This window comes from Rutilus rutilus (assembly GCF_951802725.1).
Source record: "Rutilus rutilus genome assembly, chromosome: 2".
Lineage (NCBI taxonomy): Eukaryota > Metazoa > Chordata > Actinopteri > Cypriniformes > Leuciscidae > Rutilus > Rutilus rutilus.
In genome coordinates this window covers 16,374,994-16,504,447 of record NC_140210.1, presented here as the reverse complement: position 1 = coordinate 16,504,447, position 129,454 = coordinate 16,374,994, and the positions used below count along the sequence as shown (strand labels likewise).

The window sequence follows — 129,454 nt, the reverse complement described above, 5'->3', positions numbered from 1 at the left end:
TGACAGGAGGGGAATCTCCTGATAAATGGAACAGGGAACATACTCTAAAGCTTTCTCAGTATGTTTGAGTGGATGCGAGTGTATGTGTAGATACGGTTTTGCCTATATTGTGGGGACCAGGGTTACAAAATAGTAAAATGCAGAAAGGTTTGTGAGATTAGAGTTAGGGGATAAAAAATATCATTAGATCCACCTAAACAACATTTAATTTTAAATAATAGAAGAAGAAGAAAAATAACATACATAATTGAATACAAATATCAAAATCAGATTATATAAATGAAAACACATTATTAAAAAATATAAATGTAATAAAAAGTAAGAATCAGTTTCTAAAATATTTAAGGAGATATGCCTATATGATATGATCGGTTTGCAATCATGCAGAGTGTTTCTGGAGGACACATAAGGATAAAGATAAGGATAAATTACATCTATATGATGTTTTATTAACAAAGTTCGGGAGGAACACGTTCAAACGATCTATCCGATCAGCACGAGAAAAGGCCAATATATATACACAGTCGACTCACCTATGTTCCTCGACAGTTTTCTGCATGGTTCTTATCCCAGCCAGGGATGCAGGGGGAGTACTCTGGTTCGGGCCAAATTCCAAGCTCGGAGCCCTCTCCTTGCCAGCACTCCAAATACGCATACTCTTTTACTCTATCCGTTTATTTGTAAGTGTGAAGTGAAGTTTTGTCTGTAATTAGGCTACCGATAGATTGTAAAAGTTTGTGTATGGGTTTGGCTATAGTGAATTTTGGAAAATGTCCTCGCAAATATAGTGAAGCATGTTGAAAACCATCTTGTGAGGACATCTGAGGTGGTCTTCATTATTGGAAATGCTCATAAATCAGCCAAGAAAAACGTATGCTTACACGACAGTGTAAAGTTTTGCATCCAGACAACAATGTTGTCAAAATGATCTGCGAAACGACTAAAAACGCTATATTATGCATGCCACGCCAACGATGTCACTTTGTAAAGAAACACTACGTGCCTATAAACTGAACATGTAATATGCATGTGCGTGATGTCACTGTTTTCTCAAATGCACATTTTTTGTAGTTTACACAGACTATAACGATATTGGGTTAGGCACTTTGAAACCCTGTTTTAAAAATTTAGCATTTTCAGGTCGAAACGCTGTTGTTGTGTAAATGAACGACCAAATCGCATAAAAAGTTTTTTTGTTTTTACTTGAAAACGGTGTCGTGTAAATGGCCCCTTAAATCAACAGGGGTCCATTCTTTCTACTCCGCTTAATACATCTGAGATGATTTGACAGATGCCAGATCTTCTAATCGTGATAACTGATCTCTGGCTAATTTGGTTCTTCAAACAAATTTGCTGATTTGATTAAAATATCTTGATTAAGTTGTCTGAGATTACTGCCCGTTCTTCTGTTAGCAGATATATTGATACTCAAAACCATGATCTGATCCATGATGAATCATTTCTGCCCAGTGCATGTCAGCTGCTAAATATTGCATTTGATAAGACATTTTCCATTAAAATTAATAACCTAATTAAAGGTGGCCAATCAACTCAGGCTTTTAAAAAATGTGGTACGATTTTGAGTCCTTACTCACTAAATACACCACTTAGAATAATCATATGTGCCCAGATAAGGTGTAAAAAAAATAACATATTCATTGATTTGGAGATTCCACTCCATAGAATCCACACATACAGGAAACAAGGTAAATGCGTCACATACTTAAACCGAAAATGTTTGAATTGCTCTACTGGAATCTCAACGCATGCGTTGTTATTACAGTTCTTACACAGTACTTCAGCACTAATCAGAGGTCTATTCCAGGACTTTAATGGATGACATCTAATCCACAGTAACCTCAGCAGAATTCTACTGTTCATTGGGATGGAGACATAAGTGAGAAAAATAATTAAATAAAGAGGTTATTAGCATGGAACTATCAGATTGACTAACAAAAAAATGGACTAAAAACATGAGTTTATAAGAAATTAGAAAACGTTCATACTCGCAAGTTGCTCTAATAAAAACGCTCTAAGTAGTAGTACATTTAAATAAACAGAGCAACAGTTTTAGGAGCAATCGTAAATTAAAGCTACACTGTGTGATATTTTCCCCCATCTAGCGGTGAAATTGTATATGACTACCCAGTGAATATTAGTTTCTGTTCCTACGTTGGCCGTATTATTCCAAGATTAACATGGCTTCCAGTTCGACTTCGTCCAATTGTGCTTTTAAAACCTGTGATCCGTCGCAGCACAGATTTATGTTACAAGGTAAACAATACTTTTTCACCATTGACGTGAGGAAAAGTAACGCAAGTTATACTAGAGGTCGTTCTGGCGTTATGCACAACCATGCAAGACAAGCAACTATAAAACTTTGAATTTACACAAATAGGCTGAATTACCTGTCGAGAAGAAAGCAGGCAACTTCGGCGTCTGTTTTAAAATCTTTGCTCCTCATGAGCTCTTTCCATCTGGGAAAAGTTACTCCAGTATTGACTTTGGTCTTGCTGATTTGCCTGTCACGTTGACGTTTTAATTCTCTCTTTCGCTTCCTTGGCGACTCTGCTACATGTCCTCGAAAATAGGCGTGATCCTCCATCAGCAATCTTTCAAATCTGCCGGCAGTCGCGAGTAATCTCCCCCTCGGCCCTCGCATTCGTCTCTGTGTCACTGAGTGTAAAGCGCGAAAGGCGAAGCTTGAATTTACAGGTATGTCCCTCTTTGGCTAATGTAGTTTCAAAATGGAGGGGCAACATGGCGACCGGCATTCGAACCCCTCACCCGTATGTACTTTCAATGGCAGATTATAAACTTACGAGAATACTTTATTACTTGAAAGAAGTAAATATACATTAATGAGCACATATATTTTTGAAAGAACTAAGTGTTTTTTTGCTAATCAACTAAAAAAATTACACAGTGCAGCTTTAAGTTACAAAAGAGATATACGGTAAAGAGATGAATGCATGTTAACTAAACTAAAAAATATTTTCTTATTTTCCAATCTGTGAAACGCTTTGTAAACTCTTTATATTAAAGCAAAATCACATTAACAAGAATCAGCCATGCTGATATATGGTCATTACACACACTTGCCAATGATATTGTTTTTATACAACAACTAGCCTATATCTTGAACATTGGGGGGGATCAAACAATTTTGGGTCTGGAGTCACAAATGTAATGGTCCTTTTTGGTTCTTAATGTAATAAAGGCCCAAATTTTAACCTTTGGCAGTTGGCACAAATTTTCACGTTTTCAAGCCTTCATAGAACACAGAGCTGTAAAGGCCATGACATACCAAGCACTTGGTCAGCTGTTGGCCAATGTCGGGCCATTGAGCATCTGTCAACTCAGTTTTTGCTGTGTGTTCCACATAATCAGAACTAGTCGGAGCATTGTGTGTGGCTTTTAGGCCGATTGAGCATGTTGAATCGATGTCGGAGCTGTTGGTGAGAGACCACTCTGATTGGCAGTTCAGCTTAGCAAACCAGTGCACAAGAAGAAAAACGAAGTGACGAAAGCAAGCAAATGCTCAAGTCAAGAGGGCACACACAGAAGGCTTTTCTATACATCTTCATCCTACCTGAGCATTCCAATAAATTAATAGGCTATTTTCATGACATAATGGCCGTCTAGAATGAAGAAAGTGAAAACCAACTGATCAACAAGGTCTGTCACAATTCCTTGATTAAAGTTGAGTGCTTAATTAAAAAAAATCAACAAATTAGTTCAATCAAATGAACTTTTATGAGTATTTAGACCTTTCTTTTTCGTTTGAGTTCACCAAACTGACACATCTTAAGTAATCTGAATTGTTTAATTGTTTTGAGTTTTATGAACTTGTTTCTTTTCATTTAGACAAACTTTGCTAGTTAAAACTAAGTATAGCAAACATCTTCATTGAAAGACTGGGTGATTTATGAAGTACTGTAGGCTATTATGTCATGTAATACTTGGGGGAGCCGTATGCATTTTGATGAAAAAATGAGACACATTCAAGTGTTGTACAATGCAATTGGAATACATGCATGTGAGCGTGAGGCACAAATTAACATGAGGCCAGCCCTTTCCAGTAATGCAGTGGTTCCCAAACTGGGGTACGTGTACCCCTGGAGGTACATGAGGTGTGTGTGAACAAAATTCTCAGTTTTGCCATTCATTTAATTCTGCCCCAATTTTATAAAATCATTAAAACGCTCTCGGTTACTAACGTAAACTCGGTTCTCTCTAGATGAGGGAACGAGTGTTGCGTAAGCTAGCTTACGCTACGGGAAAATCCCTTTTCTCGAGAATACTGAAACCAAAAAATTATCCTTAATTTTGCATTCATTTAAAACGCATTGCTGCACAGAGCAGGCCAAGGCGAGACGGCTCGCGCGCCTATTGGTTGCTCTGCGGCAACTGCTGCAACCTATCGAGGGACTGCTCGTGACGTAAGCGCCAATGAGGGCGCGGGCGCCCTAGCACGTCACGTCCCGCCAGAATGGCTATATAAGCCCAGTCCAGATAGGGTGTTCTTTGGTTTTTCATACTGAAGCGAAAACCAGAACGTAGCACAAGCACGGCAGGGTTACGCAAGGGTAAGCTAGCTTACGCAACGGGAACCCAATGTAAATGCACGTGCGTGCTAGGGTCGTCCACACATAGCCTCAAGGGCACGTGCCCGGGGTACACATGATAGTGGGTAATATATTATATGGGCCAACGAAGAGTGGGCCTAAGAACATCACATAACAATATATATGTTTAATAGTAATGGGTGCTTAGCACATTATGACAGTCAGGGTCGACATCAGTCAGCCTGAGCTGTGTGATAGAAGGTTTTAACACAGTTTTGTCAGTCAAGATAGACATCTGAGCCGAGAGGGACAGATGTAATGCATTAACACAATCAGGAAGGACCTAAGTCAGCCTGAGCTGCCGGTTTTAACTCCGTACGGGAAGTACGAGTATATTATGCAGTCTGGACGAAGCTGATTCGAGCAGAGCTGTGGATATGGCACCAGAGGCCCAGCCTGCCGCCATACAAATATCCTGGAGTGAAACCCCACTGGACCAGGCGCATGAAGAGGCCATGCCTCTGGTGGAATGGGCTCTGGAACGGAGGCGAGAAGATGGCCGGCTTCTGGTTCTGCGATGCAGATGGCTCGTCCCACTGTAGAGCTCTTCGACGGTGCAGGCTTCTTCCAGAGATCCAGCGATGTGTACACTTCGCTGAAGAGATGAAAAATCAAAGAACACCCTATCTGGACTGGGCTTATATAGACATAAGCCACGCCCATTCTGGCGGGACGTGACGTGCTCATTGGCGCTTACGTCACGAGCAGTCCCTCGATAGGTTGCAGCAGTTGCCGCAGAGTAACCAATAGGCACGCGAGCCGTCTCGCCTAGGTCTGCTCTGTGCAGCAATGCGTTTTAAATGAATGCAAAATTAAGGATAATTTTTTGGCTTCAGTATTCTCGAGAAAAGGGATTTTCCCGTAGCGTAAGCTAGCTTACGCAACACGAGAGTACTCTCGTAAGAGAACCGAGCATGCATTTATAAAGGACAAAATGCTGCCTCTAATATAAAAACAGGAAAATCGTAGTGCCGTAAGGTCAAATACAAGACATCCAATCAAATATTTTGCGGTCAAAACTGACTGCATCCACACAAGCAGCATGCATATGATTCTGCCTCAAAGCGTGATGTAAACAATGATTTGTTTTTTTCAAGTCATCTCAGGGTATTTTCATCACAATAAAGTATAAGAACAGTGCAGTGCTAATTGACAGCCTTTATTACAGTGCAGAAATTATAAAAAAGTTTTTTTCTGTGATAAATTATTATTATTTTTTTTACATAAAAATCCATGAGGGCTTAATGCACTTGTAGTGCATAAACCAATCATAAAATTGTCATTAGGACAATAAGGGGAAAAAAATACTATATAATTTTTTTGTTATTGTGCAGCAGTATAGGGCTATTTGATTTATTAGCCAGATAAAAGTAAGGGATAAGAAAAAATAAAACCTGTCAATTAAACATAGGTCAGAAAAAACTGGTATTACACTTGACATTTCTGTCCCCTCACTGAAATATTGGCTACGCCCCTGGGGGTCCCCAATCCTGTTCCTAGAGATGTACCTTCCTGCAACCTTCAGCTCCAACCCTGATCAAAGACAACTGAACCAGCTAATTAAGATCTTCAGGAGCACTTAATAATTACAGACAGGTGTGTTGGATGATAACGTTCATCTGGAAATGCAACATGCGCCATTTCAACAGATTTGTAATGTAAATCATTCATAAACCTATGCCAACACAGGAGAATACATCAATATGTTTCTAAATATGCAAACTGCAGCTCGTAATTTCAAAAATAAATTTATGTGAATTGTAGTTCGCGATTTGAAAATAAAAGCTTGCATGTTTTGATGTCCACATGTTCTTGTTCAAGAAATAACAGTTGGCTGTAGCATTTCTATTGTAAAGAAGTGGCCAAATATGAAAGATTAAGCTGACATTTGAATTAAATGTTATTTGACCAATGTTAAACAACGATTTGTTCATGCTGTAAAGTGTAACAACAACAATCAGTGGCACACTCTGCAGGCATTTGTTATAAAATGTAATGTACACAATGTTTTTTTATATTATATTATGTATTTACACAATGTTTTTACATTTTTCAATAAAACCATAAACCAATTATTATTGCCACATAGTAATTATATATGTATTTTAAGTCATTTTAAAGGCTATTTGTTCACCTAGATCTATTTTTATTACCTCAAAATAAATATTATCCGATTACTCAATTAATTGTTAAAATAATTGACCGATTACTCTATTACCAAAATAATTAGTCACATTAGTGACATCCCTATTCAAAATGATAAGCAAAACCATGCTTTGTTTACGGTTTGTATATCCACAGTACCAGTTCCGGTGTCCGGTTAATTAAATGCATCATAATACAGTGGAACAGAGTGAACAAAAAAATAAATAATAATAATTCACAAAAGATAACAGCATTTGGGTTTGGAATAACATAAGTAAATTATTACTATTATTACTTATTTAAAAAATAAGAGAAGCACAGACCTGACACGAACATACTGTATCAAGAAGACACTTTGGGGTTTCTTGTCCAAAAAGAGAGCCTTAAAGGAATAGAGAAAAAGAAAGACAGACAGTTAATTAACTAGAATTTATTGAAATGATTTTGAGCTATTTACTAATTATATTTGTATTGTAGTAATTAAGTGACTGTCCTAAGTCCTAACCACAACCTAAAAACACACTTAAGTCAAAGTGTGTATACAAATTTATACTTTATTGTATTTGAAATATATTCACTTTTTCAATAGTACACTGCAAATATACTAACAAAAAAATCTTACTATCTTTAAATATATTACAAGTATATTAGCATCATGCTTTTACCTATTTTCACATTACAACTTTTAACACACTTTAAAATAATTGCACTTTAGTATATTTTCAAAAAAATATATTTTGGGTATATTTTAACTGTGTGCTGGAAATGATCATTGTAAATGCATCATAGTATACAATAGTATTTTGTACAATGTATAGCTTTATTTGTATAGTTTTATTTGTCTATTAATGTACATTTGTTATTGAAGACAAAGTATGTAATTTGTAGTATTTGGAATAAGCCAAAATGTATTAATGAGCCTTTTACTCAAATATATCACACCACTGCCCACTATGGCCCACTCGCGGGCAAGTGCGCTGATGTGCTTCAGGAGACCAGAGTTCGAGTCCCGGCTCGTGGACCTATCCTGATCCCGTCCCTCCTCTCTCTCTCTCCCAGTCCCACCTCACTTCCTGTCTAGCTACTGTCATATCCTAATAAAACAAATCCTAACAAAACCGCCAAAAATTAATCTTTTAAAAATAACAAATATATATAAATACTCTTATGTTATATTGCTTGTGTTTCCAAGACACTTAATGTAATGAATTTGTAATGTACTTGTAACACAAATAAAGTACACTTTAATATCACTAATCAAGCATGTAATTAGTCCCTACACAGGCATATACTTTAAGTATACTAAGTATACTTGAAGTTGGTCCAATTTAGTACACAAAAGTACACTAAATACACTTAAAGTTATGCTTTACTACAATTTAATTACAACTAAAATATACTTCGTACATTAAACATTATTTCAGTCCTAGTTTATGCCTAATATGTATTCTAAATGGGGTATTTTGAATAAAACGTTGAGTATGTTGTATCCTTGGATATTACTGTCGTTCATTCATTGTAAAATAATTGTAAAATATTACCTCGCACTCTTTAACGGTTAAAACTGGAGCGTCGCTGTGTCCGAGTCTCCTTTCGAAAATGTCACGTCATATCTAGCAACAACATTAAGCAATTGCTTATAATCGTTAGAAAAGTTTAGAATTCAGTTACTTACATTTTAGACATTTCTCCAGTTTTGTCGCCAACATAAGTGGTTCCAAACGAAGCTACAACAGAAAAGTCTCCAAACAACACGGTGGTGTTTTGTTCCTGATTTAATTTAGCGAATCATTTGAGTGAATGATGTCGCCACCTACTGGCGTAACGAGACCACCTGTAGAAAACGTCATCGAGAAATTCCCGCCAATGCTGCATAGACTGACAGACTGACAGACTGACAGCCTGTCTGCAACGTGCAAACACAGACAATCAAACTTTTAGATCAATATCCATAATTTACTGCTGTATAATGTTCTTCTTCATTTTATTTTAAACATAAATATTGAAGTCTATAGGCTACATAAACGTAGTGGCCCTGGTTTCATACAAATGTTTTATATATTTAACACTCTGCTGGTGTTTTTGGCATGAGTGTGCATGTAATATTACAATAAATTAGACTAGGGGCTTACTAAGAGAAAGGCATGGACTGCTCCAATGCAAAAGGTGAAGTCTGGTACTACACAGCTGTACGTGGAAGTGGGGAGTGAGGGACCGTGCCCTTTGACCCTGTGTGTGACCTCAGTCCTGGTGTGTAGTGGAGTCCTTCTGTGAGTAAACACACACTTGGCCAACGGGAAGAGAGGATTTCCTCTGTTTAAACACTGTGTGTTAGAGTGTGTGTTCCAGGAGAGAGGAGACAGAAGCGAGGTCAGTGAAAGGGATGTACTGAGATTTTAACATTTTCACTGTTACTTTGCTTTCATCAAATGCCTCTAACAGGCTGAATAAACAATCTGTTTTATAATTGCGTACAGCAATATATCACCCTTTTCCATTCACATAAAAGGATGGTGAGAATATGCAATTAGGCATACCAGTAAACAAGGAGAAACGGTGGAATGAAAAGAAAACTCATAAAGGCATGGATTTTTCATGAACGCAATGGAAACTGTTTGTGTGTGTGTGCTTAAGATAAAGTTTCAAATTACAATAGAATAAAATAATATAAACCAGTGCAATTAGATGATTTCAAAGAAACAGAACAGCTGCAGAAGGAGAGATAGAAAAATATACACTTGTAAAATGCACTTGCACAGAAATGTACATTTACAATTACATAAGGCATATAGTCCAGTCATTTCTGAAAGGAGCTGAGCTTTCAGCCCCATACTAACACACAGAAATCACCATGCTGTGATTTTCCTTAAGTAAAGAGTGTTTGTGTGTGTCAGGAACTGGTGTCTCTTTGAGTCTGTCTCTGGCTGTGTGAGATATGTTTCCTCTCCAGAGTGGAAGTGCATTATGTTCAGCTTTAGAGAGTGTGTGTAATGTATTGACGTTTCTGCAAGCAGTGTGGACATTTCTGCAATTAGTTTGTGACTAAACGGAATCCTAACCGAACATACAGCATGAAAGAAAGTAATTAAAAATATTTTTTAAAGTCATTAAAAAACGTATTTACATTGTTTGTGAGACCTCATTAAAGGTACATACACTGTAACAAAACTGTATGCATTTTGCTGAAGAACACTGTTTTGGTTGTGCTTTGGCTCTGCGTGACTGTGCGGATGAATATGACCCTTCACAATAGATAATGCTTTACAATGAACTCTGTTAGAGAGCTACATATGGCAATTTATCTTTCAATAAAAAATCGTATTCAGCTTTTGAGTAAAAAAACACAGTTTCTGCATCGCTTTTACAACATTTTAATTCCCTCAGTTCTTGCCATCTCTGAGCCAATGTTGATTCTCGTTTTATTACGAGTTCTGTCACAATCTTCTCTGATTGTTCTTCAGATTGTTCATGCACAGAAATCTTTGCAGATACACACACATGCTTGCTGGTGAAACATTTATTTTTTACCAAACAAGTCAGTGCAACATATGCACAGCAGACATTGGACTAAACAAAAAAATGCTCACAAAAAAACAGTAAACTGAAAAAGATTGAAGTGTCAACAATTAACCATTGAGGTGTTTGACCAGGTGGCACATGTATTGGCCAATTAGCTCATGTAGTGTCAGTTTGAATGGCAGTGTTTTGAAATGGCAAACGTGACTTTATGTCAGATTGTTGTGTCTTATGCAGAGAACCGTGTTCAGTGCATTTAAAAAGTGCCATTTTGAATTGCAAAATGTGTGTAAAGCAGAAAATGTGTTTAGACTTTTGGAGACTTGAGAAGAGGTTTTGCTCTCTGTGTGTCAGTTTGAATAATTGTGCTGTGCATGTCATTTTAGTGTGTTAGCAATTGGAAAAAAACTGTACAATTTTGTTCATTTTGAGTAAAAATGTTACGGTGTACCTTTAAGAATATTACACTAAATACATAATTTAAGCTTATACAGTTTTTACACTATATAAAAGGAGGCCATGCTGAATTTTTATTTCATTAGGTGTGTGTAACTCAGGTTCATGTGCAGTCCCTTGCATTCTCTGTCCCCCATCACCTCACTATGAAGGTGTGGACTGCTCCAGATGAGATATGCGGACCAAACCACTCTGGCTTTGCGGACAGGGGAAGATTGGACAGCTGAGGTGGCAGCGCCAACAGGAAATGGCCTCCTTTGAAACAGGAAAAGGACGTGAAGAGTGTTTGTCAAAGGATACTGAGAGGATTGTTACATCAACTAAAGGAGCTTCTGTGTGTGTGTGTGTGTGTGTGTGTGTGTGTGTGTGTGTGTGTGTGTGTGTGTGTGTGTTGGTGTGTTTCACCACTTGTAAAGGCCAGAATTCGGCAAATGTCCTGGCAAATGCAACTAATGTTTCACATCTAAAATTCAAGATGTATAGGGTTGCATATGCAAACACCCCAGACCCCCCACAGTCTTTACCTTTACCCAGACCATCTTATGCCTTATGGAACTGTATATTATGCTTTATTTTGGAGTTATACCTGTGAAATACCCTGTATTTATTACTTTTTGATAGACAGAATTCTACATTCAGAAAGTCTGCACACATTTTTTTGACATTTTCTGTACACCCAGTCAAACTTTTAATTTCAATTAATTACTGGTCAGTTTTAATTTTGATCAGATGGACGTTTTTCTTTTTAATGTAAGTAGCAAACTACCTACCGGTTACAGAGGGCAGTATCGGAAGAAATGATACAACTAGGCTACTAGTTGACTCGAAACTGAATAGACGCCATTTTATCGTGAGATCCCACCCCCTATGGGCGGGTTGAAAACATGCGGAACTAGCTCCTACTACTGGCTGTAGTCTCGAGCCTCTGGCCAAAAAAGCCTCCGATGATGCAAAATGGAGATTTTTTGCGTCATCTGAGGTTTTTTTCCAGACACACAATACAGAAATCTCTCGTCTCAGGGGGACATGAGGGAGGGAAGCACGGTCATTCGAAAAAATTCTACCGGTTTCTACTGATACTAGCTTAATGCTAATCGGTGAAGTATCCCTTTAATAATAAGGAATAAAAATAGCCTGGCTTTCAATGAGCCAATCATTCCTTTCTGTTTGTCTTGCCATATAGTAATTCAAAACAAAACCACTGCAGTTTGGCATACTGTCTAATCTATTAGGTGGTTAATGTTTGGCTGGTTAGCAAGGGCAGGTTAGCCACTAACCTCTGGTTAGCTCCTGCTACACTTCCTGTACACAACAAACATGTTTCTCCACTGATGGCCATTCCAAAGTAGCCACACAGTACTAATTGACAAGCAACATCACAAATGTTTAATATTTGAGGTGACATAATTAGATATATTACTTGTGACACTTTTTGGTAAGCTCTCTCAAATTCATAATGCTCTACATTTACATTTACTTTTGTTTCTTTACTTTGTCACTCTCCCTTCTTTCCTGTACTTCAATTCTCTCTCTTATCTCAGGAGAGCTACTCTTCGATCTTACCACAGAATGAAATGGACGGATTGACAGGGGATGAGTAGAAAAGGTGGTAGCTTGTCCTTCAACTGTGGGTGTGAAAAGCTGGATCAATAAAAAGGAAGAAAACTTGCTGTGCACTTCTTTCCATGTTCATCTTTGTACGCTTCAAATCACAGTGCATTACAAAAATAATGTTTTTTTTTTTTTTTTTTTTTTTTTAGAATTGCTATAATCCATTCTTTCATATACATATTGTGATACACTGATATTATATTGTGTTTTATTATGTAGCTATTTTTCTTGTCATGAGGCTCAGAACTGATTGTGGACTTAATGTTACATTAAAAAGAGAGTGTGAAAATGTGAAAAACACGTGTTTGTGTGTATGTGCCTCGGGTAGTGACCTATCACACGCTGTCTCTGATTGGCTGTGGCAGGGTTCTGCCGGGGTCTGTGTGAGGTGTCTGTGGAGGTGACTGCTCATCTCTGTGATTGGCTGATCCCCAGCAGCAGCTGTTCTAATATATAAAACTCAAAGTCCAACAGTCGCATGAAAACGCCTCCAGGGCATCTGTTTGTCAGACTCCACCGCAGCCACTGGGCAAATGCAGCCTCGGTGTGCTGGACACACTCACAGAGTTAACATTGTATTCAGGATGTGACTTTTGTTACAAAGACAAAGAACAAGAGGTTACACTGTGCTTTTTAAATTAAAAGAGAGATGCAGGATCACAGATTAGATCAAAAAGAGAATCAGTTACACACATGCACACACACACACACACACACACACACACACACACAGAGAGAGAAAGACAGCTGGATTTCCCTACAGTAGCCCAGCATGTATCATGATTAATAGATATAGTTTAGAGGTGTTTTTTGGGGGGGGAATTGCTGCTTTGCTTGAGTCAGGCATAGCCACACACATGCACAGGTCAAAAACAAAAGATTATAACACATTCCAACAATATAGCAAAGAATGGCAAAGTTTAGACTATACCCCATAGTCTATGGTTGCTAGGGTGTTCTGGGAGATTACTTACTGTCCCAACGCGAAAGAGTCCAATCCATCAGTCTATAGAGTTCTGAACCAGGGATCTCCTTCAATGCAAATCTATGGGGATTTTTTGCCCGTTTCATCAAACACAATGTGAAAATAGTAAATGACAAAAGTCTATTAATAATTATCTTTAATCTTAATCGTTAACTTAATCCCAGTTAATTGTTCTTGTTGTTTATGATACTCTAATAGACCCTGAGTTCTAAAAAGGCTGTACAAAAACACTTTTAAAATTTTATTTAGGTCCAGCTACAAATTTTATTTTATTTTATTTTATTCCAAAGGAGAAAGACAGAAAGAGAGGAATATGGGACGATCACATCCCATGATTACCATCACAAAACATATTCTGGACCCAATGACCTTTCCAGCATCTCCCCCTTTGTCTCTCACACACTCACACTCATACATACAATCACATCCCACAGGCACACTGCATACACAAACATTAACATACACTCAAACAGACAGATGCTCACAAACACAAATCTCACTCATTATTCTTTCGTTGCACACACACACACATATACTGTACACACACACACACACACACACACACACACACACACACACACACACACACACACACACAAGGATGGTGTTCACAGCCCAGTGATAAAAGGATATTTGGAGAAAGGAGAGAAGGTTGGGCCACCCAGAAGAACAAAAGAGAAAGAGGGAAGAGAACGGAAAGAAGCAGAGGATTTGAAACAGCTCTCGAATCAAAGCAATGCTGCCTCAATAACACACATTCTGCCTCACATATACACATGTATCCCTCTCTCTCTCTCTCTCTCTCTCTCTCACACACACACAAATGCAGAGGTAACATGTGACCACTTTTATATCCTGGCTATATCTTTTTCAGTCTCTGATTTCTCTTTTGTGTCCTTCCAACTTTTGTCTTCTTTTGGGAGAGTTTATGTATGTTATCCACTTGGCACTAGTTCTGTACCACGGCTGAGATCCACAGGACTGCTTTTGTTAACATTTTGGATTAATACCTTTATGTTCATAATGTAGGCACATTATGAACATTAGACATCACACTTTGACTAGGAAAATGGGGTAAAACAACATTCTATGTCAGTTAACATGCTGCCTCATTTAAAATTAGAGTCTCAATGATCTACGAATGTGTGTGTGGAACATGAGTACAATTAAATAATACATATGTGCTTTTGTACATAAGAGCTGATTTATAAAGTTCTAAGAACTTTTCCTCTAAATGTCTTCCACAAGGTAACATTGATTGTCCATTTAGCCAACATGTAACATAAAATGTTTCAACAGCGCCCTCTGTTGATGTTCACTTTCATTTGCTAGACTATAATATTTTCACATAGCCATTTTGAAAGAAAGAAATAAGAGAGTAAGAAAGAAAGAAACTATCAGAACTTTTATGAAAAAACGCAGAGGGAGAAACCATCTAAAAAGAAAGTGACTAACATGCCCAAGTCAGCCAAGACTCCAAAACAGTCAAGTGCAAAAGTAATTGGCCGTTTGTGAAAACTTTGTGCTGTTGTTTAATGCATTCAATTAGATATCGGTGTCAGCTCTCTTGGGAGAATGGAGCGCATGTGTATTTTTAGCTTTAATTAAACACATATCAATGCTACTCTCACCCTCTCTCAGGGAAATAATGAGAGAAGCGTCCCTCAGAGAGATAGTATTGCTGTTTTAGGCATTCTGAGATCCCTCTGGGCCAACAGGAGAACTGCCATACAGTTCCTGTGTCCTCTCTGATCAATAGTATTGATCAGGTTTATGCTAATAGGTAAGGAATGAATAATGAGCGAGACTGCTTGGATCTGCTATGCAAGCAACTATACAGAATAGAGCTGAGTAACTTGCCTACACAAGTGTACATAACTGCAGAACTTCGCGGATAGCAGTGAAAAGCAGTTAAAACTTTACTTTTACTAAAGGTACCTAAACATAAAAACTTTATTCTTTGTTCGCAACTTGTTTAATCTCAGTGACAAAACAGTGACACATTAAAGTTCCTATTTATGGTAAAATCCAGGCGTGTGTGGTGTGTATATACATAGGCCTACATGCAGTATGGTCACACTGGTCACAATGGTCCGATTCTCACTATTATTAACTATGACTTTTGCCTCAATAAACTCCTAATTACTACTACTACTACTATGGCCGTTCATGTCGAGTGCGACGAACTGCTTCCCGTTTTGAGCGTCTCTCTTCCAGAAATGACTTGTAGGCCTCCTGAGAGTCCCTGTGGCCGTTGTTAATTGCTGCGTGCTAGTTGGGTCTGTCATTTGCAAGTGCCTCCCAGTTGTCCAGGTTGATGGAGAAGGCCTGAAGATCCCTCTTAATGATGTCTTTAAAACGTAGATGGGGGTGACCATGTTTGCGGGGGGCATTTGCCAGCTCGCCATTTAGCAAGATTTTTGGGAGGCGGGTGTCATTCATTCGATAAACATGCCCAGTCCAACGGAAGTGGCGTTCACGAAGGATGTTCACGAAGGTCACTGGGACCAGTTCTCTCAAGTATGACAGAGTTTGGCACATGGTCCTTCCAGCATACACCCAGTATGGAGCAAAGGCTGCGAAAATGGAAGGCGTTGAGGCGATGTTCGTGTATGTTGTCCATGTCTCACTTGCATATAGTAAGGTGCTAAGTACACAATAACGAGGTTATTGTTGTTTGATACTGTGGAACCCAGGTAGGTGAATTTGTCTACCACAGATAGACATGTGTTGTTAATGTATACTGTAGGGTTTAGGGTTGCAGGTTGGGCAAGGATAACTATCTTTTTAAGACTAATCTGCAAACCAAACTCTAGACATGCAGCGGCAAAAGATGAGCAGAGTAGTTGTAGATCTGCCTCTGAGTGGGCAACAAAGGAAGCTCACGTACCAGAACATGGCGTACTTTAGTCTTCGCCCGCAGTCTGGCCAGATTGAACAGTTTTCCTGAGCTGCGGGTGTGTAGAAGGATACCCGACTCATCAGGGAAGGCACGGCGTAGTACTCGTCAGAGCGAGTGCCTTCAGACTGTACAGTTGCCTTCATGCCCTCATGAAACTCAGTGATCACCTTCAGTAACTTTGGAAGGCAGCCAAGTCTTTGTAGGATGAGGAAAAGTCCAGATCGACTAACACAGTCAAAGGCCTTGGTCAAGTCTACAAACACCTAGAACAGAGTTTTATGCTGTTCAATACACTTTTCCTGTAGTTGACGAACACAGAACACCATGTCTGCTATGGAGCGGCCAGCACAAAACCCACACTGGCTTTCAGGGAGGATACGGTCAGCAAGGATTTGTAGACGTGGTAGAATAGTGCGAGCAAATATCTTGCCAGCAAGACTGAGCAGAGGTATTCCTCTGAAGTTGTTACAGTCTGCACGGTCCCCCTTGTTTTTATAGATGGTGATGATGTTGGCATATCTAAGGACATCTGGAAGATATCCACTGTTCCAGCACATCACAACCAGATGATGTAGGACAGAGGCAAGAACATCACCGCCTGCCTTATAAGCCTCAGGGGGGAGGCCGTCAGCTCCGGGAGACTTGTTATTTTTCAGTGCTTTAATTGCAGATTTGACTTCCTCAATGGTAATCTCTGCATCCAGATCAGACAAAGGGGGGAGCTCAGGAACAGCAGCAGTTATTGCCAGTGTGTTGGCTGTGACAGGCTGAGCATAGAGAAGGCTGTAGTGCTCTGCCCATCTCGCCAACTGAGATTCCAAATCGGTCAGAAGTTCGCCTGATAGGGAACAGAGTGGAGAGGATTTTTTAGGGACTGGGCCCAAGGCTTCTTTCAGACCTTCAAAGACACCTCTGATTTTTCCAGTGGATGCACTTGACTCAATACGGTCACACAGTGTGCTCCAGTAAGCCTCCATGGCTGTTTGTGCGAGTGACCCGTTGGACATTGCGGCATGCCTGCTTCAATGCTGCCTTATTTGAGCAAGTGTTATGCTGCAGGTAAGACAGTCTGGCTGAACGCTTAGAGTCAATTGCAGGTAGGAGCAGGCTGGCATGGGTTTTGAACCAGTCAGGCTGGGATCTGGATCGCTTTCCAAAGATGGAGAATGCAGCCTTTGTGGTAAATGAGTGGAAATGCTGCCAGGCAGCCGTGATGTCCGCATGAGGAGGTGAGGAGTCAAAGCTGGAAGCAAGTAGTTCCTGGAACGCATGATGCGACGCAGGAGCATGGGTTGCAGAAACATCCAGACGAGGAGTAGGCTTGGGCCTGGCGTAATGAAACTTGCTTGGGACCATCCTTAGTTTGCAACGTAGAAGGGCGTGATCAGTGTCACAATCTGCTGAGTGCAGTGATCGGCAGTGTGTTACTTCCTTCAAATGCTCACGCTTCACCAGTACATGGTCAAGTTGGTGCCAGCGCTTAGAACGTGGATGACGCCAGGTGACTTTGGAGGAGCTTGAGCCCTGAAAGAATGAGGAGGGGACACAGAGTTTGTGGGTGCTGCAAAGTTCCAGTAAGCGCTGACCATTGTCATTCATGTTGCCATATCCATGGATTCCCAGAATGTCAGGCCATGCACTAGAGTTAGCACTCACTCGGGCATTAAAGTCACCAAGGATCGTCAAAGGTTCGGTTGAGGGGGTCTTCTGAACAATGGCGCTCAGTTGATTGTAGAATGATTCCTTTACATCTAGACACCGTACATTGGTCTGTCACCGTCTGGGTATCCGTTCCAGAATAAAGTATCGTTTTTTCCCCGGACAGAGCCAACACCGGTCAGCCAGGTTTCACTCAGGGCAGCGATGGAGATGTTAAGTCGGAGTAGTTCTGCATCAATCAGGGCTGATTTACGAGGTGAGACGCAGTCCATGTCAGAACTAACGCCAAGAGAACGCACATTCCAGCATGCGATGGAGGTGTATGCGACAGTTGCAGGATGACGACCAGGTCGCGCCTGTCGTACACGCGAACCTTGCCGAGCAACGACAGCACTCTTAAGGACAGAGTGCTCCCGAGTTGCCAGTCGTGGAGGCTGAATGTTAGACGTTATAATGGAGAGATGAGATGCTCATAGTAGAGAGCGCCCGGGCAAAAATTAAGTGAAAGGATGCGTGCCCAGGTCAAACTTCCACCTCTGGACTCAATGCTACAGATTCCAACGGAACACAGGTGTGTGACGGTTGGTGTAGTTATGAGTTGCCCCGCAGTGACCAGCTGACTAGGTCTATTGCCCCGTGACCATTGGCGAGGTGCTCTTCTGCTCACCGGGCGGCTGAGACAGACCGACTCAGGTGCTGTGACAGCAAATGCGCTCTGATACTCAGCATACCAGCCCCTGCTGCCGGGCTAGCAGGGTGGACTGGGTTTCGTCTGGTCTCTCGCCTTTGACCTGTCTGGCTTGCTTGAAGCTACCAGGGGTACAAGGCCCCCGCCAGCTTAGCTCTCAGGGTCATTGGGACTCACAAGCTGTTCCGCCACGACAAGGCACCAGTCCATGGAACAGAAACTGCTCATGAATAGTTAGTAAGGTAGTTGTTCAGTGTTGGGTATGATTAAAGGATGTTGAATATTGTTATGCATAATAAGGCATTAATATGTGCTTTATACAGGTAAGTACTAATAGCCAATATCCTAGTAATACGCATGCCGATAAGCTAGTGAGAATTGGACCCTAAACTAAAGTGTTTATATATTACACCATAATTATGTTCTTGAATGATTTTAATTATTGGATAATGTATAGTCAGAAGGTATGGACCTGAGGCATTTTTTCTGCTTGCTATATATTACCATTAAAATGTTTCTAGACCCTACTTACTACTGCAGTGCTGTCACACTTATTCATTTTAATACCACTAATGATAGTATGTGCAGCTATTAAGACAAAACAGACACATTGATTTAGAAAGACAAGAAAAACAGGATAAGTCTGACAACAGAAAGGGAAGTTTATTTTGGTTGCGAAATGCGTCATTCAATTAAACCATCATTACATTCATATACAAGACATACCACTGAAGTCTCAAAGGAGAAAGATATAAGCTGGCTTGAAATAGAAAGTATCTTTATAATTCGTGTTTATTTATAATAGAAAGTATCTTTATAATTCATGTTTTTCTGTCATATGAAATGGCACATGTTAATGCTAAGTTTATAATCCTGCATTCAGAATTGGTTCTATTTGGGAAATTTCATGCACATTGAAATTAAACAAATGAAATCTTAAACTTTCAATATTTCAATTAATATTGAAAGTTCAAGCTTTAATTTGTTTAATTTCAATGTGCATGAAATTTCCCAAATCAGTAGGACCAATTCTGAATGCAGGATTATAGACTTGATCATAATGGTCATTGATTTAGCATTAACGTGCCATTTCATATGACAGAAAAACACTAATTATAAAGATACTGAAACAGACAAAAAAGACAATATATTACAGAATGTTTAATAAAGACTGCAGATAGTATTTCATTGGGCACAATTGTGCATTTTGGTATAGATTACAAAACCATCAGATCTACATAAACTTCTATTTGTTTAGCTTGTGCCATTAAAATCTGCTGTTAAATGATCTGAAATGAAACTCTGCTTTACAAACATAGATAACACAGATTTATAGCTATTATCTATCATTTCATAATTTTTTTTTAATTTCCTATATAGTTCTTATAACATAAGATAGGAGTTCAATTGATAACCTCTTCCATTTTCTATTCATCTGAAGAATTGTCTTGATATGATATTCAAAGTTGTAATTATTAAAGCATTAGTAAATGAAACAGGTTTATCAAAAGCACTCCCATTCGAAACATCAAGCATAATATTATTGAAACAGTGTTTGAACAGAAACAGACTTGTGATCAGGTGTAAATGAGTGCTGTCTACATTGGCTTCAGTCATAATCAGAATAAATAGTAATATTCATTGCTGACACGTACATTCATCACAACACAGTGCTCTCTGATTGGTTGGTGTGATTGGTGACCATAGCAACAAAAGATTCTCACAATATCAATGTAAAACACAACGTTACAAAAGAGAAATAGATCGGTCCAATGCCTCCACAATATCGACACGATGTTATGTGTTTCTTTTCTGTGTGTACCTTTGCAGGAAACACAAGCAGATGATACACAATGCCCTAAAATAACAATAACCAGGTTGATCAAAATTGCAAAAACCCTGCAAAAGGATCAACTTTACTTCACACAGCATTTCATTTAGTGGAAATATATGTATTCATCCATATTTACAAGGACAACCATCTAAAGTATGCAGGTACCTCGCCCAGCACTATCACCGGTTGTCTTTGTTAACATGTATGAATTGTATAATGTGCTGTTTGGCTGTTGTACTGTAAATACGTTAAGATGTAGGGCCTCTAACATAAAAAATAAAAAAAAGCTGAATTAAGTTATTTTAGGTTTATGAGCACACACATAAGACAACAATAAATATTTTACACCCAGAAAGCTTGTGATGGCCTCTGCTTCAGGTCAGTTAGAAGTTGAGTGTCTCTGACATCATCTTCCACCAATCCATGAGCTCCTCCTTCTCTTCCTCCTTCCTCTCTTCCAGCGACTCCAGCTCAAAATCCAGCTGAGGGAGAGAGAAATTGGAGACATGAGAAAGGGGAAATGAGATATTATGAGAAGAGGAAGAGAAAAGAGTGTCTGTGTTTACCCGTGTAGCAGGGCTGTGGGGAACAGCTACTTTCTTGACCACAGTGAGGTATCCAGACGCAGATGCTGATACTTTGTAGTTACCAGGAGCCAACAAGCGCCAGTAATCGCCATCCTTAGCTAAAGAAAAAAAGAATGAGAGTGATTTAACTTCCAAATAAAGTGGCAAACAATGGCCACAAGAGGGCAGACCTACACACAATAGTTTTCAGCAGAAACCAAGCTGGGTTGTAGAGTTCATGTCATAAATGCAAAATTTCTTTACAAAAAACTTTCTTATATAAGAGCTTAATTTGCAGACATTAAATATATAAAACATTTTAGGCAGAATTCACTGACAGGTTAAAAACCAATGTATAAATTATTTGTATATGTATATATTATTAAAAAGTTTGGAAACATTTATATTTTTAATGATTTTGAAAGAAGTCTCTTATGCTCATCTGAGTCTGCATTTATTTGATCATGAAAAAATGATTACGATTTAAAATAATGGTTTTCTATTTTTAATATACTTTAAAATATTATTTACTTCTGTGATGCAAAGCTGAATTTACAGCATCTTTACTCCAGTCTTTAGTGTCACATGATCCTTTTTTTGTACTTTTGTGAAGTTTGGGGTCAGTAATTTTTTTCTATATTATCTTTGATATAAAAAATAAATGTTAATATAAAAAATAAATGTAATTAAAAAATAAATGTTGGAAAAAAACTTCAATGTCAGCTGTAAAGCAGCTCTAATAGTGTCATTATTCAGCTCAAGTCATTTCAATGTGAATTCAATTCAGTTCAATAGTGTCAATGCCGCAAAGTTAATCAATTATGAAAAAATTATTAAATATATACTGTATATAGTTATAAATTCTGTTTAATGATGCTAGTGGTGCCTAGCCTTTAAATGAATATTAAATTGCTGTGTGTGTGTGTGTACCTGTGGTGATATCGTGGTCGATTCCTTCAACAGAAATCGAAGCGTTTGAAATGGGGTTCCCTTGGAGATCACGAACAAATCCTGCTACTCCTCTGTGAACCTGCGAAGGACATGAGGGATCAAAAAGGATGAAAAAATACCCCCTTCTAATCCTGACTCATGAGTCTGAGCTTCACAGAAAACAAAACAACTCTCTCCTCCTGTGAGCACTAGGCATGTGAAAGCAAAGTTTTGGGGTGTACCTGCTCTATATAGCTGACCAGTGAGTTGCGGTTCTGGTCCCAGTACTGCTTGAGTGAGTCCTCGGGAGGAAACTTATCACAGCTCAGCTCCAGAGTGATCTCAAAACAATTACTGCTCAGATAGTTGAAGTCCTGCATACCTGACAGAGAGAGAAAAAAAGAAACATCAAGGGTTGACAACAGACAGCGAGTGCCATTTTTCTTGGTGATTTTTTATTTGTAGCTAACATGCACAACATGGCCAAAAGTATGCGGACACCCAAACACCCACTTATATAAGCTTGTTGCACATTTAATTTCAAAACCATCTGCATTAATCCCCCTTTGCTGCTATAAAAGCTTCCACTCTTCCAGGAAACTGTTCCACTCAATTTTGAAACATGGCTGTGGGGATTTGAAAGAAGAACATCAGCATGGTCAGCATGCTTGAGAGAGTTAGTGTTCCAATTAATCCCAAAGATGTTCAGGTCATGCTATCAGACCTTCCCCAGACTGCTAATTTGAAAGCCAGCTTTTGACAAATTAATTCCCATGCCTTTTTCATGGCATTTCTATACATTTACAAGTTTCCTTCCAACTAAATAAAGCTGTAAACTTATAACATACCTCCATCTTGATCTCTTGAAAAGTTTAGCCGTTTAAAAACATTTGTTAGTTTCCTTTGCAAATCTGGTATTAGACCTTCTGCCTTTAGCATTTATGAAATAAATGTACTGAGTAAGCACATTAACCCATGGCATCATATAATATACGCATGTCCTGATTTTGCTGAGTTAGACGTGTTCCTGGGTCAACGTATTTTGTTGATCCTGGAACAACTTTCCTGTCTGAAAATGTAATGCTAACCATATCCCTACCCCTACACATAAGTTATCCCTAAAAACAGAGGGAAATGATAGGTAACACTGAATGAATTATGATGCAGAAGCACCTAACCCTGGTTGTATGCCTCAACTTGACATAAACTTTAAAGTTGTCCCTCAAATCTGATTGGTTATTATGAATGTTGTTCCAGGATCAATAAAGATGCGGATCCAGGAACATATTGTACCTGGTAAAATCAGGTTCTGCCATATAGTACAGTGGGATCCAAACTGAAAATCTGGCATTTACTACATTCTTAATAACTAATATTTTGTGTTGTATACAATTATATATTATTTTTAATAAAGATTTACTACACTGCACTATTTCTAGGTCACTGAACTCCTTTATCCAGATGTTCTGATGTACAGCACAAGTAGTACAGACACCAGGTGAGTGATTTTCTGAAGCTGTGCGTTGTACCTCCAGGCACGCTGTACCAGGCTCCTCCATTAGTGATGCCCTCTGTGAAACTGGAGTCATCATCATTCTTGCGACATGGCGGCCGGTTTGGGTCAGACATCACAGGGTTATAGCTGGAGTAGGCCTTAGCCAAAGTCTTAAACACCAGATCATCTGGACTAGCACTATATTCATGAGTAGAACCTGATGGACAAACAGAAAAGACACAGTTCTGTCATTACCATATCAATTACATTACAAAGACCCAATCAAATTTCATGATAAATGTTCCTAGTTTAATTCTATGTGTAACATCAGAGGAAGAAGACGAGGTGAGGCAAAGCAGATCTAATAGCAGCGTAACTAACTTTATTTACAAAAAGCAAAAGCAAATAATCCACAAACAAAAATGCAATGTAACAGTGTGCTACGGCACAGGCAACACCAGACAATGAGTGAATGAAACTGAGGGCATTATATATACACAACTAACCAAGGATCAAAACAAGGAACAGGTGTGTGAAATCAATCAAACAATAAGTAACCATGACAACCAGAGATAATGACAACAGAAAGGAAATACAGGAAATAATGAAGACAAGCTAAAAGTCCTTGAAAATGAAATTCATGTCACGTATAAGGAAGTTTTCTAAAACCAATTAGTAAAAAGGTTAAATAATTGTTGAATTATGTTAAATGATGGAAAAAGGTGTGTAATGGTTAAGATTACTGTGCAGTAATTATATTAGATTTATTTATATTACAGATGTTATTTATTTGATCAAAAAATAAGTAATGTAATGAGTAACAATCTTCAAATGTTATTTTTTTTTTATTATTAATAATGACTGTTTCTATTTGAATATATTTTAAAATGTAATGTATTCCTGTGATGTCAATGCTGAATTTCAGTGTCACGTGATCCTTCAGAAATCATTCTAATATGATTATTTGCTGCTCAAGAAACATTCCTTTTATTATCAATGTTGAAAACAGTTGTGCTGCTTAATATTTTTGTGGAAATCATGATACAGTTTTTTCAGCATTATTTGATTAATAGAAAGTACAAAAGAACAGCATTTATTTGAAATAGAAACAATGTAACAATCTAAAAGTCTTTAATGTCCCTTTTGATCAATTTATTGCATTCTTGCTAAATAAAAGTATTAATTTCTTTTTTTTTATCTAACTGACAAAACTTTTGAATTAAATTAAATGTATTTTATTATTATATTATATTATTTTATATTATATTATATTATAAGCTCACTTAAAGAATAATAATATATACTGTATATTCTATATAAGTTTGTATGTTTTTTGTGTATAATACTGTATATGTGTGGTTACTCACCACTGCGTGTCTCATCATATGGGTAGTTGGCCACCACGTCTCCTCCATGCAGATTGGCTGACAGGACAAATGGAATGTCTATAATCCAGTGAATGACAGCCTTAGTTTCTGGTGCAAGCTGTAACATACACAGGGTCCAATCATTCATTTTACCAGCCCAAAAACCACTGATTCTCTTCCTAGATGTGTAACACTACTTATACCATGCTGCAATTTTAGACAAATAGTTGATCAAACCCTTTCTCACCTTGGTGTTTTCATCCACAGCTTTCTTCAGGTTTTTCAGGAGATGATTGTTGGATCCTCCCTCTCTTTCGTTCATGTAGACGATGCGATCAAGATCTGGAAAGTTGCGGTTCAGATCAATCCCCTGAGCGTTGCTGCGGCCCACAAACCAGTCCTTCATCTCACCAGACTGCACATATATATTATAAAAAATAATGCCATTAGCAGAATTATCACAATAATTAAAAACATGATTTAAAAAATAACAAGCTCTCTATTTTAAGTAGTAAACTAAATTTGTCCCAAATGTGCATTCTTACGCTTATGCTATTTTTTTAAAATAATCTTTATGCAGCTTTTTCCATACCAGTAAAGTACATAGTGACTTTTAAGGTACTTTTTTGGTGTTTTGTGTTTGTTTTTTTGGAGCTTGACAGCCACAGTCACAATCAATTGTTTTATGGCAAAATGTCTCTTTTTGTGTCCCACAAAGAAAAGAAAAAAAAAGTTTTGTGAGTTTGGAATGAAATTAAGCTGCATAAATATAATGACAAAATTTGTGTGTGTGTGCTAACAAAATAATATATATATATATATATATATATATATATATACCTCACCAAAGCTGCATTGTATTTGATAAATATATTAGTACAAACTAATAATGTGAAATATTTTTCTTTCTTTTTTTCATTTTCAGCAGCCATTACTCCAGTCTTCAGTGTCACATGATCCTTCAGAAATCATTCTAATATGCTGATTTTGCACTCAAGAAACTTCTTTTTTATTATCAACATTGATTTTTTCAAATATATTTTTATAATAATTTATATTTATAAGAAATTTATAAGACAGATTTTATTAAAACTATTTTTAGAAAATAACAAAAAATATAAGTATAAGTATATTTTCAAATTTATAGCTGGTGTTACTCCCTGCTGAAAAACTTTAGCTGGTTTAAGTTGGTTTAGCTGGTCTCCCCCAAGATAGTATTCAAGATAAATAGTGCCCACAACCCCTCTAAAACCAGCCAACAGAAGTTCTGACATAACACACAGGTGAAAGTTAAACAGACTGGGATATGGAGACTAAACTTCAGACAGTGGTGTGGAGGAAATCACTTGTCATTTTGCAGACGCTTCAGGAAATGCCAGAGTTTTGTAAAGTGAGTTTGGCTGAAGGAGGAAGTCTGAATACAACCGTTACAACTGTTTAAAGGTACAAACAAAACCCATATCAATGACACAAGCCTTTATTTTATCTGTGACCTCTATCATCCTCTCTGTCCTACTGAAATCATTTTCTAAAGAAATTTGCATAAAATATGCACTATATAAAATATGCAACCTTTGTGCTTTCAGTTGCCAGGACAGGACTTTCCATCCACCTCTGAAACGATCACAAAAGCCCAGAGACGACGCATGTTTGCTTTGCGGTCAGCGCAGACATTTATTACTTCTGAAGCAGTAAAGCAGTGTGGTAAACCACATCCCAGCGAGGTGTTTAATAATCTCTTGGTTTCCCCTAAACAAACGTGAAAGTAAAATTCCAGGGGCCTCATGAATAAAATATGTCAATTGTGTCTTGAAATGTCAAAGCCCACAGTTGTGTGAGTACAGGCTGCAGAAGGATGTGGTAAACCACAGAAGTGTTATGAAATCTGCACCCATGCATTCTGACAAAACAACTATCTGCTAAAAGATGTTGAACACCAGACTAGTCATCCGGTGATATCTGAAAACTCAAATACAACCAGGGCTTACTGTAGCTGTAGCAGCTTCGTCTGTCTTGTTCCATAGCTCTAAATATGATTCTGTCCATCACATACAGTTTATAAAGAGTTACAATTGCATTCTAGATTTTAGATTCTTCTTTTATTGTGTAAGATATGTGTGTGTGTGTGTTTACCTGTGAGGCTGCTTTCTCGAAGCCGTCAGGATTCATGGAGGGCATGATGTGAATGCGTGTGGAGTGGATCAGGTCGATAATGGTGTCGTTGCCCTCCTGGTACTCATTACAGAGATACTGAGCCAGATAGATGAGCAGCTCTCTGCCCACGGCCTCATTACCGTGCATGTTCCCAATGTACTTAAACTCCGGCTCACCTGTCACACAAAAACATACACAGTTAATGACATGAGTCTGTATGCACATTAACTGGCATAAATGACAACTAAACGATGCTTTGCCAGTTATTTTAAGCTTTTTTTTTTTTTAAGTGAGTTGCATGCTCAAATAGTTATTGACAGCTACGTCATTGATATGTAAATGTCAAAAACAACACCAACAGTATATTACCAATGGATCAAATCACAGATCACAGTCCATAATTTAACAGTTATTACATACATTTTATTACCTTGGTACTGGGTTAGAAAATGTAGAGAGATTCACACATAAAAAATACACCGCAAATCACAACATAAAATATTAAAAAAATTACCCAAAATCAACGCAACAAGGGCAGATATTAAAAATATCTACATAATTAAATAATATTTAAATATACTTGTCTATTTCCAAAAAATAGAGCCTGAAATTCTTTTAAGACTAAGACATTTCTACCCCGGGAGGTCAAACTAAATATTTTATGAGCTGTTTTATTTTCTATTCATTTTATATGAGATGTTGGACTTCCTCTTGGTTATTTAATGTTCTCTTCTGTAGTCCTTCAAAAGCAATCCCTTTAATTAGTCCAGACTCAAGACATAGTCTTATTTGTTTACATGAATGACCTTGGTCCCCTTGTTTATAGAGTGATTATTGTCTAGGTTGTGGATTTACTGAGAAGTATTCCTAGAGAAGTACACCTAGCCAGATGTCAAGATCAACACACACAGTAAGACAGAGAGAAAGAGAGGACATTAATCTGAATAACATTCATAATGCTTGATTGACTGAACAGATGTAGTAATGATAGCCTACACGTGTCCGTAAATATTTGTAATGAGAAGTGCAGCTGAAAAAAATATATGCATAAAGGTATATTCACAACAAGCTCAAATATTCATTTCAAACCTATGGACCTATATTCTCAAACATACAATCATCCTTATTTTTATTTATTTTTGCAGAGAGCAAATAACAAATAACGAGAGTTCACGAGAGCGCCACGACACATGCGCGAGAACTGAGAAGATGACGCTCATGATCATTTGATGGGAAAGTGTGAAAGGTAAGCCATTCAATTTGCACAATTGGTAAGGCACTTTTACGTTTCTCCCGATTCGGACATCCAGGAAATGCAAACTTTAGAATCATTTTAAAAACTACATCGAGACCCATCTACGTCATCTTCTCAGTTCTCGCGCATGCGTCGTGGCGCTCTCGTGAACTCACTCAGAGGCTCACACAGAAGAAAATGAATGTTTGAATAAAGTCGTTATTTTGGGGGTTTTTTTGCGTACAAAAAGAATTCTCGTCGCTTGATAAACTTAAGGTTGAGCCACTGTAGTCACATGGACTATTTTAACAATGTCTTTACTAACTTTTCTGGGCCGGCAGATGCAATTGCCTAGCAGCCTATGAAGGAGTGAGACAGCTCGAATATATTCTCTCAACTTTCATCAAAAATATCTTAATTTGTGTTCCGAAGATGAACGAAGGTCTTACGGGGTTGGAACAACATGAGGGTGAGTAATTACTGACAGAATTTTCATTTTTGGGTGAACTATTCCTTTAACCCTAAATTCCAAAGCTCTGATTAACTGTGGTGCCGATACTTCTATTCACTAGTGTATCCAGATTAATGTGCAAAAAAACCCCGACCCAGCATATCACTAACTTTACAGAATAGACTGGGCTGATCTGTAAAACTATACTCAGGCTCGCCACATAACCATAATACTATAGGCCTACATAAAATATAACTCAGGGCTCAACATTAAAGGGTTAGTTCACCCAAAAATGAAAATTCTGTCAGTAATTACTCACCCTCATGTTGTTCCAACCCCGTAAGACCTTCGTTCATCTTCGGAACACAAATTAAGATATTTTTGATGAAATCTGAGAGCTGGATCACTCCTCCATAGACTTCTAGGTGACCGAAACTTGCTGGCCCAGAAAAGTTATTAAAGAGATCGTTAATATAGTCCAAGTGACTACAGTGGCTCGAGTTAGTTCACGTAGTGTTTTTGCGCAGCGCGTCTGTTACACGTCACCACGTAGGCTCACTATTGGCCGACGCTGGTCATGTGTGTGATGCGTGTGACGCACAACACAGACGTGCTGCGCAAAAACACTACGTAAACTAACTCGAGGCCCAGCTAGAAGGAAATGAATAGTGGAATAAAGTCGTTATTTTTGTTTGTTTTTGCGCACAACAAGTATTCTCGTCGCTTGATATACTTAAGATTGAGCCACTGTAGTCACTTTGGACTATATTAACGATCTCTTTAATAACTTTTCTGGGCCAGCAAGTTTCGGTCACCTAGAAGCCTATGGAGGAGTGAGGCAGCTCTCAGATTTAATCAAAAATATCTTAATTTGTGTTCCGAAGATGAACGAAGGTCTTACGGGGTTGGAACAACATGAGGGTGAGTAATTACTGACAGAATTTTCATTTTTGGGTGAACTAACCCTTTAAGCCTTTTCATGTGCTTGTCCTGCGAACAAGTAAATCTGTCATTCACTTGTCCAAGTAAAAAAATTGCTTGTCCAGAAAAAAATTAGATTTTTTTTGTGTTATTGTCTTATTTATTCTGAAGCAATTTTATCATCAGTGTTCAGTCAGCTTTTACATATTTAAATCTGCATATTTATGATATTTTAACCTGTATAAAGAGCATTTTTCCCTAATCGTTTTAAATATATGCTTCATCTTTCATTTTAAATTCTTAAATTTGATCAATAAATTCAATTGTAATAATAAGACTCTATATGGCTGTTACCAATCAAATTAATTAATTACAACTGCATTAAATAATGTTATGAGATTGTTTTAAATATTTTTTGAATATACAAATATTAAATATTGGAAAGAATGATAGCCTACTTTTAAACGCAAAACTAAACCACCAGTAGGGGGCGACAGGTGACCGTCTTAATGAGTGAGTTATTGAGTCATTTATTTAAATGATTCGTTCAAACGGCTGAATCGTTCAGGAATGAGGTTATGTGTTCCGGTGAGATGCGCTGTGGTTCTGTTGTGATCTTTGCTTGGAACTATTTTCGCTGCACAAATAGAACAAAAACAGTCAATATTGTGTCTAAAATGTAAGTGACTTGATATTAATTACTTGTTTATTGAACTCTCATATGAAATCAGTGTCACATTTTCAGTCGTGATGGTATTCAGCACTCGTGGCCGTGTGATGTTGCTTAAAGCAGGGGTGGTATAATGCTCTTTTCACAAGATGTAAAACAAGTCTCTGATGTCCCCAGAGTGTGTATGTGAAGTTTTAGCTCAAAATACCCCACAGATATTTTTAAATAACATGTTCAAATTGTCACTTTTGGGTGAGCAAAAATGCAGTTTTTGTGTCTGTCCCTTTAAATCAGTGGTTCTCAACCTCTCTTGCAGGGACCCCCTGACAGGCCATGTTTCTGTTTTAACCCTGAAATGGCACACCTGATTCAATTAATGAGTAGTTATTAGAGTAGGAAGAGTACTCATTAAAGGTTGTATCAGTGATTTCAGGCCCCCCAAAAAAAGATCACATTCATCTAATCTTTCCTAACGATCCGCTAGCTGCCCGCCCCATAAGCATGCCGTCAAAAAAACGTGTCTCTGTAGGCAGCCTAGGCTCTGAAATCTGCACACAAAAACAATTGGTTTCACCAACCACTCAAAACCAAAACAAATAGTGTTCCAACCAATCACCGACAGGGGGAGGGTGTTGTGAGGTTTTGAGCCAACTTCTTCTTCAGCTCCGACTTCGCGTGCAGCCGTGCACGAGCACAAAACCTCACAACACCCTCCCCCTGTCGGTGATTGGTTGGAACACTATTTGTTTTGGTTTTGAGTGGTTGGTGTTTTTGTGTGCAGATTTCAGAGCCTAGGCTGCCTACAGAGACGCGTTTTTTTGACGGCATGCTTATGGGGCGGGCAGCTAGCGGATCGTTAGGAAAGATTAGATGAATGTGACCTTTTTTTTTGGGCCTGAAATCACTGATACAACCTTTAAGCCTGTAATTAATTGAATCAGGTGTGCCATTTCAGGGTTAAAACAGAAACATGGCCTGTCAGGGGGTCCCTGCAGGAGAGGTTGAGAACCACTGATTTAAATGCAAATGAGCAGCTGCTCCCGGCACGGGGGAGCTTGTGTCCTGAAAATTGCAAAAACTTTTTTGTTTATGTTTTAATTTATGTAGCTGATGTGGAGTTAAATATCTTCTAATCATTGATTAGCATATTCTGTCATGATAATCTATAAATCGTGTTCCCGGGGGCGGGGTTTATGTAAATTTTAGGGTTAGTGATGTCACTAACCCGGGAGGAATGTCGTGTAGTCCATACCAGCCGTTTGTTGTAGTCCTTAAAAAGCAATTTCTTTAAAAGAAAATATCTCCCTTTAATTTGAACTTTGAGCATTGTGACTTGGCATATGTTGTTTATGCTCAAACAGCAACATTACACACTAACTAAAGTTAAAAAAGTGAAATTATAATCAACCACCCCTTTAACTGTATCATATCATATGTTATAAATATAAAAACTCCACATGAATTTTTTTAACCGCTGTATATTCATTAAGTTTCTTTGTGTGAACTGCGCTCATTTGTTTCCATTTCTCCCCTGCGCGAGCCTTAACAGCACAACAACAGTCAGCAGCTGTTTGCGGATTGGTTGGCAGTTCGAATGTCGGCAGATAATTTTTTAACGATAAAATTAAATTAAATTTTAAATTTACAAAATATTGTAAGTAAACAACAATAGTCCAAGTTTAGAAAAACATTTTTATTAAGACTTCAAAAAATAATTCTGCATCTATTTTTATAGGCACACCCGTGGCTACGCCTAAGCTTCTATTTTATATTATTTTAGCTGATAATAAAATACTAGATCAAAAGTGACAGTGAAATGACATTATATGACATAAATTCTATTTCAAGTAAATGCTATTCTTTTGAACTTTCTATTCTTCAAAGAATTAAGTTTTCAACATTGATAATAGAAATGTTTATTGAGCATATTAGAATAATTTCACTGGAGTAATGGCTGCTGACAATTCAGCTTTGCCATCAATGGAATAAATTACATTTTATTAAAAAAAAGGAGCAAGCAGTTATTTCACATTTTAATATTCCAAATAAATGCAGTCCTGGTTAGCAAGAAGCCTCTTAAAAACATTAAAATACCTGACCAACCTGACCTGAACAGTAGTTTACAGTACAGTTACAGTAACATAATGTGCATGAGACACCAGATAGACATTTAACCGTAAGTTCTCTACAGTTTACCTGTCTCACTAGTACAAAACACATATTCTATTTCATTAAACCCAGTGCAAACATGGGCTCAGGTTATGTCCTTGGAGCTTTCCAGAATCCTCTCTATTATTACACAATGTCCTGACCCATTTAAACCCTCCCTACCAATTTTGTGCTCAATCTCGAGCACTAACATAGGCAAACACATTTCATCCCTCAGGTAACACAAGCACAAATCATCAAGAGGCCAGGAAAGGACACTTGGCGTTTTTTTCTTTGGTAATCTCAGAAACATGAGCTTCTGAGAACTATTCTGCCTGATAATAAGCACATGATACTGACTATTTGTTGTGATGAAGACGAAGAGTTTACAAATACAAAACATGTAGACAACATTTGCATGCCATTGAGCTGTAAACATTATATAAGCACTTTACATCGCGCATGTGCTCTGAAACAGATATTAATGGACAGACCTGTGTAGAAAAGCCAACACACCTAAAGCAAGAAAACAAAGACATACAGTATTGAATGCACATTTGATTGCCATGCACACAGATTGGAAGCAGATGGAAGCGTTGTTTTATTCAGCAGGGGTCCTTGCAGGCTCTGGCCTTTTTATAGCCGTCCATTTCATTGCCTCCCCTGAACATCTAAATATTCTACATCTCGCAATTAAAGAGAAGCATGTGTAGAATATCCACAGCGTGTGTGTGTTCAGGCTCCTAAATAAGGACGTATGTCCCTGTCACATTTACAACCAGCCTTTGAAGCTCCAACTACTTCAAAATTAAATTACTGCCAAACTCTTTCACAGATGTTAAAGTCAAAGCAAAGTATTCCCAGGCCTGTCCACAGGAAATGTGTGTCTGAATGTGCTATGTGTGTGTGTGTGTGTGAGAGAGAGAGAGAGAGAGACTGAGGGAGAGAAAGTGAAAGTGTTTTCAGTTTTTGTTTGGTTTTTCTTTTAACATATATGACAGGATGTGCTGTGTTACTTTCATTAAGTGTTTTTTAATATATTTTATATCAACTCATATAAGGAATGTAAATAATACAATAAATGGTTTTCCAATTGCCCACACCTAAAATAAAATCTACTAGACTAATAAATATATGAGCTACTACTTGACATTTGTCATTCATGTTAACAATTAATAAACAACCTAGATATAAAATATATATAAATTATATTCAAAGGCATGGGTGAGCGTTATATATATATATATATATATATATATATATATAAATATAAGCTTTATTTTTTTTTATAACCAGTGATACTTTTTTCAGAATTCTTTGATGAATAAAAAATAAACAACATTTATTTCAAATTGAAATATTCTGTAACAACATACACTACCATTCAAAAGTTCGGGGTCAGTCATTTTTTTTCTTTATTTATATAAAAAAAAATAAAAAAAAAATTATACTTTTATCCAGCAATGATGTGCTAAAATTGATAAAAAGTTATAGTAAAGATTTATATTGTTATAAAAGATTTCTATTTTGAATAAATGCTGTTTTTTTTAACTGGTACTGTAAATTGAAATTTTTTCATGAATTTTCATTGTCCAAACCGTTTTTGCACCCCTACTCCCATCAGGTGGACGAAAGGATTTCATCAAAGATAACCACAAAAAGTGTGAAATCCTACACAGATTGCGACAAAAACTTTCCCTTTCTTATGAAACGGTTATATATTTGTGTCTTATCCGAACAAAGCAAAGCTGTCTTGATAGGAGTGATGAGAAAATCATCTGCTGTACAGATGAGGTGAGGTGCGGGCAGCAGGGGAGGGAAAACGGCTAATCTATCAATGAAAAAGCCAAACAAAAAGGGTAAAATAACACATTTCTAAGCCATACAGCCTACATCACCTCTCTCTCTCTCTCTAAACATATTCTGTAACATCAACACCCCCCCCCCCCCACATACTTATCTCATATATTATTTCCTCTCTTTGTATCGGTCTCCTACTCCCTTTATCCCTCTTTCTCTTTCTTCTCTTTCTCACAAAAAAAATATGTCAATAGAAAGAAAAGAACTGTTAGACATCATTTGGTTTTGCAAAAATTCGCCTGCCAGAATCCTTACTAGAACTAATATACGAGACCATATTACTCCCGTTTTGAAGTCTTTGCACTGGCTTCCCATTAGGTTTAGGGTGGATTTTGATGCTCACTTACAAGGCACTGCATGGTTTGGCACCTCAATACTTGACCAACTCCATACACTCCAAAACGTGATCTTCGTTCTTCGGAAACTGGTCTTTTAACTGTTCCCTCAACTCGTTTAAGATTAATGGGAGACGGGGCTTTTACTTCATTAGCTCCAAAACTTTGGAATTCTCTACCGATTGAGATTAGGCAAGCTAAATCTTTTGGTATTTTTAAATCACAGCTTAAAACTCATTTTTTTAGGTTAGCTTTTAATTGATTTATTGTCTTTTATGTTTATTTTACAGTGTATTATGTCTCTTTGTGTGCTGTATCTTTGTTGTTTTAATTGTTTCTGTACAGCGCTTTGAGATGTACATTTAAAGGCGCTATATAGAAAATAAAGGTTATTATTATTATTATCATATGTTAACCTCCTTTAGGACAATTCCTCAAGAAGACAAACATTTAAAGACACAGCATTCTGTTTCTAGCTTTGTGATTTGTGTATGCTTACATCTGTTTTTAAGACCAATCTATAAGTCTAAAATGTAATGACATGGGTAAGAAATCAGCGTTCATCAAAGGCTTGCTAAAAGGATATCATGCTTACTTACAACTATCTGCCTCAAATAAACTTCTTGAATGAAGATTCAATGTCACAGACAAACTTATAAAACAGATCATAATTCTTTCCAAAGCAAATGTAAGATGTAAATTGGGTCTCACAGTGAAATAAATATATACCATTAGGGTTGATGATAAATTACAGTAAATAACAGTTGTTCTCATAAATGTACACTGCTAAAAATTAGTTTGTGGTGAAGTAAATACTACATAAAAAAAGAATTAAAAAAAAACTAAGTAAATTCTATATTAGTACTCAATTCAAGCGTGTAGAAATGAAAGCGTAAATATCAACGTTATAAATTATTACTCAACTTTTTTTTTTTTTATTACTCAACTTTTCTGATACTGGTGTTCCCATCATGCACTGGGCCTTGAATAATTAATGAGGTTGATTTTTCCACTGTTTTATCATTGCTTTTGTTGTTAGGATTAGTGACTTGCCATTTTGTGACATTTGGAGTTCATTTTCTACTCAAAATGACACATTCAAAGAACCAAAACGATCCATCAAATGTTACTGTAATTGTGTATTGAGGTCTCTGCGTCCACATGAACCACACAATATCTATAATTACTTAGATATTTTACTAGATAGTTTACTTCAATGTTATATTGTTTGAGTGAAATGTATTGCAAAGGAAACTTCAACTAAATAGATATTACTCAACCTTTTACTAGCCAAGTTAAAATTACTTATTATATTTGTTACTTTCACTTAACTTAGTTAAGTAGAGTTTACTTAATTCCATATGTGAAATTTACTTAAAAAATATTTGTGCAAAAACTTGCCCAAGGAAAATTAAGTAAATTTTACTTCGTTTTTTTCAGTGTATGGAGTAATCTCCATACACTCCATAGTTTTTTATTATATACTACCCTTCAGGCTGCATTTATTGTATCAAAAATACTGTGAAATATTATTACAATATAAAATAACTTTTTTTATATATATATATTTTAAAATGTAATTTATTCATTTGATGGCAAAGCTGAATTTTCAGCAGCCGTTACTTCAGAAATTCCTTTAAAGGGGTCATATAATGGTTTTGCTAAGAAGCTGCTCCTGAAAAAAGGTTCGTGTTCCTGCTGCACCTCCAGAAGAAGAAGTGAGTGTAATGTTTTATTAACCTTTATATTAATATTTATATTAATCTTTGCAAATCGCTAGCACGCTTCACGATGAATGCGGCTAAGGTTTACACTCAGGGTACATTACGGCATGTTTTCTATGTACGACGTTCTCAATATAATTCATAATCCCACGTTTATAATGAACAACGCGTTATGGTTATTGTGTTATTATTACAAACGGTGTACCCACAGAACAGAGGGGCGGGGTGAGCAAAGCTCATTATCATTTAAAGACACATGCACTTAAATGGCGTGCTGAAAACAGAGCTGTTTTTGACCAGGTAAAATGAGTGTTTTCTTACAATACTAATGAGAATTTTTCATTAAAGTATATTACAAAATCCTTCTAATTTACTAATTTGGTGATCAAGAAACATTTCTTATTATTATCAATGTTGAAAACAGTTGTGCTGCTTAATATATTTTTTTGTGCAATCTGTGCTAGTTTTTTTTTTAAATAAATAGATAAATAGAACGTTTATAATAGATAATTGAAATAGATAAATCTTTATAATACTGATTAATTTAATTCATCCTTGCTGAAATGCATGTTTTATGCCACAGCAGTGATCTGCTCTTGTCTTTAAAATGAATAGATCAGCCTGTGTTTCACTCAAGTGATGTTTAATATTTGTAAAGGTAGTTCCAGTCTTCTAATCTTACTGGCCAAGTGCTGTTCCAATAACAGAGTAATATACAGTCTGTGATCGGTCCAGAATGAGGAGTGTGTGGGTTTTTGAAATTCGGAGCATCAGCTTTGGTTTCTTTTAAAACTTGGAGGAAAAATATTCAATTTCAGTAAATAGAGAAATTACATCTGAAACGTAACTTGAAGGCATCAAGACACTCTTTCTATTCAATTTGTTCATATCTAATTTTAAAAATTAAAAATTAAATAAAGATATGTTTAACAGCAAGTTTGTTGCTATTAATTATGGCTGCAGTATCAAAATGATCAAGTGCATTTCTTTCATCCTTAGAATCCAGATTTGATTTGAACTTTTATTCCACACTAGAACAGCATTAGTTTTACTGGAACTCCTCCTGCTCTGCCCTTTCACATTCTCTCTCTCTCGCTCTGTGTTGGCCTGAGAGACACATTGAAAGAACAGAAAGACCAAAGATTTGAGAAATGCAGTGCCTTAGAGAGCAGAAACTGCTGCCTCATCTTCATGAGAAGAAAATAAAGAGGAAGGGAGAAAGGGATTTTATTCTAATCTTTCTGATCCTCATCTGACCACATGATAACAAAACTCACATTATCACTTTACATAACATGAGACTCTCTTCCTCTCTATAACCTCAAACATCCCAACTGAAACCTCAGGTATAAAAATGATTATTTAAATATTCTGTATTACATTTAGTTTTGATTCCATTCTTTCTTAAATCCTGTCCTTTCTACTAAACCCATCCATCCGTGAATCCATCAATTCAACCAGTCAGGAAATGTGTGCTCTTGACGCAAGTCTATTACCTCTTAAAGACATGCACAAACAGAACCAGAAACGTCAGAGACACGCTGCTTTCCATGCTATGTTGACCAAAGGGGATCATTAATTCAAGAAAAATGATTCAGCACAGTGCACACGTCTGCAGTGGAAACACACACACATTTCCCAAACGGTCAGGGCCAAGTATGACATAACAATAATATCACTGCAGAGACCGGGGGAGATAAAAAAAATATTTAAAGAAAAGGTTTGATTTAGAAACAGAATGCCACATGATTGTACAAAGACTAAACTGTAGTTCTGTCTAATTTAACTTATTCAGTTAACCATAAAAATAGAGGGAGAGAAAACAGATGTGGAATCCCTCTAGGATGTATTATTAATGAACTTTCGCTCTCTGGAAGATACCACTTTCATCACAAACCTACACAAAAAAAAAAGAGAGAGCTTTGCTTGCTTCAGTTATGCTCTTATTTTTCTGGACAATTAATATGTACAATCCAGAGGGGAAAGGGTGTAGACAGAACTTATAATATATATATATATATATATATATATGTGCTCTATATATATATATATATATATATATATATATATAGTTTTTTAAACACTACAATAGGTGTAAAAATGTAGGGAATGGAATGATAATTATTTGTCATCCTATGTGAAGACATTACATCTTGCGTTTTACAAATTTCATGCAATTAATAATAATAATGACTGCATTTCAATGAGACTGACCATGAGAAAACCAATGGGAAATCCAAGGGATGTCTCTCTAATGCTTTTAAAAGTCATGGAATATCAATGTGCATCTGTGAAAAGTGCATAAAAGAAAATATGCATAATGCAATATTAACATTAATATATACGACACACTTGATCAGTTTGAAAAGCTTAAGACACCCTCTCCCCTTGAAAGAAGGCAGTGAAAAGGCCAGATCTTATCAAACGTGTATTCGGCAAGCTAATGGATGAATGTGTGTATCTGGTGTTGTTGTCACTTGCTAACTCAGCAGAGCACCAGATGGCCTGTTTCTCGGCACTTCCCGGCCCCCGTGGCAGACGGCATCGCGTGCTAATTCTTCCACTCATCCTCTTCCTCATCTGACTGAGCAGAGGGAAGTGCATGGCTCATGGTGCTAAGCTGATCTGTCTCCAGGGCAACAGCTATTTCTGCCCAGACGTAACACTCAACTCTAGCAGAGCCGCCTCTCTTTGATATCCCATTCTCTCGCATCTGTACACTGCCGCCGCCGCCGCCGCTGCTGCTGAGGTGAGGGTGGGGCTGGAAACTCATCTGGTAGCAATAAAAGACTTAATGCAATGAGTCATATCTACGCAAACACACATACAGAGAGCCAACCATACTATTTAAGGAACCGGGGCCCTACCTTAAGGATAAAGGTTCTTACTGCTCATACACACACAAACATAAATGAACACACGTGTTCCTTCACCCTCTCACACATTCACACTTCACATCAGCACAAACTGACTGTAAATCAGCTATGCTTAGTCAACATATACATTTTTATGTGTAAATAATAGAAATCCAATGCGTGACTTCAGCATTTTCAAAGTAAATGAAATATCCTGTGTCTTTTTTTAATACATGTCCAGGGACTATAGCTGGAAATAAGCTATAATAGCTAAACTGGCATACACAGAAAAGTTGGTCACTTACAGTAAAGTTCAATTAGTGAATCCTTTGGGTATCATGATGACAGTGAACAATTTTCCAGCATTTATTAATCTGTTATTATTATTATTAATTGACAATGCGTTATTAGATTATAATAGATTATTTATTACTATTAATACTATTTTATTATTTGTTAATAATTTTATAATCTTTTACAATTTTCTTCTTTGCCTATATTTTTTCATTTATTTATTCAACTTTAAATGTCAATAATACATTAGTATATGTAGAAATTAACATTAACCTATATTAATAAATGCTTTAACAGTATCGTTAATTGTTCATCGTTCATGTTCTATCCAATACATTAACTAATGTTACTAAACAACTTTAATCTAATCAGAATAAAGTAAATTATAGGGTAAAGAGACTGACGATTATACACCAGTCAACATCACAGACATTTTACTAGAAACTCTAATAGGTCTGTATAAACATTAAAAAAAAAGTTTCATGGACAGAGATAAGCTATACATGTAATAACATACTTTAGTAAACAAGTACTGGAACCAGAACATACATTATCATAAAATCAAGACTCTTAAATAATTAATGCATCTCTATGGTTTCAGTGTGAGGTGTTCAGTAATTAGCTTAATCCACCAACCTAATTCCAGACTTCAAATGGAAAAGTTCCAAAATCCAAATAAAGCACACTTAATGAGCTAATTAGTATACACACAGCTTCGGATCAAGGATTTAAAACCATAGTAGCCAACACAGGACTACAAAACACAAACTAAATGTTTACTTTAATGCAAACTTTAACTTCCAGTGCAACAATTTAGAAAATGGCAGCGTAGGCCTACCATGTAAGCTCTGCATATGTGCACAGCAAAAATACTGATTTTATTCCAAGGCTCTCTAGAATCTGATTGGTCAGTAACTACAATCAGCAATCAGACATTTCTTAATAATTACCGTTGTCCAAGCCAACACTATATTACTGCCCCTCATTTGTGCATTCTCCTTAATTGTTGTAGTCAGTCTCTATTCAAGAGGCTAATAAACTAATATAAGCGATATATATAGCCTATATAATCAATATATTTATTCATTTGGTACGAAGCCATGCAATAAACCGTGTGTAAATGAGTCTGTTATTGATCTGCAATTACAGATCCAGCAACCTTTGCAAAATGGCGTCCACGCGCACAGTGAGCTGCTGTCATCATCTCTGAGAGCGCGCGCACAGGCACACATCAAAGCGCTCCTGCGCGTCACAGCGAGCAGAGATACATCAATGCGATGATGTATGAAAAACTTGCAAAATTATTAAATGTGACAGTGCACACCAATGTGAAAATGCTAAATAGTTTCTAATGCAGAATGTTGCTTTTCAACCTTAAAATCATAAATAAATAAAATCATAAATTTCAATGGCCATTCAGTGGATGGATGCCTCACTGGAGCAGATTGTTTTCACCTCATTTATGAACCTCTCATTTTAAGAACCGAATTTGTCGTCTGCAAGAGGTTAAAAAGTGAAATACATTTTAAAGGGGATTTAATAGGAGGGGGTTGACTGTCATTTGAGAATCCCTTTTATTGATTTGTTATTGATTAATGGCCTGATCTAATTTCATGTAGAATGGATAAACATGGCACACAAAGGAAAATGCTTGCTTATCCTGCTCCAAAGAGCTTCATTGGTTATGCTATGACGGTCTTCTTATTATAATCTGGCATAATTAATGATCATCTCTCACCAGGCTCGTGGATGCCAGGGTTGTCGCTCATCTCCAGGACGAGCAGCTCTCGGCCCTCGGAACTCTCCCCGACCGTGTAGATGCGGGTGATGGAGGGGCACTGCAGCCACACGGACACCAGGGCTTTCCGCATCTCCTCATATCGGTGGTACTCAAACGAGATACCTCCATCCCCCGCAGCATCCCCGCCCGAGGCCAGGGCCAGCATCAGCAGAGCCCCGCAAAACACCGCCGCCGTCATCACTCCCGAAACACTCGACACTTCTCTCTCTCTCTTCACGTATTTCTATTCTGTCTCTCTTAGCACTGCTGTCTGTCTTAATTTTCTATCCAGTCTTTTTCGTTTGCTGTGTCGTGCCCCGTACGGAACCGCAGAACTGATGCGTGGGCGCGAGTCCTGACTACCTGTTTAGCCGCGGGGACGCGCTTGAGATAGCGAACGTGCAGCGCGAAGCCGCTGAAAGCTCAAGATTACACACGCGAAATGGGTGAACGCGCACGGTGCTACCCCTGCAGGGGCGTGGCTTATGTATGACGAAAGGGTCTTACGGTTTTTCCAATCGTCATATTTAAGTAAAAGTATATACCTTAATGGATATTGACTATAGTACATGATCTGTATATATATATATATAAAAAAATTATATATATAATATAAGTATTAAAGTAGCATATATCAAAAGTGAAGGTAAATTCTATAAACATGGCACAGCCGATCATAGCTGAGTGAAGAGTTGCTGGAGTCTGTGTTAATACATTTAAATATTAAGATTTACAAACATTAAAAGGATTGATTGTTCACCAAAAAAAAAAATATATATATATATACAGTACTGTGCAAAAGTCTTAGGCATATTAATATATCCATTATATATAATTTTCTTTGTAAATAATAGTTTTATAAATAAAAACTATTTTTTTATATATATATATATTTAAAAATGAACTTAGGCCTACCCTAACAATATATTTATTAATATACGACAACGACAAATGTGTCTGTGGTAAAGTCATAAACTCCTAATTCAATAGCCTTTATACTGTCATTATTTTGTATGTTGAAATTTCATACTTGTGAAATTTAAAATGCATTGTTTACATGAGGAAGTTGAAGTATCATTAGCTACTGCAGAAACTGGTAGTAGCCAAATCTGCAGCTAGGGTCATAGACTATGACACAAATCAGTTCATGGCCATATTCATAATCATTTACTTTATGATAATGTCTCTAGAGGCATCACTAGATCTTCTGACATAAAATAAACACACAAAAAACAAAGAAATATATACTAATATAAATATAAGCTGCAATTATATAACAAAGGGAGATGCATTTTAATACCCTTACAAAAAAAAGGTAGTAGGCCTACTGTCGTAGTCTCATAGTGCATGTAGCCTACCTACCAGATGGTAATAACATGCAGTACATAGCCTATAGCATGATACTGGATATTTACATGGTACTCGTGGTAAGTCCATGGTACTTTTTGTTACTTTGTTGCATGTGTAATGTAAAGTGTGAAGTTTTTGAAAACAGTAATATAAAACTGTTACGATCTAGCGCGCCCCCTGCTGCCCACCCACCAACTTTTCAGGCGGTCCCCTACTTCCAGCTTCAGAGGTCAACTTGCAGTCTCGAGCATGACATGGCGATTTAAGTTATATTACATTTTACTTAAAAATGCGTCTCACTACCCTGCCTCTCATGTTTTTAAACACAAAAACGCATTTTGTGTGATTCAGTCAGTATGAATGACCCCTTTACTAGTTAGGTCTGCTTCTCGAGATTCAGATTCGTGATTTGCGAAATAAATCATTAAGAACTCCTTGCGAACCGGGTAGACAGATTCAGAAGAACCGAATCGATTAATTTGTCTTTGGCATCGCATCACACAAACGAAGAACAAAGAAATATTAACTAACATAAATACAAACTGTCTGCAACTACATAATGAAAGAAAGAGAGATTTTGTTCGAAACCCTTCACAAAAAGGAGAGATTCAAAGGAACCGAATTGATCGAAAGATTCAATCGAAAATCTTTTCTAGAACAGCTTTTTGTCCTGTTATGATTTTATTTATTTTTGCTGTGTAGTGGCAAATATCATTAAACTGTGGAGAATGTTTTAAAAGTAAACTATTAATTTTCAATAAAAATGTTTATAAGTAAAGACAGTTTACTTATGACAGACTCAATGACAGACAGTTATGAAGTATTTGTACTTCATTACTCTAACTCTGTGGACTTATGTACATTAAGGATAAAGAGATCATCTACCAACTCTATATGACACCTTACATACTGTAATATCTGCGACTGTCTGTCTACCTCATACAATAATTTACATATACCGGTATGTAGTATATTCTGTTTTGAAACTGTCTACCCACCACATATGGCACTACACATTACAGTATGTATATCCCGGACTGTCTAGCTCCTCATATGACACAATACATATTGTAATAATATGTATATTTTGTTGTGGGACTGTACTGTAATATGACACTAGACTTGTACAATGATCAGTGATGGGGATTGTAAAATTGTGATGAAAACACATATAGGGATAGTGTTTGAGAGCTCTCACTGTTCTTCTATTAGAGCACAACCACAGAGTCAGCGTTTCTGTTACATTGTTTTTATTAAATTGCCTTCAAATTAACAAGCAAACACCTCAATTATCTCTTTTTTTTTTTTCAAATCCCTTCCAAGCCGTATTTATATGCTATGGCTGGTCACTGATGAAAGTTATAAAATCTTTACAGGAACTTTGCAAAAAATCAAGAAAGGCAACAAAGCAAAAAAAAAAAAGCCATTACAAAAATAAGATTTTAAAATATTGTGTCATTGTTAAGGTGAAAGTAAAGTGCTTTTGAGGAATGATGTTTTCATTACTTAAGACAGATGAATGTTTATAATAATTGAGAGCACAGAACACAGGCTGCCATCCTTTCATTCCTAACAACCAGTCCGTTGGAGTATTGTGATCGGTTGGTTTAATGATGTTTGTGGGGGGGTGTTTTCCCTTTTCAAAGGCACATTGCTGTAAGAAGCTGGCATTGATATGAATCCATTCAGTCCAATTTTAAATACTTTACAGTGAGTGTGTGCAGGGGGAGGCAATGCAAAAGCATCAGACCAACCAAATCCCACACATGAGTCCATGAGAGATAGATCATTCTAGATGATGATGAACCATCAGTGTATGTGAGAGAAATCTCTGTCAATCGCTCTTCACAGCTTTTTGATGTGTGTAATGTTTGTTAAACTGGGAATCGGTGTTGAAAAGTCTGTCCCACCAGGTGAATGTAGATCCATAGTTGCCAACAAAATTCATGTGGTGGAAGTCATGGAAACGAGCTCCAGCATAGAATGGAATCAAATGCAGGGGGTTCAGAGGAATGTCGTAACCACTAAAGAGAGAACAAAAGAAGGAACGTCAAAGAACAAAACACATACATACTATAAAGATAAATGACATGATCAAAAAAGTATTATAAAATATTTTTACCAGGATATATTTCCACACAAAATATAGTTTAATCATAAAAATCCTAGAATTACCAAACTAAATAAGAATGCGGTGTGTCCACATACTTCTAGTCATGTAGTGTATCAAATGAATACATTTGTAATAAGTTATTATCAGCATCACAGTGTTGACATTATCAAATGTACTGATCCAGACCATGGCACGTCCACATTCAATTGCATTGTGCGTCCTGAGCTCACCTGTGAACATCAATGGTTTCAAGCAGCCGGAAAGTGACCCAGGCCCAGAGCAAAATCATGTGATTGCAGAAGACCATGATGCCAATGAAGAATCCAGCACCCAGAATCAAAGTCTCAGCAGGGTGGGCATATTCTGCCTGCATGCCAAATGGAGCCTAACATACACACAATGAAAAAGATGGTAGAACAACTATCATTATTAAGACAAAAAGGAAATACAAATTAAGAGTTAAGGCACGTTCACACCAAGCACTATAGCTATAAAGATAGCGATAACTATATTAGCGTCCACGCTGATGGATAAAAAAAAGTTGTGTTTATAGGCATGTGATGCATGCTCGAGCTCTATAGACCTTATGCGCCAGAGAAACAAGGGCGCAGCCATCTTTAGAATATTGTCTTTGACCTTCCGTTTTTGCGGTCGCTCTGTATATTTCTATGGCATTGCTGTCCAGGAGTAATTCGCTTTTGAAGTGGATTTACTTAATGTAAAGTTAACGAAAGTTATCATGAGGACTGTAATGTTTAAAGCAGATGTCAGTAGACCGGGAAGATTTTAAAACGAGCCGTTCATTCATAAATACGCAAGATCGCTGTGAAAATACAGACCGGAAGACAAAAGACAACGAGCGCAGTGCTGAAAAGGGGCGGGGCTACATAAGGTCTATAAAGCAGGATAGATTCTGATTGGCTGTCAATGTTTCTTTCGTTAATCATCTGGGAAAAAAATCCTGGTTTCACTTTATTTTGATGGTCCCTTAAACACATTCTGTTGACTATAAGTAACGTTACACCTACATGTCTACTAACTCTGTTAGTAGAGTATTAGTAGACTGGTAGGGTTAGAATAAGTTGACATGTACTTGCAAAGTTGCTTATAGTCATTAGAATGTCTTTTGGGGAGCATCACAATAAAGAGTTAGCAGATATTAACCAGACAGTCTACTAATACTCTAATGAGAGTAAGATGACATGTAGTTGCAAAGTTACTTATAGTCAACAGAATGTTGAAAGTGTTACCAAAATAGAAAGTTATTCTAACCATATTGTTTCTCTGTGCCGTTATTGTTATATTTGTGGTGTGGACTCTCTTTTATATTTAGAACGATTTTTAGAACTATACTTTAATCATTATTGTTATAGTTATCGTGTAAACAGGCCTTCAGCAAATATATATATAGATTGAAAATATTAATTATAATACAATGTAAAACTGTAATAGTATGAATTCACCAAAAACTACTTCTGCAAGCCTATCTTGGCTGTCTTATAGTTTCCCTTCATCTGCACATTGTGTGTGTATTTGTGAGAATGCGAGTAACTTACAGTGAAGTCATGATGGACTTTATGAATGTACTTGTAGATTCTGCGATGATGTAGGGCTCGGTGGAGGAAGTAATGCCATGTGTCCTCAATTACTGCACAACCAAAACACTGGGCCAATAAAGAAGGCCTGAGATGGTGAGAGAGATTATAAAAATGAAAACAAGGCCCACTCGCTTCAAAAAAAGATTTCGGTAAAGCTGCAGAACAACCTCAGGACTTTGACTGTTACTTCATAGACCTATTAACACAGAATTCTTCATATTTGAATCACTTTATAAAGTGAGAGAGCTGTTCTCACCAGCGAGGCATGGAGTCCCAGTCATAAGGGATGCTGAAGAACTCAGTAAAGTAAAATGTTCCACAGATGAGCGGTAGCTGGATACAGAAGTGATTAAACAGCAGCATTTTGAAGCACTTCCACTGTTTCTCCCATGTCTCTGGTTTATCCTGCAAGCACAACAACAAAAACATATATGAAAAGTTAAGAAAAACTATATGTTTAACAAGAGAAAAATATATAAATGTTCAATTTAAAATAATAAATCCTTTGATTCCACGTACCGGTTGGATTTTGTACTTCTGCATGAAAGGGAGGAACTGAAAGATAAATCCAGGCAGGCAGAACAGGAAGTAGATGAGTTCATGGACGATGAGCGAGCCCCAGGTGGCGATCTGGAATTTGTTGTAGTTCTGCAGCATGTGGTTCCACGCGTGCTCCAGAGGTTCCTGTAGTGGATTTTCTGGAAGAAATGAATCCACATATTCCACCGCCATATATGCAGAAGACAGAATGTTGGCTGTGCCGTTCACCTCCATGGCAGCGAGTCGGTGGGACTCTCCAAATGAGTAACTATAAACACATGACATGAATAAAGATCAGTGACACTCAGTTATCAATCTCAGAGTGAGGCTTGCCTGAAATACAGGTAGGTAGTTCATATGGAAAAACTGCATCATGTCAGTACAGGGTTACACCAAAATATTAATATATGTCACGTTCATAAGCCTCTGACAGAGAGTCCAAATCAAGTATTTTGACACTAGTCTTTCAAGTCATAGGTCAGTTTCTAAATCAAGTCTCAAGTTTTTTCAAGTCAATTTTTTATATTTATTTCAATTTTTTATTTATTTTATTCTATATATATATATATATATATATATATATATATATAGATAGATAGATAGATAGATAGATAGATAGATAGATAGATAGATCCAAAGATGAGTTCAACTTGAATTCAAAGTCAAGTCGAGTTGAGTTTGTTCTCTGGTTACACCCAGATGTTGCTTGTCATTATTCATTGAAGTTATGCAAGCTTTCCAATTTAAACTAATTTATATACCTCTAAATTATGCACATTTTTGGTGACAAATAAAATTCCACGTACCGTGAATAAATAAAATAGAATTTTAAAATGAACACAATTTAACGGCGATAATATTTGAATTATTAAATATGGATAATAATATTTTGGTAGCCAGAATAGACAAAATAAGCTGGTCTGGTTGCACAACAATAAATAAATAATCATAAATACACAAATGCGTAAAGATTACGACACGACACTATTAGGTATTTTGTTCATACTGCATGTGCATGTCTGTAAAATCACAATTACAACCATTACCCATAAACACTTTATTTTCTCTCAAAGGCAACTATCTATTGAAATAATTTCCCAATCAACAAATGCACCTATGTAGTCCAACAGTAATATTCAGCTTGTTTACATTATTTCCATGTTAAACGCGTGTTTACATTATTCTGCTGTAACTCTAACGAGGGCAGATGACAGAGCCCAAATATTTCTATTATTTTTTAAAGAACATTACAACAAATATCCTATGATATGAGTGTAGATTTCAGGACGGACGTGTTGTTGACTCACCTGTGAGAAGCTCTCCTTCTACCTGCGCTGGCAGTAACGTCGCTTTTAATACAATAGAACCTTACATAGGACCATTGGCCGAGAAAAGAGGAGACGGTGTCTGCGGGCTGAGGATGGCCGCTGATTGGCTGTGACAAGAGGGAGACTGACGTATACGGGCAGGGGCGGCGGCCTGATTGGTTGAGGGAATGAACTGACGATAGTGAGACCTTTAGTTTCCGCAGCTGCAGCCAATGAAAACCCGCGCTTGTCTTTCATAACCTGCGCTGACGCGCTGACTTGAACTGCACCTCCTGGCAATAAGGTTAAAAAAAAAGAAAAAAGAAGAAGAAAAAAAGAGTCTATGAAGTCGGGGGTTTCAGTAGATAGCTCGGACCCCGAATATAATCACCCTCGTGCGATGGACCTCATGCTAAAAAAAAATTCATTTCTAGTAGCCTACTGTACTGTTATAGAACTGTCACTGTATTTATATGCTTTTATTTATTTACTAATTTACTTATTTTAATATTTTTTATATATTTTAATCAAACATTTTTATTTGTATCTATCAACTGTGAAAAAATAATATTATAAATATGCCTAAATATTGGACAATATTTAGTTAATATGTATTTACTTTTTAAAACGTATTTTAATCATTCTTTATTTACTTGTATATCATTTTTATTTATAATTATTTTATTATTATATTTTTTGTAAATCTTAATCCTAATCTCTTTTTATTATTATAATTTATTTATTTTCACTTTCTCTGAACGCTCTTTGCGCCACCTGACGGTCCCCGAACCCCAGTTTGAAAACCCCTGTATTATTGATGGAGTGTTAATATTGGAATATTCAGATAATCTAATATTCAAACAAGAATTTCTAATTTCTCTCACTGTCATTTCCCCCCACATTTGTTAGTACCAAATACATGCATTATTTATCTGTATATATTTACAGTAAAAGAAAGTTCACAAGTATAAGTTAATTTCACATTGGAAATATTCAGTAGGCTAACATTAAATTGTTTTGTGCCTCATGTGAACAAAGACACTCTCACACTTACACACATGGGCGTCAGTTTGGTTTGAAATGTGCTGGGGACAGAGACGCATTCGTAAGTGCATTTTCAGAAGTGCTGGGTACAATGACGCATTCATTTTTTTCTCTCTTTCGCGCAGGTTATGTTTTGGAAGACGATGTCCTGTAGCTCAGGCACGGCCCCACTTTTCAACAGGCCCACCCAAAAGTAAAAAAAAAATAAAAAACTTTTACTATATTCTAATTTTGTCAATAATTATAAAAAAATCGCCAATAAGCTCATAATTTGTGCTAAAATAGTGTTTAGTTTTAAAAACCATTTTAAAAAGCTGGTTATATTTTGATGTTTCTGCGCAAGTTCAGCAGACAGTGAGGTTCGGGTTTGTTCCGATCAGAGCTCGTGAGTGGAGAGCGCATTTCTGAATTTTCCGCTCCGCTCGTCCACTTCGTAAAAGTAATGATTATGAATGATTGTTAATAGGCTATATCTTCATTAACTAGAGATATAATTAAACAAAAAGTAGTCAAAACACATCTAACAGAACATAGCCTAAGTTGTTTATTTTTTACACCTTGTGTTTTTATTTTGTTTTATTAACGAAATGTCAATCTTCGTGTTTATAACAGAAGATACAATACAATACAAAAATCTTCAAGATGTATAACGGATTGTCACCTTATAAACAGTCCATTTTAATGGAATAATACACCCTTATAATAAAGAAAAAGCTTCAGTGATAAAGAATATGAACGCAATGCATTTAATTATACATTAAGCGTTTTCCTTTCATAGAAACCCTTTATTATAAGGAAAATAGGTGGCTCTTAACGTGTCTTTCTATGGGAGGATGGCATAGCGGTGCATAGCAAATATTCAATGCATTCAATGAAAATATTCAATGGTATTCAATGCAAAACAAATAAAATAAATAAATTATTGTGGCATTAATTAGCCCATAAACAATATTTATTTTAAAGCCTAAACGAATTTGTTTAAAGAAAAACACCAGCGTTGGGCGTTTATCTGAATAGGCTAAGTGTTTCAGCCGCCCTTTTCAAACTGCCGCAATAAAAATGCAACAGAATTTGATTAGTTAAACATGAAGATGATTATCAGTCTGGCATGGCCGCTCGCTCTAACGTTAACCTAGATAAATGTTTGCTATTATGAAGCGCATATCCAAGTGTTTGTGCGGAGTGTGGAGCGCGCACTATGACATGGATGGAGGCGCCGGTGCCATCACTCGCATTTTCCTATCAACAGTGGAAACAACTTAAAATACTCCATTTCTGGTCATACAGAATATAATAATACATCAGTCGCAACTACTTTTATTTGTGTAAACTCACAACAACAAGAAAACGGTGTGCCTTTGTAAAATAAAAGAAAACGAACAGGGAACGCTTTCATTATCTCTGTGAATTGGAGCGCGCCTCAAAAATGAACTGACAAACAGTGTATAGACAAGCCTCACAGACATGAGAAATATAACTATAAAGTTACTAAAAAAAATGTCCACCAACGAAAAAAAATCCAATCGAAAGCAAATACGGTAGCTACCATCTGATAATGTAATCCTGTCCGTATGAAAGGCGCATCTAGACTACATTACAGCGGAGATGTGGAGATATGTATGCAGGCAGCCTACACTGATTTAGAAAAGACTAGATCATTAATAAACAATTAAAATGCATCGTTATTTTAAAACGACATAAGATCTCGTTAGTAGACATAATTGAGGTGAAAAAATAATATGTATGTGGCAGCAATGCGTCACCGTATGATTCACGTCCGTAACCGAGAACTGACACGTTGTTTTTTCCCTCATAAATGCGAACACGGAAAATAAAATAAAATGAATATTATAATGTTTTTTTTGTTGGGTCAGACAATGATTACCAAATTTCTCTCTCATATTGCTCCTCACAACCACTGAAAACGGTCAAAAAGTCAAATTAATATGGACGGAAGTTAAAAGTGGTGGGTACAAAATGACTCATGACGAAATCTGGGGGGTACGCGTCCCCCCCGTCCCCCCCGAAATCGACGCCTATGCTTACACACACACACAAAAAATCATGTTAGGTGTTTTTACTAGAAGCATGTTTATTATTAATGATATAAAACAAGTTATGAAACTTCAAGAACACAACATTCCTTTTGACTGATAATTAATAATACACAATTGTATATATATATATTCATTAATAGGCTTGGTGACAGTAGTTAAAGAGTTAAATACTAAACAGCAAGAGCAGAACAGAGAAAAGCATTAAAGTTACAGAAAACAAAGAAGGAAACAAGAGAACAAAAAGAGAGAAAGAAAGAAAGAAAGAAATTGTACCTTTATACTTCTTCAGCGTTCAATACCGCTAGTACAGAGAGCACGTCACGTTGGTTGGTGAGTACAGCAGTGGTTTAAGAATGGCACACAAACATCAGTATTTAGAACCATGCAAAGCGGTTTAATACCCAAGCAACCAGCATCAGTCCACAGTATCGTGCATGCCGAAGCGTTCAGGTTAACGTTTCGAATATGTCAAAGATCGCAATTCTCGAACAACCGGACCACAAGAAGAAAAAAAAAAAGGCATTAAAAGAAAAAACAACAACAGACGGTTCAAACTTTAAGACTTCAAATGTTGTTTGGCAAACAAATTGCAAAATGTAAAAGTTTGTTCATCTTCAGTAGAGACCCTTCTTGCATACAGGCAAGCAAAAGTTTCAGCTCTAACCATAAAACAAGAATCATCATCATCATCATCATCCTCTTCAACCAACCTTCATAATGAAGATGTTTAAAGTCCAGTGACTTCATAAACAACCTTCCAAGAGGCAACAAAGTGCTGGTCCTAAACTAGACACATTTACCCTCAAACTTTATTCGAATAAGCAAAAACCATCAATGGGTTCCTTCAGATCAAGAGATCAAGCAGCAAAAATCTCTGGCCATTCCCTCGGCTCAAACGCAGGAACGTTTTTGATGATGCCGCAGACGCGCTGGTCAAATTTTTTGCACCAGTCTTTTGTCAGAGGTTAGCAACATTGTGTTTCGGTCCTGCTTCTTCAGGGCTCCTCAAAGTGCAATAAACTTCATCACTGACTACTCTCAAACAAGAGAAACAGAAAGAAAAGAAAGAGAGATAAAGAGTGTGTAAGTGTATAGCTAGAGACAAAAAGAGGTAGTGTGAGAATGCTTGTAGTTAAGTATCTGAATGAGTGTGTGAATGTGTGAGAGAGAGAGAGAGAGAGAGAGAGAGAGAGAGAGAGAGAGAGAGAGAGAGAGAGAGAGAGAGAGAGAGAGAGAGAGAGAGAGAGAGAGAGAGAGAGAGAGAGAGAGAGAGAGAGAGAGAGCAGTATTCTCCAGGCCATGTCCATGGTGAAGCAGTTCCAGGATGAAGCTTCAGCCATCGTAAGAGCTTCAGTGTGAGCGAATCCTCTGCTGTACGTCAGCGTCAGCTCCAGTGTTCAACAACTCCACAGCTGCTCAGAGAGGCTTATCAATGACGGTCACACCTACACACACACACACACACACACACACACAGCGGATCAGTACAGTCATTCTAAAAGAGGACTAATACAGCAATCATTAATAATAATCACATGAAACTGGGTGTGGGAAATTAATTATTATACTATAAAATGACTTCATAAATTAATTATATTAATACAATTAATTTATATTAATGCATTTTTTTAATTTTTATATATTATCTAACATAAAAAAAAAAAAAAAAAAAAAATGTAAACAAATTATTTGTCATGCATTGTTATAGATTATATAATAATAGTTTTATTCGGCTGATACTGATAATTACAAAATGGCCAAATATTAGCTTGGCAGACGGGTCTATCACTATTAATTTACATGCAGAACAATTAAACATTTGTGACTTTTGAACACCAGGTCATACGTGGTACAAATACACAAATTACCACTAGATGGGGCCCTTTCTCATTCTGTGCTCTCTTCTGGTCTCTAGTGGGGGCCTCAGGTATCTGCTCAATTTTGACCGATTTCATCAAATAATTTCAATTAAACACAGTATGATCCTTTTCTTAGACGGTAACACTAGCTTTCCCATGGCTGATGAGGATAGAAAATTGTAAAAAAGTCTATTAAACCATTCAGGTGTTTTGTAAGTAGAGCAGTTTTTTGCTGCTGCACGTATTTGATCAAATCTACAGTAAAAACAGAAATATTGTGAAATATTACAACTTAAAATAACTGGTTTTTAAAATGTAATTTATTCCTGAGATGCATCTAGTTTTCAGTGTCATATGATCCTTTAGAAATCATTCTAATATGATGATTTGCTGTTCGAGAAACATTTCTTATTATCAACATTGAAATATTTTTGTGGAAACAGTGATACTTTCTTTCAGGATTCTTCTATTACTTGAAAGTTCCAAACAACATAAAATAGAAATCTTTAGTACAATTAAAAATGTCTTTACTGTCACTTTTGATTGAATTAATGCATCCTTGCTGACTACAAGTACTAGAAAAATATTACTGACTTCAAACGTTTGAATAAATGTGTAAAAAAAAAAAAAATGGCCTGACAAAAAAAAGGTCCATGTTAAATGTTTTTGGCAAAAGTTCTTCTAACCCTAATTGATGCAGTGTGTAGCTTTTCATTGCTTAAACATCCATGTTCATCGGGCTCAGATGAAAGAATGGTTGTGAGCGAGCATGAATGAATTGGCACCTCTGAGTCCAGACCTTAAATTCATTGAAAGTCTTTGGGATGTGTTGAAGGAGACTTTACAGAGTGCTTGACTCTTGCATTGTCAATACAATGCCAAAAAAATTGATGGACATCCAGCACATCCCAAAGACTTAAATGACTCAGAGGTGCCAATTCATGTGTGAAAATTATTCTTATTAATGGGAACTCTGATTGGATGTTCAGTTTAGTGAACGAGTCAGTACACGTGAATTAAAGCAAAAGTGATGAAAGAAAGCAAGTCAACACGGCACACACAGAAGGCTGATCTAATAATGTTATATTATCCTACCCGAGCATTTCAAAAACACGAATCTATTCATAACAACCTGAGCTATGAAGGTAATATGATGCCATAAAGAATCGCACGCACAGGGTAAGATTTGTGAAAGTGTACATAAGATTGCAAGCGTAAATTAAATTTGCATGCGCAAGAGAAGATTTGCAAAGGTATAAATCACCTTTCAAGTGTAAGAAAAAAATATCTGTAAATATCTTTACTGTTATTCGTAAGAGTAATGCATGTATTGTGAAGCTAACGCAAAATAAATAGGACCTGTATTCCTCTGACTTCCATTTTTCCGCGCTTACACTTTTGGCACGTTTTTTTGCGCACAAATACGGCCAAAAGTATTGCAAGCCTGTGAACAGCAATTTGCAAGCGAAAACAACAGAGTCAGGAACTGCAAAACAGATTGATCGTGTAAAACCAACCTTTGTGTAAAAAATTAGCTGTGCAAATGTCTGAATGACTTGTGTACATGGGGCAAAAAAGTTTCCGAAATAACCCTATTTGTCTTTCTTTTAGCTGCGCTTACAGTTTTGGCACCATTCTTTCACTCACTGAGTTTTGCAAGAGTGAAGAGGAGGGCGGGTTCATGTTAGTTAGCCTAATACATTAACTAATGTTAACAAATCAAACCATATTGTTAAGTGTTACAAACAAATAATTTACTCAGAACACCTCATAAAATGAGAATGTAAGTGTGCTTACCCCATTTTGTTTTAGTAAGAGTGGTAAGCAAGATTTAACCTTAATAAAATACAGTATTTTCAGGTTATTTATATGACAATGTGTAGAAAGATTACCAAAAAAATTATTTAGTTTAGACTGGAGTGAGGTGAAACCAGAAAAAAAGTGCAAAGCAAGTTGTTGTAGTCTAGCTGCTAATTTTATTTTAATTGTATATGGTAGAAAATTTGACTATTAGTTAAAATAAACTTTTTAGTTCTACTTTTTGATATTGATATGATTATATACCAAGATAATTATCAGGTCTAGCAAAGAAGGATTTTATCTTCCAAAGCTATGAAATCCAGTGGTAAAATCACAGGTTTTTTTTTTTTTTTTTTTTTTAAAGAGGGCAAGAAAGGATGACCGTGTCTATCGGCCACTGAAGACCAATTTTGACCCAGGAAAAACCCTGATATCCTTGTTTTGGTTTCTCCTTTTGAATGACGAATATAGACTATTGGTCCCTGCTGATATAGACAGTTAATTCCTCACACGCAGGCGCAGAACACATGCTAGTTTGCATTCGGCTGTAGTCTGTGCTGGGTGTTCAAGCCCAGCTTTTTGGTCCAGACACAACCGACACGAGGTCGAAAACAACGGCGGTTTTCGTCGACGCTAGTTTTTTGAAGTCGGCTTGAAGTGTCCCAGGCTTTAAGCATTTGCCTATTTAAATCCCAACAGCAACTTTTTTTTGGACCGGGCCGTGTATAATAATGAAAAACTGTTTAAGTAGAATGGCATTTTGAACAGTCTCTTTTTCTGACCTGCGTAGCTGCGTCCTGTGCTCATGCAGGTGGGCAGTAGTGTCCATTTATCAGTGTTTGGATTGTAGAACTCCACTGAAGCCAGGTTGCACGAACCATCATCACCACCAATCACATACAGCAGGTTATTCACGGCACACACACCTAGAACACACAAAATGATTGAAACATCACAGCTAGAAATGTTTTTGTTTTAGCTGGCACAGTGATGTATGTTGTGCTGTTCAGCAAGTATGACCAACCATTTGACCAACTCACCTGCGTTCCTGCGGCACATGTTCATATCAGCCACCTGTCTCCATGTGTTAGTGGCGGGGTCATACACCTCACAGCTCTTTCTAACCAAGGGGCCGTCGTGTCCTCCTACTGCATACAGTAGACCTTTTAACACACCTACACCTGTCCAACACAAACATTCCTGGTTTACACAGATACATGTTGATAGGCAGCATTTGTGAAGGAATGCGTGGGAGCATGTTTGGCTGTTACCTGCACCACTACGACGGGTTCCCATCTCTGCTCTGTAAGACCATTCATTGGTGTTGGGGTTATAGGCCTCAACAGTACTCAAACACTGACGTGTTGCTCCGTCATACCCTCCGACTGCATAAAGCAAACCTAAAAAGAGACCGTTTGAAATCATTTTCATCAGGTCAAATCAGCTGTGCGATATTAAACACATTTCTTGAGACATATCATTGAAAAAAAAGTTTTTTAAATTTAGTTTTTTTCTCGTCATCACATAGTTTAGAGCATAAGAAACAAATGGTCAAATAAAAATTTTGAAAAATAATATTTTATTCATATGTTATGCTATGTCCTCTGTAGTGGACACCAGGACTAAGTTGTTTAAAAAATAAAATGACATGAAAATATATGTGTAGGCAAAAACAATGGGATTTTTTCTTCAGTCACCAATACATTTTGGGAATTTTTTTTAACCAAAATTTGTATAAAGATGATTCTCAACTATGTTATGAAAGATATAATGGAATGAACTGATACACCATTTTACTTTATGCAATATTTGGGTAAAATGGCCATAAATGAATATTCCCATTCAATGCAATATATCTATACACTGTCTCTAATTTGCACATTAATGTGTTCTTGCAGCAACATTTAATAAAAAAAATAAAAAAGTGTAATAATTGGAGTAATAATAATTAGCAACATTTTAATAACAATATCTAATATTTCATAGGAATATTGATGTATAATTTATTTCCATATTCACTTGTTGTGTCTCCCAAAATGCCTGATAAACATGATTTAAGCCCTGATGTCCTCTACAGTGGATCAAATCAATGCCCTGTTCTGTAACAGAAAGTCATTGTTTTATTTGAAACCCCATAACATTTTCCTGAGATGTATGGTTTATTAAAGTAGTCCGAATTAAATTATAATTACAATATATTATCATATTTCCTACTTTTGATCACTAAATTAATGTCAGACATTTTTAAAGACCAAGGAGAAGTTGTTTTCATGGTGAAACCTCCAAACATTTGGTATCTCTGAAAAGCACACCCAGGTTGTGACATGTGACATGTATGATGTCAGAGAAATTCACTAAAATATAATGTCCATTACAGTGGACAAAAGTCTATTCCTGGGCCCCAGGAGGATATGTGTGACATAAATATGTGTTGCACAAAAACACAATATCAAGTTAAAATTATAAAGCTAAAGTTTTGCGAAATGTTTCATTATCAATCCCAAATTAAAATGTATTATGTAAAATTATATGTATTAAATAAAACATTAGTAATGTATAATACACTATTATGTTTTTGAAAGCATTTATTTGATCAAAAATACAGTGAAACAGTAATATTGCGAAATCGTATTATTTAAAATAACTTTTTTATTTAAATATATTTTAAAATGCAATTTATTCCTGTGGTGGCAAAGCTGAATTTTCAGCAGCCATTACTGCATCAGGGTCACATGATCCTTCCGTTGCGCTGCTTAATGTTTTTGTGGAAACCGTGATTTCTTTTTTCAGTATACTTCGATGAATATAAAGTTTAAAATATTTTTTTTTTTTTTTTTTTGCAATTAAGTAAAAGATTTACTGTCACATTTATCAATTTAATGCTAACTTTCTGAATAAAATTAACGATTATTTAAAAAAAATCGTACTGACCCAAAGCTTTTGGTAGTGTATATGATTCTGAACATTATTAATGATTATTATTATAAATGTATTTATTATATATTATTATTATTTTATTGGCATTACAATGTAAGCACTAAGCAGCATCAAAACAAAATGTGCAAATACATTAATATGGTAATATACAATTCCATGTCAGGCAACTTTGTATACATTTTGTAATGTGATGTGTCCCTGGTCTCAAAAGGTTAAAGACCCCTTGTTCAGGCCCTCTTCTTAACCTCCAAACGCCAAACAATAAATAACAGCAATGTACATCTAATATACAGATAACTAACGTCACTAACCTCCAACAACGCCGACTCCAACACTGCTACGCCGCGTGTTCATGGGATTGACGTGGAACCACTCATTGGCCTTAGCGTTATATGCCTCTACAGTTGCTAAACCTGCAAACCAACATTTTCATCATCGTAATGGTCACAGATGTAGGAATACAGTTCATGTTCATCATCCCAATCATGGCCGTACCCACCTTTGAGGTCCAGACCTCTGTACTCTTTCTGAGGTGTATCAAAAGTTGTGAACTAATTTACTAATAATAACTGCACTATACCTAATAATAATTTGATACTGCAAAGATATTGCCCAACTTTAAACTGACTTTCTCACCTGTGTTGATAGATTAGCGGTGTGACAGTGCTCAATGTAAAAACGACTGAGATGGCCTATCAAATTAAAAAAAGGTGGGCCTTACTGTTACTTTTTTACAGAAGCCGAGCGGTCAGAAAGTGAGATGTAAGTAGCTCAAATATTTGATTATTACAGTGTATTTAACTGTATTACGATAAAAATGTTAAATGACCGACAGTAATATACACTAATGGAAGCAACACAACCAGAGCTGCTTTCAGCATAGGCAAGATTATGCATATTGTGATTAAATTTTATTAATGGGCTATGTGCACAAGCGTCGCGACGAACTTCCGGTATTGTCAGAAGTTGGCATATCAGTTTCCGGTTTACGGCTGTCTTCATCGGCATCCGCTATAAACAAACAAGATGAGTGCTGCTGTTGTACGAAATAAAGAGATATAATGTGCGTGACACATCTAAGTTTCTAAGAACTGCAGGTGGATCTAACGGCCGTTTCACACTCCGTGTGCTGTGTGTGTGCGCGCGCGGTGCAGGAGCACACATAGGGTATACACTCTTTAATGGATGCATGCACGTTTAAGCACAATTTAAACAACGTTACGTGGGGCTATTATTCCATGCATTACTTATATTAAGTTGCTCAAGCAAGTGGCCAAATATTTTACTGTATATTGACAAAAACAGCCGACTCTCATGCCTTTCTTTTCCATTTAAATTTTAATAAAATAAATCTTGCATGTCACAAAGAACTTGTTTTCCACCTCCACGAATGAGACGTGTGTTGTTCAATATGTCGCCTTGTTGAAGTAAATTGTAGTTTACCTTGCTTTACCCCGGTCCTCTAAAAGTAAAGAGATGACTGTGAAAAATAAGGCCTATATAAATGCATTTATGGTGAGATTTTTACATTTTATTTAATTAAACCCATTCATGGTGAAATTACTACATTTTCAGGTCAATCTTTGTTCATTTTGACCACGAAACATGCGCTGTCACTTTAATTCAGCGTTTGCAGCACAGCAAAAATAGACTCGGTGCGGAAACGATCTCTGCACTGCTGTATGCTGTATATTTGCCGCACCTGGAACGGATCGACGGACTGCAACCGCGTGCAGTGTGAAAGCTCTAACCTGTTAGCATGGGTACGTATAAGCACTGCTGTGTGCCACTTTGCTCTGCTTAAAGTCGCTAACAGCCATTTGAGCTTCAATTTCGCTCACAAAACCTTTGCATTCTATTACGAGCGAACGCATGCAAAGTTCTCAGGGGAACGCATGCATACATGCATGTGTGTATTTATATATACAAAATAATTATACACAGTACACACACATATATTAACACAAACTTTTATTCTGATGCGATTAACTGCTGCACGATTTTAAAAAATTTTGTGACGACCCTTAACCGTCTAGTATGAAAGCCCATTTTCACCACATAAAAAAACATCAATAAAAATATGACATAAAAAGACGATATGATACTAATCCACAATTATGAGATGAAAAGTCAAAACTTTGACTTGCATATTCATAATAATGCAGTTGAAATTGACATACTAAGCAGAAATCATGACATTAAGTCATAACTATGACATTAAAAGCCGAAATTATGACATACGACAATTTACTTCAACAAGGCGACATATGAACAACACACGTCTCATTCGTGGAGGTGGAAAAACAAGTTCTTTGTGACATGCAAGATTTATTTTAATAAAATTTAAATGGAAAAGAAAAGGCATGAGAGTCGGCTGTTTTTGTCAATTTACAGTTAAATATTTGGCCACTTGCTTAATAAGTAATGCATGGAATAATAGCCCAACGTTGTTTAAATTGTGCTTAAACGTGCATGCGTCCACTAAAGAGTGTATGTGTGTACAAAGAGAATCGCAATGCTGACAAAACTTTTTTTAAATAAAAGTTGCAACGTAACTTCTGGATTTTAAATAAAAATAGTAAGTGTTTGTGGTACTGCCGTGAATCAGTTATTCACTGCAAACGCATCATAATGGGAAGCATATAGCGCGTGCTGCTCCTGCACCGCACACACACTGCACACGGAGATGTGTGAAACGGCCGTTAGATCCACCTACAGTTCTTAGAAACTTAGATGTGTCACGCACATTATATCTCTTTATTTCGTACAACAGCAGCACTCATCTTGTTTGTTTATAGCGGATGCCGATGAAGACAGTCGTAAACCGGAAACTGATATGCCAACTTCTGACAATACCGGAAGTTCGTCGCGACGCTTGTGCACATAGCCTATTGTGTTAGACTTTCCACAAAAAGGCTTGGATAGCCTTTCAGTAACTTCACTTATCATCCTCTGACCTACACTAAAACATGGAAAATCTGAGTGTGTATAGGTTGTGTTTAGACAGTCATTTAGCCAAAAAAAAAAAAGGATTCAAAAAGTTTGAAAACAGATGCTCTACTTTTCAATAAACTCAATTTCTTTACCTATTCCTTTAATTTTCTCTTTTGACAAGAAATCCCCAATTGTCTGGAACCTTTGTATATTGATACTTCAATATTTAAAGGGATAGTTCACCTAAAAATGACAATTCTGTTATTAATTATTTACCCATTCAAACTTTTCATTCCAAATCAATATGTTGGTTTTCATGAACTTTTTCATGACTATGCGTTTACTGTTTTCACTGACAAACAAAAATGAAAAAGACCAGGATTTTTTTTTTCTTGGGGGGGGTGCTAACTTCAACATCTTGCATGTATTGCATTACATTTATTTTATTTTCCATTTTACCTTAAAACTATATTTACAAGGTCACATTGTAAAGTGTGCACAGTTTAACAGTGCTTCAGATTAAGCACGTTATAAATTTTCATCTTTGTTATTACCTTATCAGCTCTTTGAATCAATAACGGTTTATTGAAACCTTCCAGCTGACAGTCCCAACTACTGGCCGGAAAAGATATTGAGGGCTTTAAAACTGCAGTGAGCTAAATGAACGAGATATATCCAGCTGCAGAACCGCAGATCCAGCAGTTTTAGACCAGCAGCCACAGGACAGAAGTGTGTCTTACTACTTACAGTGCTATGCATAAGTTTAGACACCCATGCTAAAGTTGACTAAAAAGAGGAATAAAAAAATCATCTTTTGGAAATTGAACTTAATGCCTTAATTAAAAAAATGAGGAATAATCCAACCTTTAAGGACACCAATTTTCTTTGTGAATGAATAATGTATCGTAAATAAATAAATGTTCTTCCTTAAAATACAGGGTGCATAAGTCTGGACACCCCTATGTTAAATTCCCATAGAGGCAGGCAGATTTTTACTTTTAAAGGCCAGTTACTTCATGGATCCAGGATACTATGCATCCTGATAAAGTTCCCTTGGCCTTTGGAATTAAAATAGCCCCACATCATCACATAGCCTTCACCATACCTAGAGATTGGCAAAGAAAATTGGTGTCTTTAAAGGTTGGATTTTTCCAAAAAATTTTAATTAAGGAATTAAGTTCAATTTCCAAAAGATGATTTTTTATTCCTCTTTTTAGTCAACTTTAGCATGGGTGTCTAAACTTATGCATAGCACTGTAGTTCTGGCATGAAACTCTAGATGGCGCAGGCTGATAGGTCCTTAACTCATTTGGTCATCTACATAGCGCAGCTGATTGGTTGCTGTTGCATTAGCGGCCAATGAGCTTCGGCCCAACATTCAAACAAATACCAGTAGTGTTGCTGTTAGCAGTCTGCAGCGCGCTTCAGAAACTCCCCACCTTCCCCAGCTCCACCTGTATAGATCTGCTACGGGGATTATTTCATGTATGTTACATGTGCTTCAGCACCATGTCTGTGAATGTTTTGACTGCAAGTCTCTGTACTTGCTCTGCAGCTGCAGAAGTGTAGCAGATCTATTCCGCCAAGACCAAATACATTAACATTGCCAATATCCATTACCATGTCAATCTCTCAGAGAGTTGTCATGACAGAAATAGAGTTATTGAAATGCGTGCTAGTGTCTTCCATAGAGGCTGCTTCATATGTTGTTGATGTATGTAACGTCGTGCCGTAAAGCAAGTTGTGATTCTCGCGAGATTTGGCTGGGCGCCACCTATCAAACCTGCATTGCTGGTATTTGCCGATAACAATAACATGAAAAATGAACATATATCGTCCGATTCAGATATGGTGACCGATGTATCGTGCATCCCTACTCATAACTGTATGTTCACACCGAGTCTAATTTCAACATGCAGTTTATAGGACGTTTACTAGACTTGGTCTTTAATTAACATTGATTTGTGTGCGGTTTACATTACAATAACTTTCCTGGTTGTAGCCTTAATGCAATTGGTCAAAATCGGTGTTGTTTTGAGCAAATGAAATGCATTCCCGCTGAAAAACAAGCATTCTAGTGCGAAAATGTTGCCTATAAATAGTGTTGCACAGCTTTTTTTTTTGATCAAACTCACAACACTATGGATGAGCAAGTTGTTGCGTTTGGTGTGGCATTGCTCTACCTGAGGAGAAGACGTTGCAGATCGGTGTGGGTGCATGATATTCTCCAAGCCAAGAGGAACTAATATGGTCAGAACCAATGTTTACAGGATTGCGTTCTCTGGAATCCTCTCAGGCGGAGGACTTCTACATTCTGATTGGTTGCCGCCGAACCGCGTCATAGCTTATTACCATAAAGTTGACCTGACTTCAACTCTCCTCGCCGTTCTCACCGTCCAAGACACGCCGCCAGAGCTTGCACAGTAAGTATTTTCTTTTTTGCACTTTTCAAAGTAGAGAAATTCTGAACAGTTCTCATTGTACAAAGTGACTTTATTTAAAATTATTGTTGTGAAATATTAAAATCCATGTGAAAATAGCTCATATCTATTAAAAGGAAATGATGTGCATAAGCTCCACCCCTCACTTCTGTTCTGTGGCTGCTGGTCTGAAATTGCTGGCACTGTGGTTCTGCAGCGGAATACTATTAAAATGAACAGACTTTGTGCTTGCCAGCAAAATGGAAAAGAGTGGGGTGTCGAGACATATTTTTAAACGTTTTAAAATAACATTTATCTTGACATGGCGTTCGCGCGAGAAACTGAAAAACGCGCCAAGGTCAAAGACGTAATGTTTAACGCATTTACATCGAAAACAACCTTTTCTCTTGTTCATCACCACTAGGCTAGGGCAAACAAAGTGCAATAATTTATATTCAAATCTATATTATTTGACATTTATAACGTGAGTGAATCTTCAAAAAGATCAGGGGCTTTCGACAATAATCAGGAGCTTAAGCCACCAAGGTAGCTACTCACCAATAGCAGATTACAAGAGGACAATACGTCTGTTGTTATCTTCTGAGCCATTCTGAGACGTGTCTGAAGTCCGCGGTCTTTTGCTTCATATTTAATAGCGCTCCATTATGATCGCTGTTGATGAAGAGCTTAATATGATCCCTATTCGCTAATGCGCGCCGTACCTGAGCGTGGCTTAATTGACTCCTACCCCCATCAAGACCATTGTTTATACATATAAGCACACTAAACATTTATTAATTTAGGTTTTTAATGTGCTGGCGCTATACAAATTTCTGGCGGGGCTATAGCCCCGGCAAGCCCCGCCCTAGCGCCGCCACTGGAAAAGACATGGTTTTGGTGTTAAAGCTGTTGTTATCCAATTTTTGCCCTCCAGAAATCTTAAAATGCACATATATACAATAGACCTCAGTATTTCTAAAACCCTGCTCTTATGATCCCAATTAGTATTAGTATCTTCATAGTAATAAGCACTGCTACCATAAATAGCATAACAGTAATGCACTTCTCCGCCGTAAACAAATGCAGCGGCAACATAGTAAAAGCATTTTTGACGCAAGATGAATATATTGCATGTGTTACCTGTGCTGCCATCAAAGCCCCCTACAGCATACAGCAGTCCGTTGAGGACAGCGGACCCTAGTGTTGACCTCCGGTCCTGCATACTGCTGACACAACACCACTCATCTTTTACTGGGTCGTACGCGTCCACCGTCCTCACACGCAATGACCCGTTGAAACCCCCGACAGCATACACAACACCACCCACGTACACCACACCTATAAATAAATAAAAAATATACATTTTTGTGAATATATATAACAGCTGGTGAGTGAAGACTGTGAGTGAAAATTCTTTGATGAACAGAAAATTTGAAGAACAGCATTTATTTGAAATAGAAAAAACTTTAGTGACATTATAAATGTTTCTACAGTCACTTTTGATCAATTGAATGCATCCTTGCTCTATTATTAGGCAGCTATTAAAAAAAATGTTAACACCAAACTTTTGAATGGTAGTTTCTATTGTCACAAAATGTTAGTGTATTTTTTCCTGGGAAAATAATGGTGGAAATGTTCTAATGTTTTTGTTTTGTCATCGAGACTTGAGTGCCTATACATACATTTGAGCCCAATAGTTTTTTACCCCCTCAGTTCATGTTTTCTGTGTAAATACATTTATGCCACATAAAAAGAAACTTTTTGTGGTATATATGCCACCTAAAATGGGCCTCAAGTCAGTAAATCTACACTTGAAATTTCATTTTCATTTTTCACCCACATTAAGTGTCCAAAACGCCAATGATCTTGCCATTACTTACATACTGTATACAGTAACTAAACATCATTCTCATAACCAGGGTCATTTCAACAGCACCGCATTTTTAGCAGGATCCATGTCATGACAGATTCCCCAGCAAATTGCATTTTACTCACCCAAGAGTTTCTATCATTATTTTCAGTACATGCAGTCAATTACCTTTAGAACCGAAGCAATTACAGTAAGCAACACAATGGTCAAGTCAGTACTGGAGGGAAGTTTTAAAAAGGACAGCTGTTGAATGTGAGACCACGGTGAGTCATTTTTGTGCCTGCACAGTCATTGTCAATGATAAGAGCGTGGCTGCTCACCTGCTCGACATCGTCTGGAGGGTAATTCTGCCACTTGGAACCATCTCTCCTCCTCAAAATCATAGCACTCCACACTGCGGATGGCTTTAGGGGCCTGTCCACCGACTACAACCATCACCTTTAACACACATGTGAGAAAAGAATCAGATCCCTTTACTCAACTTTCTGTTCTCAACTTCTTTGTTTATCCAGTTTAAATGATCTTTGCATTCATGGTTGTTTAAAGGTTTTTAAATGATAACATTTTCAATAAAAGTTTAAATATAATGCCTTTAAAAACATCATGTAGTGTTAACCATCAAGTAATTAAGGGATAATGTACGTCCAGCCGGTAGTTATCGCAGAATAACCCCGACAGGATGATCAGGACCTTGAAGCGTAGGGGTCTTGCATCAGTCTGAAGGGGTTTATTCTGAGATAACAACCGGCTGGATGAACATTTTCCCGCTTATTACACAGCTACTTGCCACATAAGTAAATAATTAGACATGAAATATTGATCTGAGATGAGCATTTTTATTAGCTCTTTGAACGCGAAGCTTCCGCGGAGAGAGCAGTTGCTAGCAATTGGCAAGTTCAAACTAGACAGACATTTAAGGGATACGGTACAGTCATACCACTTATTACACGGCATTTCATCACATAAATAATTATGGGGATAAGAGATATTGATCTGAGAAAAATCTTACCTGTTTGTTATCTTATTGTAACAGTGTACAAAACAATCGTCACAAAATGGCAGCAGCTGCGTTTTTATGAAACGAGTGAGAGCGAGTCCGCAATACTTTTTTATTTTAGTTTTTATATTTTATTAGCTCACCAAACACAAAACTTCCACAAGGAAAAAACGTTCCCTGCAAGCGTATATCGCTGCTGACTTCAGTAACCCGGATGAGACTGTGTTATCTGTTTTTAGCGGCTGTTATCGAGGATTATTACACGGCTTTGTGGAATACTTGATTCTGATTGGTCAATCACACCATCCAGCGGTATGTTATTCCCCGATAACAACCGCTGAAAACATCTGACATTAAAATTAAAATATGAATTTTTTGTAAACTTGAATCTAAAGTTCAGGTACATGTTTAATTGTCCACATAACAATAAAATTAGAATGTATGAGGACTCTGCAAATCGATTAAAATAATTGTGATTAAAGCATGCTTAGTTCTAATCTACGGTCTTAAAATAATATAACTATCTTAATGTGGTTGGTCTCTATTAAAGGGTTAGTTCACCCAAAAATGAAAATTATGTCATTAATGACTCACCCTCATGTCGTTCCAAGCCCGTAAGAGCTCCGTTCATCTTCGGAACACAGTTTAAGATATTTTAGATTTAGTCCGAGAGCTTTCTGTCCCTCCATTGAAAATGTATGTACGGTATACTGTCCATGTCCAGAAAGCTAATAAAGACATCATCAAAGTAGTCCATGTGACATCAGTGGGTTAGTTAGAACTTTTTGAAGCATCGAAAATACATTTTGGTCCAAAAATAACAAAAACTACGACTTTGTTCACTGCGGAGTCGTGAACGCGGATTGACAACAGACCCTGAAGAGAATACAATGCTGAATTAAGTCGTAGTTTTTGTTAATTTTGGACCAAAATGTATTTTCGATGCTTCAAAAAGTTCTAACTAACCCACTGATGTCACATGGACTACTTTGATGATGTCTTTATTAGCTTTCTGGACATGGACAGTATACCGTACATACATTTTCAATGGAGGGACAGAAAGCTCTCGGACTAAATCTAAAATATCTTAAACTGTGTTCCGAAGATGAACGGAGCTCTTACGGGCTTGGAACGACATGAGGGTGAGTCATTAATGACATAATTTTCATTTTTGGGTGAACTAACCCTTTAATTTCGAAGGCCATATGCTTAATATGTAGCCCTGTTTGGCACATTTTGTATTGGCGGTCCCTGCTTCATGTCTCTATTGCCTAAAGGGTCCTTGCCATGAAAAACGTTGAAGACCCCTGTTCTAAGATGCTAAGATGTGTGACAAGAGTTTAAATACAGCTTGCATTATGTGCAGATCATGTTCCCTTCTCTTCATCCAATATCTTCCTGCTCTTTACAGCTAATATCAATGAAAATGTACAAAATGACCATAATCAAGACTGTCCTAACAAACCTTTGGGTAGCTGATGGGTGTTCTCACTCTGGTCCGGATGGTCTTCATCATGGAGCGCTGCTCGGCAGGCAGCAGATGGTACTTCATGGCTTCAATAAGGTAGTCTTTACAGGCGCTGCTGTTCTTTACTAGAGTTTCCTCTTCCACCCTCTACACACACACACAAAATGGAATTACATTCATCACTAAAGAATATCAAAGCACACATTTACTAATGCGTTTGCACACACAGACACACACACCTGTACGAGGTATTCTCTGGAAAGAAGGGGCAAGCGAACATGTTCCATCAGATGAGACATGTGTTCCTGACGCACATCTTTATCATGCGTGACCCACGCTATGACCGCTTCAAACACCTATAAACACACAAGGAACGTTGATATTAGTTAATATTCGTCTCAAGAGATTCAATCACAAATGGTCAGGACAAATTACAGATGTAAACAAGGTCCAAAACATTTTGAGATCCTATCAATGCAATCACATATGCAGATATGCATATGATCACATCACATTTGAAAAGTGAACACTAATCATTCAAAACTTTAAAGTTCAAATGTAAAAAAAAAAAAAATCTACCTTAAAAACGTGCCAAGTCAAACATTTTCTTTGTATTCCTGTTTGTTTTAATGTGTTTTTAAACTAACATTTTCAATAAAAATTTAAATAAAATGACTCCAAAAATGTGAAATGGTGTAACCATGAAGTAAAAAGTAATAACACATTTCCTTACACCTTTAATGTATGTGAGAGCACACATCTTAATCACAACAAATTCATACATTTTATGACGTTTTTGGGGAGCAGTGTGTAGTAGAATTAATTAGATAAGATTAATTATGTTACTAACCATGAAAATCTGAACTTAGATTTTCATCTTATGATAAGCTTTTTATTACACTTCCCATTTCTATGTCTGATGGTGACTAACTTTCCATTCCAGATCTAACAATAAAACAGGATAACTTTTACTTCCTTTTATTTAGGATGTAGCCACCAGACGAACTTTCGATATGATCTAACCTTCTAACAAACTTTTGACTCAATGTAACCTGGGTCGAATGGAACTTTTAGAAAGGACTCAATGTTCTGTTTATTTTGACTGTATTGTGAAATGATTGACTGAAATATTAACCCCTTACAATGTTTTTGATATTTTGCTGATGTAGCTAACAAAGGGTAATGACAGGGGGGGCTTGCTTTAAACAATTCAACCAATCATATTGATAGCACATGACATGTTAGTCATGATGATTCTATTTTGATGTGTCTGGCTTTACCCTATAAAGCCTATTGTATTTTTATGTTGGGCCGAGAATCTCTGAGTATTGCTCGAGAACTCCCGGCCGTTTTGAATAAACCATCTGAGGGACATTTACTGAAGTCTGTCTCATTTGTTTTTATGCTGCGCAGCAAAGAAGTTAGGTTAGTAAACTCAGCCAGTTGTCGATTGAAGACGCAAGAGCTAGAGTATAAAGGGTATTAAGTGTCGATTGTAGACGCTCTGTGTCGATGAGTAGACGCAACAGTTTTATTTATTAAGTGTCGATTAGTAGACGCTCTGTGTCGACAGTAGACGCAACAGTTTTATTTTAGATAGTCAGATTTAAGAATTTTCCATCACAGTTGGCGAGCTGCCAGGAGCTCAAGAGATCGTCCCTCTGTCGATGAGGGCCTTCCGGACAACAAGATATAAGTTCTGATAAAAAGAGGAACTTATATTTCTTTTTTAATTCTGCCAAACTTGCAAGCAGATCCTACATCGACGGAGGGACCATCTCAGACGGGCAGAGAAAAAGAACTTAGGAAGGTAGGACAGACTTCAGTCTTTTTTCCCTTTTGATGAGTGAAATTAAAATGTTCTGTTCTATGTGAAAATATAAAATAAGGAATATTAGGAAACGTATCTCTAGTTGTTTTTCTGTTTTGATGATTGAAATTGAAATTTTCCACATCTGAAAAATCTATGAGAAGGATGTTAGAAGTGTGAAATTTTATTAAGAAATTGTTCAGAAAAAAAAAAAAAAAAAAGGGGGAGAGGAAATAATACTGGCTGCACCCAGATTTAAACGGTGTATCCCATTATCCTATGGAGAAGACGAAAGTCAATTAAATTCACCACAACGATATAATTTTTATTTAACAAGATATACATATGTACGGCGACGTATAGGATTGAGATATATTTTGCTGATGTAGCTAACAAAGGGTAATGACAAGGGGGGGGGCTTGCTTTAAACAATTCAACCAATCATATTGATAGCGCATGACATGTTAGTCATGATGATTCTATTTTGATATGTCTGGCTTTACCCTATAAAGCCTATTGTATTTTTATGTTGGGCCGAGAATCTCTGAGTATTGCTCGAGAACTCCCGGCCGTTTTGAATAAACCATCTGAGGGACATTTACTGAAGTCTGTCTCATTTGTTTTTATGCTGCGCAGCAAAGAAGTTAGGTTAGTAAACTCAGCCAGTTGTCGATTGAAGACGCAAGAGCTAGAGTATAAAGGGTATTAAGTGTCGATTGTAGACGCTCTGTGTCAATGAGTAGACGCAACAGTTTTATTTATTAAGTGTCGATTAGTAGACGCTCTGTGTCGACAGTAGACGCAACAGTTTTATTTTAGATAGTCAGATTTAAGAATTTTCCATCACAAGTGTTATTTTAGTATTATTTATATGCTATTATAGTTTTCCCTTTTCATTTGCATTTTTCAGGTGCTTTTGTCATTTTTAATAATTTTTGCTTTTTGATATTACTATTTATGTTACATTTATTTTTATTTCAGTTTGAGTTCAGTTTGAGTTTTTATTTAGTGTCAGTTAGTAATTTTATTGCTTTAACCTGGCAACATTTCTAATATTCACTTAGTTGTTCCATCTAATATTTGTATTAGATAGATTGTATTAGGTATTTTATTTTATTTTATTTCATATTTATTTAAATTAACAAAAAATAAATAATTAGTTGTAGTTTTAGGCTTAGTTAATAATAATAACCCTGTTGGGGAGTCACATCATATGATATTTTATAACCTGAACTAATCTTGCTTTGTGACAAGAAGGTTATTTATCAAACAATCTAATATTTTAAAGGGCACCTATTATGCAAAATTCACTTTTACATGGCATTTGAACATAAATGTGTGCTTTTTTTTCTAAATCCCCATAAATCATAAGCACTGTCTCAGAACAAGCCGTTTTCAGACTTGGGGCAATGCGACGTACTTTTGCACAAGCCCCGCCCACAACCGTTGATTGACACCGCTGTATTAGCGTAGACCCGCCCTGAGTAAGCTAAACACAGTCCGCCATTGTTTCGTCAGTTCACAGTCAGCAGCTGTAGACAAGAATGTCTTCTAAAATGATTGAGGTGTTTTGTTGTTGGTTGTAAGAATGAACATTGCTATCTTCATTTACTCTCGTTGTTACTCGAGGATGGATCTGTACCAAGTGTTCGTGATCCAGCTTACAGTCTCCGGAGTGATAGGCCTAACGTTACTGTTCACGGTAGAAATTAAAGTGAGAATACACACTTTATGACAGCTCATCGAGTCATTTTACGGATATAAAGTTTGCCAGTTTATTAAGCACCCCCTGAAAAGGCGTGTACGGTATATATTTGTTTACTGTTGGTAGTAACGAGTGTTTTGTGTACTTCGCTGTCTATGTTGATGATAATGAAAGGGAGTGAGAGAGAGAGTTTATGAATAAGACTTTAATGCGCACTTCTTATACGGTGTTTATTCAGCTCTTACAGTGATTTTCTGGAGTAAAACTGACACTTCATCTTTTGTGTGATAAACTTCATTGAACTCATCAGTATATTGTTGGCCGTCATTCGGACACGGTCCGCTACAGCAGGCTTGTATTAATAGTGGATAAAAGCAAGATAAGTTATTATCGTAATTAAACTAATCGCAGACATTTTGACTGCGGGTCGAAATGAACACCTAACATTACTGAGAGTTTCTGTTTCGATATTATCATATAAGATTGTCCTGGCTCTGAGCGCGAGCTCGTGAGGCTCCGCCCTCTGTGCGGGAGCAGCAGCTCATTTGCATTTAAAACCATACACACTAAAACGGTGCGTTTTTCTGAGCCCCAAAAGTGACAGTTTAAACATGCTGTAAAAATTATCTATTGGGTATAATACACACTCAGGGGACATCAGAGACTTATTTTACATCTTGTGAAAAGGGGCATAATAGGTGCCCTTTAAAGTCCCCCTGTGGTGAAAATCATGCTTTTAATATTGTTTATATGTCTATGTGGTGTTTAATATGCTTTAAGACAAACCATGTGCAAAGTCACAAGTCAACACCATTGCTGAGTATTGTCTCCTTAAAACTGCAGTAGTGAACAAAAGACAGTCTCAAAAACGCAGTGAAATCGCTGGTGTTTCTGAATGTCACAAACTACCTTGTAACTAATCACGTCAACATTGATCGTCAACCAGTGGATCTCTTTTCGCTTATCGCTAATTTGCATATTCATAGAAGCACGTATACTAAATGAGGCAATAGGGTAGAGTTACATTCAAGCTATTTTAAGGCATTAAGAATTTTTTTCCAAGGAAAAAAATGAATAAATATGTAATTTTGGTGGTCAAAGATGAGTTTTAAGGGATACAATTATTGACTAAAGGGAAACTTTAAAATATTTATTGACCCTGACACTGGCATTAGAGTCTGCAGGGCTTCACAGTATGATATTATTTCCTATTATATGTTTATTTTCTGCGGAAATAAGCATTTGGTCAAATTTGAAAGTTTGTAGCCACTAAATTAGACACGTTCTCCTCAAAATCTAATCACAGGAGAGATTTCAGAGATGCATGTCAATGCCAGGTGTAAACAGCATTCTGTCATAGTTGACAGCTTGTGATGGGATCATCCGAGATGAATGTTAATACCAGGTGGAAAAAGGCTGTAATTAATAAAAACACAACTATGTCTTAAGAAGCTGTTTAACCATGTAAAAAAAAAAAAAAAAAACAGCATGGTGCCCACGCCTTACATCTTCCAACTCTTGTTTCCATGACGACAAACAAGCTCTCACCACCAGCAGCTACAGCTATTCCCATAGTGTTATTGTACCAGCGGCACGTTACCATGGCAACAGAGCTGCTAAAGTCTGCATGATAAAATCACCTGTGTGCTGCTATAGTTACAGATCACTAGCAGGAATACAAGTCTCACATCAAACGTGACGTTACCTTTTCTTCAGATGTAATGGTCAGTTTGTCGCTTGCTATGAGGCTGCAGACTTGCTCCATGCCCAGATTGAGAAACTCCTCACTCTGCACGACCTCTGAGAAGTGCTGCTCTGTGAGTGTCAGTGAGTGGGAGAGAGATTGAGACTGTTAAACAGAGTTACTGACACTATTGTGACTACCGTGTACTTTTCTCTTTAATGGATGGACGGACACACACCTGCATACGTGTTGGCGAGATTGAGCAGTTCCGTGCAGGCGTGCAAATCGGCAAAGGCGCGGATACCGAGGCAGTTAGTTGGGTGAAGTTGAGTTATGAGAAACTCGCAGCAAGCCTTTTTAACTTCTTGCAACTGCAGCAGACCAGCGGCAGGCAAGAGCACCTAAAACACACATACATACACGCACAGAAAATACCACACACATGACCTCAAGAATGCTTCAAGAATTTGATCTACATAGAAAAATCTATGTTCGATTTTTAAGGCACATCAAATTGGTTAAAAAAATGCCTAGTTTTTTATCTCTGGGTCATTATTTTCTAGACACTTTGCATCCTTAGTGGCAATTATTGTTAGATGAGCAAATATTGCATGAATTAACAGTGAAATATACACTGTAACAAACCATGCAAAGTGAACCATTTATTTGTGCATTTATTAGTACAAAACCTGAGTGAGTCATTTTGATTCCCCATCATGAGAGCAAAGATTTACTATTTACCTTTTGATTTTTTTTATTTGCCCTGGCAATAACTTTACTTGCACTGAGGCACAACAACTGTTTTTACTTTATTATTATTTTTTAATTGATTTATTTTTGTATGAAAAAAATATTAACAAAATAATTAATAATCAACAATCAATATCAAATCAATAAATATGTCACATTACATAAGAAAAATAGGTTGCAAATGTCAAGAAACGCTTGTATACACACAGGATGCACTCCTGCTAACCTATGTTGGGTGTGTGAAATCTTTGCATTGTGTCTCGCTGTTTTTTAAGCATCTCACGCCATTTAAAGTAGGCCAAGCTGCAATTCATCTGACTGTTTTTAATGCAACAATGTGTCCTGTATGTATACCCCTCACTCTTATTCACCTTTATTTGCTCAAAAGAAGCTTTATGCATGTGCAAACTGAACTGACAGGATAAATGCCAGACTGGGCAAGTTATGATACCGTCAACTGGCCCCGGCCGGGACATTCTTATTGTTAAGCCCTGCAGCAAAGTTTGCATTTGAGTCCCTCCCTTAAAGATTCGGCCTCATTTTAACACCCTCCGTCTAGTCAAATGTGCAGTGCAGACACAGGCACATAAGCTACTGACACCCACCCACACAGCACACTTCCTGGATGTGATTTTCTATCCTCTCAGAGTAATACCAAAGAACAAAACATAAAAAGAACACAGATTCAGTCAACTGTGTTTTTAGGTCATATTTTCATAGCATGTAAAAAAAAAAGAAAAGTCACCCACACTCGCTTACCTGCACATTCTCCTCCGTTACTTGGATCTCAGCGGTGTAAACATAGTCAATCAGCATTCCCAGAGTCCAGCCGTCAATCTCTTTGATTCGAACCTTCTTCTGGCGGCTCTCGGTCATCTCTCCTACAAACACAAATATTCAAAAATGTCATATATATATAAAAAAACAACCAAGTTAAGTACCTTAAGTACCATCTTAACTTAGAGGTAAAAGTGATGGCTGGGGTGCTGGAGGCAGGAATACGGTTCCCAGCATGCACCATGGCATGTAACTCCAAATGACTGTTTACTGCATTATTTGCACTGGTGTCGTTGTGTTAGTGGCTCCTGTACTTTATGCATATGGTGATCTCTAAATCTAACTAAATCTCTGCCCTCAAATACGTGACTGTCATAGTGGTTTGTATGTTTGATTTTTAAGGCACATCAAATTGGTTAAAAAAATGACCAATAAAAAATAAAAAATGTCTAGACACTTTGCATCCTTAGTGGCAATTATTGGTAGATGAGCAAATATTGCATGAATTAACAGTGAAATATACACTGTAACAAGCCATGCAAAGTGATCCATTTATTTGTGCATTTATTAGTACAAAACCTGAGTGAGTCATTTTGATTCCCCATCATGAGAGCAAAGATTTACTATTTACCTTTTTTTTTTTTATGTATCCAGCATAAGATAAGCATGTGTGTAAGGGTTTTTTTTTTTTTTTTTTTTTTGACTATGATGACTATATTCCAGCAGCTCTGACTGCATGGCCAGCTGGTGGTCTAATGGACTACTCGCCCTAATGTGATGTTCCACTGGTGTGAATGTGTCATAATGTCTGAATATATAATTTTTATTATTACATAGCACCGTTAATGCTACTTTATAGTTGTTAATGTAAATTGATTTTTCTTGTCATTTTGTATGATGATTTGGCAATATTAAGCACAATCATGCCAATAAAGTACTTGAAATTAAAACTGAAAAACAGTGTATGTTCTCACCTGTAAACATAGCATGGAAGTAAGGACTCCCAGCAGCTAAGACGACTCGATGAGCAGCGATCTCCACATCCTCCGCAATAATAGTTACATCACACAGCACACTCTGACTGCAGAAAGGTAAAGATATCATACACAGACCAATTTTTACAATTCTTCACACAGTGGCCCCAAAAAGTAATTGGACAAAATTTCTGAATGATGTTGCATTTGACATTACAAACATCAAACCTTGTGGCATCTGCAAATAGAGGAAGTTCCTCAGAACCAGACTTTTAAGCAGTGTCAAGGTGATTTTTAAAGGTTATATGAATTAAGTTCCCTCTAATTCAACATTTTTAGGCCACTATGTGGGTTTTTAAGACTTTCAAGAATTTAACCTAAAAAATATATATATATTTAACTTAAAATGTGTGCATTTTTGCTTTTATTTTATATTTTGTTTAATTTAACGCATCACTAAATATTAACAAGTATTAATTTCTTTAAAAAAAATCTTACTGACCCCAAACATTTGTACAGTACTGTATATTGTAAATAAATGCCACTTGGTTTGATATTTTGGTTCTATCTGATGCAACTGTATTAACTGTTTTAATGTTTACAGCAATAACATTTTAATACACATACCTGAAAAACTCATTAAAAATTTACTCATATCATTCCAAATTTGTGTGACTTTCTTTTTTTCCATTCAACACCAAATGAGGTGTTAGGCAGAACAGTTAACCTCAGTCACCACTCACGTTCATTGAATCTTAAATAAAAAAAAGTGAACTTTGACTGAGGTTGTCATTCTGCCAACATCTTTTGTGTTCCACAGAAGAAAGCGATGAAAGAATTTTAATTTTTAGGTCAATTATCTATTAAGAGCAGAAACATAAACATTGTGTATAATCAATGTTATGAAGAGGCACTGCATGATTTCTAACAGTATCACTCACACACACACACACACACACACACACACACACACACACACACACACACACCTGCGGAGCTCGTTCATGATCCTGAAGGCTTTCTTCATGTGACGTGGATTGATGGTGACTGCACTCTGTTTCTCACACACATCATCCTTCAGCTCCACAGCTTTATGATGACAAAGCTTAGTGCATCTGAAAGAGAGAGACACACACACACACACACACACACACACACACACACACACACACACACACACTGAGTGGTTCATCACCTACCACAGTAACATTACACAATCTTTAGAGTGGCCATTTGGTATGGTTGCTTGCTTCAGCTACAGAACAAAAACATAAAAACGGTCATTGGGACTTTTATCTCACAATTCTGTTTATTTTTTCCTCATAATTGCAGGTTTATATCCCTCAATTGACATTTTTTCTCAGAAAAAAAAAAGTCTGACTTGTGAGAAAAAAAGGCAAAATTGTGAGATAAAAAGTTACCTTCTTTAACCTTCTTTTATTTTTATTTTAAGACAAGCTTCCATAATATGGCAATTTTCAAATGTGTCACTTCCTAAACATGTGAGAGAAAGAGTGTTCTCGGTGTGTGGACAAAGACAGAGAGATGTCATGTGATCTTGTTATGGCTGAACTGATTTACTCTATAGTGACATTACAGTAGTGTGAACACATGCAGCTCCCTCTCCCTCTCTCTCTCTCTTTCACACACACACACACACACACACACACACACACACACACACTCTCTCTCTCTCTCTCTCTCTCTCTCTCTCTCTCTCTCACACACACACACACACACTCACTCACTCACACACACTCACACACACACACACACGCACACGCATGCACGCGCACACACACACATACAGCACTTACAGTGGATGTATCTCCATAGCGCTGGTTCTGTTCACATCTGTCTGCGTCTCTCCATCTCTGTTCGGGCTCTGTCGTTTAAACCCCCGCCGTGTCCCGTTCACAGAACCGAGCCGAACCGGGCTGGACTGAGTCCCGGTGTGCGGGTCCAGCTCCGCAAACGCAAATGAAAATCGGCCTCAGAAATGGTGTCAGTGTGACTGACGTGTCCGGATAATGAGAGACAGACAGGTCCGTTGTGTGGGTGAAGACAGGACACATCCAGAGACTGAGACGCTATATCTCACATACAAAAACAAGAGTGAAGGAAAGAATGACACTCTCCTTCGGCGAAACACTAAAAGCACGAGCGGCCCCACAGCGGCGCCTACTGCTGGAAGACCTCAATGTGCGATTGATAATAATATCTCTGAGACCATGACTGTTTTGAGTCCGAGTAAGTCTTAAATGACATCGTGTTTCTAATTATTTTATGTGGTTAAAATTCATATAAAATGGCATAACATTAATATACGTACACCAATGTTCCAAAATGCAAGATTTTTAATGTTTTGAAAGAAGCCATTATGCTCAACAAGGCTCAACAAAATACAGTAAAACTGTACTATTGTAAAATATTGACATTATAAAAAAAATTTTTTCTAATTTCTAAAATATCTAAAATATATTTGAAAGTGCAATTCCTGTGATGCTAAAGCTGAGTTTTCAGCATCGTTACTCCAGTCTTCAGTGTCACATGATCCTTCAGAAATCATTATAATATGCTAATCTGGTGCTTTAAAACATTTCTTATTATTAGCAATGCTGAAAACCGTTGTGCTGCTTAATATTTTTGTGGAAACTGTGATATTTTTTCAGGATTCTTTGATAATTAGAAAGTTCAAAAGAACAGCATTTATTTGGAATGGAAAACTTTTATAATATTATAAATCTCACTACTGTCACATTTGATCGATTTAATGTCCTTGCTGAATAAAAGTATTAGTTTCTTATATAAAAACCTCACTGACCACAAACTTTTGAACAGTATTGTAAAACAAAAAACAAATATATATATAACGTCAAAATAGAGAAATGTTTTCATAATAATAAAAACATTTACTTGTCTTTGTCAATATCAGTGCCCTACCACTTTCATAAAATGATTTGAATGATTTTTATATGATGAAGTCTAGTGTAACTAGTTGACACACACTTTACTCCAGTCAGTATTTCTCAGTATTTGATAACATAATTTTAGTATATGGGCATACCTTAAAATCTTGAGAATTAAACATTCCACTTGGGCAAGATAAGAGTTAAATCTTAATGTTGTTCTTTTGTGACAACCTCACAAATTATAGACTATTCATTTTAAAATATTATGCATAAAATGCCCCCACTATCTGACAGGTATCAATGAAATAGGTGACCTGAGGCTCTGTAAACAGCAGAGAAGAATCTGACCACAGACCACGCGTGTTAGCCAATCAGAAAACACAGAGGCGGCTCTCAGCCAATGGCATGAGTTTTGGTTGGGGCTACATGTTTGTCAAAATAGTGTCAACATTTTTTGCCATTTCTTCTTCTCTGAGATGCTTTGTACGCAACATTAAAATGATTAAAGTCGAGAAACGAGACATGAGATTTTCATTGCTACAGTGTTTATTTTCCTTCAGTCATTTGTAGCTGAATTGTGTCCAATAAACAGAATAGGTCTCTGAAATCTTTAACAAAATATAACCAATATTTACAGTTGTTGTATTAAAAATACAAAAGTAGTTACAGACTTTGCCAGATGTCTTTGTAAAAGACGTAGAAATACATGTGATTCTTATAGATTTGGCTGGGTAGAAACACAAGGAGCTAAAAGCGATACATTTGAAATCATGACTTTCTATATAAAATATATTGTAACTATTTACTGACCATATCATGACCAACTAACATCTATGCAACAACTATAATTTATATTTTCTTGACTACTATCTCTTGCTTCTGAAAATTTGTGCAACAATTCATGATTTGTGCCATACACTTTGACAGCCAGAAAACAATGACACTGACAGATAAAATTAAATAAAAATACAAAACATTCAAATCTTTTCAAACAGAATCTTGTGGGCACATTTGGAAAGTTTTTAGGGTCACGATCAAATGCGAAAAGGCATGTTTAAAATGATCATATACTCGTGAGTAACATTAAACACTGATGTTGAGGTCTGTGAGAGGCAGCTGCTCAGTCTTTTCTTTCTGTCTTCAAGTGTCCGAAGAGAGCTACATCTCCTGTGGTTGATTTGAACACTCACTCTCTCTCTCTCTCTCTCTCTCACACACACACACACACACACACACACACACACACACACACACACACACACACACACACACACTTTCTGTAACACGTTACAATCTAAAGTAACATGGCAGATTAAAACTTCAAATGAAATGGCATAATACTGGTTTCTATGGTTTTGTAACACTGAGATTGCATTATGTGCAACACCTCTCATCATTCTGTACTTAAAAACAAGACTACGTTCTTCATTTTATTACACAACAATCGGTTTGTTCATTCTTGTCTTTGTTTTGCAGAACTTATGTTAAAAGTGCCAACATTTTCTCTGCTCCTTTCCTCTTTCACAGTGATCTCCATTAAGGTCCTAAATGCTTTGCTATATTTCAATCCAGGGCCAAGGTTGTGAAACACTGGGGGTAGAGATATTATAAGGGGCCCTTATTACACTGCAGATATTTGCTCATTTTCTGTAGAGAGAAAAGACAAAAAAAGAGAGATTGAGTTATAATATCCAAATATTTAAAAATAGAAAAAAAAACATGCAATTTTTATTAGGTGGACATATTATGCTTCATGACCAAAACATGATTTTCACATTTAAATGTACAATTACCAATATGCAGAACTGGTTTTTAAGACCTCAGGGGCATTAATAGTTTTTTTATTTTGTGTGTATCAAACGACAACAATAAAATCACATTATGAATGAGAATTATTTTTATTTTTTTCTATGCAAATTTTTTTGCTGTGTAACTGGTAACCATTAAAGTCCTAGAACATTTTTGGAGCACCTGACTCGAACCATTCTAGTAGTCAGCATCAAGTGCCATATATCATTTTAAACAGAAGATCTAGCTCATTTAAAGCCACAATTCTACATTTATTTTGTCTGAGAATGGATGAATTTACCAGAATCTTTTTTTTTTCTTTTTTTTTGTGAACTCCCTTAAGAACCTCCTGAAGTTTGTATTTTTTTTTTAAGAAAGTTTACAGTATATTTATATATATATATATATATATATATATACATATATATATACACACACACACACACACACACTCTGAATATAAAATTAAATCTGAACATGAACAAATGCAAATACTGCAACAAGTAGTGAAAACAATTGAGAATTGTCTTGTAAAAAAAAAAAACAGTGCAACGGATTTTCACAAACTCTATAAGAAGTATTTACATAAACTAAATGGTTCTCTTGGCTGCGGCAGTTATCTCCGTCAGAATCGAATCCACCGGGACGCTGTGTAGAGACTCACTTGAAAACATTAATTTCAATGTCTCATCCGATGTGCACTGCTTGTTTTATATGCGTTATTGGTTTGTGTTATGCCAAATGTATGCTCTGTCAGAGAGTACTCATGCAAATCTGTTAATTTTGTGTTTGTTTTCATGCATGCACATAACTACTTTCACTTTGCGTTCCTTTAAATTTCCAAAGAAACGTGCTAACTGGTGGTTCAAAATACCAAAACCTATGTTTACTGGTCGAGTAGATGACAGTTTCAACCCATCTGGGACTAAGCATCAACAATAGTTCCTGTTTGGCTCAGAGGAAAAAAAAACGCATGGGTTTCTTTGACGAATCAATGCTGTTTAAAACCTGATGTTGTAATCACGTTCACTACGGAGCCTCAGAATGTCCAACTGAGACAAATGCGATACCGCTGAAAAGCCGAGAATCTTTACGAGACTTCTTAAAGCATACAGATTGGATTAGCGCTTCAAAAGTTGTTAAAAGAACAATAGTTATATTTAGCCAAGGACGGCTGTCTCTGTCTTTAAGGGTTAAGCTACACATTTCTTTTTTGGCTGTTATTTAATGTTAAAGTTAAAAACATTATCCAAAAAAATCAATGTCCAAATCAATGTCTATGGTCTAGCAGTTTTTAACAGTTAGTTCTGGTCTTCCTATTAAATGTTTTTGAAAGTCAGAGTGATGTTTTGCTGATATTTTTGTAGTGATTATTGCATAATCAAATTCTCACCATCCGGCTGTGGTCGTCGTGGTGACTGGCAGTATGCTGGTAATCTACTCGATGGGTGCACTGGAGGAGGATCGCATGACCTTTTAAGGAATCGAGACCTCTGCAGAGCGGCTGTGTAGTCTGGTGGGCGTCGCCCATGAGCATGACTGTGGCTGTCTGCCTCAGCCAATGACAGAGCAGTATAACCAGGTGGTGTGGGCGGCGGCTCTCTAAAACGTCCCTCCCTCCGACTCGCAGTATTCTTGTTTGCATTTGGAGTCTCATCTTTTCCACCTCTTCTTTTTATCGTTCCGGTGTCGCCTTCCAATTCATCACCCCAGTAACCGGTAGGTGTGGTCACGTGACTACGTCCCATCCCTTCTGACAGCGTCTCCCAGCTGCGGTTGTCATAATAACCCACACGCTGTGGAATGCTCTGGATGTTGTCATGGGAACCACTGGAGCAGGACGTCCAGCTGCCACGGCCACTGTCTGCTGCGTCCAACGACGCACGGTCACACTGATCCTGAGTCAAGGAGTAGGACCTGAGAGACAGAAATACAGAAAGACTTAAAGTTACTAGACCAATTGACATCCAGAAGAAAAAAAATATATATATTTTTTAACTTTTGGGGTAATTGTGTGTAAACCTCTTACCCCAGGCTTATTTGGTCAGGCTCTGCTCTACGCGAGTTGAGTGGGTGTGCAAGTGTATGGGGTTGAGCATGTGTGTGGTCATCAACCATGATGAGATCAGAGGAGGAGGAGCTTAACAGACTCAACTGATCTGATGCTTCACTCACCACTAACTGTGGGGCTATGAGAAAAACACATGTATAAATAAGCAAACAACAATAAATAAATCAGAGAATATCTCACGCTTTAGAGGTGTGAATCTTTGGGTTGGGCTGATCTTGAACTGTTTCGATTTATAATTAATTGATTTTCAAACCAAAAGGTGATTTTTTTTTTTATCTAATCTTACAAAAACTACATTAGAATCTACATAATGTCATGATATAATTACAATTTACTAATGATTTCTGAAGGATCGTGTGACTGAAGACAGGAGTAATGGCTGATGAAAATTCAGCTTTGCATCACAGAAATACATTATATTTTAAAGTATAATAAAATAGAAAGCCATTATTTTAAATTGTAATCATATTTCACAATATTTCGGTTTTATTCCTGTATTTTTTTTATCAAATAAAAGGCAGGCTTCAAGAGAATAAGAGATATCTTTCAAAAACATTTAAAATAGTTATGTTTCCAATCGTTTGGCCAGTAACACACTCTCACCGTGCACTTTATTAGGTACACCTGTTCAACTGCTTGTTAATACAAATATCTAAATCAGCCAAATCACATGGCAAAAAGTCAAGATGATCTGCTGAAGTTCAATCTGAGCGTCAGAATGGGTTAGAAAGGTGATTTAAATGACTTTGATTGTGGCATGGTTGCTGGTGCCAGACAGGCTGGTCTGAGTATTTCAGAAACTGCTGATCTACTGGAATTTTCATTCACAACCATCCCTAGGGTTTACAGAGAACGGTGCGAGAAACGGGAGATTCACATCATGGATGTGCAGCCAAAAAATCTGAAACAACTGCCTAATGCGATCTTGTCAATATGCCAGCAGTGCTACCAAGTTTTATTGAATTGAATCAATACACATAACTACATACCTTTTCTAGGTGTATTGTAAGGTGAGGTATGTGGAGAGGAGAGTAGAGAGGAAGCATTTGATTGGCTGTCCTCAGGTGGTTTTCGTTGTCTGTCCCTCCCCTTTTCTGACAGAGACAAAATCTTATGGAGAGACTGAGGAGACTGGGCACCTACAGACACAAAAACGCCATCTCAATGCAAACAAGACTTACAAGTCACCAGCAGAGGGCGCTCCAATAATACCAGAACTCAGCTCATTTGTAGAGGTACAACAGAGAAAGGTCTTACCAAATGGTGGTAACTCTTTGTCAAGTGATTTCTTGAGACCATGACTTCCATTTGTTTGCTGCGGAGTGGTGCTTCTCTGACCGACAGGAGAGGCATCCAATCGCCTCCTCTCACCTGAGTTCTTCAGTACTGAAACCACAAGTACACACAAACAAGTTTAGCTGGCCCATTATATAAAATCGAAATGTTTTAATTATTTTTTATCACACAGAACAAAATGAAGTCTCAGATATAAATGTATTATGCAAATAAAAATAGCTTTATGTGTTTTTTCAATTGCAGGTCAACCATATAACAATTTTTTCTCTAAGAATAGTCCATTTCATTACTATGTTATTATGTCACATTATGGTATTCAAGGACATTTAAGAATAAGAACATAAAAGAAAATTATTCATGCATGACTAAATAAACTGAGCCGACCAATGCAAAAATACACGCATGAGAGACTATAAAGTAATCTACTGATCTAATGCACAACTAGCAATAATCAATTAGTTTTATCTTAACCATTCATAATACTCAATGAAATCAGGAAGTCAGTGTCATCGTGTGTTCTTTAAAAGGTGCGTGCCAACTCACTCGAGCTGTTGGCGGGCTCACATTGCATGGAGAGTTCATGGAGCGTGTCTTCATTACTCTCATGTGATTGCGTGTCCAGATACTGCCGCACACGTCTGCTCATCATCTCCACCTCGTAGAGTTTCTTAGCACTGAGAAAAGAGCTGCGTCTCCCTTTCCTCTTCCCGCCCATCGTTCCGATGTCAGAGAGAGAAGAGCTGCTCACCTGGCTTAGAGACCTAAACACATAAGAACAAAAGACACAATGCATGTTAACGGCAACAGGTCAACACAAACTAACAGAGGAAGTTAGCAAGACAACTAGATCAATCAGCCAGAGAATCATGCTGGGAAATTAACATGGACCTTTTTAACATGCAAAAAGAAGAGAATTTAGATGCTACAGGTTAATAAAATATTTACATGTCTAGGAAGTAGGGATGAGCATGAGTAATCAACTAGTCAGGTCCTCATACTTGAAATAACCAGTCAACTAGGAAAATACCAATCAAATTACTCACAAATTTACGTGCTTTCGCACTTACTTGCCTTAGGCAACAGGGTTATTATCGATAACTACAATTAACAACAACAAAAAAAGTTTAATAACTGAAAAAGCTTAAATAAAATAACATCTAATATTAAATGAAAACTTGGCATTGGCATCTAAATGAAATTATTATACAATATAATATAAGTTGAAGCACTAAAATTGGTAATAAACTGGAAATAATTAAAAACTAAAACTGAAACAAATAAATTAAACCTAAACTGTAATAGACAAAAGCACATAAAACATACAATTTTTTTTAAATAAAATTAAAAAAGCTAATTCCAAATATTAATAAAAACTGTGATAGTATTTAACTACTAGTTAAATAACACAGGTAAGCACCAATGGCATTTATTCCTACTGAATACAACTCTACTAACGGTCAAGTACCACCAAATGTGATTTTGAATTCATAATGAAAATGTATGATAGAATGGCATTTCATTGTCCCTGCAACCTCCGTGCTGGCAGAAGGACCTGTTGTTAAAAGGCTAAGATATTTATCTTTTGATTTATTTTTAATACCTCCTTTAGTAGTCTTTTTATATAAACAGAGACACACGCATTTTCTATGCAAGCCGCAGGCGAGTGCAAATATTTTTTTATTATTGTTTTCATATCTTGATGTTTTCATGAATGCATATTGGTTTTAAAAGTAAAGCATTTAATCTAGTATTGATTGTACAACATTACTGAACAAAACAAAAAACATTTTAGTACTCGACTACAGTATTACTTAATGCCCACTCCTACTCAAGTAGCAGACGTACTTTTATACAACCATATAAATTATGGTAGGAAAACATTGATAAAGACAAATCCATGCCCTTCCAGAGAATGAATATTAGCATATGGAAGAAGGAAGTCAAAGATGGGATTTTACAAACGCACTGCAACTAAAGCTAGGCTATGCTAAGAAATGTTAGTGTGGTTTAATACACAGCACAGCAAAAACAATGACAGTTCACAGAAAAGGTGAAGGAAACAAAGAGAAAGACGGTACCAGTCCCACTTACCCAAGACTCCTCCACTTTTTCTTCCTAAAACACAGACCAGTGAAGAGCCGAAGAACAAGAAAATGAAGAGATCAAGAAAAAGGAGACAAAAAGACACTAGTGCTTAGACAGTGAAGCCCATAGAGCAAAGGCCCAAAAACAAGAAGTCCAGTAAGACACCAAGCACACAAATGACTGCCAGCACAATCTATCAGCAATGGATATATGCCCCACTGTGTTCAATGTCTAATGAGCTGCCTATGTACTACTTGGGAAATATTTTATGTAGGGATACTCCGATCAGGATTTTTGCAGCCGATACGACTACCGATTTCTTGTCATCATGATCGGCCGATACCAATCCCAATCAATCAAGCTTTACATAAGTGATATAAAAGCTCTCAGTTGAGTGTCACTGTTAACCCCTTTACACCATGTAAATGGCATATTTAAAAGTAATGGCTTATAACTCTACAAACAAGGTATCAACAGGTAACATGGTCTCATTTGGTAAAATTTTTGGAGCAAATAGATTTTGATCATGTTTGGACATTTGGACCTTATGTTACAACACTGCTGGGAAAACCTCTCTGCACATTGTCCCTAACTACCATACCCAAGATCCAGTTTTCATTGGTTGAGCTTTCAAATTAAGTTGGAAAACACTGCGTCATGAACGCGATATGATCGTATCCCGGAAGTCCTATAGCTTTAGCCCAGCAGCATGTCACGTAACTCCGTGAGTATTTTCTACACATCTTGTTATTTTGTATGGGCTCGCTTAAATCGAGACAACCTGGTCCAAATAAAGATGTACGATTTACCATGATTTACTAATGTTTCCAAAAGTTACAAAGCAGAACATGCACAAAAGCCTCATCTGTATCCTGTTTACATGCATGATGGCGGCAACTTTTTCAAATTGCGTTCGGTTCGGGATATCGGCCAAATTTAGTGATTACCGATAGAGTCACAGAATGTGGTTATCAGCCGATACCGATCTGAGGCTGATCGATCGGAGCATCCATAATTTTGAGGCATCATAAGTAGGTATCTTAATTACACTGCCCTAAAACATGAATGTTTCATGTAGACAGCAAACCCACAATGCTGACAGGAACTCGTATTCAAATACTGAACAATAATATTTCAGTTTAATAATAAAAAAAACAGATTATTTTTTAAATCGTCCACTGATCCATTTCCTGTGCAGGTAGCGATGCAGCTCAGTAAGTTTTGAAAAAGAGCTAGTGTGTCTGTGTAATTATGCTTTTATCCTAAGGTTTAATTGATGTCATGTGTTTGTGTGTCTGAAATATCATATGAAATAATTGTACACTTTGTGAGTGAGTGTACCTAGTCTTAAAAAGCAATGCAGGGTCCATAGTGATGGAAGCCATTCGAACAACGTGTCGGATCTCTCGTGCAATCATCCTCAACTTCTCAAAATTCACCAGTCCATCCACCTTAGAGTTGTTGCCTATAAGCACATGTTTGACACAGGTTCAAAGATTTTTAATTAAACCAAACTCAATTTTTAGGCAACAGAAACAGAAAAACGCAAGTTACCCTCATGGAGGAAGGTGAGGTCTTTCTTAATGACAGGAAACAGAGGGATGACTGGCGGCTGCAGGTTGTGTTTGTTGAGGAGGTTGCGGTATTTGGCCATGTTGCGAGAAGGGTCGAAAACATCCTGTAATTCTGCCAAAAGCTTCTCGTATTTTCCTGGCAATCGTTCCCACGTAGATCGCAACCGGGAGACAGGTGCTAGATTGAACCCACTGCAAAATACACACAGATACACTTTAGAGATTGTATAATGGAGAAGAGACAGACTATTACCAGCATTAACATCAACAAACTTGACACATTTTTGCAAGAAACACAAGCACACCGACATGTTTATATGGCAAGAAGCATGGAACGACAAATTTAAACAGATGCCGTTCTATGTTGAATCAGTTATATTTTATTGCAGAAAACGTAATGGATTAAATTAAAAGTTTTGGCAGTGCTGGTTTTCCTTTCATTTTCTGTGAAAAGTATAATAGTAATAGTATATAATAATAATAATTTAGTATAATAAATATAATATTATTTATAATAATAATTTATATAACGTATTTTAAATAATAATTCTAATATTTTAACATTTATTATTATTATTAATAATAATGATATTATGTTAACGGTAACACTTTACGATAAGGTTTCATTAGTTAACATTAATTAAAATGATCTAGAATGAACAATGCTTCTTTGTTATTAAAATCAAAAGTTGTATAACAGTTAATGCACTGTGAACTAACATGAACAAACAATGAACAGTTGTATTTTTATTAACTAACTTGATTAATAAATGCTGTAACAAATGTATTGCTCATTGTTAGTTATGTTACATTAACTAACGTTAACAAATGAGACCTTGTTGTAAAGTGTTACCATGTAAACTAACCTGGGAATGTAAACTACAGCCCCAGCAATATGATGCATCCTAACATGACTGCATCATGATGATACGACTTGGTATCATACACCATGAAACCTGATCATGGTATCATGACAGCACTAATAGACACAAACTAAAGTGCTCATTTGATAATGATCATTTCCTAGAAATCAAGTCTACCTGATAATGGCAAACATGGAGTTGAAGTTCTTGCAGTCACGGCAGTGAAGAGCAATCTTTATAAAGTGCTTGATGATCTTCACTCTTTTGGCTTGGTTGGTTTCCTGTACAATCTCTGTGGCGACCCAGAAAGTCTCCTGGTTCACAAGATACTCAAAGTTGCGCAGGTTGGTGGGAGGATCTTGTGGGTGGAGCTTGAAGAGGTCACTTATGTAATCCGTCGGTTCAATGCCGGAGAAGAGCAGATAGTTGCGTGCTGACAGCTGATTGGCTATCTCCATGGAGCTTAAGGACAGCAGAGGGACCACAGATTCTCGCTGCATCTCCTGAGCTTCCACATCTGAACACAGTGTCTCCGTCTCAGTGTTGTTCTTCAGATAGTACCTGACAAGGAAGCAGCAAAAAACAGCCATCACATATTAAAATAAATCACTAAATAGTCCATTTGAATTCTCAAATTCAGCTTAAGACCAAACCTAGCACTCAGCTGTATCCTGTCAGCCAGTTTAGAGAGTTGATCAGGAAGTCGCCTCTGTTTGATAACGCCCTCCTGTGTGACTGACACCTCACAAAGTGAATAGGCCTCGGGACTTGTGGTCAAGCCAAACTCTCGCATTGCCTGATTGGCTGCTTCTCTCGCTGTGGTGTCCCTATTGATCAGCAAGAAACGACTTTGTTGGTCTGCCTTGAAAACACGCAGCACCTGGTCTTGCAATTCTGCGAATGAAAAAGTTTAACAAAGCATAAAATAAACGTAGATAGGCTTATAAAGTGCATGTAAACCTCAACCAGCACGAAGTTTCAAACATTCCCGCATAGCACAGATTACATGCAACTTCTAGAACTACATTAGCTAAATGGACGAGGTAGATATAACATTCAAGTGAAAAGAGATGGTAGGAGCCCTAACAACAAAGACAAAAAGGTTAACTGGAGATCCAGATCAAGCAGAAGTCAGATGAGGCATCTTGGCACTAATGAAAATAAAAGATGTACAAACATATAAGCTGTACAGCATCTTGTAGAGCATTGAGAGAAGTAGAGCTGTCAAAAGTACATGTTCTTCAGTAACGTCAATTTTAAAATAGAAAAGGTAATACCAGTCCTTTAGCGTATTCGTTTTTGCAGGATATTTTAGGTTTATGTCATTTACAAATGTGCATGTCTGTAAACAAGGTGTCAGAAATGCTACATGCATGCTTGTACAACTTTTTTTTTTTTCTGTGATACTTCTTGTAGGACTTTACTCTTACAATCAGTGGTTTTGATGACCACTTTGATTTTGATCTAGTAAGATCTGCTGTGGTGATCACAGACAACCATTGGCTTACCTCAAACCACTAGACTCAACCACATAGAGATATGTAGTGTACCTTTGTTAATGTAAGTTGGTAAAATGTAAGCAATACAAAATGGATGTGTAAAAATAGATCTAAAATGCAGCTAATTAGATCTACTGATTTAAAAAATAAAATAATTTGTATCATTGTATTGTTTTTGTTTTTTTACAGTTTTCTTGAATTAGTTCAGAACTTGCAGTGCTTAATTGAAAATGTAAGCTATGCTTACTTTATTCAGAAATACTGCAAGACAATGCTAAACATAAACAGCAGCTACAGAAAAAGACACAAATCGGTAAGAGTGGTATATCAATTAAAGTCTTAAAAAAGAAAATAAATGGTAACTTAACTACTGGACTTGGCCCAGTGGCAAGTTTTTCAGATGGCACAAAGTGTACGTGTCTACACAGACAGGACATTGAAATAAACCAGAGACAACAATGTAATAAAGTGTGGATATAGTTCCACAGCCCTAAGGCACATTTAATTTAACCTAGAGCGTGAGTCAGGCTTGCCAGATGACCGGAAAAACACAGTATATTAGCAAAAACATGGCAACAGTGCTGCTACACACATTTTTTACTTTCAAGAAAACAAGAACTTCCTCGAAGTCTGTTTTTATCCACAAGTGACAGATTACCCATGGTGATGCCATCAGCGTGAAAAACTTGCCACTGACTCAAGTTTACAAAACTGAATCATATCTGTAAAAGAACGATTACTATAAAGGGCTAAAAAGATCAGCATAGCAGAGAGAAGAAAAGACAGTCAACTAGAGAAAACTGTACAACAGATTTTGAGAGAGAGATAGACAGGCAATTACGTGAGACAGGTTTCTATGAAGAAGAACAGTTATCTAGAGGAGACGAGTGGAACCATACACGTCAGGTGTCTAAAAGGACGAGCAGAACCGCAGTAGTGCACAAATACTCACGAGTGAATCCAGATGCTGTGAGCAAGGAGAAGGTAGCGGGATCATTAGTAAAAATCGCACAGATATAACAAAAGTAAAGCAGGAACACAAAAAGAATTTTTGAAATTGAAATAAAAAGTGTCCATGTAAACATAGACATCGCGAAGCGTGCAAGCGTCCTGTGGGTCTCCACAAAGAGAAGCCCGCGGAGGTGAGCGCGGCTGATCATAGGATAGGCCTACATGTGGATCATCATCGCATCCTTAATGCATTATTTTTGACAGACCAAATAAATTATATATATTAAATGTATTTATTTATGATGTAATAATAATAATAATATAATTATAATAATATATAATTCATTTACTACAATCGCATTTTATAATTTTATTACATTATCATCTTGTGCACAAACTAATTTTGTATTATTCATCTGAGTATTCTGTATCCATTTACCTGGTGGCTGTGAACTGTAGTCGATGATGCGTTGTTGGCCTTGGGCCAAGTCAGGGTTACTGGATGAGAGATTTCCGCTGACTGGCATAGTGGTCGGAGTCTGTTTGTTCTGCCGTAATCCCACAATGCTGTCATCCTGAGTCTGCCCTAACCCGAGGTCACTACACAACAAAGGCATAATGACTCAGCATGACTTAGTAAAAATTAACATTCATCTATCAGAATTTACCACATATACCACAAGAGGCTGATGTGAAATATTGCTTAAAATCCCATTAATGAAACATGGCAAGATTTGTACTCTTTGAGGACTTTAAAGTCAGCAATAGTGTGAGAAGAAGAGTGCGTGCGCTTGTATACCTGTAAGGTTTCTGAGGTAGGATGCTCATGCGCGTCTTGTCTAGAATCTTCATCAGTTTGTTTCGACCTCCCACTGTATGTGCTTTGGCCTTCTTGCTGACCTTTTCTTGACCTATTACATCAGATCCAGCCCCAAGTTCAGGTATAGAATAACGGATATTTTTCTTTCCGTCACCAATCTTTGGAAGATGAGGAACGCCGTTTTTCCTTTCCTCTGCCACCCTGGCCACCAACTCCTTGAAGACTGAAAAGAGTGAAAATGAGTAAAGATGAAAAAAAAAAAAAAAAAAAACAGATGTTGAATTCAGCAGTCCGTGTGTGTTGAGGATGCATCCTGGAGGGAATCTCACCCAGGAGGTTGGTTTTGACACTCATACAGAGCTGTATGTTGTTCTTGAGAATTTCAATGGCTTTGGACAACTGCACATTCTCAAACGTCTGCCCGTTCACCTCCAATATCTGCACGTGGGTATGAAAAAAAATAAAAGTGTTAAAGAAAATGCTTCTGTGTCTTGTTGCATCACGCTGAGGTTTGAAAGATGTTACCTGGTCTCCACGTTTAAGCCCCGCCTCCTCTGCTTTGCTGCCGACTTCTACGCTACTGATAAAGAGGCGCGTCCCACGTTCAGCTCCTCCAATAAGTGTGAAGGGGAGGGGCATCTCTCGAGCGGTTCTTGTTATAGTGATCACTCTGGGTTTGGCTTTAGCAGCACAAGCTATGTTGAGCAGCCGCAACTGTCCTGTCATTTTCTGCTCAGATAAATACAGTTAATAAGGACGCTTGTCTGATAATGTGATAATGAATAATTAAAATATAGACTATTGAGATACTTATGAGCAATGCTTGCATGCTGTACACACCTCTTTTTCCAGATCGCTCTGGAACTCCTCCAAAAAATTGGTCATATCAGGGTCTCCTTCAAAGTCACTAAAGTGATTGTTAACCCATAACAATACAACTCGGGTTACCTGAGTAGAAGAGAGAGTGAAGAACTGTGAGTTCGGTCCCACTGAAGCTTAATGTGTGCGTGTTTTTTTAGAAAAGGTTGATTTAGTCACGCTACCTTGTCCCGTAAACTGGGGTCATTAAACCAGTCCAGAAGTCTCTGTCCCAAAATCAGAGGACTGGGCAAGAAGGTACGATAGGTCAACAGGAAGTCTTCAATATATGTGGGGTCCACGACCGAATGATCCTCCACTAAGTGCTGCATTAGCCTCTCAGCAGTACCCTAAAAAGCGTACATTAGAATTTTTTCTTTTAAATTACCACATTTAAAATACCTTTTTTTTTATCTTTTCTGGTAAAACTAAGTACAAACACAACACATTTTAAATCTGATATTAATTGGTTAAATGGTCTGACAAAAATAAACCCTATACACTACTGATCAAATGTCTGGGGTCAGTGAAAACTTATGGTTTTGAAAGTCTCTTATGCTCACCAAGGCTTCATTTATTTGATAAAACTGTATTAATACTGTAATATTGTGAAATATTATTACAAATGAACTTTACTGGTTTATAATGTCATATATTTGAAAATGTATGGCAACATTTTAGGGTCCAATTCTCACTATTAACTAGTTGCTTATTAGCATGCATATTACTAGGACATTGGCTGTTTATTAGTACTTATAAAGCACATATTAATAGCAGAAGAACATTGTAGCAGGAGCTACTTCTCTCCATTTATGTCTATGACGAGTCACGCAGTTACTGGGCTACTCCACAGTGGTAGGACCCAAACCAGTCTAAAATAGTCCGAATATAAACACTTATTACCGCAGTGATTCAGGATTTGACAAAAACACGGTTTAGAAAATGGATTTATGATGTACTTGCTTATTATATAATGTTGAACACAGAAAAAGTTACATACTGCAGCTTTAAATTAGACCAGACTGTAAAGCTGAAATCTGATTTCTAAGTAGAGCACTTTTTTTTTTGAAGTCATTCAGATTTTTCCAAAAAACGCTTACCTTGACAACAATGTGTCCCTTGCGGGTGCCCGTCCGGTCAAGTTCTCGGTGTTCTTTCACCATGACGATTTCTCCTTCCTCCTCCACTCGCTGTGTGTTCTGCTCAACCTGATTCAGAATGCAGCAGTAGTCCTGTTGGGCAATACACACAAACTACACACACACAGACAAATAATAATAATGTTAACTGGTGATTTTTGTGCATCACCATTTTATGGTGAAAATGTGCATTCAAAATAAAGCTTGAATAGGAACTTTTACTTAATAGACGATAATCATCTTGAATCGGAAATATTCAAGTAAAAATGCAAAAACAAAAATGCATTGATTGACATTAATGAGCTGCTGGATATTCAACTTTAGTAGACACTCTTACCTGACAGTCGTCCACTTTGGTCCTCATGACTCCAGTCATCAGTTGTTTCTCCAAAGAAGGGGAGACGCCAAAACTTCCACCCATACACACACTCTCAGTGCGGGCATTTGGATAGATCACCTCTACTGCTCCATTCAGAATGACTGACCAAGAGTCCAGCTAAAACACACACACACACTTGGCTGTTATGAACTGGACACAAATGAGGAGATAAAATGCTGCAATGGGTCCAGTCTGACCTCTTCACTGTGGTTGAGCACGATGGTTCCAGCCCGTTCCACGACCGCAAACACCATGACAGCACAGAGTTCCCTCCGCACTGAAACACTCAGACTGGCAAATGCAGGTAGCTGCTGCACAAACTCCAGCAACTGCTCTGTTTACAGAAAGAGAAGAAGAAAATGAAATGGAAAGTGAAAATGAAAATGAAAGTGAAAATGTAGCATAGGGGATTTCCATCACTGAACAACTCAAACAACAGAGGTTTACCAATGTCATCATCTGTACGGTCCATCGGATCTTTCTCCAGACAGTCTCTCACAATATCTCGACTCATAAGAGGGTCCGTTCCCCTCCCTACGTCTTCATCATCATCATCTTCGTCTGAGTCCACCGCTGTTTCAGGAAGCCCACTCAGATCCATGTCCCCACACTCACTTTCAGTGGCCTGTAAAAGAAACAGTGAGCTCAAATTGTTTGTTTCTTCACAAATTTTCAGCTAGCAATGTTCACAAACATTTGATTTGTGGTTTTACAGCTTTCTGCCCTTTGTGACCCGCATTTCCAAATAAAAAAACAAAAACGCGCGAATAAGCGCGTAAAGCTGATCTGTGGATCAAAAGGTGAGTGCGCTTGATGACTGACATGAATAGGTTATGGAGAGGTGACAGATGGACCAGAGGGGGGGGGGGGGGGAGTACTCTACAGAACAGGATTTAAATGCGTGTGAGTGTGTGTCCCAGATGTTCACAATAAATCTGTCAGGATGTGCTTCGGTTGTAGAGTGCGTAAGGAGATTGCTTTCTAGAGGGATAGAAACTGAGTCTTTTATCACCTGGTAAATATCTGATAGGCTGCTACTTCCCGAATCACTAGCGATACTGGAACGTGATTGGCTGGAAGTCATATGGGAGTGGCAACTGTCAGAGGGGTGAAGCTTTGAGAAGTCGGCAGGAAGCTAAAAGAGAAACATATACAGTTACAAAATAAAAACCGAATATGACACAAAAAAACTGATAAACTGATAACAAATAAATAAATTGTTTTAAAACATTATTATTATTATTATTATATAAAATAAATTAAAAATACAGATTTTAGCTTAAAATGTATATAAGTGACATTTCATATTTCAGGTCCTGTGACTGGTCAGCATTTCTTTTTCAACACCTTTTAGCTTTTTTAAGTTTGTGTAACTGGTCCTGCAGTGACAAATACATTTTTAAAAGTACAAATATTCCATGTAGATCTCAAATAATGTGATTAAAACTGCATGTATAATAATTAGAAAAAAAGAAAAGAAATAATATACATATATATACACACATTTGGAACAATGTCTTGCATGCAAAATATATATATATATTTTGCATGCAAGACATTGTTCCAAATGTTATATTAACCATGTATATGCATAAATACAACACAGCAATTGTTTCCTGACAAAAGCTTGTGAGTATTTGCGCAAATATAGTGTTTTTCCCCTCAAGGATTAATTTTAAAACCCCTGCGTGATTGTCAGCACAATTACTCTTTAGATGATGTGTTCTCGCACGGAAAGAAGTTCAGGTGAATGGTAGCGCTTTAAACATCTAATAATCCATCTACTGTGACTCATTTTAGTCATTGGTTGATGAAAATAAACACTCACTGAAGTATTATTGTAAGCAGTGAGGCACAAACCAATCATGAACACATCAGTCATTTATGATAACTGGATACGAATTTTTAAAAATCATTTTATCATTTTTAATAAATATTTAGGAGAAACATAATTATATTCACTGTAGTGTTTTTCATGACTTTTTAAGTGTTTGCACACGGGTCCTTAAATAATTTAATTGACTTGTTCCAGGCCTTTCAATCACAACAAAAACAAACACACCTACTGTACAGCAAAAAAACTCCAATGATTCTAAATTCAGGGCATTTGTAGTGGACTAATGTATGAAGTAATGACTGAAGCTTTCATCAGATAATGAATCAAAATAATGATTATATTTGCTAATGCACAGACACCCCCCTCCCCAACACCCTACTGTAAAACACCCTGAGGCTTACTACAGTAAAGTTCATGTACTGGTGCCCTAGATCAGATGGCCTACATACAGTGACCCTATAACAAAAATCACATGTAGAATACATACACGTAACTCAAAAACTCAATAATGTGACCTCTCAAACAAATCACTTGTATACAACATATAAAATTATGTATTAAAACATAATGGGAGGAAAACAACTGCTAAAACATATCTAAAAAAGTATGTAAAAATACACATACAAATTAAAATCACAACAAAACCAGAAAAAAAAAATATATATATATATATATATATATATATATATATATGAAGATTTCAATTGAATTATTAATTCAAAATAAACATCAACACCTAAATAAGACCAACTCATTCAATTCAATACTCATAATTCTGTTCAATTCATAATATATTTGGTATTTCATAATGTATATAAAATGTAATATTTCATACAAAATTTGTCCATCTATCAAAACCAATAAATAATGCTTCATAAAATGTAGCATGGCTAAACAAAGAATTCATGCATATGTATTTTTATTTAAAGAATTAACTAATAAATGCTTGAGTTTAGCATGCATGTGCAAAAAATTGTTGTCCACAGGCTTTTGAGAGCGTGTTTGCGTGTGAGAGAGATACTCACAGTCCTGGTCTCCTGTCCCCTGACTCCATAGCCATGAGACAGAACTATCTGTCTCATAGCCTTCAATACTAAATGTCCAACCATCCTCTGTGCACTTAAACTAACCTTTAAAACATGATCTGTCTAAAACATTACCTGACTAACTGTTCTAACTGCACCTACTTGATGTTTTTCTCCCCAGTGCGCACTCTCAGAGAGAGCATCCCTCTCTCTACTGAAATCTGCCCATCGCCACAGTAACAGACAGCACTCTGGCAGAGAGGGACAATTTCATCAGACCCTGCCCCTCTGTCCCATTCACACACACACACCAACGCAAGATCATGGGATTATCGAGAGGCTGGTATTGTTTAAGCGGAGGGGAGGGGGTGGGGGATGGTTGACACCCACTGCCCCACTAAACCAGTCACCAGGGTCAACCCTGCAATGACTGGCAGCTCACTGAACAATCAGGATGGCACATATATCTGTCAAGAGCCCGCCCCCTGTTGTCAATCATTACCAGTTCCATTATAAGACGGAGGATAGTAAAAAAAAAAACTAATGCAGAGAGAGAGAGACTAAGTGCCACAGGGGAGAAACTGTGAGTGATTGAAAAGAAGATAGGGATGCTTTTACCCGATTAAACTTGCTAAGAATCTAGCCAAAGACTATGGCTCTATTCCAAAACCTAGTGATCTGTCATGTTGTCTACATATGCTGCTGTCTTCTAAGGCAGCACTCTATATAGAGTAACACTCCATATAGGCAGTAACTCTGTCTGACAAAGGCTCTGTTTCCACCTGATATTAAGATGTGTTTTCAGAGATCCAATCACAGGTGTAAACAGGGTCAAAGCGTGCTCAAAGCGAGTTTGCGGCTTGTATGCTGCTAATAGCATAGCACACAAAAATATTGGGTAAATACTGAATTTTGCAAGCCTTTCAAAGTACACTCCATTGACCATGAGCGCAGATTATTGGATGTGCAATACCTAATGGACCTTTGTTTTTGAGTCCTCAAATCACTCACACATGCCCTGTAGTCTACGCAAAAGTCTGCACACCAAAGGCATGGCCGCATATCAGTGGACTATGCTAATAACGATTACAAAAATTGGGCGGCACACCAAAAGTGTGTGCAGATATAAGCGGACTGTGCTGATTACGAAAATACTGCAAGCCAAAGTGGCATGCAGACACAGGAAGTATACTTTCAGCTTAACTAGACAAGTCTCTACACATGCACGCATGTGAAAACTGCAGTGTACTCTCTGTGCTACTATCAAATTAATGAGAATGATATGGTTTTCAAATTTGAGAACTTTCACCAATTTAACCATGTTGGAATAACATTAAAAGTGCCACAGTGTCAAAGTGTTTACACCTTTTGAGGGAATCAACCTATCAATGGTTTACTTAGTTGTATCTGCATATAAAGCTCACAGGATAAAGTATTTAATAAAAATGTGAAAGATTATTATTTGTTAGTACTAAAAGGTAAGTTACCTGGGATTTTGAGCATTCCTGCAGCAAGACAAAATTAAAAACACATTAATACACATTCCACATGTTAATTCAATACAACATACAGTGACTTCACATATTTAAATGTTAAAGAATAACTCAAGATGAGTGATACAAATAAGCTCCAACTTAAGATGCACACATCGACTTAAAACCAAATAACGTGAAATAAAGAGTTACGGTGAAGTCACATTTACCATTGTTCGGCAATTTGTGTAATTTGACGACATTTCAATAGGAATTCACACGATCTGGATTTAGCTCGAGGGTGAAAAAGTTCTCCAAACAGATCTTGCTCAAGCTGATCACACAAATTCGCCACGTTGACCAACAGAAAGCTGCTTAGTTTGAAAGTGACTTTTGCAAAAAATATTTTGCTAATGTGACCACACCTTAGAAGTTGCAACTATATTATATACTCATAATTTGATCAAAAGGGCAGATTTAAAATGGTATATATATGTGTGAACGAACCGAGTGGTATCCTGGTGGCAGAGGGGGCTTGCTGACTGGATAATTATCAACCGTATCAATTATAGTCTGTCGTTCTCCACGCTGGTTTATCTTGCGGAATCTTCTCCTGGACTGTCGATGAGATACTTGTCTTTGAAAATACTCATCGTTGTCGTCCATGTAGTCCACCTGAGAGAGACAAGAGAGTGGATGAGTGTACCCCCATCTAACTGATACATGGCTTATTGCACCCATACATATACTGTATAACTCACCACAATCATTTCTGAAGCCTCAAGGACGATACACTCACAACCACGACGTAAACTACCAGCAGAACGCTTACCAAAACTGAAATGAAACCGCACACGTCACACAAAACACTGAATAAGACACAGTGAGGAACCAATGGGGCAAACCAAACACAAACAAACACTCATACCTGCTGCGGGGAAGAAACATAGACTCCTTTATAAAGACAGAGCCAGACAGGAGGATATACCAGCAGGTCCCAATGTCATCAGGACTATAACACACAAACAAATATGACAACATTACACACACATACGCACAAAAACTCAACAACTATTTTAGTCCATTCTTACTATTATATTCCGGGTGGAGCAGTGACCTAACAACACACATGCCACGTTGGGCAAAGGAAACAAATGTGATGAATCATGCAAATGTGGGTGAACGTTTTTTGGTCAATTCAGTAGTTCTCAGAGCAAAGAGGCACCAGTGGTTTGCAAGTCTCACGTAGCCAGGCTCTTTACTATCCGCATATATATATATATATATATAGTGAAATATTATAACAATAGAAAATAACACTTTCCAATTTTAATATATTTGAAAATATAATTTATTCCTGTAATGGCAAAGCTAAAGTGTCACATGATCCTTCAGAAATGTTTCTATTATGATTATTTGGTGCTCAAGAACAAATATCTTATACCAGCATTACAGCATTTATTTATATATACTTTGATTGGCTGTGCGTTCAGATGTATGCATACACAAAGTGTTCGTGTCTGAAACTGAAGTATACTTTGGGCTAAAGTCGATTAAGTTGATGCACTGACTGTTGGTGGTCCTTGGGCATGCCAGACTGGTGGTTTTCAAACTATGCGGAGGGAAACCGTATGAGCCTACACATTTGCACAACACAATTCCCAAGTGAAAAGCAGCAAATGACTGATTTTGTATGTTTTGGAAAGCACAGACTTCGACAGCTTGGTAAATTCAGGCATTGCACCACAGTAAAGATGTAATGCAAATAACAGTTAGAAAAATGGGGGGTGAAAGGAGAGGGAAGTACATAATGGGGAACGTTCCAGGTTTTGCAAACTATTTTATCACACTAGTCTCATGGCAACATGTATACTGTTTAAGTCCTGTGGTTTTACTTTCCAAACAGTGTGTATTTGAATGTTTATTGCCTGGCCCCATGTGCTTCCAGTCACAAGTTCTGTAGTGTAATGTTTTGTTTAACTCAAAAATATATTCTGTGGTCACTGATATTGAGTCACTAATAATGTTGATGAGCTTAACTTGTAATGTACCCGAACATTGCTTTAATTACTTTAACAGTAACCCAAGCAAACAGGAAAACCTGAACAGAATGTTTCATTTCAACAGGCAGAGTGTGTGTCTATATTCAAAAAGCCTTTAGAAGCTTAATCCCGTCTGTAGATGGACGTTACAGATTTAAAAGAAGCGAGCACTAAACAGATGTCGGTGTGTGTTTGTGTCTGAGACAGAGGGAGAGTGAGCAGATGTGTGTGTGGACAAAATCATCCTCGTGACTTTGATGTAAACCTCTGATAAACTGACCTAGATAGAAATACATTTTCTGACAGCCTTTGTGAGAGTGTATCGAGTGTGTGTGTTTGGATACTCACTAGTATAAAACCTCATTAGCTTCATGCTGTTCATATCGAACTGTCTCACACATCAACCTGCAAATGAAATAAACAGTGTTAAGTACACTTGCTCTGTGATAAGAATGAAAGTACCCTCACACACATAGACACAAACAGTGGTCTCGTACCTGAGCTGGTGTTCCCTCAAGTTGGACAGTGCTTCCATGCCATGGAGGTACGAGTACACAATCTGCAGATCCTGCAAAACACATAGCAGGTTACAATCGCACTGCTTTACATGACTCCATTAAAACAGTACAAATTGGTAATTGGTTATTTATCACAAAAATATAACATTTAGCTCTATAAATGCTACCCTATTATTACATGCTGGATTCCTTAAAACTGTGACACCCAAGTCATTTAGACTCATACAGCACAGTGTGAGGACAAGTAAATCTTTTTCTACATTTTCCAACTTTTTACACAAATTTGTATCATTGACTGCATTTCTCCAGCTCAGTAATTCAACCATTAAGTTATTGTAAGAACAAAATATAATAATAATAATAATAATAATAATAATAATAATACTACATGCACATTTATGAATAGTTATTTATTTGACATTTTTTCCCACAACATTGAACATTTCATTAGTTTATTCTATGTTCGTTACTTAGTAACAGGGCTGTAAAAATGGCAAACTTGGACTAAAATAAAAAAAAGTTTAGTTATATCGAGAATGACAATTTTGGCATTCCAGCAATAAACAAATGAACAAACACAACACATACATGTACACAAACACATTCATGTACCCTGATTAAGTCATTTAAAACCTGCCTGCATGTACACCAAAGCACCAGTAGGAGGTGCCCTGTATATGGGAATAGACACACAAATAATAAATACACGCCATACACCAAACACACAACCATCCTTAAGAACTATTTAGCTCCACCCATCCTGAGTTACGCAATCAGTGTTTAACAAGAATGGAATGTTTGCAAATACAAACTCCTTTCACTCCTTCACTTTCAGGTCTTTTTCCTCACTTCTGGGTTTTTTTTTTTTTACTATACTTGTCATTATTCTGTTCCTCTTTTGATAAGACGAAAGACAATCTGGATGTATCTCACATTCTAAAACGCAAGTGCCTATCTTCCTGGAAATCACATACAGATATGTTAGACATGCCTGATTCCCCAAAATGCCATCATGTCAGGCAGCTCATTAATTGTCCCAAAAAACTGCTGAGCAAATCATAACAACATTTACAGTAGAGCTGCATGATTAATTTCAAATCAATAAAACATTTCTTTTTAAATAGAGATCATGATTATCAAACGATTCTGAATAGACAACTAAAATAACATAACATAGGCCTATATAAATAACATAACCACATTGAGCTGAACTAAAAACTTTTATCACAGTACTTCTGTGACAATTTGAATTACCAGTACTGTAACAGAAATAATGATACTGTGGTTGAAAAGACTTTTTGTGAAGCCGTTTCATACTGATTGATACATGTCAACGCAGGTCTGAATGCTCACCGTGATCATACTTAAAGGGTTAGTTCACCCAAAAATGAAAATTCTGTCAGTAATTACTCACCCTCATGTTGTTCCAACCCCCGTAAGACCTTCGTTCATCTTCAGAACACAAATTAAGATATTTTTGATTAAATCTGAGAGCTGGATCACTCCTCCATAGGCTTCTAAGGCATTATAACTTGCTGGCCCAGAAAATGTATTAAAGACATCGTTAATATAGTCCAAGTGACTACAGTGGCTCAATCCTAAGTTTATAAAGCGACGAGAATACTTTTTGTGCGGGGTTGGAACAACATGAGGGTGAGTAATTACTGACAGAATTTTCATTTTTGGGTGAACTAACCCTTTAACTTGTCAAAGATTTCATAGACATAGCCGAATAGCAGTCATTTAGAAATAAGACTGCGTGAGTGTTTGAATCGAGATTGTGATCTTTTAACTCTAATTCATAGCTAGCTACCTGAATAACACAACTTTTGGTTTAATGGCAAATACATTTAAAATTTGTACCACAACACATTGGTCAAGAATTTACATCTTTGTTTAGTGTTTCTGGTCAAATAGATCCGCTTCCTCAAACGTGTTTCAGTAAATTAATTACTGATAAGGAAAATCTGTGAAAGAAATAATTTCCTGTTCAGAGATTGTCCTGTTGATACAGCTGAATGCAGCATCAGACTTACAATGAGATTATAAGAACCGATTATGCAAGAGCATATAGAATATCTGAAAGAGGAAAGAGCTATGCAGCAGATATAACCACATGAATGCTAATATAGAAATCTTTTATCACACTTCTGCAAAAGCGAGAAAACAATGAGAAGCAAAAACCTCAAGCAAATTACAAGAACCTTTAAATGCAATACTTCATAACAGTAACTAAAAAGTGACAAAGTAAAAAGCTGCCAAAACATGTATTTTTGTCGAGATTTTTAGCTTGATTTACCTACACCTCAGGTTGCTTAACACATTCTTAAAGGGCAGATCACATGGTCCTGTCGACACAAGTTTAGGTCGGTCACACATTTGGCATTTCCTGCGATTTGGGACGATGAGATTTCAAAACTTCACTTACGTGAGGAGCACAAATTGGCTGCATATTGAAGTTATGAAAGCTTGATATACATTCTGACATCATAAAATGAGGTCCAAATAATACAATATAATATATAAACATTTAGATGAATTTCACGATTTTACATCATAAATGTTACATTTAATTTGTCAATTCTAACAACTGCTAATTTCCAGGTTTAAATCTGACTTCGATTCCCAGATGTTCAATGTGGTCTCACTATATGTGTGAAGTGAAGTGCAGAGACCATTCAAGGCCAGAACCTTCACACATATACTATCAGCTCTCCACAGTGAGTTCACTCGAACAGGACATTAGAGGCGTCACACTTTCTTCCTCTCCTCCCTGACATTCCAACGTCCTTTCTCATCGTCTTCGACTTCCCTTCAACCGATCCATCGCTCTCATCTGCTCCCACTACATTCAAATAAAAGTAAATTCAAACTACCCAATAGGTTCCAGTCAGGGGTGGTGTGCTGTGGTCTGCAATTGGTTGATCTGAGTAGAAGGGCAGGAATGTTTATTCTTGGACAATGGCATTTCCTCTGTGAGAGACAGACACGTACATAGAGTTCTGATTATGGCAATGGACTGAGTCCTTTGAGTCAGGAGACCAAGGACACATTTCAGTTAGTTGAAGACGTCCTGACCACTGGATCACTGACAGAGGTGTCAAGTAACGAAGTACAAATACTTCGTTACCGTACTTAAGTAGAAATTTGGGGTATCTATACTTTACTGGAGTAATTATTTTTCAGACGACTTTTTACTTCTACTCCTTACATTTTCACGCAATTATCTGTACTTTCTACTCCTTACATTTTAAAAATAGCCTCGTTACTCCTATTTAATTTCGGCTTGTTTTCATTTCGGCTTGTCGTCGTTAAAAAATGTTTTTTTGCCAATTACACAAACGGTTTAGATCTGAGTCCCGCCTCCTGAATACACATCGCTAAACTGATTGGCGTTGTGGTGTCTTTCTAACTTGTGAGAGGCTGTAGTCACATTTGGTTGTGCGAAGCGCCAAAACTCCTCCGAAGGAAACCTAGATGCGGTAAGCGAGGGAGAAATCGGGGCAAATCGCGTCAAATATTGATTCACAGAGAGAGAGAGAGAGAGAGAGAGAGAGAGAGAGAGAGAGAGAGAGAGAGAGAGAGAGAGATTGCATTTTTTTTTCTTACATTACTTTTACTTTTATACTTTAAGTAGTTTTGAAACAAGTACTTTGATACGTTTACTTGAGTAAAAAGCTTGAGTTGATACTTCAACTTCTACAGAAGTCTTTTTAAACCCTAGTATCTATACTTCTACCTGAGTAATGAATGTGAATACTTTTGACACCTCTGATCACTGAATCAAGTGAAAAAAACTAGAAACTACTTTCTTGCACACATGCTGGCATGTCCCATCTAAAAATGTGACATGCACTTTCATTTTCACTTATAAAAGTACAACTTTTTGAAACAAAACAAAAAAAGAACTTCAGGTTAAATGTGTTGGTGTAATTTAGTTCTTTTCCGATAAAATATACATAAACCTACAAATGAAATGATCAGGGAAAAAACATTATTGCAATGTAATTACAATTTATTTCCATGCTCTCAAGTTTCAAATCCTTAAACTAACTCTACACAGGCTTCTCAGATGCTCTCTAAATCTGAAAAATAAAAATCACCCATTACAAACAGCTTCAGTTAGCCCTGAAGAGACATGAATAAGGTACACGATCATATAAATCATATTTGATTTTAGTGCTGGGTGGTATACCGGTTCATACCGAATTGGATTATCATACCGTTTTAATTTTAGCGATTCCGATTCAGCTTATCGATTCTAATTCTTATTGATTCCCAGTTTCTATTCCAATATGGTAAAAATAAAATAAATGAAGTCAAACATTTAGATATTACACTAGGGAATGGGATGCTAATGATTAATCGATGATCGATTAATTGTTAATAAATAAAAACGGAGTGAGTGCCAAATTGATTGAACGCTGACCACGAAATGATTGATTGCCTTCAGCTAATTCACACCTGCACGATAAGTGGCGCTCTGACCGAGAATAAATTTTTCCTCATGTATGCATCTCATTTGGCTTTAACCTCGTCTGCTGCACAACACACAACAGTAAATTAAGATGAATAAAGTTTGGTACTACACGAAGCAATCATCGAGTGCGATCTAAAGTGGATTTTGATTAAATAATGGGCAGACTGCATTATTAGTGGTTTTATAAAACGCTACACCTGCTTAGCATTTGTAAGCATTTCTTATTCTAAATTGTTATAAAAAGACGCAGAGCCGCATGAAAAACACATACAGAACATATATCGTCGTAATTATATATTTATTTGGCTCCATGTTTCATCTTTAGAAACGTTTCTCTCAGCTGTTTATGTGCAGAACTCAGGCAGGACTTATGATCACATAATATGATTGACAACTCCAGAGCGAATGAGCTCGACTCATAACAGACACGCACAGAAGAAAACAGTACGCTGTTTCAAGCCCTTCAGATCGCATAATTCAGTGGAAAATGAATAAAAATGATAATCTGTATAAAGAATATACAAATAAATCTGTTCTCAGACACCAATGATAACAATAACTTAACCTTCTCTTCTCTCTTCCAGAATACTTTTCTTCAGTGTTTATCAAATCCAGAATTAGAATTGATTTTTGATTCTACTCCTCAAAGCCCCAGTTGGCCCACTTTGGACCATGGTATTTGGTGGGTCAAACCACCCCGGCCGTTGGCCCTGAGGATGCCCGATCAAGCCCCGGAAGTGACAGTGGAAACGCGACTGGCCCTGGCATGCACTAGCACGCTCGCTTTTGGACAGTGGAAACGTGGTTAATGATTCCTCTGGGAAACTCAACTGGCTTCTGTTTTCTGATTGCACCATGTGCCACTGACAGGCTTTTCAAAAACGTAATTTTCATACTAACATTTTTTAAAATCTGACCAATTTTATTTGATATTCTAATGAACCCCCAGAGCGTGCTTTCTCTTTAGAGCTCCTAAATCTGTTAACATCTTTCAAATCAAAAGTTCTGCATAGCCTTAAAATGTACTATTTTGTCCCACAACCACTCCTCCTCCATCTGGAAACTAAAATAGCCAAATGACTTGTACTACACAAGATTAACAACTATTTCCTTTTAGAAAAAAACTGTTCTGTTTTGTAGTTGAGAGCACCATCAGTATCATTTTTCAGCCGATACCCTTTTTGTTACATTTCTCAGTTTCGTTATGCCAAGTATGTTCCTCTACATGAATCAGTGTACAAGTTCTTCTTTATCCTCATTCCTCCTTGCTTTCCTGTACGAATAAAACATTTGTATTCACACAGCCACCTCAAAACCAAACCCAACACATGCTGCAGAAAAAGAAACTTTACACCCACTTTCCTTTCAGTTCTCTCACAGTTTGTGTGAACAGGTGTAGTAAAGCAGTGTAATACTGAACACCAATTATAGAACTAACAATGAGTCACTAACCACACAAATTAGCAATGAATATTAATAAAGCGTAACTCAGATGCAGCCACTGTTTCAAGACGCAATGATGAACAAGGGCTGGGCGATAAAACTGATATCTGTATTTATCGACGGCAAACCCTTGTCGGTGACGATATGAAAAATGCTCGATATAGCGCACGACATTTTCATTAAAATGCACGCGCATCGCCCGAAGATCTTAAACACCCTATCAGATGTTTTGATAAGCAAACAACCAATAAGATCTTAACAGCCAGGTTGCGTTGCTCTCATGTTCGGATGCGTAACAGCATTGACGTCCCAATATCTCTTACAGTTTTAGATGTTTGTATTGTCCTAGGGGTGTAACAATACACGTATTCAACCATTCGGTGCAAAGCTTTCAGTTCGGTGCGCATTACAAACCGAACGATTCGACGGACCATTTTCCTGCCGGTGCGACCAAAATTGGCCAACATGAAGGCGGTACGAAACTGCGCTACTCATTATTTTGTGCTTCACGGACCATTTATCAGTTTGGACCATCAATGTCAGTCGAGCCGATCTTGATCAAGCGACAGTGTTACTACACAAGCGCTAAGAGATCCAGTAAAGGAAGCGTTTAAATTTGCCACAGAAGTAATAACATCACTGCGATATCTACTGAGTAACACATTTAACAGATAAAACAGCGCTGACGTGGAAACCAGGAGAAACATTGTGCCATGAATGAACTAGTTATAGGCTTTAAGTCCACAGATCAGCAACATTCACCATGGATTTAATGTAGTAACACTAACTGTAACTAGGGCTGGGCGATTAATCGAAAAGTAATCGAAATCGACATTCAGAACCTATAATCGATCAAATTTTCCCAGGTCGATTATTTCGATTACTTTCCCTTTAAAACACTACCGCGTGTGGAGTCACGTGACCCCGCTCCCTTACAGTACGTTATTCCGCCGACACGTTGAGCATGGAGAGCTTAATCACTGAGACAACTGAGCAACAAGAGCAGCTTGTACCAAAAAAAAAACGCAGTCTCTGTCATTTGGAGACATTTTGGCTTCAGTAAGGATGACATCAAACAAAATGAAGTCAGATGTAGACACTGTAGAAAAACAGTTTCGACGTCCAAAGGTAACACCACCAATTTGTTCCAGCACTTGGAGCACAATCACGTTACTGATTATGAACAGTGCATGGCTCAAAAAAATCAAAAAGAGACTGACAAGCGCCCAGCAACAAGTGCCTCCGCAAAGCAGATGTCTTTAACACAAGCGTTCACAAATGCCACACAGTATGAGAAGAGTTCAAGAAGATGGAAAGAAATAACTGACAATGTGTGCTTTAATTTAAGTTGTTTGATGTTCAATAAATAATCATAGATAGTAGATAGTGTGTGTGTTTCCTTCAATTATTTTAAAATCAAGTAATGCACCCTTCATTCAAAAATCTCTCACTTGTAATATGTGAGCATATTTACTGTAAAAAACTTGTCAGTGAACCATGAGGGCAAAAAAATAAAAAATAAATAAAATAATCGTTCATTAATCGTAATCGAGTTAAAATGTTCAATTAATCGAGATTTTGATTTTAGGCCAAATCGCCCAGCCCTAACTGTAACCATGAAAGTTTGGCAGGAATAGTAAAATGTTTTCAAGTACGTCAAACATCTTTTTCCAGCACTTCCATTTTAAGCACATTAAGATATTTTTGTTTATGTTTTTGACTGCTAAAACTAATATAATTTGTTGTTTGCCTTAATAATGTGGTTAAATAATATAAAAAAACAGTGGTTTGAATTCAAACTTTTCTACTTGTCTTAAAAAAATGTCAATAGCTATCGATAACGAATGATATGAAACAATATATCATGACACATTTTTTTATCTATATCGCACAGCCCTATAATGAACAAACAAATCATATCTGAAACCATAACATTATCACTTCCATATATACCATGGAAAAGCACAAAAAAGCACCATGGCAAACCCATATTTTTCAGGCATGTACCATGGTTGACCATGAATCTTTGAAGTACTTGAGGTACTTTAGAGTATGATTATATAAATCATGGTCCCAAATGAATGTCATATCCAACCATCTGAAATGATTGTAACATTACAGCCACAGCACTTTTTTGTAAAGTGGCCATTTATTTACAACATCTATACAAGTATTAATTTATAATGAAGATCTGACAACAATGAAGAGCAATACATTATCCACTACGCATGAAATGATCTGATGATTAACACTGAAGTAACCGAGTCTAAACAAGTGATGTCTTTTTTATTGCCAAAAACAAATGGCTATTTATTTAGCCATGAGAGAGCTTTGATGACACAACATGAGGAAAAAAAAAAAGTGTCCGTGTATTACTTGTTTAGAACATGATCCAGTGCTTTCCCTATTAAGGGAACCGACCCAGTATTTACTGTTTTGCAAGTTGTTTTCCTAAGAAAGTCAAACTGAAAATGTACAAATGAAAACTAAAAAGCCAACGGTTGCCCAGCATCTGTGTTTGTGCGGTTTCTAAGTTTCACAATGTATTGTGTGTAAAGCGTGAAATTCCCTCCACCCCGGTGTCTCGATGGCAGGGTCAGCACTTGGCAGGTGGGAAAAACCATTATAGCCAGCTGGGTGACCAAGAGGGGGAAGGATTTAACAGCAATGCCACAAACGAGAAATGAGCGCTGCTAAATTGAGCAAAACATTGTCTGAGCAACAGTTCAGATGGTGAATAATAGGCCATTGTATTGCATCAAATATCCATATGCATCCTGTACACGTCACATCCATGTTGAATAAGACCAGCATCTGTCTAGAAGGACTACATAAATTCAGATTCTGACCTCTGACCCTGAATTACTCACATTCCTGTCAGCCCATGAAAAGCACACTAACATGGAGGAACTAGATCGGTTAAGATGTGGCTCTGTGTTACAAGGATGGTTGTTCATTCAAAATCAAGTCAGGAACAGACAATATTTGTTCTCTTCTTTACGGCATGTTTGTAATATTTAAAGTAAATATGTAGGCCTACATGTTTTATGTTAAACACTCTCTCCTATATCAGCCTGACTTGCAAAGCAAACTACAAGTCAGTTGTAAATTCATTCTCCAATAAGAGCAAACATTTGATTTGTTGAGCAAGTTTCAACCGGCCCGAATGCAACTTTAATTACTCTTAATGACCCTGGTGTAGGCTAACTTTGATTCTGTGACTGTGTAAACATCCACCAGCAGGCAATACCAAATATGAAGCAATACTGCTCTGGTTCATGTCTTTCCATAACATCCACAAACTCCTTAAGGCTATCAGAGAGGCGATTCACTCACACAAAAAAACAATCAGGCAGACCACAAAGTAGGTAATGTTTTGAGTAGCCATTTCTCTGAAACATCTAGATCCCACACTTAAAGTGAGGGCCTGTCATACTTAAGTAATGAAAACAACCGCCTTCACATTCCTGCTATTAGCCCATTTTTTTTTATTTGACTAAACATGCATTATTAAAAAGACCACAGTAGACTAAACAGTCATGATTCTGCTAAAAACGTGTAATGTGTCCGTGCCCACATTTTGACAAGTAAGGAGTTGGTTTATCAGTGCTGATTAATGCACAGGATTGAGAATAACATGCAAGGAGGAGAGGAAAAGCTGATAAGACATTATTATTAATACAGTAATGTGTACTAAAGCACTAATCAGCACTGACACATCACTTCAATAAAGGGAGAGAGGAACAGAAAAACGTAAGTAAGGATCAGGGAAATGACTCTCACTCCCCCTCACATGCTCAATGGGCCTAACTTGGGTAAAAGCGGAAACATCCTTGACTAAAAATAATCCAATTCAGCTTCACCTCTGACCTTTATGATGTCACCAAAGCTCTGGAAAAAGAATAAATGGATCACAGCTGAGAATTTGGCCCCAGTCACAAATATAAACATTTCCAACCCATCTAGCAATGCTTTTATTCTATTAAGTTTCTGTGAGGTGTCCTTCAGAACTGGACATTCAGGCTCTGAGCACGCAACACTTGCTGTGTTTCCATCCAAAAGTTGCAAATTTAACTTACGTGCAAAATTGTAATATTGTATAAAACATTTGCGAATAATATAAAGCATTGTTTCCATACAGCGAGTCGAAGAGAACAAAATCAACATTCCCTGATAAAAGGTTTTTTAGGGTCAGTGGCCAAGGTTTATCTAACATGCAGTAAGAAATAATACACAAATATGGAATAATCAAGTGTAAAAATTAAAACACTAGTCTTCACTGTGTGAATTAAAAATTAATGATTCATATTAAAAATACAAAAGATTCAGTCAAAAGCAGTGAGTGATTTTTTAAATTAACATTAATGAAACATACAGCAACAGTTCATGACGCTGCTGTCCCTTTAAAGTCGTCATGACTTATACTAGTCGTCATAAATGTACCCCGTTTAATTTGTTAGCGCACATGACTAGTCTTGTGGTGAACAATTAACCTGTGCAAGTTAATAAACAGAAAAAAAATTTTTTGTTTGTCGTGGTAATCTTTAATCAAAATCTGAACATTTGCTTTAGCTCTGGCGTCAGTTTTATGTCTTGGGTTGAATATCCTTAAAGGAGAACTCCGGTCAATTTTAACATTGAGCTCATTTTTTTGTACATTTGGAATGCTGTCGGTACAGAGAACAACGACAAAAATCGGTGTTGCCTACACCGTGTTATCCTCGTTTTAAAATTTGCACCCTGTTGACTTCAATGGTCTTATTGTCGAGTTCACGCGCATAGGTTTAGTACCTATGATCACGCGCGTGAACTCGACAATCGACTACTGTGGACTTCGACCGAAAACAGGATGTAAATACAGGTATGTGTGCTGGCTGAATAAACATCATTTTTATTCATATCTTTCACATCTACTGCAGTCAGATTCACCCGCGTTCACTCCGAAGGAATCACTCACATGACCTGTGCACTTGTAATGACACATCAAGGATGTTAAGAGGCTAAAAGCAGGTTTAAAACTTGCCCCATTGAAGTCAACAGGGTGCAAATTTTAAAGAGGATAACACAGTGTAGGCAACACCGATTTTTGTCGTTGTTCTCTGTACTGACAGCACTCCAAATGTACAAAAAAATGAGCTCAATGTTAAAATTGACCGGAGTTCTCCTTTAACCACTCCCCTCCAATCGCCAGTCTGCTATGAGTGAGGGATGGTAAGGAGGTGCGCTAAAGTAAAACCCTTCCCTCTATTCAATATTCCGTTTCACCTGGAAATACATCACAACACTGGAGAAAAGATGTTTGCAACTTCCGGTTCACGGGGACTTTAAGAATGAACGTATCCAATATAGAGCTGGTAAGTCCCGCCCATCCGTAAAACCCCGCTGGACCTCTAGGTTGAAAAATCGTCAATGCAAGTGAATGTGAGAAAATAATTATTTTCTAGTCCCGTTTGAATTGTGCCATGAATGTGAACATATGTTGTCTGTAAATTTTTTATATAATTTTTCATGTTACGAGTTTGACAGTATATTGTATGATTCTTTGGCTAGCAGTTGTGGAAAAGACATAACGGGAAAGACTACATGTCGCCTATGTGACGTCACCCCTTAACACATTTTCCCTCCACTTGTCAAATCACGGTGCTGCTAATGCTGCGATAATCTATGGAGACAGATCGAGATGCCTGTGTGTTTTGTACCCAAATGTCACCATTCAAACCAAATGGGCTGTTCTTTCTTCAGATTCCCGCGTCGAAAGCAGCGAAGAGTTGTAGTCCACAAAGTGCTCTCACACAAAGTCTAACCGTATCAAACTTCTACCCGCTAAATTATAGCATTCTTAACACGAAAAAATATATAAAAAATTCACAGACAACATATGTTCACATTCATGGCAAAATTCAAACGGGACCAGAAAATAATTATTTTCTCACATTCACTTGCATTGACGATTTTTCAACCTAGAGGTCCAGTGGGGTTAGCGGAAGGGGCGGGACTTACCAGCTCTATACTGTTACAGATCTAATTTGCTCCCGACTGTTTACGTTCGTATAGAACATCAGACTGTGTATATGTGAATACTCAACATGATGTGCATTTTGACATAAATATGTGTATTTGACCATGCAAGCACAATAAACTGTGAAAGAGAACTGAATTTGCAATCTGAGAGGCGGCATCTGTGCTCGAGTTTCATCTCTGTCCTACAGCGGGAGCACCGCACTGAGTCCTTTTTCGCAGTTTATTGTGATTAATAACACTCTAACATGTGAAGTTAATGAAGTGTAACACTTTAGAAAACCGATGTTTGAAATTTGTGAATCGATGTGAATCGGTTGAAGACCGTTCATATGAATCCATTTTTCCCCCAGCCCTAATGGAAACAGCGACTGTATATCAGGATGCAACAAAAAAAAGTTAAACACTAGTAAATTTAATAATTAGGCATTATTTTCAGTAGGAATAACAATAGCCATTTACACATTTATATTTTGTGGCCAATCAAGGTTTTAAATTCAGTCTTGTGATATGTGCAAAAGATAAATGAAGTGTTTTTATTTTTCTATTTAAAACTCAAAAAACATGTGATTCTGCGTCTCTCAAAAAGTCATTTCAGAAGGTCTCACTCACTAATGACTGATTTGCTACAAAACAAAAACAGACAGGAGGGAGGAAATGAAACCATTGTTTTGAAACTGCAAGGCTAATGCATTTCGGAAGAATGCAAATCCGTTCCAAAGTCCTTTTTTTTTTTTTTCACACAATGCCAAAGTAAAATTAGGCAGTATAAACATTGTTCTTTCCCTATTCAGCTCACAATAGCAAACATTTTCACTACAAAATTGTACATTTTGTGATAAAAACAAATCAGCGTTTTAACAACTGTAGGTGAAACACAAAATTCAGTATAGTATTCAGAGCAGACATTGGATCATTGGAGAGCTCAAATTCTTCAAAACCTTCTTGTTGTCTGTTCTCAACTTTCACCGAGCCTCATAAAAAAGCCTAAAATTAGCATAATGGACCAAAAGCGATCCGTGCAGACAGATTTTATTTTCATTTTTTCTGAGATTTGATGCGTTTCCAACACATCAGGCAAGCTCAAACGAATTAGGAAACCCAGACAAACAGATGTCTCACATTTAATCATCATGCAGATGAAACATGCCACTTTTATGGTGCAGAGGAAAATAATTATGAGATCTGTGTGGGTAGCATTTGTGCGTGGCAAAATTTTTGGTAAATGGAAGAAATGTACCAGCAGTCATAATTATGGCACAATGGTAACTTGGAAGGCTGATGTATTAAAATTCATTTTCGGACAGGTTTTATTTGTACAACATTGACGTATGTCATGAACAACATGCTTTTCTCGAGCATATGAACCGAATCAACTTTATTTACAACAAAAAAGAAATATGGAATAGATTCATTTAATTTAGGAAGAACCTTTACAAAACTGGCAATTAGGCAATATTAAATCAAACAATATAAGAAAACCTATGGACAGGATAAAGCTTTTACAAGCTAAACCAACGACATTAACACAAAATTAGACCGTGCCTCTCAGTCCAACTACTATAGCATCAAATAAGTATATATAATAATATTTAGGCCTATTATTTAAATAAATAATTCAGTTGAGGTTTAGAAACAATTGTTATTTTACACTTAATATTTTAAATTGTATTAAAAATTGTACGTGAGAAAATCAACTGACCAGTTGATGAATGTGAAAAGTTTTTTTTAATCTATTTATTTATTTTTTATTCTTCCTCCACAGGCCATATTCAATCTGTAGCTTGTATTTGAATACATTTAAATAATCCCACGGATTACGCAAAAAAAGTTGGCGAGGCCTGGTTGAGCTGTGCTAGAGAAGATGAGGAGTGTTATTGCTGTTTTTCCTCCCCCGGAGAAAGTTTATCTAAGGCTGATTAAATTAGGTGTTAAAATGTATTTTAAACAATGTTCCTGAACATTATAACCTCAATGTTTGTCTGTGCGGTGCACATTTTACAGATAACTGCAGACAGAGAGTACAATGCACAAAAGCTTCTCCTGAAAGACGTAGCCGTTCCAATTTTGTCGGGACTATCTGTTGTTTATGGATCACAACTTGTAAGTATGTCTTATTATTTGCAGTTGTGTTTTCTATTAACAGTTCCAATTGCAAGTTTTTATAAGTTTCATGTAGTTGCTATGATAGCTATGATGTAAACGAAGGGCACAGCTTTGCCTCAGCTTGCCTGTTAACCAACATTACAGTATTGATGTAGTGTTTACTTTAGCTTTTGTAAGCACTTGCTTTGTTCACCGCCCCTTAGGAAAATTATCCATGATTTTGTGATGCCAATCCCAACACACTGGGCCAGCTAACCAATCCCAGCACATTTTGTATTTCAGAAGGAGGGGCTTCATCGAAAACGATGTGTTTGACCCAGACTGGGGAGTAATAATGGGACTGGGGGATGTAATATAAAATATAGCCTATGAAAAATAATGCCTTTTTGAACAATCAAGCATGAAAACATTATGGTATACCCCACAAAAACAAAATCAAGAATTCATAAAAAGGCATAATAGGAACCCTTTAAAGACTTAGTTTAGTGTCTAGAACGTCAACCTCAATTAAAGTTGTTTCTGTTGGTCTCTCGTTCCCTCTTCCTCTCATTCTTCTACTCCTCTCCTATCTCAGTACATCTCATTCTTCTGTTCTTTTCCTGTGGCCCTCTCAGCAGCAAGCATACAAAGGCAAGGGCAATACAGGGGGAAGTAACACCTTAAAACTCTAACTCACGCTTTCTCTAGTATGTGTGTGCTCATGGACGTAACAGGCTTATAAAATTAATAACTGGCCAGGGAACACAGACAATTGGTTGCACAACAGAGGAGAGAATGGTCTCTGGTGAGACCAAAGCTTCAATATCCTGAAATGTTTACAAATGGATAATAGCTAATGGCACTACGGCTGAACGATTAATTGCATTTGCGATAATATCGCGATATGATGAAATGCGATTTTTTAACCGCAAAGCTGCGATTACAGTCTGGTCACGTGACACGCGAGAGTAAACCAGTCTGTTGGCACGCTACGCATATAGGCCTGGCTACAGGAAATAACAGTTTATGTTTAATTTATTTGATATTGTGTTATAGATTCTCTCCAACGATTCTGTATCGATTAAGATAATTTCAGATTTATGTCTGAGCTTAGTTTTAAACACAGATATGTGATGACGCGTGTGCTTTATATACAACCGTTTTCTGCTTGCTTTTAATTCCTGTCTCTCTCTCACACACACACACACACACACACACACGACACCACTCGAACCTTACGAGAAATAATCTTTAATAAAGTTCGGAAAAGTTGAAGCGAATTACAAGGACATTCGCGGGGTTCATCATTGCACAAGATATGATAGGCTAGCCTACGTGCGGTCTGCGTGATGGTACTTTTGTAGTGCGCGGTCTCGCCCGCCGGTATTTTACTAACAAATGTTCTACGAAGGCATCATGTCTTGGAATGCAGTTGGCTTATATATTAAAAATATGAAAATCACCGACAGAAGCTGCTTTCAATTTCAAATACTCACGCGCGCTTTGCGAAGAGCGTTTGAGCATGCGGCTGTGAGCGACTCCGTCTACGTGGTTATATGTACTTGCGTCTAAAAATGCTTTTATGACACGAAATTAATGTGACACAGTCAGTTATATCTTAAGTTATTAAACAGACAGGACAAACCACATCTTATAATTTCAAAAGAGATGAAAACGTTCACACAGCCTACTCTTAAATACTGAAAGCACTCTTTGTTTATTGCTTGTAATATTTTTTTTCCCCTCTTTGCTATTTGTTTTTTTTTTAGCTATATTTGTTAAAATTATTAACATGTAATTGTATTAATTTAGTTTTTGAATGTGTAATTATTATAAGTAGGCCTACTTATAATTATGTAATTAAATATTTTAAGTTGTATTAATAAGATCAATTAAAGAAAAAAATTTGATCGGCTCATGAGGTGCCTAAAGATTCCCTTCCCTAATTTACAATGATTTATTGCTTGTTTTTGTTGAATAATAGAAAAGATAAAGAGCTTAAAAAAAATAATCGCATATTAAATCGCAATATTGGTAAAACTATATCGCAATTAGATTATTTTCCAAAATCGTTCAGCCCTAAACGGCACACAAACACACTTCTTTACACATATGCCGTGCCCCCACACACACACACACCACAGACATGAAGAATGTTGTGCAGAAACACAATCAGAAGTAAGGTTCAGTGTGGCTTTCCGGTCTCATTGTGGGCAACCATATACGAGACTGAATATATGAGCATGTGAAAAAGAGTGCAGGAAGAGAGAAAGAAAAAAAAAAACATAAGATTGAGAAGATGTAAAAGCAAGACAATTGATTACAATGTGACCTAGGATCTTGTTATAGTCAGTTATTTTTAAGTTTGTACAAAATTATACAAAGCTGTATAATACTTTCATGCATTACGTATTAGTATTAAGTATTGACTAAAACTTTCACCTGTGCCACACTTGGGGCCATGACCATACACCAACTACAACATGGCATCTGTGCAAATGCTTATAGTAAACAGAAACCGGGAAATTGCTAAAAGTTAAATAAGCCAATGTGGCAAGCTTGTTCTTAATGGAGAACTAGTATGCCTACACCAAATACTTTTGGCAGCTTATGTAATTACTGAAGTTGCTGTCCTTCCTCCCACTACTGCTGTGCTACACTACTATTCTGAGGGTACAAACTAAAACTTTATGAGAACTATATTACCTCATATTTGAGTGCAATATATTACACCCAACAAAATATGTTGCTAATTCCATTTCATCACAACTTTAACTGTATGCAAAGTGTTAAGATCATGAATGAGAGTTAGGCTACATGTAAGGAGACCAGTGAGTGTTGTTTGACCAATTAGGCCCTGTTTACACATGCGTTTTGTCCAATCGGATCACAAGTAGCCTAGATGAGGGAGACACATATTCATTTACACCTGATGTTTTAATCCGTCACTTTTGTCCACTTTCAACCACTTCTGTCGTGTCTATGTGTGGCTAAATATATGGGCTTTTTCTGATCTTTCGATCTAATGGACAAAATAATCTCGCACAATTTATATGAAAGCGGCTGGAGATGACCAGATAAAAACATACAGAGAGCAGCAGCTTTCGTTTCTGCTCTGATAGCCACAAGACCGTGCCAATCGCTCTCAGTGCATTTTAGAAATCAGGAACGGTGAGAGAACACTGTGCTTGGTACGTTTTCCGTCTTCAAAACAAATTTGGCCTCCAGAGAACAAAGTTTAAATCCTGTCTGGTTATTGCGCTTCCCATGATGTTTACACATTAGGTCAGTGGGCGGAGAGTCTTTTGTGGCTGTTTGAACATTCGACCACACAAGCATTTACAAGAAAGCAATCCGGTCGAATGCGTGTTAGACTATCTCTGGAAGCGGTCGAAAGTCGACAAGCTCAAAATATTTTAGACCCTATTTACACTTCCGTTTAGCACAGTCCACTCGCGATCCGATCGACCAGGTTTAATCAGGGCCTCAGAAATGAGCTGTTGCGAAACCATCATACATCCGTTGAAGCAAAATTATAAGCCAAAAGACTATGTAAAAATAAAATTGTATTAACTGAACTGCCAAAATAAAGAAGAGAGGTTTTCTATTATTATTATTACTACTTTATTATCATTAAAATCCTGGTCCTTGACCAAAAAACTACTTTAACGTGGTAATCAGATTAACATTAATAACCATCTGAAAAACCTACCAGCTTGTGGACTTGCCTAATTTATCATTGTGCTGACACTAATCCAAGGTGACTTACAAAAAAACTAATTAAAAAAAGCCCACTAGATACTGCGAGTTACTTGCTAAAGCACACAGTGGTAATAGCTCATGGATCAATTCCTGTCATATTTAAACACACAACTTTTTGGTTGCTTGCCCACATTTTTAACTAATAGGTTGCAGTCAGAGGCACAATGTAATTATTTAATTATGAAAAAGTTAGTATACAACATCAAAGCTGCAATAATGTGTTAAGAAGGTGTTAGTGCTTATCTCTTCATTTATTTCACACTGGGGCAACTGTCACTGGCACACATTCAAACAGTGGCTTTTGGGTTTCTCTCAGCTTGAGACCTCTGTGAGTCAGAGGTCCCAGGGGCTGATCCGTAATCCTTCCTGGGTTACACAGGATTCATATTGGAGCTTAGAACATATCACACTAATTATAAGCAAAATATGAAATCCTTAAGGAACTGCTTTATGTCTTTAAAGCAGCACACATGGGCCTGGGACTGAAGAGCCAACACTATAAACTACATTCCTCACATTCTTTTGATTCATTAAATTCCTGGCCTCAAAACTCACAAGCCAAATGTCCCACACACACAGAACACAAATGTAGTTTTACGTGGCCACGGATAGGAGGTTCAGTGTGCTTAGACATTCAAACAATGCTGGTAGTTTACAGAGCTGAAACTAATGAGCTTGTGGTCCGGGGCTAAATGACGCTGTGACATTTGTTTATTGCAGCTGGTTTAAATGAGGATGATCTAGTCTGGATTTCAGGGGATGGTGAGGAAATACTCCCTTCTGACAGATGAGTAATACACTTCTAAAATACCACAGCTACAAGCCTGATGAGTGTGACTATATTAAGCAATGCTTTAAAAAAAACCTGTGGGCTCTGATTACGACAAAACTGAGCATAGATGTGGAACAAAACAGTAAGTCCATTGACTTCGTTTTGCTTACATACTGAAGGGACACCGCAATTCCCAAAAAAATAGGTAGAACTGGAGCTCTTGGCGCCTTTAAACAAGCAGGTCTAAATTAAACAATGTATCCAACGTCTGAGCCCACTATGTGACGGAGACACTGTTTCATTTAGACATTTTAAGTCAACTGTGTATAAAAATGTCTACAACTGCTTATTCAACTCAAGCTGATTTACAATGTATAAAGGCAACAATTAAGTCACCTTGACTCTTGAGTTGTATAAACTGTTTCCTCGACGTTTAAGCGATTTAAGTCAGCTTTTGTTGTATAAATCGTTACAGAAACAATTCCCTAGCTGTTTAAACTGAATAATACATTTTAAGTCAGCTTGAGTGGTATAACCTGTTTTCTTGAGACACAGTAATTCAGCTTCAGATGTATAATCGTTGTCTTGAGACATTCCTCCCCCCGGTTTAACAAACAAGGCTTAAGATAGCCCCAGACTAAAATGCATGTTTGAGCCATTTTAACTCAAAGCAAGTTGCACTGCCACTGACCATTATTTTGTCTCAAGTAATTTACTTTTTAGTAAATTACATTTAGTAATTTAGTAATGTTTTTTCAAAGGCAAGTTTATAAAAACTACTTAGCTGTCCTAATTAAACTAACAACTAATCCTGGCTTAATCTAAACCTTGTCTGTGAAACCAGGCCATTAAGTCAGCTTGAACCTGGTTTCACAGATAGTGCTTAGACTAAGTCAGGATTAGGCCTTGGTTCAATTAAGGCAATTAAGTAGCTTTTACAAATGTGTCTTAGAAAAAAAAAAAACCCTTACTGGTGTGTATCTTGAGTCAAAACAATGGCACTGACATATTTTGAAATATGTCCATGCAAGTTGCTTCCAGTTAAGATAGCTCAGACATGCATTTTACTCTGGGACTAGATTTAAGCCTTGTCTGCATAGGCCTAATCAGGGGAAACTCTTTCTTAAATCAGCTGGGATTTTCTAAATAGTTTTTTGGTTTATGAAACAGACTACTAAAATACTGTAATTCAGCCTGAGTTGTAAAAAAAGCTTTTCTAGTTGTATAAACCGTTGTCTTGAATTGATACGGTTTAAGTCAGCTTGAGTTGTGTAAACTCTATCCTACAAAAACGGTTTATAAACCCCAAGCTATCTTTCTCTCGTTGTATAAACCGGTTTACGGGAAATACTTTTACATCAGTTTAAGCAGTATAACCCTTTAAACGTTGCAAGCCAACTTGAGTTACGGGGATATATCCCCGTGTCTTGAGACCATCTAAGTCAGTTTGAGTTGTATACAATGCTTTATTTAGAAATATATGCCTGTTTCCCCAAAACAATGATGGACATTATGGCTGTTGTGTTGCAGCAAAACTAAGTAAATAATCACATACAGGCTATGTCTGGGCAGCATTGGTACAGTTGTTGTCTCTTACCTGTTGCGTCCTGTCGGCAGGATTCTTCATGATCGCGTGCCGAAAACTATTGTCCACATATGACGCCATTCTGTCCGCGTGCATTCACGTAACAAAAGATCTCCTTTGTCAAACCTCGTACATTTCCCTTAACGCTTCCGACTCATTTTAAGCAGAGCCGTCATTTGTAAAACCCCATAGGCTACGTTCTCTAAAAGACAAAAATATCTCGAAGTGGGCCAGTTTCCGAGCCCCGGGCTAGAGTTGTATTCAAATCAGGGGTAACAGTAAGACCTCGCAACGGCGGCGTACAGGGGGGCAAATATGTGCACCTTTAAAAGTTTACGGCGTTCAATAATCTCTTTCCAAGGAGTGCGTAAAGACGACAGCCTAACAGAATTCCGTTTTTGCCGAGTAACCTGAAACAGCTATTAAGCAACTAAACACGTCCACAAATGTCTGAGCATTGTGTTGTGTCCGGATAGAGGTTCACGGGTATACAGGCGTAAACTCTGTTGTTTCGGGGTTGCTGTTCATCACTCCGCGTCTGGCAAGTCTCTTCAGTCGTGTTAAAGGGGAAGCCGATACTAAACGTCCGATAATCCAAGTTGGAGAAGTTGAACAAATTGACGTGCGTCCATAGCGACTGTGTGACGGACACCGGACGGACTGGCAGGCGGGGTGAAACTGGACCGGTGACAACGCAGTGATTCACAAGAGTTGAAAGCAAGACATTAAATGGCCGACCTCTAGCGCACCCAGTGGACAAACAAGTTCAGACTAACTTTGAGGTAGCCTAGATCTGTGGTAATGGTGCACTGCGGCGACCAGTGGAAAACAACGAGCGTTACAAAACCCGAAAACGTCTCATTTTTTCCGACTTAGAGAAAAACACAACTGATCCAATACTTTAACTATTTGGAGCAATAATAACAATCAGATATACATGACATTTACCTAAAAACATGGGAGCACAATGAAATATGTGGCACAGCAAGCAAAAAATAGCTTTTTTGATCTATTAGCCTATTATTCATTTAGGCTAATATTATTATGGTTATTGTTAAGTAGTAGGCCTGTGATATTGATATACAATTTTAGACGTGAACATTTTAAGCAACATGCTTAAACTTTTACTGAAGCTATAATTTGGTATAGGCCTAAGCGTTTAAGTATAGTTCATATCGAATTTACTGTTATGATATTTTACTAAGAATGGAAGAGAGTTTTATAGAAGTGAAAATGTGCCAGCTGACAGATTTGCAATTGCTGACATTGATTGACCAATACCAAAAACGACCGGCAGGTCGAGCTAGATAACTGTAGGCTACATTGAGAATGGAGGGTGTCCCCAGTCCCCAACAGCCGCTTGCAAGACACTAGAGGTCCATGGGGGAACTGCAGAAGGTTCTATCACCCTACAATCCATCACGCTCAGTTTAAGGTCACACAATTCTGGACTTTTGGTAGTAGCCTACCTAGGATATCTAAGTCCACTACACTGGAGGGAGAACATGTTCGCATTTGGCTCCTGTAGGAATAGCCTTCCTGATGATGTTTAGGGCTCAGACACACTCTCCCAATTTAAATGAGAATGAGACTCTTTAGCCAATCATTCACGCCTAATGCACCTCATAACCTTGTACTCCAGTCCATTTATATCAGATGAAATGCACATGATTATCTATTGCTTGAAATGTTCTGAACAACAGCAGCCGCTACGCCGCTAATTATTTTCAAATTGCTTTTCTGTCTCTACCTTGGGAGGCCCGTCTCATAAGAGACTAGCCTACGTCAGCTCCAGTTTGGATCCAGCCTCTTACAAAGGCTTCAGATGCCCCAACACCTCTGAAGAGACGACACCATCTCCTGCGAGGACTTCAGATGAATCAAACCCTGAATCAACACGCACCAATGCTACATTTTCTATAATAGACTATTGCAATCATTATGATCATAAATAGTAATAATTGCTTTAATGAAATAATTTTTCTGCGAAATGAATGATATATAGCCTATAGCTAAGTGCATGATTTGTTATAGTCTTATTATCTTATTGTACATTTTTGACATTTGGACAGTACTTTGACAGTCACATCTGATAACAGGCTACTCTAAATTGTAATGTTGAAACATGCATTTTTCTGTAAAGCTGCTTTTTTGTTTTGTGAAAAGCATCATACAAATAAATGTGAATTGAACTGAATTGAATTCAAGAGCTTGTGATAGAAATGGCAATACCGAATAAATGAAAAACATATTTACACATATTATTATTGTAATTCCTATATATTATATTATATTATAATATATATTTTAAAAAAATATATATATAATTTTTAAAATGTGTAAAAAAAAAAAAAAATTTACTCAGAATATATACAGAAATGAACCAAACATTATAATTAAAGTTTATTAATAAAAAAATAAATAAAAAAAATTCACAGGAGGTACTAAAATTAAATAATTTACATTTGAATTAATTTACATATTTTAAAATGGGGTTCAGCTGATAAAGATGGGAACCCCTGTGCAATCTCTCATGTACATTATCATATTTACAATGTTTGTACAGCATTTATTTAACTGTCGTAGTACATATGTCTTCCCAGAAGTGAACTAAATTCAAAGCCCTTCAAAAGCTCCCTCAAAAAAAATAAAAAATAAAAAAACAGTACACAAATAAAGCATAAATAAAGTTATCTTTTAATATTCTAAGTGAAAAGTTTTTTTAGCGGTAAAGTTAGGGACCGTTAGTCCATAGCCATTTTACAGTAATTAGTTATAAAACAATAAATACATATGTCCACACTTACATAAGTATAAGCAAAATAAATATGTGTGTTTATAGGATTGGCTAGCTAAATTATGGAAAAAATCCACACAAATAGGCCTATAGCAAAAATATGGAGAGAAAAAAACAACTTGTCAAGAAATTAGAAGTAAAACTAAATTTTTTAAAGACTCATTAAAAAAAATGTAATGTTAATGTTTTAAATATAATTTAATGCGATGTTGTAGCCTGATCATAAAAAAAAATTAAAAAAATCCCCATTGCGTCTTATTAAAGTGATAGAGAATTGATCAGGATCCAGTTATGCACCCAGACAAAAACAAATCAATCACGCACACCTCCACAGATGTGATGCAATGCATCAATTTAAGCGTTCATAAACAGGGTATTTTAAAGCACTCACACTGCAGGTACATAGATGGAAAAGAGGATTCATGTAAATCATGAGGTCATGAAGAGTAATATATCTACAACAAAGATAGGGAAGCATCAGAAACACACACACACACACACACACGCACATGATGACGAAAGGATTGGGGGTTGAGAAAAAAACAGGGCAGACAGAAATTCTTCGGTATGTGTAACAGTCCTAATCAAGTGTCACCAACATGTGTGTACAAAGATCTATATAGGGCACTAATTACGGCCATGACGATGGGTGTTATATGTGACTAACACCAAGTGTGCTAGTGTTCTGTTCCCTTAGCAACAAAGAAGTCCTGAAAATATTGCTGTTTTATCTATCTAATCTATATGGCCAGATGGTTAAAGCTATGTTATGAAAACATGGGTGTGGGTATATAAAGTATCGGTGTGAAAGTATATAGGTGCCTGTTTGCGCTATGATTTATTGCTGCTTTTGTATGCTTGATGTTCATGTGTTATTTCAAACCTTTATTCATCCTGTAATTTACATCCACAATCAAAACTAAACAACATACAAAATCTAATTGCGTCATCTATATGCCAGCAGCACTACACCCACCTTTACTGTATGTGTGTTTTTTCTCTATATCCTCCTCTCCATCCTGGTACAATTATGCAAATATTGACAGTGAATGTTTAAAAGTGGTTTGGTTCCTTCATCATTATTCTGAACTGCTCTCTGATTTTATTACAGTAATGATGGTAGAATATAGGGGGAAAAAAGGTTTGACATTTTACACACACACACACACACACACACACACACACACACACACACACACACACACACACACACACACACAGTTAATGATTGAAGGATGCAGAATTAATTTCAGTAAGCCATCTACCTTAAATGCATTTGTGCTTCCATTAATTACTTTGGCGCGCGTGTGTGTGTGTGTGTTATTCTGTTGTTCAACAGCTGTTGTCACTCTTCTGTCTAATTGTATTAGTCTCTGAAGATGAGCACATAGCAGCACTGCTTGATGGATCATACACACGAACAGACACAAACCTGCAAAATCTTCAAATTGCACATGGACTGATCACACAATGCCAACAATCATATTGTCATCGGACTCATATTATACACAACACAACATGACCAAAAGTATTTGGAAACCTGAATGGCACACAATGTGTGTGGTCCAATTCCAAACCTGAGTGACTTTATTTTTATTGTGAAACACAAAATCTTTTTTTTTTTCAGCCACACAATGAAAGTCAGTGGGGTCCAAAACAACATTGCACCCCACTGACTTTCATTGTATATGGAGGGGAAAATATATAGCTGCACGCAGCAATTATCGGGGTTCAAGTGCTTTAAGGCCTTTAAGCCAATGTGTAAAAAGGTATTGTTTTATTTAGCAAGCCTATAACTAGATCATAGATGTAAAAGACAATTTACAGCCAAAACAGGCAATTTACTCAGGAAATATATGTTTTTAAAGCTTTTCAACAGTTATCGAGGTTGAGACAAAAACCTTGGAATAATTCGCAAAAGTAGGTTTTTGAAATAATCTCCATTATTTAACGAACGATTCGATTGACAGCGGCAACAAATGAGGATTTCTATGCGGTATGAATGTCGTAGGCATGTGCAAAAAAACACGTGATATACAATCCTTTGCGCATATGAAAACCGCGAAGGCGCCCCTCGGTGGCCAATTTCTTTCGAATTTCTCACAGGCCTCTGAGGCCGTGAGTCAAAAAGGCCCAGCTAGATTCGTTTCCGTTCGGCCTCCGTTAACCTTGTCTGACAGCCACTCGAACTTCATTGGCCATGGCCGTGTTTTTCGAGATGCACGAATGTCCTCGTAGACACACATTGGGAACAATTATTTGCCCCCTTTTATTAAATAATTTTGCAACCTCCTTTTGCCAAGATAACAGCTCTGAGTTTTCTCCTATAATGCCTGATGAGTTTGGAGAACATCTGACAAAAGATCAGAGACCATTCCTCCATACAGAATCTCTCCAGATCCTTCCGATTCCCAGATTCTTCAGATGTTTGTGCTTCTTCTCTTCAGTTCACCCCACTCAGTTTCTATAGGGTTCAGGTCAGGGAACTGGGATGGAAGCTTCATTTTGTCCTCAGTGACCTCCTGATGGAAGATCCAGCCACGGCCCATTATAAGATTTCAAGCAGAGGCCGTAAGATTTAGATTGTTTATCTGTTGGTATTTGCTAGAATCCATGATGCCATGTATCTGAACAAGATGCCTCCAGCAAAAAAAAAAAAAAAAACAGGCCCACAACATTTAAAGATCCAGCATTTAATGGGCATGAGGTAGCCTACTTTTTATCCCTGTGTGCACCAAACCCATCTGGTGGGTTTGCTGCCAAAAAGCTCTATTTTAGTTTCATCTGACCATAGAAGCCGGTCCCTTTTGAAGTTTCAGTCGTGTCTGACACCTGAATATGCTGGAGTTTGTTTTGGGATTTTACTTGAAACCCTTCCAAACAGTGTTGTGGGTAACACCTTACTTTGTAACTCTAATTACCTTTTTCGTGAAATGTGTAACTTAACGCGTTAGTTTCGTGCGTTAAGTAATCAGTAACTTCGTTTTTTTTTTTTTTAAAGTAATCCGTTATTTTAAGGAAAGGAAAATCCCGACTGCAGCCTGCTTTTTGTCAGACAGTAGGCCTAGGTTTACTGTGCCACCTGCGGATGTATCAGCGGAGCCGAAGCGCTGTGATCGTAAAGTCAATGGCTGTGATACGTCTGTGCCCTGCGCCTGACCCTGTGTGTGTGTGTGTGTGTGTGTGTGTGTGTGTGTGTTTTTTTTTTTTTTTTTTCGAACTCCCGGCAAGATGGCAGAGAGGACAGCGTTTGGATTATTTAATTCGGTTTGTAATAATTTTTGTTTGACAGGCAGCTGTTAATTTCTGTTAGATCGTTGACTAGTTGTTCATTTCTAAATGGATTTAAATCTGCAAGCCTGTTTACCTCAGGTTGTGTTTACAAGTTAGCACACTTGATGCACTTTGATAACTGCATTAGAGTTAAAGAAAAAAATCAGGAGTTATCTTGTATGGTGCTCATATACAGTAGCCTAGGCTACCTGGGCTGGGTAGGTGCGAATTTTGATTAATATGTTCTGTGATAATAAATAAATAAAACGCCATGTGGAATAGCCTATTGCTGACTGTCTTTCCTGTTATTGTTATCCTGCAGTGATAATTTAGTCGGATGACTGACGTTATTCATTGTCAGGAGTCACGACTTCTAGGTGCATTTAAAGGGGCCGGGGGCTGTGTCTGTCAATTAAGCTGCAGCATGTGTGAGCCGCTGCAAACGGCTTTTAATTTTTGGTAACGCATGAGTACTCTAACGCGTTACTTTTATGAATAGATAACGCTGTAACATAACTGATTACTTTTAATTGATGGTAACGTTGTAACCTAATTAACTACTTTCCAAAGTACCAACACTGCTCCCAAACAACATGTGGTGATGAAGGTGCTGTTTAAGACACTGAGACATTCTTCAAAATATTTATTTTCTGCTGTATTTATCTCTGTGTAAAGTTGTATAAAATGTCACCACTATGACAACAGAGCGCTGTCTGTAAACCCTGAAAACCCTAAAACGACTAAAGAATTTAAACAGTTTTGCAGCTCAATAAAACAAGTTTTAACAAAAGAATTAGAGAATTAAAGTGCTTTTATAAAATGATGAGATTTACATTTATGCTTTGAAATCCTCCAAAAAATGGCCCCATTCATTGCACGTGCCTTACTGTAACACTGATATACTGTATATATATATATTTCTTTTTAAGAAAACACGGGTAATCAACATTTTACCACAAATGCTGTCGATTGAGAATAGCTTGTACTAAATACTTTCACATTTGTCTCCACTAGAATTTCTGTAAAAGCCAAAATTGTCCATTTAAAATGGTGTGTTCACATACGTTCAGTCATGTGGTGCATATAAATGCACACATTTTAGTACATAAATGAAATTTATTCAATAAATGTAAGGACTTTTAAACCTGACTTCCCCTTTGAAGGATTTGAATCATACCATGTTTGATCCTCAAGAGCAGCTGAGCTGGTTGTATATGAAAATAATGAGCTGGGTCTGTGATTTGGGCACCACTTCAAAGACGTGTGGAAAAACCATCTCCTCATTTGTGTCTTCCTCAGAGAACCTTATTAAACATGCAACATGCTCACTACTTTCTGCTGCTGCTCCAGACATTTAATTGTAAATTATAATCACCTTTGGCATCATCTGAAAACAATATCGGTTGATAACCTCATGTTCAGTCATAGGGGCAAATGAGTGTAGGTGTATTCATACAGATTCAAAAAGAGCTAGCAGATAAAATAGCTATAAAATAAAGAATAAAAATTAATAATTAAAAATTAATTAGTTGATTGTATTGAAGAACAATACCCTGGAAATCCTGGAAATTACTCGTCGACGAGTAATCATGCTCATTAAATCTGCCCTTGTATCCGAGCTGCACCACCAATCACATCGGGTTATCTGATATAGGCGGGCCAGAGGGGAGCTAAACAGATGATGACAGCGCTGTGACGTCGAAGTCATTAGTAAACATTGCAAGATGGCTATTGGATGAACACCAGTTGTTTGACCGCTACAATGAACGAGTTAGACATGGCTTTTTATCTAAAAGAGGAACAGAAGACGGCGCTCGAATCATTCCTTTGCAAAAAGGACGTTTTTGCTGTTTTGCCGACTGGATACGGCAAGAGTCTAATCTACCAGTTAGCTCTGCTGGTAGCTAAGCGTATGGGGCTTGTTGTGATTGGTCGTATGTTATCCAATTGCGTGCAGTGAGATTTTCAAATGCATGCTTGGTGCCGCCCCTCGAGCTGGCCAATTTTCATTAGTCGATGCCAGACCCTTAATCTCTCAGATTTAGGTCTGGATTTCCAGGCTAGAAGATCAATGGATGATACCATAAATATTGCGACTTGCAGTAAATCATTTGCTTGTTCTTGTTCTTTTGTTCTCGACTTAAATAGGACTAAATACTTCAAATTTGAATTCGTCTCAGACTTTGACAGATAAAGTTGGGTGTTACACACTATAGTATTTCTGCTATTGTTACACAATAAAAAAAAAACAGTATAGTACACAGTAAAGGGCCTGGGGATGATAACAAGATTAGCTGATATCTGCTTCTAACCCCTGATAAAGCTTAACTACTACATTGCAAGGTCACAGCAAAAACACGTAAGGCCACATTTTTATGTGAGACAGTATAGCTGACATTGGTCTTGTTGTCAGCCGTAAAATAATTAGTTTTTAAACATGATTTATTTTTCAACCATATAAGTCCATCTTTGTGCAGTAGCATGAAACATATTTTAATCCAAGAATTTTCCTTAATGTTAAGACTGTGCCAGGAACAACACACTTTATCATACCTCCTGACATGCACAGTCCCTCCAAAAACAAATATACCCACATTTACACACATAGACGCCATCTAGATGAGACGTATTATTCTAGGAAACACTTCCTGTTCATAGCCTGAGAAAAACAAATCAGATGCTCAAAAATTTTGTAAATACTGTATAATTGGTTATTTTATAATACTCACTGTATAAAATACTGTATGTTTCACTCAGTTAATGTATCTCATTAATTGGCAGGTATTCAGTTGTTATCAGTATATTTCCATGTCAATATGTAAATTTACCTGTAGGAGGTGTTGTCACTGTAGCTTATGCATGTTCACAATAATTCATTTTGATGTGGCATTATGGGATTACACGGACT

At 37.1% G+C, this 129,454-nt stretch overlaps 4 protein-coding genes across 5 annotated transcripts; all 4 read right to left on the bottom strand.

Moving 5' to 3' along the window:
- Window positions 1–19,228: 19,228 nt before the first annotated feature.
- Window positions 19,229–41,591, bottom strand: cpe (carboxypeptidase E). Its single transcript, XM_084401768.1, has 9 exons — window positions 41,167–41,591; window positions 26,916–27,112; window positions 25,030–25,197; window positions 24,783–24,900; window positions 23,450–23,632; window positions 22,163–22,302; window positions 21,921–22,020; window positions 20,991–21,109; window positions 19,229–20,906 (listed from the first exon to the last, which is right to left on the bottom strand). Exons 1-9 carry the CDS (start codon window positions 41,405–41,407, stop codon window positions 20,808–20,810), a joined length of 1,365 nt encoding a protein of 454 aa, XP_084257894.1. The 5' UTR covers window positions 41,408–41,591; the 3' UTR covers window positions 19,229–20,807.
- A 2,203-nt stretch (window positions 41,592–43,794) lies between these two features.
- On the bottom strand, window positions 43,795–48,243 carry msmo1 (methylsterol monooxygenase 1). The gene is made up of 6 exons (XM_084401583.1): window positions 48,117–48,243; window positions 46,789–47,077; window positions 46,526–46,674; window positions 46,228–46,354; window positions 44,902–45,056; window positions 43,795–44,582 (listed from the first exon to the last, which is right to left on the bottom strand). Exons 2-6 carry the CDS (start codon window positions 47,041–47,043, stop codon window positions 44,393–44,395), a joined length of 876 nt encoding a protein of 291 aa, XP_084257709.1. The 5' UTR covers window positions 47,044–47,077; window positions 48,117–48,243; the 3' UTR covers window positions 43,795–44,392.
- Window positions 48,244–51,212: 2,969 nt separating this feature from the next.
- Window positions 51,213–77,339, bottom strand: klhl2 (kelch-like family member 2). The gene is made up of 15 exons (XM_084402287.1): window positions 77,020–77,339; window positions 76,192–76,317; window positions 75,203–75,309; window positions 74,211–74,332; window positions 72,940–73,102; window positions 72,723–72,832; window positions 67,742–67,858; window positions 67,500–67,649; window positions 65,358–65,475; window positions 64,308–64,505; window positions 58,125–58,226; window positions 56,148–56,276; window positions 55,917–56,057; window positions 55,659–55,802; window positions 51,213–52,662 (listed from the first exon to the last, which is right to left on the bottom strand). The coding sequence occupies exons 1-15, from the start codon at window positions 77,034–77,036 to the stop codon at window positions 52,634–52,636; spliced, it is 1,773 nt and encodes a 590-aa protein (XP_084258413.1). The 5' UTR covers window positions 77,037–77,339; the 3' UTR covers window positions 51,213–52,633.
- Window positions 77,340–78,637: 1,298 nt separating this feature from the next.
- rapgef2a (Rap guanine nucleotide exchange factor 2a) lies at window positions 78,638–120,719 on the bottom strand. 2 transcript variants are annotated; one of them, XM_084395928.1, is made up of 29 exons: window positions 120,489–120,719; window positions 100,311–100,381; window positions 100,162–100,218; window positions 98,700–98,783; window positions 98,533–98,608; window positions 98,279–98,446; window positions 97,787–97,804; window positions 94,450–94,572; window positions 93,885–94,062; window positions 93,635–93,771; window positions 93,396–93,554; window positions 93,020–93,172; window positions 92,105–92,269; window positions 91,902–92,009; window positions 91,587–91,790; window positions 91,391–91,499; window positions 91,041–91,284; window positions 90,681–90,841; window positions 88,445–88,685; window positions 87,969–88,352; window positions 86,909–87,120; window positions 86,696–86,819; window positions 85,361–85,384; window positions 83,813–84,030; window positions 83,231–83,359; window positions 82,963–83,112; window positions 81,932–82,091; window positions 81,296–81,819; window positions 78,638–79,761 (listed from the first exon to the last, which is right to left on the bottom strand). In XM_084395928.1, the coding sequence occupies exons 1-29, from the start codon at window positions 120,570–120,572 to the stop codon at window positions 79,736–79,738; spliced, it is 4,491 nt and encodes a 1,496-aa protein (XP_084252054.1). In that variant the 5' UTR covers window positions 120,573–120,719; the 3' UTR covers window positions 78,638–79,735. The 2 variants fall into 2 exon arrangements, with proteins under 2 accessions (XP_084252054.1, XP_084252055.1); XM_084395929.1 differs by lacking the exon at window positions 85,361–85,384.
- Between the last annotated feature and the right edge of the window lie 8,735 nt (window positions 120,720–129,454).

Bases quoted from the DNA above. Each gene is read 5' to 3' on its own strand.
- cpe (XM_084401768.1), bottom strand. From the start codon at position 41,407: ATGACGGCGGCGGTGTTTTGCGGGGCTCTGCTGATGCTGGCCCTGGCC. The intron at 23,633-24,782 runs GTGAGTAACCAC...TTTGTCCATCAG, and splicing joins ATATGATGAGACACGCAGTG to GTTCTACTCATGAATATAGT. The intron at 21,110-21,920 runs GTACACACACAC...TTTTTTCTTTAG, and splicing joins CGACCACGATATCACCACAG to CTAAGGATGGCGATTACTGG.
- msmo1 (XM_084401583.1), bottom strand. From the start codon at position 47,043: ATGGAGGTGAACGGCACAGCCAACATTCTGTCTTCTGCATATATGGCG. The intron at 46,355-46,525 runs GTGAGAACAGCT...TCACCATCTCAG, and splicing joins TGGGACTCCATGCCTCGCTG to GCCTTCTTTATTGGCCCAGT. The intron at 44,583-44,901 runs GTGAGCTCAGGA...TTCTCTCTTTAG, and splicing joins GAAACCATTGATGTTCACAG to TGGTTACGACATTCCTCTGA.
- klhl2 (XM_084402287.1), bottom strand. The intron at 75,310-76,191 runs GTGTGTGTGTGT...ACCTTTCTGCAG, and splicing joins ATCATGAACGAGCTCCGCAG to TCAGAGTGTGCTGTGTGATG. The intron at 58,227-64,307 runs GTAACACATGCA...GTTGGTTTGCAG, and splicing joins GGGCTTTGATGGCAGCACAG to GTTTAGCAACTGTAGAGGCA.
- rapgef2a (XM_084395928.1), bottom strand. From the start codon at position 120,572: ATGCACGCGGACAGAATGGCGTCATATGTGGACAATAGTTTTCGGCAC. The intron at 88,353-88,444 runs GTTTGGTCTTAA...CTTCCTTGTCAG, and splicing joins AGGATACAGCTGAGTGCTAG to GTACTATCTGAAGAACAACA. The intron at 86,820-86,908 runs GTAACTTGCGTT...ATGTGCTTATAG, and splicing joins CCTCACCTTCCTCCATGAGG to GCAACAACTCTAAGGTGGAT.